This window comes from Drosophila nasuta, chromosome 2R (assembly GCF_023558535.2).
Source record: "Drosophila nasuta strain 15112-1781.00 chromosome 2R, ASM2355853v1, whole genome shotgun sequence".
In the NCBI taxonomy this organism is placed as follows: Eukaryota; Metazoa; Arthropoda; class Insecta; order Diptera; family Drosophilidae; genus Drosophila; species Drosophila nasuta.
Genome location: NC_083456.1, coordinates 16908427 through 17051481, shown reverse-complemented (window position 1 = coordinate 17051481; position 143055 = coordinate 16908427). Strand labels below are relative to the sequence as shown.

The following is a 143055-nucleotide window of genomic DNA, read 5'->3' as shown; positions in this document are numbered from 1 at the left end:
TTTATTCTTCTACTGTTTTGTATATAAATGAAAAGAAAACCAGTTTTTGTGTGCCATCAAATGACGTCATATAAATCACATAACAACAAGTTGTATGGACTTGAGTCTCCGGGCGTTGGCCGCTTCGTCTAAAGCTGAGAAGCATTGATACACTCACACACACACACACCCAACACACACTCTGGCAATGTGTGTTTGATTTGTTGTTTGATTTGATAATGTTATTATATGCTGTTTACATTCCCATTCATTTGACAGGAATATATTTTGACTTGTATGTTGCGTGTGCTTTCCATCACAGATCGGACACTTGAAAGAATTGAAAATGTGGGTGTCGGTTCATTCCCGAGTAGTTCCCGGGTAATCGCTGATTGTCAGTGGCAGCATGCCAGATCAAAGAGTCTTCTGCATAGGCGTTCTCTTTGTTTGACTCATTCACAGCCAATTGGGATGTAAGCGCCTCATGACGTCATGACGTCATCGCAGAGCGAATGTAGAACAAGATCGACATGTCAGCCGTAATTATACTCGAGAGTAATCGCATAACGCCGCCGATGCTTAATAATATTAATCGTTTTCTTAGAGCGCGCGCCCGACTCTTAGCTTTGTTGTTGTTGTCAAAAGCGAAAAGAGCGCGCATTGATTAATGGCCTGTCAGATGGCCAACTCAATGGTACAGTCAAGCCTGGCACTTGAAGAATTATAAGCAAATTTGTGCTTGTATTTGCTATCTTGGATTTTCCTGGAATGTTGATAAGAGAGGTTCCCATGATGTATCAATCGCAATCTACCTCAACTATTGCTATCACTTTGATAGCTAGCCTATCGATTGACCACGTTAAAATCGTGACTAACAAACCTCTGGTTGAGCTGTTTCTTGTTATACCAGTTACGAGACGATATAACAATGACAGTCTGTCTGTATGAACACCTGATATAAGAGATATAGATAGATATAAACACGTAACTTTTTTGTACAGCAGTTTTTATATAAATATACCAATTATACATTTTGGTATATCTCAGTATTTTTCGGTATATTTATTGTTAAGGTAGCAAATATCGCACAGTCGAGCAACACTCTTTATACCAAATATATATTTCGGTATATATATTTTTGCTCTATTTGGTATTTTTAGTATATCAATCATTCATGTAGCGGGTATCCCAAATACATTAATCAATAAACCAAATATGCATTTCGGTATATCTCAGTATTTTTTCGGTATATTTAGTATTTATGTAGCGGATATCTCACATTCGAACATACTCGAGTAGATTTCTTGTTATACACCACTAATCAATTGGTATATACCAAATATACATTTCAGTATATCTCAGTAATTTTTCGGTATATTTATTTTGTATACATATTTAGGTAGCGGATATTCCACAGTCGACCACACCCGAGTAGCTTTCTCACTAGTTTTTTAATCGGAGACTCGTCTATAGTTATTAAATCAATTAGCACCTTAGTTTCTATTTTAGAATGCAATCTCGATTGAAGACTTTGATCCCAGTTTCAGTTAGTTGATTTAGCATTTCGTAGGCTTCACTGTACTATTTACTATTTATTGACTTTTATTGTTCAACTTGTTGTTATTGTGGTTGTGGCAGTTTTTTTTTTGCGTAGTTTTCATTTTCAGCTCGTCAATAATAATAATAATATTTTGTAACCAGTTTTGAGCATACACAAATAGCTTCTAAAAATACAACTATAATCTCATCATTCATTTCGGTTCCTCAATGATCACAACATGAAACATATTTCATGCAATTTACACACTTGTGTGAAAAAGATCTCAAGGCAATACATCAATAGAGCCTCCTCCCCTATATGTATTCGATGTAAGTGGTGTAAGTGGTTGCGCCCGCGTCACTTTAATGTTGTTCAAATTATCCAATTAAAACTCTGACTGTCTGACGGTCAAGAGACACACAGACGCCCCTGGGCCCTAACATTATTATTGTTTTTACGCGTCGTAGTTGGCTTTATTTACATAAATCTCCATATAAAAACGCTGCTTAAGATCCGCTAAATTCACTTAAGTTATCAATGACAACAGCAACGATGATGATGACACCGTCGTCGACCCGCTGGGTGTGTTAAACATTTCAAATATTTGTGGAATGAGTGAAAATGATTATGATAAGTTATGGGCTGACATTGGATGCAGCTACTTGAGACCCCAAACTGAAACTTCCGTCAGTAACAACGATTTGCATTTGTTTATTGCGCTCCCCCGCCCCGCCTCGCACCGTCCCCAAATGGTTGTTGAGAGGCTTGAGTTCAACTGAATTGCCCACATGTTGCAATTTTAGTATTGTTTACGTTGTATGAAAATTTATGGCGCACTCTCTCATAACCGATTGATGGATTAGAGAGTGCTATATTGGGCCCTCTTGCCTTGTGGCTTGCATGCCCCTTGCTGGCAAATGTTTATGCTACAGATTCGGAAATAGTTGCGCTCCGCGCCCATTGTTGTTTTTCGTTTAGATTTTTGTTGCTTCTTCTCCAATGGGCAGCAGTATTTATTGATTTTACATAGCTGAAAGCCACGGGCCATTAACCGATCTTAATGTAAATATTTATATACGCTTAACTGTACGAATGCATGCGCATGCCGTTTGCTGCTAATAATATAATTAGTTAAACACCACAATCAATTAAAAAACCAAATTGTTAATAAAAATTCTTCACTCTTTGCCGCCCGCAGCACGCGATCTGGAATCCGATTCGGAGCCATACGAGGAACGCGAACCGTCGCGCACCGTTGTCAAGTTCTCCGAGGAGGTGTCCCAGGAGAAGGATACGCCATTTGTGCGTCAGAATACGCCGCATCCGAAGGATCTGAAGGCCAAGGCCCAGAAGCTGAAAGTGGAGCGCAGTCGGCATGAGGAGAACACCAATTTGATGTCACTGCCAGAGGAGGTAAATGATACTAGAAGATCAAGTGGGCAGGGTCGGGGGTCAAGTTTATGTCTCTACTTCAAATGCCCCTAATTGCTTTCGTAATGATCGCTCGAGGGGCTCCCATCCAGCTGAGTCAATTCTTTTTCCATTGGCTTTCACAACTGCTGACCCACATACGTATTTCTTTATTGCCGCCTAAATTAATTAATTTATATTATTGTTTTATTATTTTCGTATTTTTACAAATTAATTTAGATATAAGGCTTCATAGTATTAACCACAAACCAAATATTTTTCTCTAATTTTAATTTTACGTATTTATTTGGTACTTTAAATGAATCTCTTTTTCTATATATTTATCATTATTATTAAGCCAATAAAAATTAGTGTATTTACCTGAGTTATTTTTGCAAATTATGTTTGAAATTAAGTGATTAAGTATTATTTATGTATTTGTTGAGTTTCGCTTAATTATTAAATTTGTTGTTTCAATTGATAAATGATTTTTGTTTGCTTTTAACAGAACGGCACGAAGCCAGTTGTGACAGAAACCCCCACCGAGACACGAACCCAAGCAAATAATCACCAACAAGTAGCCGTGACAACCACCAATAACACCAGTGCCGCTCAGCAGGTACAGAAACCATCAGCTGTGGTGAATTCTTCCAAACCGGTTGCGGTTGGCATTGTTTCACCAACACCAACACCCACCACTGTAGCACAGCCACAATCCACACAGGGTGATTCGACAACTGCTGCTGCAGCTGAGGAAGATGCCGACGAGCAGGAAGATGAATATGTAAGTAAAAATTTAATAATAATATTTGATTCATATAATAAACAAATTCATCTGCTATTACAGGAAACTGATCGTCGTGTTGGCTTTCAGGTGGAGGGTGAAGACGATGACTTTAAGAACCGACCACCCAAATTGCACAGACGGTAAGTCGACGAGACTCTTGCTATCTGAATCGTACTTTATACTAATGATTTCTATTTATTTGTAGCGATACACCGCATCATTTGAAGAACAAACGTGTTCAGCCGTTGACCGACAAACAGGCCAGCGAAATATTGGCCAATGCTTTGGCCTCACAGGAGCGCAACAACGAGCAAACGCCTCAGCACTCGGTGCAGTCACCCATTGAGGAGGAGAATACCGATGCTGAGCAGCTGGAACAGGAACAGGAGCAGCAGCAGCAACAACAACATCCATTCGATGCATCGCTCTCCCCAATACCAGCGCCCACTTCAGCCGAAGCCGTCTCAGGTAAGTTGCTACAATGGAAGGGGTTTCTCTTAAGAGCTCACACAGGGCAAATGTGGTGTGGGGGGTCAACTCAAAGTAATCAATAAACAATCAATAAGTGCACTTAGAAGAGAGAGAGAGTAAAGAGATATGAGGGCAATATTCATATTGTATTGCAAATATTTCTTACTTTGAAATTCAATCATTGTTTGTCTAACAAAATCCAAGAATTATTCACACAATTTGTTTTGGTTTTTGTTAACTAAACTGCATGACGAAGAATGCAAACAGTTTTAATTGAGATGAGCCGAAAACTAGGTAAAGTCAGAATTCATGAATTGAAGTTCTCGAATCTCAAAAGTAAACCAGTTCAAGAGTAAATAAACTCCTACGGGGTAATTATGTCATGTGTCTTGTTTGATTATGCTGATATCATCGTCATCGGCTCAAAGAGTTGTATCACATCAATTTAATTACCACAAAAGGGAAAATTAAAGGTTAATCCGTTGGCCTATTAAAAGCGCGTTACGCGAGTGCGTAACAGGTAAACAAATGCCTAGAAATTTGGCCTAAAAAATATACGTACGTGCATAGTACACGCAATGCGAGCAATTACAGTCTACAGTCAGCGCCGTGAGTAAAGCACCCAACTAACAGTGGGGCCTATCAGTTATCGCTATCTATTTGCCTGCCTGGCTTGCAAAAGCTGATAAAGCAAACAAACGTTGAGTGTGGGGTAGATAAAGTGCAAACAGCGAATGAAAATGAGCAAGAAAACGAGGCAAAAAAAAAAATAAAGAGCAAAGCAGAAAGAGCAAAACTATAAAGAGCGCAACAAGTAAAGAAAGTGTGAAATAAAAATTGAAAAATGAAACTGAAATGAGTTTTGCCTCATTATGGCAAATGTTGAGAGGCTACCTGAGTGAGTGAGCATGTGAGTGTATGAGTGTATTCGTGAGTACTTGCTGGTGGGAGAACTTGTGTGTGTGAGAGAGAGAGAGTGAGAGTGCAATTGACTGTCTGGCTGTGTCGGTGTCTGTGCCTGAGTTTGGGGTCTGGGTCTTGTCGTGTTGCCCATTTGCCGCCGCGTTTAGTCATTTTTTTAGTTACGCTTGCGTTTTGTCAACATCGCGAGAGCGCGCGTCACTTCGCTACTTCGTACTTCGCGTCAGTCTTTTGCTTGACTTTTAACTATTATTTGCTTATGGCTATTAACGCCTGCTGTCTACACAGAGACTCACTCTCGCACTTGTGCAGTCAAAACAATAGCCAAAAACTTCACATACCTTGACTTAGTCATAAACATCGAAAAAACAACAACAACAATTTGGAAATAGCAGTTGATTGTTGAGTTATTACTTTTGTATTTTGTACAAATTTGCATTGCTTACGTGTTGTTGCACTGGTTTTTTATTGATTTTGTTTGGGGTTGACTGTGGCTGACTGTCTCTGTGTGTCTGTGTCATTGATTAGAGGCATGTCTGCACATTGCGCATACGCAGCGTATGCCGTTGAGCCAAATTGAATTTCAAGTGCAAATAAGCAAGTAGTTCTTGCAGTGCAGCAAGGTCAACACCACATATGCAAAGGCAAAAAGTGATTCTTGTGCTTCTTCAAGGCTACGCTGCGGCACATCACAGACTTGAGTTGCCTCAGCGTTGCCTTGTGGCAACGTTAGCAGCTTCCGCTATTTACATTTTGGTTGCAATGCATACGCAAAATGAGCTGCTTGGCAGCACACACACACACACATACTTTCACATGTTGTTTATATAGCAAAGACTTGCTTTATATTCTATATATAATATATATTTGCACTTGACAAACAGCGCCAAGTTTATCTCCAGTTCGCAGTATGTGTGCATATCCGGTTTCCTGGCAAATGCTTTTGACTAGATTTTTTGTGTGTGTGCGTTTGCGTTTTGTGTGCAGCACAATCAACATTTGCTCAGTACCTTTTTGCATTCCTTTGGCAAACAATATGTTGCATTTGCTGTCGCTGTTGCTGTTGCTATTGCGGTTGCACTTGCCATCAGCATTCATTGTAATATCTTAAAGCGAACTCGCAACCCCAGCAAAAGCAATGGTGGTCAATAAATAAAGCGTTGATAAGCCCGAAGCAATGCAATTGATTTTGTGTATTGTATTGTTGATTGCACGCTGTTCTCTGCTCTGCTCTGCTGTGTTGAGCGTTGCCCTTATTGAATTTCTCGGTGCGTGTTCGTTTGCTTATGTTTGTGCTGTTTGTTTGTTGCGTTTGTTTGCACGTTACTGCTGGATTATAACAAGCTTTAGCCAAGTACTCGCTGCAGGCATCAATTTCAACTATTCACTCGCATATATTCGAATTATTTCATTTTTCATTTATTGATATTTTCAACAAACACAGATTTGTCTTTCTAACAGTTGCATGTGAATTTTCGCCAGCCTTGAATGTTTCTTCTTTCTTTTCTCGCCTCCTCCACTTTGAATCTATTTGACATTTCGCGTGCAGAATGGAAAGAAGAGAAATGCAATAAATGCCAGATTTAAGCGAGAAAAAAAAAGCACAGCTGAAAAAGTGGCAAGGGAACTGTGCGAGATGGTTATGTCAAACGATTTTGCATTACATTTTCCAGCGCGAAAATGTTGCAAATGCGCGAAATACTCGCAACTTGTCGATGACACAACTGCCGAGTGGGGAAGGAGGAAGAGGAGGGAGACAGTTGGCTTAACGCCTGAATAGGCAACATGACAACGCTCACAAGTGTTGCACTTGTTGTCGCTTAATGGGATTATAGACGTACTTAGAGCGCTTTCTTTAATAGTTCAATAAACATAATTCGATTCTCAATTTAAATAGTAAAAAGAGTTTAGAAGACTTGTTTTCATTCACAAACAGTTGTGAGTAGAGCAACATTTAGCGGTAAATTTAAAGCCAAATGAGTCAATGATGTCATCCCCCTTGGCTTATCGGCTTGTTTCCTCACACATTCACAGTATCAATTTCTGTTGCTGTTGCTGTTGTCCGTTAACTCGATATAATTGATAAGCCCGCGGCGTATGGGGCGGCTACGCGATATTACGCATACGCCTACGACAGGTGGACCAAGGTCATTACTAACGCTTGACTTTGTATTGTAATTGTAATACGTACATACGTATGCCGTAGGCTGTCCAAAAATATTTCATGTATGGCGCAATGATTCAGTTTAGTTCAGTTTTCCAATCATGTTCGCTTATCTCGCATTTGTTTTTTACAACGCGTCACTCCAACGGTGTTTTTGTTGTTGTTGTCTCTCTTTCTCTCTTCTCTGTTTTTGTTTCTGGCCTTATCAATTGGGCTTTAGGCATTCCAAAGTTTGTGTTGTCGTCGTACCTGTGTTTCAGCCAGCTGATTAGATATGAGAGAGAAAACACAACGCGCACCCCTTTTAGGCTCGCTTGCAAAACAAAAAAGTGGAGATTTGTGGCAACCAATGTTGCTCATACGCACAGCATAAAAAAGTGATTCATTAATTTCTGTTTTATGCATTTTGTTTGTGCCACATTTAAGAATTTTTTTAAAAAGCTTTACATTTGCAATTTGTCAAGCGGTTTCTCGGTCGCAGCACCCGCAACATGACCGGCAATTTATCAACCGCTGCGGTTGCCTGTTGAGCCCTTTCAACGTGATACGCATTCATATTTCACGTGTTTATCGATCTCATCGAGAGCAATTAGTTCACTTGATCTTCTGCGAGCGTAATTAAAAGCGATTACTTTTGCGGTCATTGGCATTCGATACAAGAGTTGTGCATTCAATTGGCAAGTTAGAGAAATGAATACAATACGATGGAGTTGGGGTTGGGGTTGTGAGCAGCCCAGTTGAGTTGGCATAAAGTTTGTGACATGCGTCCATTAAATTTGCATAAAGAAAATGTTTTCTCAAGTTCGACTTGTCATAAAGAGAATATGTTAGTGGCTAGACAGCAACAAAAGGGAACACGAGAACACACGGGCGTGTCTCTCTCTCTGTCTTTCTCTTTCTCTGGCTTTGACCAAGTCCAAGTGCAAGGCAAAGGCAGAGACAGAGAGACGCTTGTCAGCCTGTCAATGGCTGGCCACAGGACATGCATGACAAGGCTGGACACAAAGCTGCTCTGTGTGTGAAATATGAGTTCAGCTTCTGGCGCTGGCCTCTGTCATGTTATCTACTACTATACCCACATTTCTCTCTCGCTCTCTCTGGAGCTCCTAGACTCTAGACCCTTCTTGGCCAGGTCATTTACATATAAATAACCCCAAAAAGCGAGCTGAGATGTGAAAGCATCGCATTGATTCGGTATTCGCCAATCAGTTGCTGCATTTTCAGAGTCGCAGACAACACAAACTCGAATGCCCTCGGGGTAAACATCGTCTTCGAAAATGTTGTTTTTTTTCCCCCTTCAATGTTTTTAATGAGTTTCGCCGCAACACATTTTTTTATGAGTGTTTGTGCCTCATTTTTGGTGGTGCATTTAAATTTTAATATATTCACATTTATGCCATTTATTTGCTGCACATTACTTTTACGCACTTCATCGAGCGTACTTTTACTTAAATACAGTCGTTAAATTCCAAATGGTATTTTAAGTGTGTGTGCGGGAAAGCGAATGAAAATGCTCAATTCGTGCGAAGATCTTTAAAGAATTATAGCTTAAATTATTTTTCTTCAGCATTTTTCCTCAATCGGTTAAGGGAATTATAAATATCCCATTTATATATTCTCCATCGCCACAAGTCTGGCGGCTACTCAGCAGATGGATGAATTTTGCATTTGTTGCATACTTACAGGCGATTGCTGCACACATACACACACACACACACATGCAACACGTGCCTCGCAAGAAAGAAATATCGTATTTTGTTTTATGTCTTTTGGTTTGTCGTATTGTGTTGTTGCTCTTGTCGAAGCTCTGGCAAAAAATTGCAAAAGATTTCTTCTGGCTTTGGCCCCAATCCAATCTCTGCGTGCCTTTTGTATACACATGTATACATATGTGTGTGTGTGAGAGTGCACACGTGTATGTCGAACATTTTATGGGCGCTTATAAAATGTTTTCATATTGTGAAATTGTTGGGCATTTTACACATTTTGCTCTCGACCCTCTCACAAAAAAATAAGAGCAAACCATTTTTTCTTATTGCCTGATTATTTATCCGAGACAATTTTTACGATTTAAATGAAAAGTTTTGTTTGGGTAAATAATTGACTTTCGGCGATGATAAAAAAAGCTGTAAAAAATATGTAAACTGAGGAAAAAAGGCATTGAAAATGAAAATGACCGTTAATAATTCATAATATTATCGTGTGGCAAAAATAGCATGTTGCATACTTAAGCAGCTGGACTGCGAAATGTTGTGGCCTTAATTAATATGCGAATCGAGCGAGTACAACAACAATTATAAATGCGACTCTGGCAATGTTGTTTGTATGGGGTTATCAGCATCAGGACTCGAGCAGGACTCATTCCATTGGACAGTCATTAAAAGTGAAACAAGTTTGTTGCCGAGTGCCGACGGATTTATTGAGTGCAAATCAGCATAACAACAGTGAAAGCGAATTAACAATGGACAGTTGGCAAGGGACGAAGCGAGGGGGGTGAAAGAAGGACCTGTTTTACCTGGCCTTTTTTGTGTGCGACTCTCGTTGCTCTTTATTTATTTAATTATTATTCAAAAGTAGCTTAAGGCCATTTCGCTGATGCTAGCTGACGATGCCCAAAATGGGGATTGGGGAGCTGGGGAACTGAGGGCAAACCTGGTCTATTGTGGTTATGGCTCAAGGTCGTTGGCTTTATGGCCTAAAATGGCTTTATTTTCTATCCCCCTCCTCACTTTTCTCACTTGCCTTGCCTGCCTGCCTGTATCGGTTCATTGGCTGGCGTTTATGGGATCCTGGCGAAACACACACAGCTGCGTCCTCTCATCGTCGTCGTCGTCGTTGTGGAACTTTTTCGGCAGCCATTAAATTTGCACACAAATTTTCATGTCATTAATATGTAATTTATGCAGCGCATAAATTTATTCCTCCTGGCAATCGAATTAAATGTATTGCCGCCAAATCAGACCAATCAAAATTGTAATTTTTTTTTGTTGCCTACTTCTTAATTTAAACGATATGAAGTAGATACTGTTTTTATTGCTATTGCGATTTTCCATGCCGTTGCGCATAAATTGGCAAAAGAGTTGCTCTTTTTTATTGTTGTTGTGGCCTTGTTTGGTTGAGGTTGAAGTTGAGGTTATTGCGAAAGTGCAATGAAATAAAATGGTTCAATATATACAGGGTGCTGTGCAATCTGCAAAAAATATGCCAACCAGCGCATATTGAAAAGTGCATTCAAGTTGAAATTCATTGCGTTTGTGTGTGATAACATCGCACATCATGTTCAATGTCAAAATTAAAGTCAAGGAGGGCAACAACACGTTGCCCCGCAGCGGCCAGCGCAGCAATGGCAACAACTTTATGGTGGGCGGGGGAAGTAGTGGACGCAACAGTCCTGCCACCGGCAGTCTGCGCAGTTCTTTGGTCAGTTCAAATGGCGGCTCCTTGCGTCGCAAGGACAAACGTGTGCGCATCGTGACCAGCTACGATCCTGTGGATCGCGAGTACGAGCGACAGCGACAACAACAGTTTGGTAAACACTTTTGGAGGGAGAAGACTTTAAATTCTTTTGCAACAATGTTAATCTCTTGTCTACTTCTTTCTCTCTCGCAGATAACATTGATGGCGTCACAGAACTGCGTCTGGAGCAGTACGAAATACACATTGAACGCACCTCCGCGGGGCTTGGACTGAGCATCGCTGGCGGCAAAGGTTCGACGCCGTTTAAGGGCGATGACGATGGCATTTTCATATCACGCGTTACCGAGGCGGGGCCAGCGGACTTGGCTGGCTTGAAAGTGGGCGACAAGGTGCTCAAGGTGAACGGCATTGTTGTGGTCGATGCGGATCACTATCAGGCAGTGCAAGTTCTGAAGGCTTGCGGTGCCGTGTTGGTGTTGGTGGTGCAACGCGAGGTCACGCGGCTCATTGGGCATCCGGTGTTCAGTGAGGATGGCAGCATTTCGCAGATCTCGGTGGAGACGCGTCCACTCGTTGCCGAGTTGCCGCCAGCTGCGCCACAAGAGCGCTACATTCCGCCACCAATACAAATCATACCCGAACAGCAGCAGCAACTGTTGCAACAACAGCAGCAGCAACAGTATCAGCAACCACAGCAGCCAATACAACAGATTGCGCCAGTTTCGAATGGAATGCTGCTGCAAAATGGCAAGGTGAGTGTTAGGTTGTCTGTTTGTGTGTGTTTGGAACGGGGTGTTGATTGATTTATGTTGTTTTTTGCGGTTTCAGGACACGACGGCGCCGCTGAGCTTTATTCAATTGCACACGACGCTGATACGGGATCAAATTGGCCAGGGATTGGGCTTCAGCATTGCCGGCGGCAAGGGCTCGCCGCCCTTTAAGGATGACTGCGATGGCATTTTCATATCGCGCATCACCGAGGGCGGACTCGCCCATCGCGATGGCAAAATCATGGTCGGCGACCGTGTCATGGCGGTAAGTGGCAAACGCTAATAGCATTTCACTGTAGCACCCAAAACCGCGTATCTCTCTCTTTCTATCTCGCTTGCAGATTAACGGCAATGACATGACGGAGGCGCATCACGACGCCGCTGTTGCCTGCCTCACTGAGCCGCAGCGATTTGTGCGTCTCGTGCTGCAGCGCGAATATCGCGGCCCCCTCGAACCGCCCACAAGTCCGCGCAGTCCCGCCGTGCTCAACTCGTTGAGTCCCTCCGGATATCTGGCGAATCGACCAGGTTAGTCGATGCTTCTTCGTTTGCTTTTAACTTTGTTAACTATTCCCTCTCTCTCTGTATGTTTGTAGCCAACTTTAAGCGCTCTGTGGGCGATGTGAATGCCGCAGAGCAGCCTTACAAGTACAACACATTGGCCACCACGCCCACAGCAACGGCAACTGGTGTTGCCTACACAAACAACAACAATAATAACACGCTGCCTAACAACAAGACAAACGGATTTGTCACAGCTCCAGCTCCAACTGCTGCTGTTGCTACTGCCCAGGTGGCTGCTGCTACGATTCCTGCCGCAGTTGCTGCGTCACATATTGACAAATCCACAGGTCAGCCAGTGCCAGCGCCGCGTCGCACCAACTCTGTGCCCTTGGGCGATGGCGATGGGCCACTGAATGGTGCGGCATCCACAAGCAGCGGCGACTCGGGCGAGGCTCAGGTAAGATATAGTTCATAGATATTATACTTTGTAGTTCTTGTTGTGTTTTAGTCCCTTTAGCCTTAGTTACCTGTTTTAGTTGTTCTGCACGTCATTTTAATGTTGCTCCATAAGCTCGTTCGTTCGTTCGCTCGCTCGCTCGTTCGTTAATTCATGCTCAGGCTTTAGTCTTAAGTAACCTCCTCAGGCCCAACACTAAAAAACCCAGTCCAAATACAAATTCAAAAGCCAACAGCTTGCGCATCAGTTGTTAGATGACGATGATGGCCCCGGAGGAGGTAAGTTCGAACTGACGCGCAAGTTGGGCAAATAAATAACGAAGATTCACGCAAATTGTTGTTGATACACACATAAACACTCTTCCTATAAACAACATACACATATATATCTAATTGTGCTAATACATTTTGTATCTGCGAGATTATCAAACTATAACCCTAGCTCTTAGATCTACACACATATACACACATCTATATATATATATATATATCTATTACATATAAAGTACATATATCAAATTTTGTTTGTGTTTGTTTTGCATGTGCCCTGTGCGCTGTGCGCGTTTATCCTGTTACTCTTTCTCTTGGTACTCGTATCACATATACACATACATACGTGTATTACATACAATATTTTTTATATTATTCTCCCCCTCCCTCCGACAACAACAACATTGATAAATATGCACAAGCAATTTGTGTTCGTTTTGTGTCCTTGGCTTACATATTCGTTCTACAAAATGCACATCGAATCGAATTGAGAAAGGGACCAGCAGGGCTAGTTATACAGCTGTATATATAATAAAGCTAAAATACATAATATACATACATACTATATACTATATGCATTCACATTCGTATTTATCTATATATTTAGTTAGTGTTTAGGCAGCTTAGCTTAGCATCTAGAGCATTTAGTCGCTACAAATCAAATACCAAAACAAAATCGAAACTGTGTAACGAAATTTACCAAAAACCAAACATATTTTTGTTTCTTTTTCTATAAATCCAAATGTTGCTTTAAAAAACTGAACTTTCTGCCACAAAACAAATATTCCGAAAAAACCGAAAACCGAAACTTGTCCAATTCAATAACACCAACCAAAAAAATAAACCCAAATCAACCTAAAATCAACCACTGTCAACGACGAGAGCAGTCCTCATCACTGCGGCCACTGACCAGCGATGATTTTCAGGCGATGATACCGGCACACTTTCTCAGCGGCGGCAGTCAGCATCAGGTGCATGTGGCACGGCCCAATGAGGTGGGCGTGAGTGCCGTGACGGTTAATGTGAATAAACCGCAGCCCGATTTGCCAATGTTTCCAGCTGCGCCCACCGAATTGGGGCGTGTCACCGAGACCATCACGAAGTCCACGTTCACGGAAACCGTAATGACCCGCATCACCGACAATCAGCTGGCGGAGCCATTGATCAGTGAGGTGACTATCACAACATCACGCATACACTAAAAGCAAAAAAAAAAACCAAAAAAAAATTATAAAAATAATGTCAAATATGTAAAACAATTGCTGTGTGTGTAAAAAAATGGCTCTTCGATCTCTGCTCTCCTGTTTCCTATGGCCAGAATGCGGCTTTCCACAAGGACGAGAGCTTTGCTTTTCACATGCCAATTGCACAGCCACACACCATCACACACACACACATACACCCCCTCACACACACATACACACTCTTTAAAATTGATATACAAATTGTAATTGGCTATAAATTTCTATTGTTGGCCCTCATCTTATTTTGTTTTTGTTAGCCCTTAAGCACCTACTACATACACACATATGCATAAATATATTTCTATTTTAATTTATTTGTAAATAAAATTGATTGTGCGATTCTATTTGAACACCCTTTGACTTGGCTTCCGGCAGCACGCCCAATGCTTCAAATAATCAAATATCGATCGATGAGATCAATTGAAATCTTGTGAAGCATTATGCAAAACACGCACATTGATATTCAGATAACTAATTTGTCAAGTAGTTAGTAATTGGTTTGTGGACACTCGGCAGGAGGACATCCCCAATTAATCTGTATTAATATTGTTAGCTGTTAAGATGACAAAACCGGTTAAAGGTGCATGCAACATTTACTTTAAATCAATTGAAATTCAGAGCTACAATTTAACTGGACTTTTACTAACAAACTAAGAACTTTATTCAAATTTAAGTAATAAAATGTAATGAATTGGATGAGAGTATTTTATATTAATTGCATTCTTCGTTTAAGTGCTTTAGAGAGAGAGCGTTGTAATCGCATTTAGCCTTTGGTTCATGGCTTAGCCCGGGCAACTCTTAAGTGTGTGCATTGGCTGCTTTACTTTACTCCTTTCAACATGAAAATCCACAAAATCCCTGTCGAAAATGTGTCGTCCAGTTTGCACATGAATAAATAAATCTACAAACTGATTGTAAATTCTCGCACAGATGTGAGCCATCTCTGCCTAACTAAAGGTCCGTTAAATAATGCATAATGAAAAAAGCATTTATTGTAAAGTTTTCACCATGCCACGCCCACACAACAAAACACAACACAGCATATGCAGAGGGCTGAAAACAAACTTATGAAGTTTATCTTTCGACTGTGACTGTGGCAACAAAGTTGTGTTGTGTTTGAATTGCAAATAAAATATTTAATTGTTTTTAATTCCACTTGTTGGCATTTTGTCATACAATTTTGACAAAGTCCTGCAGGCATTTGGCTAGCAGCATCGATTGCAGCATCCTCGATGTCGCACAAGAATTCAATTTATTTTAGTGAAAACTTTCCAAAGTCGAGTCGTCACATACAGTTACATCTCTGTTTCTGTTTCTGTGTGTGTGTGTGCGGCTAATGAATGTAAAACTTGTATTATATATTTTGACATTTTAATATCAGACTTACACATGCATACACACTCGTGTATGTGTGTGTGTGTTAAGCCGCAGGCAGCTCAAAAGCATTTGTTGTACCTGTTTGTTTTTGCAAATTGGAACGTAGCCGCAAACTGTTGAGTTTTTGTCAGCATGGCAAATTATAATATTAACTTTTCTGCATGTTATTTAATTTATGATACTGTATTTTAAGTTATCTAATATGAATATTGTCGTAATGTATTTACTATATTATTTATGAATCCTACTCTTAACTCTACTCACTTTGGTGTTTGTGGTTTATATGATATTAATTGCATGGCTTTTACTTTGTTATTAACTTTGTCCTTGTCTTTGTCTCTGTCTCTTTTCCTTCCTCATATTTTTATTCGAAATTTGTTCATGTAAATATCACCAACAATTTTGCACACACTCGCACTCATTTATATACATATATTTTGATCAGGGCACCCACTTGTTCCATATAAGCACACCCATTCATTCAGTGCTTTTCAAACTTCAAATGTACACAGCAAATGATTAGTGTTCTCTATTTTTTTTTTAAGTTAGTTTTACTCACTTGTTGTGAACACCAACTAAATGCTTACTTTGTATTCTCTATATAGGAAGTGGTACTGCCCAAGAATCAAGGCTCTCTCGGCTTCAGCATCATCGGAGGCACGGATCATTCCTGTGTGCCATTTGGTACTCGCGAACCGGGCATTTTCATTTCACACGTAAGTCGAGAAAACTTTTCAAATTAAAGCAATTGGAGGTGCCGCAACTTGGGTGCATGCCAATTAGCCTCGTAATGCAGTCAGCCTCATTACGCTAGCACTTAATTTAACCACAAAAAAAGGAACTTTTGCCACCTCTAATATATTCACTATCTTACATATAGATTGTGCCGGGTGGCATTGCCTCAAAATGTGGCAAGCTGCGCATGGGCGATCGCATACTGAAAGTGAATGAAGCTGATGTTTCAAAGGCCACACATCAGGATGCTGTCCTCGAACTGCTGAAGCCTGGCGATGAGATCAAGCTCACCATACAACACGATCCCCTGCCTCCTGGTTTTCAGGTGAGTTCAATAATTTATGTTTTTTTTTAGTATTTCTTTTTTTTTGTTTGATTTGCTTAAGTGCCACTTATTAGTTTCGCATAATATGCAACTTATTTAGTCTTGAATTTTTTGTAAATATCAATTACTTAATGCTTTGAGTGAACACCAAAAACCAATTTATACTTCTCTTTCCTCTATGCTCTATGAATGCTTAAAAAACATTTACGATGCAAAGCACATAGAAGTAGTTTATGTAGCAACCGAGGTAAGATACTATAAATATATTTTACACCGACCCACACAACAATTGGTAGCGCTAAACAATTAACTAATCAACCTCACCTAATAAATAAAGCATATGAAGCATATTTCAAAATAAATAAATAATCTGTTAAATGCAATTTAAAATGCAATTCAGATTCTGCGCATCAGCATCTAAAAAGATTAGAAAATATTTTGTTTTTATTTGATAAATATATTTTAAATCTGTTTTTGTTTATTTTACACCCTGAAATATATGCCAAGAAAATTGGGTTTGGTTATCTAGAGTCGGAAGCTCGACTAATAATTTATTTTTAGAATTGCTTTTTTTTTTAGATTAGAGCAAATACCGGTAGGAGAAGCTTTTTACGATAACGTTAAAATGAATTAATAATCAAATAATAATAAATACAGCAATATATATATATATTTTTATAGTACTGATTAAACTATACACAATAATCAAAGTATTTTGAAAAATTGAACAATAAAGAGATAAGATTAAATACCTCTGCAGCAATGTCATCAATTGAAAGCAATGCGTATTTCCAGCAGATGTACAAACAATTTGTATATTGTTTGCTGTTACTTAAGAAAGAGATATTTAATTTTGCTGATGGCTGTCTTTATTGTTCAAAGTATCTCGAGTATAGCCTTTTTACACTGCTTCGCACAGCGGCGATTATCATCTGAATTGTTTTGTCTTAGACTTTGCTCTTATTTTATAATTGCCAAGCACTTAAACGAAGCCAATGCTAATTTCTATGTCTTGTTTTGTTGTTATCGTTATCGTTGTCGTTGTTGCTGTTGTTATGGCAAATCACAGGAAATTCTGCTGGCCAAGGCAGAGGGCGAGCGCTTGGGCATGCACATCAAGGGCGGCCTGAATGGACAGCGCGGTAATCCAGTGGATCCATCTGATGAGGGCGTTTTTGTGTCCAAAATTAACTCTGTCGGAGCGGCGCGACGCGATGGAAGGCTTAAGGTAAACTTTTGACAGAGTAAATTGAGTTTGAGCCAACGAGTATTAAGCTAAACTTTTTGCTGGTCACCACACACACACACAGGTGGGCATGCGTCTGCTGGAGGTCAACGGACATTCGCTGTTGGGCGCCTCGCATCAAGATGCGGTCAACGTACTGCGCAATGCTGGCAATGAGATTCAATTGGTCGTGTGCAAGGGCTACGACAAATCCAGTTTAATGCATTCCATTGGCCAGGCTGGCGGCATGAGCACCGGCTTTAATTCGTCTGCATCCTGCAGCGGCGGCAGTCGTCAAGGTGAGTAAACGCCCGAATCAAGATGTCCATATGAGAAGTGATTTTCAATTGAATTCTTATCTTTGCAGGCTCACGTGCTTCGGAGACAGGCTCTGAACTGAGTCACAGCCAAAGTGTCTCCAGTCTGGATCACGATGAGGAGGAACGCCTACGACAGGTGAGTGTCGAATAAAGTTCAAATAAGTTTTGTCCGCGACTGACAACTTTACTGCTGCAGGACTTTGATGTGTTCGCCACGCAACAACAGCCTGTCGATACAACAACAGTTGGCACTCCGGAGCCAACGAGCCAAACAGGCTTGGCAGCAGCGGCTGCTCTGGTGCATGGCTCCCCATCACCCGTACCACCCACGACACCGACACCGCCCGTTGCGTCCGCTGATTTAGCACAGCCAGACACTGTTGCCGCACAGACCGTGGCGCTCATTCACGCCGAACAGGCGCCGCAACATCAACAACAGCAGCAGCAACAGCAGACGCAACTGGCAACAATTGGACAGGAGAAGAGCACACAGGAGAAGGTTAGTCCAATGACCTTGGCCTTTAGCCTCTGCTTTGCTGGCTGACTGGTCACTAATGTCGTTCGTTCTCTCACTTTTCGTGTTCACAACAAATTAGGTGCTGGAAATTGTACGCGCCGCGGATGCTTTCACCACAGTGCCACCGAAATCACCATCAGAGCATCATGAACAGGACAAGATACAAAAGACAACGACGGTTGTTATATCGAAGCACACGCTCGATACGAATCCTACCACACCCACAACGCCAGCTCCTTTGCCGATAGGTGCGGCGCCTCCAGAGTCAGCGACCGCTGCACAGACTCAGACACAACAACAACCACAGCAGCAGCAGCAACAACAACAGCAGCAGCAACATCAGCAGGTATGTAACTGAACGCATGTCTTTGTCCAACTTTCCGTGTACTGTGTCTGTACCTGTCTCTCTGTGTGTGTGTGCGCCTTTGTTTAACGTCGTCTCTAAGCGTGTGTATGTCCTTTAGCTTTACTTAACATACACACACATGCATCAGTGCGATTGACTGTTGCGCATCCAACAAAATATCCCCTCACTATATTCAAAAACCTTCACTCTTTATTTATTTATATTTTTTATACATTTTGTGTTGCTTGTTTTCTTGAATAACTCCACTAACGTCTGTCTACGTGTTTTGTATTATGTTGTGTGTGCGTGTGTGTGTGTGTGTGTGTTTCAATACTTGTATCTGTATATCTGTTACTTTGCCTGCTCTCGTGTTCACATTTTATAAAATTTATTCATCTGATTCAATTCATATGCGCCGCCAAACATTTGCTACATATCACAAACTTAAACCCTAAATGTACTCGTCACACTCCCCCCTCCACCCCTCATCATCATCATCTGCAAATTCGCATTCACATCACAAAAAGTTCGTTTCCCCCAGCGGCTGCCCATCATTTGCAGGTCTTGTCTGCCTGCTGCTTTATGTTGTATACGTTATTCTCTCAACTTCATGCATCAGACCACAAAGAAATAAGAGAATGAACTCGTTCAATTATTCATTAATTACTTCTGAGAAAAATATCCAAATTTTACAAGAAGTTTTGAATGTTTGCTTCGATTAAGTAACGAAATTTCAAGAAAACATTTAAAAGCTTTTAAGATATATCTTTATCTGCAACCGTACATCATAATTGCTGTTGCTCAATACTTGGAAATCGATTTCAGAAGTAATTGAAAACATTTCCAATTGATTCACTCTGAGTTTTCAATCTTATCATTTTTTTGTTATCCAAAAATATCATTCAATGTGTGTTGTGCTGTTTTGACCATGCTTCAGTTGCATTTTCATCATTGCATTGCATTTACGTTCTGGAAAGGATGGTAAAAAAAACGAAGGGCAGCTTTAGTTAAATACTGCTTAGCATGGGGTTTCGTTTGAGTTATAAATTCTAGTATTCTAAGTGCATGCTTTGAGCGAAAACTCTGAAGGAAGAAGGCATCGAAACTGTGTTCACCTGATTGTGATTCACATTTATTGAAATGACAGCAGACGATTTATTATTTATTAGCATATTCGTATGGGCTGATTTCCTTCTGCTTGCTCTCATTGTCGTTGTTGTGTTCTTATTGTTGTTGCTGTTTTTATCTTATTTGTGCTGCTTACATATTATATCAATTTCTGTTTGCGCCTTTATGGTTACCTTTTGGATGGCTGGTTGGCTCTTTCTGTTTCTGCTTCAGTTTCTGCTGCTCGGTCGGCATTGTTACAGTGTATGATTGTTGTGTTGCCTGCCGAGTCCCCCCATATTGCTGTTCTTACTGTTATTGTTATCGTTGTTATATTGTTGATGTTGTTGTAGTAGCTGGATGCTGCTTACCTTTAAAGCTGGTAGCATTTGAATATTTGCATTGACAGCAACAGGAAAAGTGAAAAGAAAAATATACCAATATGCATAGATGTAAATATACTTTTATATACATTTACATATATATGTATAATATGCGATATATATATATATATGTATACAATATATGTATAAGTATAAGTAATTCAAAAACTGCTGAAAGGAATTTCCATTAAAATGTTTTCTCTTATCTTCTTCTCGTTCTTCCTTTTTATTGCTCTCAATGACGTGCGCGCCGCCGTTCGCTGCTTTTCTTCGTTTTCGTTTTCTTTTTCTTTATTCCTCTTTCAATTTGTATTCTTTATTTATTTTCTCTCATTTATTACCATTACTTCTCTGTGTTCGTTTTGCCATTTTGCGTAGATTTCATTGCAGCGTATTTCTTAACAAGCGGATGTTTCCCACTATAAGACTGAGTATTTAGTTTAATATACAGGAAAAGAAACAAAACAAAAATCGAGTGCAAACCAAAATGATAATACTATAGACAACAGCAACAGCAGCATGGCATAGTTTTCCTTTCTTTAAGATGTTATTTACACACACATACACTATATAAATATATATGAATACTAAGCCTAGTCGTGTTCAAAGGGCAAAGAGTTACTAACTAATATGAACTATATCACGAACTAGATGATGACAGTGTGGCAATACCTAATATGTACTAAATCTATCTCTTGACTCTCTCAGAATAATGGTTTCAATGCCCCTCACCGACTAGCTCTCGACTGTGCAATATGAGAAGAAGATCAAAACAAAACTATAAATAATAATAATTCCATGCACACAACAACAGCAAGAAGCTCAAAGTCCCTCCTGTTATTTAAGATGAGAAGAATTTGAACTAATTACGTGTAAAAATGTACCGCCATATTGCGGTCTACAGTATTCAGTATTCATATGCATGTACATATGTACATGTGTGTGCGTGTACTTGTGTATATGTATTGTTGTCCTTCAATGTTTATATAGAGTCGTATGTCTATTATGTATATTATTGCTAAATGTGTAACACTGAAAAGGTCCAAATACGCAACTAAATAATACTCATACTCATAGATAAATATCGTATGAACTCTTTTTACCGCATAAGTCCAAAAACGGTCAAGAAAAACAACAAACCAAAAAAAAAAGAAAAAAAAAACTGTTATATATATGTATAACACTTGAATGTTAATCAAAACTAGGAAGAAAACATTATGTTACAAACTGCTGTTAATTCAATACTTGATTGTTATTGTTTTCCGTTTCTCCTTTCTGTTCGTTGTTCAACACTATAAATATTTTATATACGCCTAGGTAAATGGAATATGGAGTGTGAATTTTTGATGTCAATAAACTAAATCTAAATGTTATTATCGTAACTACGAAGAAATGCAACAAGTTGATTCATTTTTCAAATAGTTTCGAGAAGATTTTCGAGTTTCATAGATTGGGGGAAAGTTAGAAACAACTGCAATGTCATTGATTTGTTTCATCTATGTATATTTTTTCTGTTGTTCATTGTACGTTGTTCTCTCTCATTGTTTTTATTGTGTTTTGTCCATTGTCTTCGTTTTTGTTGCGGTTTCGCTCGGTGTGTTCGTCGTGACCGCGTTGTACATTCTACTACAGCTCATGCCACCCATCAAGCAAATTGGCCAGAACAACGCAAATGCACCTCATCATCAGTCAGCGACATTGGTAATTGGCTAACCGAGAGCAAGTGGCCCAAACGCCGTAAGGAAGAAAAAAAAAAATACAAGCAAAACAGAAAATAAAGAGAAAACGAAAAAGAAAAGAAAAAAAGAAAAACTCATGCTAGAGCACAAGAAACCATCTAAGCACAACCATCATTGAACACACATTGAACTCGAAACTCAACTCTCAACAGTCTCACACAAACATTCGCACTTAATTAACGTCGCACATTGCAATTTGTGTTCCATGCTTTGTGTGTGTGTAAAAAGCAGTTGCTGCTGCACAACAAACCAAACAAAACAAAAACAATAAGAAAACTAAATGAAAACCCCCCCAAAAACATCCAAAATCCTATAGCAGCGCGGCACTCAGACGCCCGAACGAGTTGCGCCTGGAGCTCGCTACTCTTATCAGCAGATGCTGGAGAATCAGGAGGAGGAGAAACAGAAACCCAAAGAGGTTGCTACTACGCCCAAGAAGGCTGAACCAGTGTACATCATTGATGACGATGACGAGGAGGGCGATGAAATCGATGCCATTATCGAAGAGGATGAGGAAGAGATTGACTCTTCGCCGCCAGCCGATTTGCAATCGCCTCCCTCATATGCGGAGTCCGATTCCGATTGCTTTGATCGCTCACGTGCTCGCTATACCAGCGACTCGGAGAGCGATTGCCGTCCCTATAAACCGTCCCGTTCTGGACGCAGCACGCCCGAATATGCGGGCGGACATCGCAAGTCCGTGAGCTTCGATCTCAGCGGCGATGAGCGCTCCAAGTCCGACTACGAACGCTCGCGGTCACGCACCCCAGATCGCTTCACACGTGCCTACGACTCGGAGCAGGACACACGCACCACTTCCAGCAGCCGCATGCCACGCAAGGGAATTCTGCGAGCCACCAGCCCGAGTTCCTCGACCAGTTCAACGCTGGAGCGACGTCCCGAGAAGCTGGCACCCATTGTGCCCGCTGTGGCGCGCATACGCGAGGTGGAGTCACCGCAACTGCAGCGTGTCTCACGTGCCACCTCGCCGGACAGACCTGGCGAACTGGAACGTGAGAATCCTTTCCGCGGGGGAGCGAAAGGCAACGAGGAGGACGATGAGTATACACAGATAGCCAAGGCCATCAATAGGTCACCACGTTCGCCGCGCGACCAATTCTTCTTCAGCGCCTCACGCTCCAATGAAGATTTACTAGAGTCACAGTCACATTCCAGTGGCCGCAGCACGCCCAGCACCGTCATCTCCAAGTCCACGGAGAATTTGACGGGCACACGACCGAAAGTGCCGCCGCCCACGTTACCCAAACCGAAGCTCAAGAAGGCCGATCTGGTGCGCAACGTGGCGCTCGAGACATTCCAGGCCAGCGATGTGGGCCAGGGTGACTTTGCGGTGTTCGAGCACGACGCCAGCACCAATACCATACACCAGGTAGCCAAATTGCCAGTGCGCGTGACCAGCAAAGCCTCAACCCGGCCCCGGGAAAGTCCTCCCCCGCCGCCCGTCAACTATGCCACGCTGCCCAAATCACCTCTGGCACAGCCAACAGTTGTCGAGGAATCGCTGTACATGGAGGCGTTGCCGCCAGCCCAGCGGCGACCACATGATTTTGTGCATGAGAATTCGCCGGACAACATACTGGTGACAGCGGAACAGCATCGTGACTTCCTGCTGCGCGAGAATGAGATGCGAAATCAACTGCGTGCGCCTTATGAACCAGCTCCGCCGATTCCCCTTGTGGGAAGCAGTGGGAATAACAATTTTGCGGTAAACAATCCTTTTCTTGATTATGGCGACACTGACATTGACAGCCTGCCACTGCCTCCCCCGCCACAAACACCCTCACCACCCACACCAACAACACCACCAATACAAATATCCTCAACTTCAATATTAATTAACGACAACAACAACACAAGAACACCACCAACAACAACAGCTACTACAACACCTGCCCAGTTCACGTCACGTCATTTGCATGAGTCGCCGACTAACCGACTAACCACAGTCGCCACTAACGCAACATCAACATCTTATTCTCCCACTGCCACTGCTAACTATCTGATGGATGCCACATCGCAGCAGCAGCAGCAACAACAACCGCCGCTGCTTTTGGGCCCAGCGTCGCCAGCTCAAATCTTTCCCACGGCCCAAATACTGCCCGTACAATATGCAAGCTTGCCGCAGCCGCAGCAACCGAATAAACTGACACTGGGTGGGGCAGCGTCGACAACAACGCCAACACAACAAACACAGTCACAGCCCATTTTCAACCTGGTGCTGCTGCCGGGCGATCAGCGCCAAGTGGTTGGTGCTGCCAATGTTGGCTCAACCGCTTCGGCGGCGATGCTTTTAGGTAGTGCAGCTGGTGGTTCGCTTTATCTGCAAGCGTCGCCGGCACAGTTTACGGTGAGTGAAACGCCCACAAGTAGTAAGGTCTCAACGTCGCCATCGCCATTGCCATTGTCATCGTTGTCGCCTTTGACCTCGCCAACACCATCGTATGCGGCCATGAAATTCCCAACGTTCTCCGAAATTGTGGTCACTCCCGACTCAAATAGTAATTACCAAAACCTGACCACGACTTCTCGCGCCGTTGATATATCAACCTCGTCACTGGGCACCAGCAGCTCCTTCTCGCTTAACTCCTCGAACTCGTCGTTGCGCACCAAACCCCCCGCCGCCACCGCCGCCGCGTCCTCATCTGCGGTTAGCTACTACTATGAGACGGCCGAGGAAATCTATTCCACCATCGAGGAGGAGGCCATCTACAGCAATACCGCATTCTTTGATTCCCGTCGCAGCAGTGACACCTCATTGAATTGTCGCACCTCCACATCACCCACGCCGCCACCCTTGCCACCCAAGCGTCCTCAGAAGCCAAGCAAGTTGCGCACTGCACCGCTGCCGCCGGTTGCCCAGAAGCCGCACGGTTTGCGTGGCCTGGCTAATTTTAAGTTGCGCTCACAGTCGCAACCACAGCTGGCACAGCCATCACATCCACAACCGCCGTTACCCCAAACTCCCACCACACCGAGTGGCAAGGAAACCACCGTGTAGCAACTTGCCATTTATCCAACCTTCTTGCAGCCAGCTCAAACCCATCGACCTGTCCACTTAAGTTGCCTGAGCGCTCTGGCTGCTGTCGCCTGTTGCTTTCTAGGTCAAGTTGACGGCACTGCTGAAAAAGCTTTCAAGTTGACAGCTCCTCAGCGTCAATTCCCCCTCTATCCCCCCTCTACCTTCTCACTCTCTATAAAGCCAACGTTAGCTTATGCATTTTAATTAAAATCCAACACCTCTTTACCCATCAATTAAAAGAGCAACAGCAAATTGGTCAGGCCAGGTCACCACCACCACGCCTGTAGTTTTATTTGAATGTTTTTATTTGATTGATTGGACAGTGGGCAGGAGTAGCAAGAGCAACACAGCAGCACTCGTACAGTGGGCACCTGCCACATCTGTCTTTCTAATTAGATGCAACTTTTTGTTGACTTTACCGCCAACCCACAATCCACCGCACAAATTGCTGTTGAAATTGAGCAGGCGGTCCACTCCTCCCACACTCTCTCTCTTTCTCTTTTCCTATCTCTGTCTGTTTCTCTGCTTGCTCTAGACTCTAATTTGACGTTGATTGAAACAGTTGGCTGCAGCTCGCTCAATGCGCAGCGTTGCAGTTTTGGCCCCGCCCGCTGTCTGTCGATTCATTTGATTTCTTTATTTTTGCTCTTTTGCGAAATACGAATAAAAACGTGAAACAACGAGAAAATTGAAGTAACGAAGTACACAAAAACACACACACACACATAAACGAAATACACAAATAGAAATCCAAATCCCCGGAAAAAAAACTACAAATGCAATTTTACAATTTATATAGTTAATTTTTGTCAGTAGCAGCATTAAGTTGATTTTTAACTCGTAATTTATTTTTTGACTAACAAAACGATGAAACAAGTTGAATATTTTTACGTTTACCATAAATAAAAATTCTGTAATTCGATATCTTGATAATTGGATTTTTCATTTTGTCCGTCCACTGCACGTACCTCTAACTCCCCCATGACCTCAGCTATCTCTCTCTCTCTATCGCTCATAAATTGTGTGCCACCATTTCCATAAAATGACCTTGAACAAGTCGAGCGCCCAAACAGTCTCCGCTCTATTTTGTGCGCCATGTGTGCCACACTCACTGACAACTAGCGCTGCACTGATTTGGGCCTTTTTGCCACAACGCAGTTTTGCCAGTTCTCCGAGACCATCTCACAATCTTATCTTATCTTTGAACACTGTTAATTGCCCGCGATAAGCGACTCTATCTGTTGGTAGTTCTCTATGATAGCGGAGGGAAATCACACTAATACACTAACACTCACATTAACAACCACCAGATAAATATAGAAAATATCACACATACGCAGCGTTGTATGTGTGTGTGTGTGTGCTTGAATTATTCAATGGCTTATTGGCTTTTAATGCGCTGACCAGAACTGCTTGAACCGGTTGCACTGCTGCAGCCAACAGTGTCCAGTTTGGCCAATGGCCACATTCTCAACACTTTCATGGCTCAATAAATTTCTATTAGCTCGGCTACTCTCGACTGCTCGGACTCATCGATGTTGTGGCAAAAAGGGCAAAATACGACGTCGATGTAAAGGACCTGCATGTGGATGAGTGTCTATGTGTGTGTGTGTGTGCTTCGAGTATTGAGTTTAATTGAAAATCGAAAAATCCGATACGAAATTAATTTCTTTGCTAAAAATACAGCTCAACTCAGTTCGACTCGGACTCGAGCTCCGTCCTGGCTTTAGCTCCGGCTGGGCTCCTGGCCTGATGGCTTTGTATATGTAACAACGTACTTGACTTCTCTCTTTCGCCTCGTTCTTTGTGTGTGCTGTGCTGTGCTGTGCTTGGAAGAGGAGCCAGGGTATAAGGGGATTTTGCTGATATCGCTTTACCATGATGCTCTTGTCTTTAGCTGGCTGCTTGCTTGCGTTCGCCTCCTTTTATTTATGAGCCTGGCCTTCTGTGTTGGCCATTGTGGGGGTCTGTTGTTGCACTCGGATCTCTAGTTGCCATACGAGCCGAAGGATAAGGTTGCAATTTGTGCAGTTTAACGCTGGCTTTTGCTCTTGCTCTCTTTCCACTGCCGTTTAATGACTTTGTCGTCGTCGTCGTCGTCGTTGTTGGCGTCGCAGTTGCAGCAACAATTCGCTACATTGCAAACCCTTCAGGCCGGCGGCTAACACTGCCCAACCCAATGCTGCTGGCATTGGCCTTCTCATGTTGCCTAAAACGAAGAAATTGCATGAAAGCATAAAACCGACAGTACATGACTCTGGATGATAAATGGCCAGCCTGACCCGGTCGTATGGCTCTAGCCCCACCCGCAACCACCACATGCCACACCTTCTCTTCCTTTTGCCCTCGTTCTCTCTCTGTGTCACTCTCTGTTCATCGCCGCAACTGTAATTTGCGTCCCCTTGCCCGTAAATTATATGTCCTGAGGCAAAAACAATGCCAGCGCAACGAACTGTTGTTGCCCACTTTATGACGGAAGCGACGGTTGCATCGCCCCTCACATCCTCTTCCCGTTGCTACCTCTGCCCTTGGCGGCAGGCAGACAAACTAATGCCCCTCCATCGTAGCATGTGCTTTTTAATAAACTTGTGCAGTACCATCAATTTTGTTTATGGCCGTTTGGATTTCTTTGACTTTGACTTTGAAAATTGCAGTTTTTCCACTCGTTTAATTGAAAATACTAGACCATCAACTCAAGTCAGCGGTAGCTGGCAGCTTTTCATATTTTCGTTTATATTTCTTTTTCTTTTACTATTAACCTTTATCACTTTTTATGTTATGCTTCATTTTGTTTTCTTTTTTCTTGATTTTTATTTTTTCTTCTTTTGTTTTTTTGACTTGCTAACAATTGGCTTTGCACTTTTCCAGTTATCACCTGCGGGGGAGAATGTGACGTCAACAGCAACAGCAACAACTAAAGTGCCTAAATCGGTATCCGATAAAAAACGCTTCTTTGAGTCCGCCATGGAGGATCAACACAAGCCCACACAAAAGACAGGTGAGTGGTTTCGTTGACTTGCGTCATTAAATATTAAATGCCATGAGTAATGGTGATGATAAATATAGCAATCCGCAAGGAAATAAAATACGAAGTATTGTATGTTGTTCATAGAACAAAGAAGCGTTGATTTAAATTCTAAATTATTGAATGTTGAGCAAAGTTCAGCAACAGAAATAATCTTGTAGCATTAGAGAAAGTCTTTAAGTCGTAATTCGAGAGTTGAACTTTTGAGATAAGAATAACAGCACCGAGAATGAACAATGTTGTAGTGTAAATTGATGCCAGAAATTCTAAATTATAATAATCTGAATATAATACATTTTCATCCTGGTATCTGTATTGTAATTAACAATCGGTTAGCATGCAAAATAATCTTAATTTGATAATTTCGTGATAAGAATAAAGTAACCTAGGATGCAGTTTAGAAATAGAACAGCACGTGCATCCACTGCAAGTTGTTTCTTGTGCTGGGAGTCTTTATCAGGTTTTTGCTCAGTGGTTTGTGTAATTAGAAAATGAGGCGTTCCATGCCTCGGAGTCTGAGCTGGCATTTGCATGACAAAGGCAAGAGAGACGAGACGCGATGGGGAAAAGACTGCTTGACTATGAATGGGTTGCATGGCAGTCTGCAGTTGAAGTACCCACGATTGCAGTCAGGGATTAAAGTGAACGGGGTAGGAGCAGCAGCGTTGTCGAGAGCGCCATAGCATGATATTTATTTAAATCCCTAATTTATTTCCACGGATTTGTGTGGCTGGACCAAGACGTTGCTTGGCTGTCGCTAGAGAGTTCTTGCCTCGTCTCGTATCTCGTCGCTAGGAGGAAGGCATTTAAATGTGTAGTGTTGGTTTATGTCTGATGTGAATGCTTTTGCCTTTTATTTCGCCAATCTGCAGAGAAAGTTTTTTCATTCCTGTCAAAGGATGAAGTCGAAAAGTTGCGCCAGGAGGAGGAGAAGAAAATTGCAACATTGCGTCGTGATAAGAAATCCAGATTATTGGATGCCGCCAATGACAACATTGACAAGGACGATGCCAGGCAACATGATAACGCTGACAACAGCAACAGCAGCGATAATGATGACGACGACGACGACGTCGACGATGATGATGATGATGAGGACGCTAACGATGACAATGATGATGAGGATAACGAGCTGACCGGTCGCAAGGATGTCGTTGATAATGTTGTGCTGGCGCAGTTCGATGATGCGGAGGACATTAGGTAAGTCGTTTGATGATGACGAAAGTCTTATTGGATTATTGGTGCTTGCTCTCTTTTTTGCATTTTATGTTTCATTTCAATGCACAGACACGTTCGCAATCGGTCATCCCACTGTACGATTATGATAATCAATAGACCACACACACTCAAACTCTCTCACACACACACACAACTATACACAGAATTTAGTCACTTTTAATGGTGTTTGTGCATTTATTTATTTTTTGTTCCATTTGCCTCGCATCTTAAGTTTTAGGTTTCCATTGGTAAAGTTTCTTCTGCTGGCTTTTGGTTTGGTTTTTGGTGCTGGTTCCGGTGGAAAATGCTTTGATTTCCTTTGCTCTCTCTCTCTCTCTTTCTTTCTCTAGTATTAAGTTGCTCATAAAAACACAGTCACAAACTTGCACCTTACATAATATGATACACTTACTTTAAGTTCATCTATTTCACTCTTCACACGCCTCACACACTCACAGCAATCTGATGGAGCTGATCATCATCATTGAAACATAGTTTGTTATTATAAGGACTTCTTAAAATATATAAGTAGTTACATCTAAGCAGAACTTATAGAAAAAAAGGATGAGATTGAAGTTCAACCCACACTTGAGCATATGAAAGATGTATGCCGTAAGCGGTTTAAGTTTTAAGTAGCACTTAAGCGTTGTCTGGACTCGTAAATCGCAGAGCGCCGCTCTCAGGCGTTCTGCCACTTAAAAACATGTTTCGCCTCTCGCCCCGGAGAACGAGCAAATGATACCAAGAAGGATAGTGAGGCGCTTACATTTTTAATAACTCCGTCTAGTTTGAGAGCATGGGACACAAACAGGGGGAAGATTTGCTTTGTTGAATAGATAACTGCAGCTGACTGGCAGCCGAAATTTGTTTTCGCACTGCTCTGCTTTGTTAGTTAATTTTTTTTTTTTGTTATTTAGAGTATCGCGTATACGCACCGTTGTGCTGCCATCGCCTCAAGCTGTGGCGTGGCATGTTGCTTTTGTGCGTTGGTTGGCACAAAAAGAGAAAAATTGAGTCCCCCCGGCACAATGCCAGCTGTTTTTGCAATTGGATAACTTCATCATTCAAAACAAACCACAAATTGCGTTCTGAGAGAGCTCTACCCACGTCACGCTGAATGGAAGGGGGGAAGCTTCCCTCCAGCAGGCAACGTTAATAGCAATGGTAATAGCAATGAACAACTCAAAAGGTCGGATTGTGGGCGACGACCCAGCCCCAAAAACATAATTTAGTCAGTAGATTTAATATAAATGTAAAGCAAAGAAGACGTGTGCTCAATCTAAAGAACAGTTGAAGGTAAAATTAATGATTTCTTTTGATGCGACGCCTTTAAAGCAAAGGCTGCCTGCACACTGCACGTTGTGGCAATTATAATTAGAGTTGCTTGTGTCGTCAAGCCGCTATAAGTTGCATGCAACACGTAGCAAATGAAGCGCAATGCGCAACTCCTCGCCAACTTTAGCCAAGAGCATTAAACTGTTGCTCCCCCTCTGTTTTATACACTCTACAAAAAGCGAGTGAGAATTGTTGCTGATGTCATTCCTGCTCCCGTCAGTTCCTCATTTCTCTCTCTCTTTCCTACTTTTCCCCATTTTTTTCTTTGCTTCACTGTCTGTCGTTTTGTCTGTTCATGTTACTCACATACTTACGGTTGCCAGCTTATCAGGCAACGTATGTCTGCCATGTCTACCTGGCCCAAGCTCGAGGAGTGTGGAGCCTTAGACCAAAGCCCGTGTCACTGACGGCGCGTTTCTAGTTGTTGACTCTGGCAGCATTATGTAATGAGCAACAACAATGTAATTTAATACAATTTTAGCCTCGGCGCCCGCCCGCCATATGAACAAACAAGCAAGAGCATACGATGGAAATTCTAATTTATAAATGACAAACATAAAATACCCTTACAGCAGCAACTGTTTACCAATTGAAAAGGTAGCTTAAGCGCATCACATCAATCTCTTCTACTATGTTTTTGTTTTTATGTATCTTTTGTAAAGTGGTATACAAAGGTAAACAGCTTGTTGCAAGTTTCATGGCAAAGTCGATTGGCCTTTAGCATGCCGCAAGCGCATGGAAGGATGACAACACAAGATATCATTTAGCGGGGACAACAAAAAAGAAACAGAAACAGCAGTTCTTAAGACATCGGAACCCGCAAAGGAAGCCACTGACGACGACGACGACGCTGTCCGTTGTCGTCGTGTGTTTGCGAATTAAATGTAAGATGGGGCTATGAAAATATTACATAGACCAAACCTGATAGAGTGGCTGCTTGGTGGTCGACCAGGAGAGGGGAAAGAACGCTAAAGAACAAAGAACAATTTTGCCTGAAATGTTTATGTACATTTCATTACGCGAAGGCGTCTCCAACAAGGGCATTAAATGGCACTAAAAAGAAAGAGAAAAAAAATTAAAGGAAAAGGTGAAACAAGAACTTCAAAATATGATACGCCAATACCAGGAAACACAAGGCACTTGAACCTTTCTAATGTTGGGCTATGCTTGGTATTAAAGTGTAACTCAAAAAATATCGCTTTGCTAATTGGTAATAACATCATCAATATTTCTCACTCAATTTACTTTGTTGTAAACAAACAAGATTCGACTCGTAAGTCGCAGTTAACAATTCAGTGTGTGTTAACCTTGAAGGCAATTTTGCGCAGCTCGTCGTCACCGTCGTCGACTCGATCCCCATCCGACTGACCAAATGGCTTACAACACAAATTTACATAAATTTAAATGTGTGTTATTATGTTGCCGAACGATGCGGCCTTGGAATTTATAACGAAGAAAAAGAAGATAAACATGTTAATAACCTATTTAAAATTTCCCAGCAAGAATTTCTACTAGTTTGTTGCTCTTGTCTTGTTGTTGTATGTTTTTTTTTAACGCATAAATTTACGTTTCGGCTTTTGCCATAAAGCAGACAAAAGAATTGCGTTCAAAGATGAGAAGAAAAGAAACAAAAAAATATATATATATATATATATATATAAATATTGCCACTAAAAAAGCCATGGCAAATACCAAATTAGCCGGCATCGCAATGTTCTCGATTGCGATTTGTATTTATATTCAAATTAAACTCGTTTAAATCTATAAAAATTGTGTAGCACAAAGGCTCTCGCCAGATCCGTGTTTATGAATTTTTGTTTGGCTTCCGTGGCGACAAAGTCAACGTTGGCGTCAGCGTCGACATCAGCGACGACGACGTCAACAGCAACAGCAACGACGGCGGCGGCGGCGGCAAAACGCAATCGAATTATTATTTGTGCATTAATCGGCTAATTTATAGTTTGATAATTTATGAACTATTTCTAGTCGGCGGCGGTGTCCGACGGCCAACCAAAAACCACCGAATCACGAATCGCTCAGATGCTGATGACTCGCGACTCCCTCGCTCTCGCTTTCGATTGGCTTTTGGCCATTTGGTTTGGTTTTGGCGGTTTGGCGCAGCGGTTGCCCTTGAATTCATCGCGCGACGTCAAGACAATTGGTCAGCTTTAGTTTTTGTTTTGTTTTCTCTGATGATTTTTTTGTTGTTCTTTTTTTTGTATTTATTTATTTTTTTTCTTTCATTTTTTTGTTGTAGATTTTTTGTGTTTTTTATTTGATATTTACATTTATGTACGCAGGTTTGTGACCGCAGCTTCTTGGGCCGCTTTTGTGATTTTATGCAGATGAAAATATTTATGTTTTGTTGATTGCGCATAAATTAATTTATATTTTATGGCGTTGGCGCTACGTTCGTTCCACAAATGGACCGCACCGCATATGCAAATCGCAGTTTAGCTATCTGTGAGTCGCTGTGTCTGTGTGTATGTATTTCAGATATAAAAGCATAATTTGACCTTAAGCTAAAATGAGGGCGTTAATGATGCTTTTTATATGTATGTGTATTTGTATCTGTTATTTTTTTTCTTCTCTTCTCATCTCTGAAAACAATTTTTTTGTTTTCCAGTTTATTATTTTACTCTGTGGTTGCTTCTCGATTGTTATTTTGTAGATTTTGTTTGTTGCTTTTGGCGCATAAATATTAATTAAAGTTGGAAAAACCCCGGCTACATTTCGAGTCACACTCAGAGAGTGAGTGAAGTGAAAAAAAACTTGGCAGCATCACTAAAAACCAAAACCAGAACCAGCGAATTGAAACATTCTTTGCCAGCACTAATTTAAATTCAATTTTTTTTTTTCAAAAATTATAAGTTTATTGTTTTTGATTGTTTTTTCAACCTGCAAGCCCGGTAACAAAGTGCACCTGTTTAATTGTATATCACAAACAAAAAAAACTTTCTGTTCTCTGCTTACCACGAACTTTTTTCAGGAATCCACTTGACGAACTTGAAGCAGTATTTAGATGCTAAAACTAAAACTAAGTTCCCACAACACACACACACTCACAACACTTTCACACTGCAATGAGAATGTGACACTTTTATTGACTAAGTTAACGATATTCTAACTAACGAACTAGTTACCTATATGTATGTATATTTGTAGCCTATATAAACGAGAGATTTTGACTATAAGAAGCATTAAACAAAATGATAGGGGGTTGAAACTTTAACTATTTAGCCTACATTATAAAGCACATTTTTATAAGCAGCTACTTTTTATACTATCTCAAACTACGACTACGACTACTAAAATGTTAATAGCTAAGTTCGTAAATCTACTACTTTAATATACTCTACCCACGTCCACTTAATAAGCACACTTTTTTCACTTACCTCTATTATTTGAAGTCCTTTTAGTCCTACTCTTTTCAAAACGCTGTGAACACAAAAAAAAAGAAGAATGCAATGAATGCAGTTAAAATGCTTTTCACACCCACACACCTGCAGCGTTTTGAAACTTCTCACGCACCGAGCACGCCTACAGTTACACCCCCACACACACATATATACACTCACACACTCCCTCTTCAGGTGCCAAGAGCTATGTTATTAGCATATACTACACGAATATTGTTATTTAAAAAAAAAATAGGAGGAAAGGGAAAAATATTAAATTAAAAGTAATGATTTTTAGAGCAGGACAAGAAGACTAATTACATTTTATGTACTCGTTGTTTCTCCGGCAGAAAGTGCCTAATCAAACATAGACACGTGTAGTTCATTATCTACTTGAATTTTGAAATTAAACATAGGTTCAGATGTGTCACGATTACTGCCTCGATTTATGTATTGTTAGTTGTTCCCCATCCCCATAACATATATAGTTCCATGCGCAGCTCTTTAAGATATTCCTGCATACGAATGCACGTTAAGTTTATGTGGTATGAAATACGTTGTTATCAGCGTTACAGTTTTTGATATATTTTATAAATATTTATAATGCATACATATACTTATATATATTGTACTTGATGATATGTGTTGATTTACTCTCGAACCCCATGTATTAATATTAATATTCTAAGATAACTTTACGTATACAAATATATGCATATATATATAGAGTGCATCATGGACAACGGATATATATCACACACATTTCCAACTCATTTCTTGTTTTTGATTAACATGTGCCATACATAAATGTATTTGTTATTACTGCATCGAACAAACAATCACAATGGAAGAAGAATGTTTATAAATAAAATGCAAAACAAAAGCAATATCAATTTGTTTGCAGTCTATTATCATACATACATACATATTTAATAACTTTTGTTCGCACATCAATCATTATTTGTATTACGGTGGGTTATGGTTATTTGTTTTTAACCAAATTAATCAGCGCAAAACAATTAGCGACATATTGATTGCAGACTTTGCAAAATAAACCTTTATTCCGCCCCCAACTAAAACTAAAAACTGCAATTGAAAATGCTAAAACGGAAAACTAAAGTTCATTGTAGAAAGTTGCAAAGGGCATTCCAAACATAAATCTGTCAATTGCAAAAGTTGAACGCGTTTAAATACAATGTTGAGCAGATGGCAAGGTTCTTGGGGGCCAGGGCGAAGTTCATTTAAAAGTCGAAAGGACAAATGCTTGAATAAAACGAGCCGAGCAAATGGCAGCGCGAAAAACAGAACGAAAGGAAAATATAACAAGTGCAATTGCTTGGTCCGGTCAAGCCTCGACGCACTTGGCCGGGCGAACGTTGCAGGTTCCAGGTTCTCAGCCATGACACGGGCTTACAGAGGCTTCTAGTTCAAACTCACACTCTCTCCTTCTCGGTTTCTGTTTCCACTTCTCTTCGCTTTTCAGTCCTACGGCCACGTGTAAATTGAAAAACATAAATCACTCAAGCAGAAGTTGTAGCCATTGCTCTGCCTCCGCCTCTCTGTTGCATGCGAATAATTTCGAATTAAACTAGAACCGAAAGTGTGTAGCAATTTGTTTAAGACAAAAGCCACTCGTAAGAATCTCGCTGGTAAATGGTATAGTAAAACCAAAAAAAATCAGGCCACAAAGTTCGTCACAAACCCAGAGAGTGAAAAGTGGAGATGTGGCTGAGGATAATACAGGCAGATGAAACCTTATTGCAAATAGTTTTGGTTCACTCTTTTAAAATTAATTTTGCATACTATCTGTGCATATCTATAGCGAGAGAATATGCTGAAGTTAGGGAAAGGAAGAGCAAAAGGGAGAGTGTATGAGCTGGCAAGGCAAGTTTTACGACTTTGCTAACATGCAACTGCACATGGCTTACGCCGCCGTGTCTGGCCGGGATTGTCTCGAGCTTTGGCTTTAGCTCTGCTTTTGCCAGTTGCCAGTTGCCCGTCTCTCTCACTCGCTCTCTCGCTCTTGCTCTCTCACTTTTTTTGTATGTCTCCGGTTCAGTGCTTTGGCTGTCTGCCTTAACACGCTAATCTCCAGCTGCCATGTTATTGCACTTGTTGGCAAAGTTGTTCAAAAAGTGATTTTGTCAGTCACTGGGATTTTCTGGGCTGGGAGAGTTGGGCTTGTGGGGGGACGGGGGACTGGGAGCAAAAGTTTGCAATGTGTTTCTTGGTTTTTAATTACAACAAATTTGACTTGTTATGCGAAAGTTTGTTGCATGCCCAAGCAAAGGCGCCGCACGCACGTTCGCATCTGACTAAAATGGAATTAACGTCATTGTTTTTGTAACTGCTCATATCATGTGCTAACCGCATTCAACACAAACTCATACACACACACATTTGCAGAAATAAGTACTTGTTTGTTTGTTCGTTTGTTTGGCCAAACAACTTCGTTTTGTTTTCTCTGATACTTATATGTATGTGTTTTACTTTGCACACAATTCAAAAACATCACAACAACAACAACAACCAATTTTGAATCCACGAAAAATGACAGAACCGCACAAAGTCAAGCGCAGACAATTCGCGCACCCAGCAAAATACCCAAGCAACAGCAACAACAACAGAGGCAGAAACAACCTATCAAGGCCACGCCCACACCCACGGCTGCAAATGATGCGCCCAAACCTTCACTGTTGCCCAAGCCAAAGGTCAAAGTTGTCATGCCGCCCGCATTGCAGCAGCGTCTTTGGCAGCAACAGCAGCAACAACAGCAGACGCAACCCGATGAGCCAACCATTCAGGAGGAGCAGGATGTGGAGGTGGAGCAGCAGCAACAGCCTGCCACGCCCACGGGCAGTCGGATACCCGTGCGCACACTGAAAGCCGAACGCCGTGCCCTGGCAGCAGCAGCTCGCCAAGCGGGCATCACAGTCGAGGAGTACATGCAGCAGCTGGAGCTGGAGCAGGAGCAATCGGTGCCGCAATCACCGACGACGCCCACGGGCAAGAGTCGTGCCCTGATGAAGTAAGTTGTATGCATGGCAGTCGAAAGTCGAAAGAGTTGACAGGCGTGCAGAGGTCACAGGTCGCCGGTCAAATGTGTCCAGCTGTACATAGCATAGGCGTGTAGGCGGCAGACTATATTCAGATTCCCAGTTTGCCTTTTGGCATTTACAAAGGCAACCATCCCAAAAAGGAACACTCACAAACACACATAATTGAAGCACCCACACACACCAAGTTAAGAAGTCAAACTTATGTAACTTTACACTCTCTATGTCTCTATGTACTCGTACCTCACGTATTAAGCCTAAGTATCTGAATCTATGTCTGTAATTAGACAAACACTTTCATCTTATTTGCGGTATTATTTAGTTTGGTGTTTGTTTAAGTCTTCACTCTTCACTCTGTTTTCTTCTGTAAATACTTTGGGTAAATATGAAGCAAAAGTTTAGCTTCCGTTGCTGAGTTTCTTGCAGCTCTCTCTATTTGGTTGGCATCTAGTCTTTATGCTTGGACAGCTCACTAATAACGTCTTCTTGTTCATTCATGCAGCGCCGAGAAGCGTGCCTCATGGCGTGCGGCTCGTCTACGTTCCCTGGAACAGGGCGCTGTCGAGGCACAGGATGTGATTAAGAATATGCGCAAAATGACCGATGATTTGATCACACATGAATCAAGAGCCAGCGAGGTAAGTTTTTAATGTGCATGCCGTGCCGAAATTTTTGCAGCTCCAACTAACCAACTTTCAAGCGAATCCCCCTCCAAAATAAATAAAAACAATCAACTGATATGCCTGAGGAATTTGGCTGAGCATCTTAACCAGAAAAAAGAAAATCAAAACAAAATTTGCAAGAAATCAACACTCAACCCATAGAGCTACATGGTTTTGCTTTACTAACCGCAACAAGATACCAAATACTAAACGAACAATCATAAGAATGTTTCATGCTCGAAAAAAAATGTTACTAATGAAGAGCCAGAGTTCAATCAAAATGTAACTAAAGCGAAACAGTAAGAAACACGCTCTGCAAAATTGAAAGATTGGAATTAAAAATTAATTCTTTAAAAAAAAAAAATCATCCATAAACTTCTCTTTATCTTTCTGTCTTTCTCTCTCTTTCTTTATTTCCCCATTCTCTTTTTCTGTCTGTGCCCATAATGCAGCCGAAAATAGTCTTTCCAAAAATTGCCATAAAATCAAGCGATGGTCCGGTCATCGTGCGCGAACGCGAGAAAATACTCGACGAGAAAATTGTGAGACGCACTGAGGAGGTGCCCTGCCCCATAACGGGGCAACCTCAATTGCGCACCGTCGAGTACATTGAGAAAATCATCGAAACGGAGGTTAGATAACGCAAAGAAAACAAAAATCTAAAGACAAATTATCCACCCACCTACCTAAGTATATATCTATTACATTTAATTGGCACCAAAATTGAGTCTCGTTTCGTAGCAACAAAATGCAAAATGCGTTTCACATACATTTTTGGTTGGAAGCCGCTTCTGTTCTCTTTACTCTTTACTCGTAATCGAAATTGTAATCGTAATCGTTATCGTTATACGATTCTCCGTTCTTTGTAGTTGTGCACGTTCACGTACTTTGCACCGTCCACAAAAAGGAAAACAAAATAAACCCATTAAACTTACATTGCACCGTGCACTCGAATCTCACTCTATCACTCGCATCGCATTGTATATAATAAAAAGCCAAACATCTCTTTCGTTCATCCAGATTCGTAGACATAGCACACTCTTAATTATTTTATAGAGCTCATGATTTTAATGTCCTGCCTAGAGGCTACAAAACAGACCACAGACTAGATAGACTGCAGACTGTGTAAAAGTCTTCTAAGGAGTATCTTTATATCTTGTAAGTGGCCTCCCACAAATGCTTGCAGTTGTTGTTGTTGTTGCTGTTTTGCTGTTTGAGCAAAGTAAATTTTAATATCCACACAGCTTAGAGTTTCGCAGTGGCTTTGTTGACATTGCGCGAGTTCCTTTCTGGGCATGTCACCCATCCTTGAGCACAACACCCACCTGAAGCTGTTGTAGCTCTGTTGCTGTTACTCCTGCTCCTGCTCCTGATATTGCTGTTGCTGTTGCTGCTGGTGAAGTGCAGCGCATAAAAAAGGACAATAAGCTACTTTTGTGAGCCACCTACGTGAAAAGGATGTCAGATTCTCAGCGAGCGACAGCAAAATCATTTCCAGTTATTGTTGTATTTTAAGTGTCGCGGTTTTAAGACCGCCGACCCCTTCTATAACATCTTCAAGCACACTTCTCCAGCACTCTTCTTCACTCTCGACTCACATCAGTGGGGCCTGTGTCAGTTTTGGGCTTAACCTTCAAAGAGTTTCATTGTGTGTTTTGTGTGCTGGGTTTTGGTTTGTTGTTGTCACGTGTCCATAAAGCAACGATGACGACGGCGACGACCGCCACTTTTACGCTTTTTGGGGCTTGATTCTTGATTCATTTTAAGTATGCAAACGCATTATAATGACGCGCTGCTTTTTTATGGCCAACACCATTAAAATTAAAGCAAAAGTTTTTGTTTTGCGGCGCCTGGCTTTGCTTTTAATGATTTCGATCGGAATAAAACCCAACACGCCGCAATACGTTTTATAGCCAAACCGATGCTATTTTTGGCCACAATCCGAGTTTTGTTTTTTTTTTTCTTTTTCATTTGATTTTTTTTTTTAACGCTCTGCTTTTCAATTTGTTAGCGGAAGGAAGCGCTACAAACGAGACTCAGTCTAGAATGTCAACGGCACAAAAATTACCCCTCCTTTCTCGTTCCCTGCATTACCCCCTGCCGCTTTTGTTGCCGTTTGACGCAATGCGAGAGTTAAAACTTTGCCCGAGGCAGCAGTTGGCATACAACCGCCCACGCCTCAGGGCTGACCCAAATGCACTGCGGGACACTTGCAAAACTGTTTTCTCAGTTTGCCCGCAGTGCGGTGCCGCCTGTCAGCGACACAAGCCTCAGCTTATCGTCTTTCTAGAAGAATCCTTTTACTTTGACAACGACCAGCTAGCAAACGCAGGCAATTTTTGTCTGCTTGCGTCACACTCTCACATCACGCATACGTCCCGAATTCTCCGCCTGCAAACTGCAGCCAAGTATCTCACATCCTTGGGGTCTATTTTAAGTGCGCTCTACTCCATCTATTTCGCAATCACGCTTCATAGTTTCTCCTTGCATTGCAATATTTTCAACAATTTATGCAGTCTCGTAGCTCGTTTAATATTTCAACTGAATGTCAGAAAATTAAATCAAAGTGTGATATAGGAGAAAGTGTTGATTGATTGAACCAGTTTTATGCAAGGAATAATATATTTGGCTTTAATGGAAATGGTTTCAATGTGAATTCTAAATTGTACAGCAAACTATCTGCATTCTATGTTAAACTCTTCACACTAACATCTTTACTGTTCCCACTATTTGCGTATGTTTTCTGTTATATCAAATGTTCTACGGCACAACATCTTTGCACCCACTTTATATGTATACTAGATTATTTGGCATGCCTCTTGGGGTTATGGTCTCTGCTCGGTGCTGGTTTATTCTGTTGCCTTCATTAGTTGCTAGCCCAAAACAAAAACCATCAAACCAAATGCACAACGTATCGCATTCCAATGTATCTAGGTCGAGACCTGCAAAGAGCGCATCATTTCATTGGAGCTGCAAGTGCCAGAGTCTGACGATGGCTCTCTAGACGCTACGTTGCCGCCGCTGGAACTGCAGGCGGATGATGATTTCGACGACGATGACTATGACGACGACGAGGAAGATGAGGAGGAGGAGGAAGAGGACACCGCCTCAATTGTTACAGTGCAGGCAACCAGTGACAAATTGTTTTTGCGCCACGATGCAGACGCCTATGGGCCATCGTCCATTGAGAGCGTATCGTCGGGCAAGGTTCGCATTAAAGCAACGCCGCTAACGCTGCACCAGACCCTGGCCAAGGAGACTACCATTGTGGAGGTGCTGAATCCCATCATCGGTGGTGATGGCAACGCTCGCACCATTCAAGTGAGCGGCTCGCCCTTTGACCAGGACGAGCTGATGGGTCAGGGTGCAACAGCGTTGCTGCATAGCGAAACTTTTGTGCTGCCCACTGGCGGCGGCAAGTCGGAGCTGTCGTTAAATGCTAAAATGAAGAATGTACTTGAGGAGCTGCTGGAGAACGAACGCGTCAAATTGAATTTGCAAAAGAGCCTCGAGGAGAACAGCGACGAGGAGAAGGACAACGACGATGACGAGGAGGGTGAGGGTGAGAATATCTATGTAGATGCGCACGATGATGATGAGAGCGCCTATGGTGATGCCATGGATGATGTTGTTGACTTTGGCATTACAGCGGCGCCGTCTGGTGGTGGAACTCGGGGTCAAGACGATGCCAAGAACGGTAATCAGCAGATTCTTGATGAGCTGATAAGGGACAGCAATCGCAACACCATCATCGGGAAATTGGCCAGCCAATTGGCCATGAACGAGGATGACGACGATGACGAGGACGATGATGACGAGGAGGATGACGAAAGCAGCGACTCCTCGGACGATGATAGCGATGATTCCGACGAGGAAGACAACGCGGAGGAGCAGCTAAATGTCGCCTATGTGCAGGGCGCACAAGTAATCGAGAATCTCAATACAGGTGACGCAGGCAGCAAGCTGCAAAAGTCACAGACCTACACCACCATAAAGCAGGCGGAGACGACAGAGCAGGTGGAGCCACAAGCCGCATCTCCGTGTGGCTCGGCTGGCGACACACTCGCTCAACTGCAGGCCGAGCAGCGTGCGCTGGCCGAGATCTCAAAACAGTTGCGCAAGTCCGTGGAGGATTTGCTCAGCGCCGATGGCGGCACAGTGGTGGAGACGCAACGCACATACACACTGCCTGCGGCCAGCGATAGTGCTGCTGTTGTCACGGTCACCGAGGTGGTGAAGAAGCAGAAGAAGTCAGGACGTCGGGCGAGAGCTGACGACGAGTCTGGCGAGGCTATATTCAATCGTCTGCTCAATGCTGGTGAGTCGCAGCGTCAGATCTTTGACCAGCAACAGGGCGAAACCATTACGACGACGACAAGAACCACAGAGGCAGTGCCAAGTGCGGCAGCAGCGGCGGCAGCTGGTGAACCGACAAGCACCAGTGTGGTGACCACCACACGTACTGTCTCCAACATTGTCACCAGCGGTATTCCCAGGCTTGAGGCGAGCAAACAAACCGCACGCAGCACAAGCAACACCAGCAGCAGCAACAACAACAGCAACAACGGCAACGGCAACCGCAGCAAAAACAAGCGTAAGGGCAAGAAGAAATAAACGAGCGACGATAGAACAACGATAGAGAACGACAAATTGCGCATACGACACATGGTCTGTATGGAGTATTAAGTAAACGCATACATTCCAGCATGCATACACATTTAAGCGATATGTATGTACAATCGCGTACATATCTCACAAAACCCATCAACATCGTCATCGCCACCCGCTTCCCTCACCCGCCACCATTTCGTTCACCCTTTTGTCGCCGCTCAGACTTGGGCACAATCAGATCATATCAGCGCGCGAAGGAGCATTGTAAAATGTGCCGTTAGACATATATAAATATATATATATATAATACAAATTTATGTGTGTACATATGTATATACATAGATATCAATATGCATATGTATATAAAAAATAATTGTTTAATTAATTGTGCAAATTAACTTGTCGTTGCATTTAAATCTCATTTGTTACTAATCAAAATAATGTGTGCAACATGAGGATGAACCGGAGGATGCAATTATAATAGAAATATAGCAAAAAAAAACAATTTAATTAAAGTCCCTGCAAGCCGCCACATTAACATTACCCACAATTAATGCAAGGAGAACGCGAACAAAAACACTCAACAAAAGTCTTATTTAATTTATTTAAATAATTTCATTTTGTTTTGTTTTGCATTTACCCGTAACACAAACACACACACATACACATAATTTGCATTTAATTTGTCATTAAGCTTCGTTTTCGATTTCCCCAAAAAGGCGAATACAAATTAAATATCGTATTTTTGTTTTAGCACAAAAGTTAAGAATGGCGTCCAGCCGATGAAAGTATTTACATTTCGATGGCCCCCTCCACACTATCTTTATAATATGAATATGAACTCCGAGCATTCCGATTGCCCACCTTTAAAACTGGGCCTAAGCTTAAGGTTTAGCTCTAAGCGTCGACACAACACACACACTGAAACAACACAATGCAACACAAGATAAAAGTTATCAATAGAGCGATTGATAAGTGTTGCATTAGTCTACTTTATAGAGTAGTGGCTGTAGTTGTAGTACATAGTTATTATACGATTATACAAAGCACAATTTAAAAGTTACGAGGTAGTCAGTTTCTAAATCCATAAATTTAAACTGTAAAGAACCAATACGAGCAAAATGATATAATACCTATATGATATATGATACTATACATTTAGTTTGTAAGCGAGTAAAAACCATTTTTTATAAACTGACAAAAACATTGTTGCAATGTAATAAACAATTCAATTCATTTTTTATTTTTAAACCAATCTTTTACTGCTCCCCTGGAGCGACGCCGTCCGATGATGCGAATGCTGCGGCTGCTGTTGCCTGTAATTATGCCAAATGGCCCAGCAGAGCTCGACATTTTTATATGGCTTTCAGTGTGGTAGTAGATTATAGACTGACACTATAAAGTCCGTCACGTCACGTGCGGCATTTTTATATAAATTTTGTATTCAGTTTGGCAAGTTATCAGATGAGTAGTAAACACGCCTGGCCCAAACGACCTTTCATTTTGGACCCCAATCACATTTCGATGACTGTGGAAATTGGCATGAGAAGAGCTTATCAATAGCACAATAATCTGTGTGTATCACTTAAATGCAATATAGTGATTATTTCTAATAATTACGATTAGTTCATGCAGAAAGGTTTGTATACATTGAAAATTGAAGAATATTATGAAACACATCTCTCTATACAGATAGAGACTACATTTTTTTTGTAGCTATGTACTCAATCAACTGATGCTGGCAAGGAAGTAAGTTGTGAGTCACGTAGCAGCTTCTGATATTGGTTTTTTTTTCAGATGTAGCGGATCTTGCGCTCGAATTTATGTATTATATTTCGACTTGCTTGTGGAATATTTAAAGGAAATTAAAGGCAAGCAATAAACAAAAGTGTATCTACGACTAGAGCAGCTAGCATATTCAACGCGCGCAATGTGTGGCAGCAACAGTCAGTGATGCCTTGACAGACAGAACGAGGCTGGCAGCTAGCTAAATGGCATGGAACGGAAGGCGTTGCCATTTTAGAGAACGCACAACAAAATGTCTTCCGACGTTGTCTGTTGAGGTAGTCAAAAAGATAGACAGCAGCTGGGGCGCATATACATCTAACATCTATGTACATCTGTGGGCGTGCTGTGCTTGGTGCTGGGTGCTGCTAATGTAAAAATCGTTAGAGTTTGTTGTGCGCTCTGAAAGCACATCAAGTTTTGCCTCGACAACGTAGTAAAGTTGCCAACGGAAGCGCTTGACACCGGCAGCGTTTGAGCATTGAGCATTGAGCGTCGAGCGTTACCGGGCTCACGTTGCGTATGTGCAATGTGCATAATTCGATTTCAAGTGCGCGCTCTGCAGTCAAGCAAGTCTCTCGGTGTGTGTGTGTGTAATGCACTCACTCGTATTCGCACATGCATGTGGAAGATACCTGCGTCAGCATTTTAAATATTTAATGCCAACCAATTGAATTACACTACGAAAACTAGTCGTCGAAAACTGCCTTCTACTGGATGATGCTGTTGCTGTTGCTGCTGCTGATGTTGATGCTGCTGTTGCTGTTTTTGCCACTGACGCAAAACCTTGTTGCATGTGGCAAGTGCACAGTCTCTGCACCGAGCAGGTCCAGTGCATGCTGCATTGAGCAAGACAAATGAATGCGCAGCAATCCCTTCTCCCCCACACCCTTACTCCCCGTTGTCCTGTTGCCCTCTGCTGTGCGTTGCTCCTGTTGCCTTGTGCATATGCCCTTGAGGCCATGCCTGCATTTGCATTTGTGCAACACTTCAACTGCAGACGCTGCGGGCATTTCGGCAAATGTCGCATCTAATGCTAACAGTACTACTACTACAGACGAAACAACCACTGCACCACCAAAATGCGTCGCGCATTAATCAAAATCTCATTTTCCTGCAAGCAGCGCCCACGCTGCTCTGCCTCATGTTACTGTTATTGTTATGCATTGCATTTGTGCAGTGCTGTGGGTCAAAAACAAATGCAGTTTGTTGCGCTTTAATGCACTCCACTGAACCAACAATCCTGCTGACGTTCCACATTGCGTTGGGGGGGAATGGGGCAGAAGTCGAACTCCACTCATTACATGGTCTCTGACTGCGCCAAAAGCGCCAACCAATTGTCGTCCTCTGTCACATTTAATAGGATTATGCTTGGTTAAACACAAAATGTCCTTGTCCACACGCGCAAAAATATGACACATACGCACACACTCACCCGGACACACCTACAGAGATATCTATGATTTTTTTTCTTACTTTATTGCTGATGCTGATGCTGCTGCTGCTGCTGTTGGAGTTGGGTGTCACACAAAATTTACAGCATTTGCTGTTTGAAATTTTTCACATTACACACATAAATTCTGTAAAGATGCTTCTACTCTAGGTGCTGCTCTGCTGTTGGCAGTCGTCGAAGCTGGTGAAAAATGTCCAGTGTTTGTTTGTGCAACACACATATATACGCACTCACTCACACGCACATGCTGCCAGGCAGGTGTCCTGGTCGGGTCTGCTCTGGTCTGTTCTGGTTTGGTCTTTAGTCCTTGGGCGTGCTCGCCGTGCTGTTTGCCACCGCCAGTTGTTGAGTTATCTGGCAAATAATGGAACGTGCTGAGCAGATGATGCGTTTTCATAAATTTTAAATAAGCGCAGCAGCTGGCACAATAATCGCAAGGAGCAGCAGCAAAAGAAGCACCAGAAGAAGCAGGAGCATTCACTTCACGCGATCCTAGGCGAGACTGTGAGGCTGCATAATTTCCCCGTTTAGTTAATAGTTTTGCTTTACACAACGCTCTTAGCGCAGTCAGCAATTAGTTGATATTCTCATTAATCAATTGTTTTATCTGCAGCAATGAAATGCAAGCGAATATACAATAATACCCTGCAGTCGTGATGTTTGTCACCAGGTGTTGATTTGCTAATTCTCGTAATTCCACAATAATAATCACGTAAATACTGAGTGCACCGCATTTAATTCCCGCTGTCAACTATCGGTTTATGAATTATTTTCTTGTTCAGCGGACCATTATAATTAATTTGTTGTCATTAATTGCGTTTTGTTATCATTATTAATTTGCATTTACGCTATAATTAAATTACTCAAATTAAATTTAGTTAGTCGTTAGCCACTGTGAAATTGTTGTTTTGACATAAATAATAGTTATCAACATGCAATATACGTTCATTTAATGGCCTCATTTGTTGTTTAAATCGTTTGCTCTTAAAATTTAATTTAAATTGAAAATGAAGCGTATGAGTTAATTAATATCAATTTAGTGTAGTTGAATGATTTATTCTTTTTCTCTTGATTTAACTCTAGTAAATGCAATTCTATCACTGAACAAACTCAATATATGATTTGTATTAACAAGTTGTGTATTTTCAATTCAATTTAGATCAAATACTCTGTCAGCAGAAGTAGTATATGAACTTAGGCTACCATAAAAATGGGTTACAGGGTACAAGGACAACCGACAACCAGTTTGACAGCTGTGGCAGCGCATAAAAATGCAATTCCCGTCCTGCAATTTAGATTGCGCCTCCTGGTTGAAATGAAAGCCTCTGTGTGTGGCTGTTCCCACCACTTGCCTTACACACTGTTGTTGCTATTGCGCTTTTAGCCTGTTGCTGTTGCTGTGGTGTTGCCAATGGCTGCGAGGCGCATGCGTTGGAAGGCCACGGAAATTGTTGCAGTTGGCAGGACAAAACATTGCCCCTAAAAAAGGCCAGTTTTATCCGTATGGCTTATCCAAAAGGCGGCTGGCTGCCTTTATTAGCTGATTGTGTGTGGGCCATGTCCCCAGGGCAGTGTTCTTCGTTTGTCGGCGTTGTTGTCATCGCTGCCTCTTCCTCAACATTCTCGTCGTCCTCGTCATCGACTTGCCATAGTAAGCCTCGGCTGGAAGGCCTACGCTAGGCTTTGGTTTTTATTGTTTCAATGCCTGGAATACGCTTTTGCTTTTGCCTTTGCCATAGTTCCGCTGGTTGAGCTTCTCTTTCCCTCTTTTATTTTTGTGTATTTGTCTTTGAGCTGTGTCGAACTTGGCCAACGTCTTCGCCCCGTGACTTCGTGCTGCTCTGCAATTGCAATTTTCAAGGATAAGGATATGCTCGAAACAGATTTATATGGAGGGCTCAGTACGTGCGGAATTTATTAATGCTGGGCCACAGCGCCAACATCACTGAGCCCTTATAGGTTGCCGTCAATGGTCGAAGGAGCAAAAGCAAAAGACCATAACAAATACGCCTTGCCGGGTTATATAAGGTGTGCCAATGACTGTCATATTGAAGTTTACACATTGCTCTGGGAGTTCTCTGTTCTTCGATGGCGGCAAAACTTGCCGTTGCCCGCCATTTGAATTACAGTATGCCAAATGGAAATAGACAGCTCGACTGGTTTTGTTGCTGCTTGCCGATGTTGCTGTTGTTTTAGGTCTCTCGCTCGATGTATCGATGAACCGAGCACAAAAGTCATGGCAGGCAGGTGTTGTTTTAGTTCGAGGAGTCTGTGAATCTAAACAATTCTCACGTATTCGCATTAACGAACTTCGGTGCTTAAAGTGCAGTCGAAAAGCAAACACTAGCACATAACAGAGAGCAACCACTGCGGGCACTACACAGTGTTAAAGTTTATCTCTGTTTGTCCAATCGTTTAACAAAGTTTGTGCCCCAAACTGTGAACTGTGAACTGCGAACTGCAGGCTACAGGGAAAGTGAAGGATGGCACGGTAATGAGGCATCATGAAGGAAACAGCGACGGAACAATGCCAAGACGGAGGTCAGCTCTGACCATGAATAAGTATTTGTTATTGTTCATTACTGAATACACAACATAAATGAACAGCTCGAGAGTCTACTCTATGCTATTAAAAGTTGCACACTCTCTCTTTGATCTAAAGTTAACTTTCTTCAGCAAATTAAGTATGCATTAATTCTAGGAAAAAATTGCGAAATCAATGAAGTTCGAAAGAACCAAAGCTATTTTAAGATGTTGCTTAAGTCTGTTAAGAGTATCCACATGAGGCGTCGGTCGTTCGACTCGCATTCTTTGTCGTTGAGCGAAATTAATGATGAAGCAAGGAGCTGCTGCCAATCGCAGTTTCTGTTTGGACATCGTTAGGGCCAGGGGCAATGGCAGGGGGGTGGAGAAGAACCGCAGCTGTGAAATATCTTTCAATTATCCCATATTAAATTCCTTCAATTACATTCCAGTCAAGCTGAACTCCAGTTAATTAATTTGCATGCAAGTAAGTACATACAGATGGATAAACCCACAGTTCACATGCAGGCACTTCATCTGCGGCCCAGCAAGGACAACGACAGTGGCAGTGGCAGTGGCAACAACAAAAAATCTGATTAAATTGGTTGGCAAGTGCAGTAAAAGCGTTGCGGGCACAATTTGCATACATTTGGTTTGTGATTATCCAAGGACCACAGATTTAAATGAGTATGCCATGATGTACTGGGCAACGCTGACCCAAGCCAGGCAACCAATGCCATGTATTGAGCTGAGTTGAGCTGAGAAGCAGCACAACGAGCAGCGAGAAATTGTGATGATCTGCTTGGACCGCTTGCGTCCTGCCGCATGTGGCAGATTGAGTGACGCGCACTCATTAATATACGCAATGCTCTGCCAACAGCAACATCAACATTCACATTCTCCCCCATCACCATCAACATCCACATTCGCATCCTCATCGAGAACAACAACGTCAACAATAACAGTTCCATGACAGGAACGAAGCCATCAGCGACGGGGCTGATGAGCAGCTTGTGGTTATTTAGCCTTACAGTGGTCGCTCTTTGGCCTTTGCCTGCTTAACATGGATTGTTTCAATGTGTCTGTTCGCTGTTCGCGCTACGGCTTTAAATCATTTCATAAAGTTATTTTTACTGATAATATTTTTTAATTGAAATGTTATTAATAGCACGTTAAATTATTGCAAATGACTCTCATTTGCCTTTCAATTCAGCATATTTAAATGTTTGCACTCAAAACAGTTTTTAAATGAATTTAATTACTTCTTTCTTTTTTTTGACGCTCAGCTGCAGCTGAACTTTATTATACACTCTCAACATATATAGATGGATTCGAAAGCCATAAAAAAGTTGTATGTTTTAAACAGACTAAACGAGACAAGTTGTCGGTCAGTTGTTGAAAATCCTTTTAAAGCAGCTCAACTGTGAGTGGGACTGAGACCGTACAAAGACAATTCACGAAATAATCTAATCGTTGCTTTCGCATTTAAGTCTTTCACTTTAGTTATGAGCACATAAAAACTGCAAAGGCTTTGTGTGATAAAAGTTGTGTTTTTTTTTTGGCTGTTCGAATTGCTTTTCTCCCCCACCCGGTCTTATCAAAGTTGAGTCTGAGCAGCTTGGCGTACATGACGTATGCGTAATACGCTTTGCTGCCAACATAAATGAACTCAAATGGCATTCTTGTCGTGGCCTGGAATTCTTGAGCTACTACAATATCAACAACAGCAACAACAACAGCTGTAACTGCAACCAGCATTAGTTTGTTATCAACGCTCGATTGCTGGAGAAAATTGAAAAATATTGTCGCTGCGCTCGGCGCTTGTCTCAAAGTGGATAGAGCTCAGTGACAGGAAACAGCTGCCGTTGCTACTACTGTTGCTGTTACTCCTGCTGTTGGTGATGCTGTTGCTCCTGCTCCTGCTCCGTTGCCAGCATCTTTAGATACTTCCCGCTGTTCGTTGTTGGTAATGATGGATTGTGCACAGTGCGTCTTAAGCTCACACGCGCTGCGCAGCCAAGAAAAGTTTGCGCTCGCGGTGCCTACGCAGCACTATGGAGTAAATTTATGTTTTTAAGCATTAATTGATAACTTTTGAACTAAAAAGAATATAGTACAATAGTATGAATAAGGTCTAAAGTCATCTTTTAGTAACTATCCCAAGTTATATTAAATAGAACATTCAGCTTTAATTTCGAAAATTTAACATTCTCTCCACAGTGCGAAGGCCAAAGACAATCCTTTGCTATTTTCTCCTACAAGTCTAAGTACAATCTTGCAGCCACTCCCATTTTTCAACATCTAAACTTTTTGTTTGGTTTTGCATGCCACCACCGCCAACAGCCAACCCCGAAGCTTACTTCATCCGCCTCTCCAACTATGTTACTTCTCTATGTATATGTGGGTCATACGCGCTGCGAGTTGTGCGGGTTGCTGACAGATAAGCGCTGCGCTTCCTCCTCAGGCCATCAAGAGCAACAACTTGCCTCAACGCCATTAAGTTGCCTAGTTTTTTTGGTTGGAAAATAAATCATTTTGATCGAGTGAACGCTGTCCTCTAAAATATTAAAGCATGCGAAGCAAATGTCGCATTTGAACAATGGAATTATCAAGCAACGAGAATACCTAATGGCTGAGTAAGATGTTACTGAACTACGTCATAAGATGAAATGCTAAAAGTTGCAAGTGCTTGCAAACATTTGCCAATGTATATATTATACAATTACATTAGGAAGGCAAAAATCAAGGAGCTGCTGGGTCAAGTTGAAATCATTTCAATTCAGCAACATTTAACCTCAAGCATCGAGTTCTAAATTTAGCAGATTGCCAATGGCAAGTCAAATATGGCTTATAACATTTAATTAAAATGTACTTAATACAAATAACTTGAAATCAGCAAAATACCTCCTACGCCTTACAGCATTAAGTTAAATGAATTGACGTAACATCTTTTTATATTGGTAGTAAGAAGCGGTACTCAATTATAATTAACTTTGAACATTCGATTGATTCAACCTGATCGATAAAACAAATTATATTTATTTTTAAATCTTCTTTTAAATACATATATTAAATAAAGTTTAAATGCTTTCGCATGAGTTGCATGAGTTTGTCCTACTCTTTACTATTTTACATTTCGCAAATGTGTATTGAAATTAATGACTTTTGAAGGAGGGCTGACCTGAATGGTGCTTATATGGCAAGTGTACAACCAATTCATAACTTGTTGCACCTTCTCGGAAACATAATTCATTTGTCAACGAGCCGTGGCCATCTTCGCGTGCCCAGGCACGCTAATATGGTCAATGCCAACTGTTGCCAGTCAGCCAGCCAGCCAGCCAGCGAGCCAGGCAGCAACAAGAGCAGCCATAGAGAGTAGAGGCCATTCAATTGCACAGGATACCGACTGTACGAGTCTATAAATGCATCCGTCTCTGCCTGGTGTCCTCTCTGTTCCCATAAAAGTCAAGTGCATGTTGCGCTGGCAGTGTTCCAAACGGCTGCGCATCGGCAACAGCAGCGGAAACGGAAACGCGCGCGCAAAAAACAAAATGGCAATGGCGTTGCTGCCTTCATTTTTGCCTCTACCACTGTCTCTGTGTCTCTGCCTCTCGACTAAGTGGCAAAACATGAACAAAAACTTTGCTCGTTGTGCGGCCGACAAGTTGAAACTAATGACAATTTTGTTGTAATTAGTTGCGGCTTTCGCCGCGACGGCAACAAATAAGTTGTCAGAGAACTTAAGTTAAGCAATTTTCATAGTTTTCGTCGCTGGCATTTGCGGCGAGCAATCTTTTTGCTCGACTCGTTCTACAAATTTGCCGGAAATGAAATTCATTTGTTTTCCTTGCCAAGATTGTTAAAGCCATTGCGGTTGCGTGGCCTAGCGTGGGCGTGGACGTTCTCCTAATGTTAGTCGTTGCCATTACGTCCACTCTGTGTTACATTTGTGTGTGCATGTGCCGACAACATAGAGGCATGCATTCATTTGGATAAGGCTAGTGCCGCTTTTTGCCACATATTTCATACCTTGGCCAAAGCAGCTCGCTTTTAATTATTTTAAATTGCATGCAGCTGCTCCTGACGTGCCCCCAAAGCATTTTTGCCAATCCTTTCCGTTTCTGGCCAAGCTAATGTGCAGCAACAGCTAGCCCCAAGCCCAGAAGGCAGACCTGCTGCTGACACCAAGCCAAAAATACAACAAGAAAAAAGTGCAATTCATAAATTCTGTTTAATTACAAAAGGTTCTCCGACAAACAAGGTAAAGCTGGATAATTTTGTAAACTGCTGTCACCACACACATGACGAAGGTTATGAATATGAGAATGTTGCTTGTATTTGTACTATTGCCCCAGGATCTGAATAGCACTTAACTCAAGCCTTGTAGTTTAGTGCAACTTTCCACTTGTGCTTGCGTATCATGTTAACTACATGTTTAAAGGGCAACAAAAACAGATCATAGTTCAATCGATTATTACGACGAGTCGAAAACGCACAATTCATGGCAGTTACATTTAACCGTTGAAATTACTTGTTTCTCTGTTTAACGCATAACACAACTGCGGGGAAAAAAACAACAGTTTCGGAAATGTTAATGAAAATTTGCATACGACCACGAATGGATGGAATGGAGTACGACGATGGAATGGGTGAAGTAAACAGCGAAGCGTACTGTATGGACTGGACGCGCATTGCGTGCACACATTTGCATATCATAAAAATTCATTTTGTAGACATTTTTAGTGTACTTTTTAAATTGAGCAACCGCAAAAGTTTTGCATTGCATTATAAACAGGCCAGCTGCTGTCCCCATTTGCTACTTCAATGTTGTAGAATTTTTGCGAAATTCTATGTTGTGCTGTGGCTGCTTCGTTCGATTCAGTGCCCAGTTTGTCTCTCAATGTGCTGTCCATGTCTGCATATAAATTACGCCCACTTGTAGTTGTAATTTCACTGCACGTCCCAGTTTGTCATGTCCCGCCTCAGTTCGACTAAGCTCATGCCAACCCGACTTGTTCCGACTCGTCCCGGCACACACATAAAATACGTCAATGTGGCTACGCTTGCTAGAGAGTCCAGACAAGTGGAGTTCGTGGCAAGTCGAGACGCAAAACAAGCCCCTACAGTGGCCAGCTTTGCAGTTCAGATTTAGAGCCACTTATGACAACTACCGTTAGGGTTGTTGCTTCTAGAGTTTCTCTCGAGTTATCTCTTGGATGCTACAAACTTTAAGTCAGAAATTTAAAGATAATTGATACAGTTGGCAGACTTAATGTTGTTTTCCCCAGTGGTTTCGCTTCGATGGGGATAAAGAGACTGATACAGACGCGAGACAATTTGGGGCCATTGTTCGGCCATTAGCTTTATTTTTATGTGGCCGAACGCATGTTGAGTTATTGTTTATTTACTCAATTAGCGCTAATTGCTTGGATCAATAAATTTTTATTTACCTTGTGCTTAAAGGCGACGACCATAAGTGGCCAAGTCTAACAGGTTGCCCCGCCAAAATGAATTCGCAACAGAGAAGAAAAGTGCTTTGGCGACATTCCAGAGCGCGGGTAAGTAAGTCGCAATAAGTCTCAGATGGCATTAATAAAGTCATTACCGTCTGTCAATCTACCGGTTTCACTTATCAAATGCTTGAAGCTACATCAAATTTAAATGACAGAAATACCAGCACAATCGCTGCTCCAATTTTCGACGCGAGGCAATAAATTTGGCTGCTTTATCTGCAATGTGACAAGCGGATATTTCATTACCAGTCGCTCGTTCAAGCGCCTATAAGCAGGCAACACGTTTTTTAACTGCTTATTAAACTCGAGTGTGTCACGTAGCCGCAGAGCAGTAGAGCATCAGAGTTTTCGAATGGATGGCTGAAGCAAATGAAAAAGCAAATAAGAGAATGAGATGGAGATTAAGGGCTGAGCTTTAAGTTTAAGTGGCTACTTTACAAAATAGCGCGGCATAAAATAAATTTCTTTTATGTACTCGCAAATTGCCAGCCAAAGTTTTCATATAAATAAATAGAAAAGCGCTTCAACGACCAGAGAAAAGCAGAGAAACACACAAAAAGAAAAACAAAACTGAGTTGAGCTGAACAGAACAGAACAGAAAATACAAAACACCAAATACAAAATGCCATTGCGGCTACTTGTAACAAGTGTCAATGCGGCGAGGGGGGCGTGTGGCGTGTGGCGGCTACTATAAACATAAAAATGTCTTGCCTCAAAAAACAAAATTTCTTTAAAAAACTTTGCAAGGCGTTGCGAACGCGTTAGGCGTGCTTATTGTTGCCTCTTCTGGATGCCCCTCGTTATTTTGTTGCTGTTGCTGCTGCTCTTGTCCCTCGATGTTGTTGTTATTGTTGTTGTTGTGTTCGGGGAAGCTTAACGGCAATTGAATGCCAAGTTAAGTGGCAATGTGTGCGAAGGCGTTTTGCTTTTGCAATTTGCAATAACCAAAGCAAGCCCATAAAAATATAGTTGCCTTCGCCTGTCAGCTAGAGAGAGAAAACCCATGTGCCGCACGATTGGCAGAAAGAGAAAGCGTGACAATGAGTTTTTGATTACTTTGGAATTTCTTATTTGCCTTTCACACTTACACACACACACACAGATGCAGAATCCGCTAAATTCGCGTCCTGAAACTGTGCAAATATTGATAAGCGTCCTATTCATACAGCAAAACACTCTCGCTCTCGAAGTACATGTAAATGCATACCCTGTAATGGGCTTCGCTTTTATCGGTTATACAATCGGGTGATGGGCAATTGCCTAGTCCTAATAGGGGTTTCGTTATTTTTTTTGTGTCAAGTCAAGTACAATTCAAGGATTTGCACACTTTACTCAAATTGAGGGAAACATTTTGAGAAGTACACATTAGTTATACCCTATAATAGGCAGGCAAATAAGGTGATTGAATAATAAAATATAAGACAAAGATATAACGAAATTTATGATATTTTTTAATGGAATAAAGTTGAATATTCAAATGCGTAGAATTAAATGTATAGACTCATTCAAATGTTAAGTTGTTGTCTCAATTAAAGAGGCACTTTCAAGTTTGTTTTTTTCCTGATTCTCTGCAAATTTGGCCTCCACTCAAAATGAAACACACAAAATGTGCTGTCAGCATGTGGCACTTCTCTAATGTCGCGGGGTGTCGCGAGGTGAGGTGTTTACGACTATAGACAAGGAAGGCCCGCTAAATTGAAGAATATTTTGCGTAATAAATTTGAAACGTGACGCACGCTAAAATACGTTGAAACCAACTGTGACCCTGGATGAAGCTTATTGATAGAGCAAAAAGTATCCACACACCACCAGCACACCATGCCACGCACTCAACACCTGGTCTGACAGTATGCATATCCATATACTATACATAGATACATGGGATGCATAGATAACTGTCGTCGCGGTGAGGCAGGCGTGAATGTATGTAGGTGGATGGCAGCTACTCCTTGACTGACAGCTCTGTCACCTGCTCACGTACGCACGACGCTGGGCACCCACAAAAGTGGAATGACAAGAGAAAAAAATGTCTAAAAGACCTCAACTGAAATAGGGGAAAGATGGATATTACGGAGATGATAAAGGAGAATATCGAAAAAGTATTTGCCATTTGCTACTTACACGGCTTGGGTCATCAAAATGTGATAGGTATTTTTTTGTGTGGGTTCAACAATTTATGAATTTTCGAATGGAAGCTAAGCTAGGCTAATCGTTTAAGCCACGATTTCCATTTATTTGCCTTTGACCAAGTTCATAAATTATCGAAGCTTAGTGCTGCATGCGGTCTGAAATGTAGAAAAAGAGATAAATGGAGAGAAAGAGAATGAGAAGCACGTGCAACTTTCGCTGATTGATTAAACCGCACAAAGATCAACATCGCAGCATTAACGAAGCAAAATAATAGGCAGGGGGGACAAGCGCTGAGAACGTTTCAGGAATTGTTATTACAACGTTTGCTAGTTTTTCTTTCCATTTTTCGCACACCTCGAAGCGGCGGCCTAACAAACTACACGAAGGAAGTGGAAGTGGAAGTGGAAGAGGATGGTTCGTTTGATGCCAAGTGGACGGCACACGTGCCAAAGTCACTTTTGATATAACTACAATACATGACAGCACTTAATATGGCTCTCAGTTTAGCTTCGGTTTTGGGTCTCTGTTGCTGGTTCTGGTGTTCGGCCGAAAGTTTCTAGACGTGACGAGTGCGGGTAATGCGCGTTATGTCCTGGCTGAGAATAGAGACTGAACTCATTGTCATGTACGGCGCATAAAGAGTACGGGAATGGGGGATGAGGCACGAAGAAGTCAGAATACCCAATACGACTATTTGACTGACATATCAAGCATACGCACTGTCTGCGTTCGCTTGGGCCATGAGGTAGAAACACAGCTGCAAAGCTGTCTGTCTGGTGCAAGCATTAAACAAAGCACTTGCCGAGCCACTGTCAGGACACTTTAAATTCACATTATTGTCAACAGGCAAAGAATGCCAACTCACAGAGGGTGCCGCTCGGCAAATGAGCTGACACAGCGTGAATTCGTTAAGTTTGCTGGCATTATTCTAGCAATAATTTTGTCCACAACCAAACAAAATGCAACAAAAATAAGCCAAACTCAAACAAAGCAGAGCTGACAATTAATTTTGTTTTCGAAATTTATGAAAATTATTATTCCATTTAAAAAGTTTTTATTTAACTGTTTCTGACATTGAAAATCATATTTGGCTGGAACTAATTTGAATATTAAAACTATAGAATTGAACAATGGAATATAATTCTATTAATATGCTATATTCTTGATCAACTCGAATAGATAACTTTCTATGCGGCATTTCAACCAGTTCTTTCAAAACTCTTCACTTTCAAAGTCGCGTCTTTTACATAAGCGTAAAAAAATATTAAACATTGGTCTGCAGTTTAGTTCTCGCATTGAATTCATTAGAAATGCAAATCAATGTGGCGACATCTTCAAGTTCAATTCGACCATAAAATTCATAGCGGGTGTGCGAGCGACGGAAAGGCCAACAAACCAGGTGACAGTCAAGCTAAAAGTTGTCTAGTTTCCTAACCCGTTTTAAGCCTGAGGCCAACGGCCAACAGCAAACAGCTAAAAATGCAGCGCAACTGCCTCTTTAGTTATGTCATCTTGTTTTATTTTTATTGCTAGTGCTCTGCGCTCATAAGTATACGAGTAGGTAAACGTATTCCATGACGTATACGCACCGTGCGCCAAATTTATGACATTCTGTGATGCTGCAAAGCGTTTGTGTGCGTGAGTGGGTGCTTTATTTTCTAATTACAGTGTATCCATATCTTTCTGTGTGTGAGTGTGTGTGTGTGTGTGTTTGTGTAATTAGTGTTTTGTATGTTTATATTAAAAGCTTTCGCGTTTGCTGCTTAATAAATTAAACGACAATTTGCACATGCAAAAGTCGTTCGCTGGCTGTCAATGTTGTTGTTGTCATTAGAGATACAGTTTGTTGTTGTTGCTGCTGCTGCTGTTGTTGTTGGTAATTCTACTGACAGTGCTCGTAAAGTGCTGTTTAGCTACTGTCCTTATTCGCCAACGAGTTTGAAAAACAGACGCTTCGCTTCAGCTCGGCATGGGAATGTGGGGCGGGAGACAAGGACGAGGACATTATGTGGGCATTATGTGTAGGCATGCTTGCAATTAAAATAAAAAGCAGGGCACAAGTGTCAGCTGTGGCTGTACCACACTGAATATGTGGGCTGCCTTGCTCTTAGAAACATAGGCACAGCACATACACGATCTTACGACACTCATCCTCATCCTGGGAACACAAATAAGTTATTGCCTACTTGTGGGCGCCAAGACGTTCACAATAAGCTGCGAATTTATGTGCACACTTTTTGTGTTTTATGCGACAATTGCTTAACTTAACGTAGGGCATATTCGTACTTAAGTTATGTGTACTTGCTTTTGTATATATACAAATGGTTCACAAGGTATGCGTTAGTTGGGCAATGTTGTCTGTAGGTTGTACATTTTATTCTGTGTAAGCTGCAAGTGTTTTTGGCGCTGTCATCAATTTGCTGCGGTAATCTTGGCGCTTGATTTGCTGGCGTTAAGAGTTTCTAGGAACATGACCAAATCTCGTCTTTATGCTCATCTACAAAATAAATAATTTTTACGTCTGTTTGCCAAAAAATCATCAGCAGCTGCCGACTGCTGTTCATCGGATCGCCCTGCCGACGAATCGTGGCGTGGCGTCGATATTTGATTGTTTACACAAAACGCTTTGACCGTTTTGGCAAATTGATAAATAAATTGGCCATAGTGGCAATAATTTGATTTATTTATTTCTATGGGTATTGTTGTTGTTGGTTTTTTCTCTTCTTTTGGCTTTGTCGCAGGTGACGAGTTATTAAAATTTTATATTTTACGAGCTTAACTTTGCATTTGAGTGTGAGTTTGTTTATACGTTTTTCTTTTGGAGTTTGCAATAATTGCCATAATTTATTTGCATGGCAAATTCAAGAAATTTGCATGTTGTTTAAGCCAGAGCTTATATTGTTAACATAAATGTTTGTCTCTCTGGTATGCGGAAAGATATGCACAAAAAGTCAGATCATAAAAAAGTCCTTAACAAGTGCCAGCTGTTTTGGCAGCATTCTCGCGTCGCGTCGGCAGCACAAACATTTATGCAAAATGAAAGAAAGAACTAAACAAACTTGTTTAACTGGCACTGACGACAGTAGATTGCAAATTTGCAAATTTTTGTGATAAACTTGATGATTTAGAGATTTAACTAATGCTCCAATTTATGGCAAGGCGACAGATTGAATCTGCCACTTGAAAGGCTCCGCCCAAAACTAAAAGCCACGCTTCCAAGTGACTGCATAAATTAAAAGGACAAAAGTAATTTTTATTTTTCGAAATAATATTCCGCTGATATCTGGCCGGCTGGCTGGCTGACTGTTTTTGTAGTAAACAGATCGATCTATTAACCCGTCCAGCCAACAGCCGAGTTGCTCACTGGCTGGCTGGTGACCCCCGTCTGACCCGACCTGCTTGGGGCATTTACATAAAATGCTGCTCTCAGCTCGATCCCGGGGTCTGGTCGAATTTTATTTATTTATTGATGCGCCAACGCTGTCCAACCGCTTTTATCAATTGTGGTTGTTTGATTGCTATTGTTGTTGTGCGTGCGGCACCCTCCGCTATTTTGTGACTCTGTTTTTTTGTATTTTGGTTTTTATGTTGCTGCTGCGTGCATCTTTTATGAGCGTGTGGTGTCCGAGACCTTGAAATTGTAGCTGGTTTATTTTAATATGTTTACATTTGTTTAGTTTGCATATGACATTGCCACCAGCGATAGGCGGTGCCAACGACAGAAAAAAACAACGACAACGACAATAGAACTGTTTGCTGGGTTAGTGGACTGACGAATCCACAACAAGAACAACAAAATGAACAGCATTTTGTATTCTATGAAGCTTGATTGACAGCTTCTATAGATTAACTGCTTTAAGCGTAATTTGATTGAAAAAGCCTCGAAGAAATCATGAATTGAATATAGGCTCATCAAAGAATTTCAAGAATGAATTGAAATCCATCAAAATTTTGCGCGATTCTCGCATCGCATCGCATAAATTCGTAGAGCGAGCCAAGGGGGCCAATCTGTTACCATTAGTCATAGCTAAACTTATCCATATGATATGCATCAATATGGCGCCAGCCATTTGCCATTTGCAAATCAATTCAGTTATCTCAGTTATGGATCTATCGAATCTCAAAATGCTGAAATCATCTGATTATGCAAATCGATTCAACATCAAATATGTTGTTGGCATTTATTTATCTTTATCTCCATGTTTTATCTACATTTGTATCTATAGCAGGGCTCAAGACATCAAAAATCAAAAAATAGAAAAACAATAATTTTTATGATATCAATAAAGCATGATGAAAAACGTGATAATCGCTGATCAGATTAAATGGTCGCCTGGCGCCAGCTGATTACCGTCACAGCATCGCTTCAGGTGACGAACAGTAAAAACCTCAAGGTCGCAACGCTTGTTAACTTTATTGCTTCTATTTTGGCAAGCCAATAAGCCAACAAATCAACAAACAACGCATTCGTTGAGGGCTAAACGGATGCGTAGAAGTATAAAAAAAATAAAATATTTAAAAAAAAAAGAAGATACGAAAATTGATTTCTGTTTCTGGCCATTTTATAGACATTGAGGCCATTGTTTTGTTAAACACGCGCATTCCTTCGAATGTAACTTGATAAATTTCAGAGATCGAAGTCCCAAATCACCATCGAACCATCGAATAACATAACCAAACTTCGAAAACTAGACGCAATAATCGAATGGGAATTCCCAAACTAGAAATCGGCGGTCAAGCCATTCCAAGCTGACAAAAACTCAAATCCAAAATGTATAGAAAACCCGACTGGGAATTTTAGTTATCGCCTCGAACTTGTTTTGATGCGCCGCCAATATAAAATTGGTATCAACATCGGCACCTACTCAAATTATAAATTTTTAGCATACAAATATGAAGAAAATAATTTCTATCATTAAAATCTCAAAATCTGAAACATATTATCGATGGGTGTTGTTTTATTGTTTTTGGTTATTTTATAAATATATTTGTTTTTATTTTTTTTGGCAAACTTGTTTTAAATATGCGACTGAGCCTGACTGTTTGCATGCCCAGGCCTCGCCTCTTTAGTAGATGCGAGCTTTGGCAATGCGACTTGCTCTTGAGCAAGGGCTCTGCCCCATTTGCATAACGCCAGCGGCGATATTTGCCAGAATAGGCCCAAAAGAGTCACAGATGCGCTTTGTGTGTGAGATGTTGATGGCATTGTTTTTATCGCTTTGGCGTTTGGATTTCAGGGCTTAATGTCTATTCAATAGACAAAAGCAGCAAAAGAAGTTACTGCTAAATGCTTCAAGTCTCAAGAGTGACACCACCAGCACTACTTCAACAACAACACCAGCCAGCATCTTTACTATGCAGCAGAGGCAGCAGCAGCAGTCTCTGTCGCAGCAACAGCAACTATCAGCATCTTTGACAGAAGCAGCGACCATCGCGGCTCGGTCTCTGCATGAACTTGAGCGCAGTCGAGTGACACAGTTTTATGGTTTTCGTATAAATAGTGGACCTTTTGCTATCTCGGACGTCAGATACAACCGAACAGTCAAAGTTAAAGAACTTCAGTTGAATTCAAAATGCGTGCATTCATTGTAAGTACCAAGGAGCCAACAACGAGCATTTTACAGGATTACATCAACTCTTCTTCTCTCTCAATGCGTGCAGGTTATGTGCTTCGTGGCAGTCGCCTGCGCCGATAAGTTGGGCTACAACTACCAGCCAGTCAGTCACTCTGACTCTGGACTGTCCTTCAGCCCTGGCAGTGGCAGCATTGGCGGCGGCAGCATTGGTGGAGGATCGATCGGCGGTGGCAGCCTCGGAGGCCTTGGTGGTCTTGGTGGTGGCAGCATTGGAGGAGGTTCGATCGGCGGCGGCAGCCTCGGAGGCCTTAGTGGTCTTGGTGGTGGCAGCATTGGAGGAGGTTCGATCGGCGGCGGCAGCCTTGGCGGTCTTGGAGGTGGCAGCATTGGTGGTGGTAGCATCGGTGGTGGCAGCATTGGCGGCGGCAGCATCGGTGGTGGTAACCTCGGTGGTCTGTCTGGTGGTTCTCTGGAGGCTCCAGTCTCTTACAACGCCCCTGCCCCAGCTGCTGAATTGGAAAAGGAATTCTTCACCTTCACCGCCAACGAACAGGACTTCGATGAACCCCAATCTTTGGAGAAGGTGTCCAGCTCATTGAACAAGGCTCTGCGTGTTGTCTTCATCAAGGGACCCGAGAACCGTGGTTTGGAGAACGCTGCTTTGGCTCTGGCTAAGCAGGCTGCCCAGCAAGAGACCGCCATCTATGTCCTGAACAAGCAGGCTGACATTGGAGATCTGGCCAACAAGTTGAACGCCATCCGCAGCAACAGCAACAACAAGCCCGAGGTTCACTTCGTCAAGTACCGCACTCCTGAGGATGCTGCCAACGCTCAGCGTGCCATCCAAGGCCAATACGATCAATTGGGAGGTTCTTCCCAGGCCCACAACGGTGGTGTTGCCCCCGTCCTGAACTTCGCTTCCCAGGGCCCAGTCCGTCAGGCCAGCGCTAAGTCTCCCGAGAACGCTTACTTGCCCACCTCGATCTTCCGTCGTGTCTAAATTTCCAGTTACATTTAGATCATACGATTGAACAAACCAGCGATCTTTGACTGATTTTTAAGCCTAGTTATTGTTGAATAATGAGTAAATAAATTCCATTCCTACATATTAATTACAACTAGTTTGATTTGATCGGTATATTTTTTCAATAACGTATAAAAATATATAAATATCTCCTGATGTCCCAAATGCGGGGGAGAATTATCAATGCAACACATCCTAGATACCTGCCCGCAACTTATTAAATACGAGGACCCGCCTATTTGGCCAGATGCAACCAATCTCTCTTCTTACCTTACCTACTCACAATAATGCTAAACTACTAAATAAATTCCTAGACATCAACAACTTATTAAACAACATATAAATTAACTGTCGAGTCGATGGACTTAGTTTCTAGCACTCCCTTCTTTTAGTTATTATATTATTTTGTATAATAATTAACATGTAAATAAATAATTAATATAAATATATGCAAAATAATAAATAGCTTAAGAAAACAAAGGAAGCATAGTTGGATAATGATATAATGGCGTCTGGAATATTTACACATATTTATTGCGAACCGAGTTAAAAAAGAAACAGTATTAATTTTGGCAGTTTATTAGATTCAGTGTGGATAGCTGTATGTTTCTTGATAATTTCTATTCTATTAACAAGTATAAAAAACCTTCATTTTTTTAAATTTAGCTTTAGGTTCTTTCACAACCGTTTTTTGATTAAATTATCAAATATTTGTAAAGTATTTCACTGTTTTTAATGCAAAAGTGTATAATAAGATACTGCTGAGAAATATCACTTAACAATGAAATTATAAAATTATTTGCATACACAAGAACAAAAAAAAGTTCTAACATAGCAACGAAGTATGCGAAAGGCCAAGTCGAACTAGAAAGTATTAATTGTTTTGATCAAGAATTTTGTAGTAGCAATATCCAAAAGAACAGATAAAATTAAAGACTGTTTTGTTTTCGAAATATATTAACTTTTTATATTTGTGTATTGATCAACATTTTATATTTAACTAATTATTGTTCGAAGTGACTAATTACTTCTTGAGGCGCAGGCGACGCAAGATCGAGGATGGCAGGTAGTTGCTGTCTGGCTGCTGGATCTGTCCAGGGCGCACAGGAGCTGTGGAGCGGGAGGCGAAGTTCAGAGCGTTGGCAACACCACCATTGATGTTCTGGCTGGTGCCTCCAAGTGAGTCGTATTGGCTCTGGATGGCACGCTGAGCGTTCGCAGCATCCTCGGGGGTGCGATACTTGACGAAGTGTACCTCGGGTTTAGCGTTGGCATTCTGGCGCACGGCGTTGAACTTGTTGGCCAGCTCATTGAGGTCGGGTTGCCTGTGAAGAAGATAGATAGCTGTCTGCTGCTCGGCAGCCTGTTTGGCCAAAGCCAGAACGGCGTTCTCGTATCCACGGTTCTCGGGACCCTTAATGAATATGACGCGAACGTTCTTTTGCACTGAGGCGGCAATCTTGCGAGCTGCATCGGGATCCTCAAAGTCAGCCTCGTTGGCATAGAAAGAGAAGAACTCCTTGTTTACACCAGCTTGTGGGGCAGCATCGTAGCTCACTGGACCACCAAGACCAGTGGAGATAGATCCAGGTCCAATGCCACTGCTAAAGCCATCATTGCCACCTGATCCAATTTCAGATGTGCTGCCGGCTCCGTAATTGTAGCCCAAGCGTCCGGCACTAGCGGCTGCCACCAAGCACAAAACAATCAAAGCGCGCATCTTGTCGTTCTAACTAATCTAATAGAATGCTAGCAATATCTATATTAAGTTAGCTTTTATACCGCCAACGCTAGTCCAATCTATATTTAGACCCGGTTGGTCTAGTCGAATTAAGCCGTCGCGACGCTTCGCTTCGCCTTCACTTGTGCCATTTCTTGATGCCTTGATGATGATGCCCCTTCGCCGTGCGCCGTTTGCGGTTAGCGGACGGAAGACCCCGAATCCAAAGTATGATCACTGGCGATCGGTGATTGGCCAGCGGGTTTTTGGAATGCTGTTAATCTGTTAACATAATTTCGCTCTTAACACATTTAACACATTGTTTTGAACAGCTTCAATCGAGCCGCCGACGCGGTCGAGACTGTTTCCGATTGCCGATTGGCTGATCGTGATTCACCTATAATTGGCTTATAATTTATGCATAAAAGTCAGCTCAACTCACGCAACTCCAAATGACAAACTTTTTCGTTATATTTTGAATACATACAGAATCGCATATTTGTTAATGATTTCAACAAAAAAGTGATCGTCAGCTCAATAAAATTAATGATTAGATTTGTTTTTTGTCTACTTTATGGCAAATCAGGTTTTCGACAAACATAAATCTTACTACTGCTCCTATCTGTGTGTTTTATATAGTTTTTTTTTCCTACATAGCTCTCTGCATATGTGTGGGTTGCACTTGAAATTCCTTTCTAATTGTACGTGGCACACATCGAGGTGACAATGAAAATCAGGTCGACTAACGGTATCTGATTTCTCAATGACCTTCACCTGGCTCTCGGGTATAATTTATCACAGCGCCAATTAGCCGAATCGAATTAATATTGTCAGACGGCCGAATGCGTAAACTACAGAACTATGACAATTTATTCTAAGTTATTCAAATCTTAATTGATGAAAGCGAGAAGACTCTATGATTAGTTTTAATTCCTATAGATTTACTTTTACTTTCCCTCACTCAATTTATCACAGATAAAATAATTGAATAGAAAAATCCAAAGAAAATGCAACCAGCTACTGAAAATTCTACAAAATTTAAATTAAAATTGATTTGTTGATCACTTCTACCAAAATTACCATTCACAAGATTATTGTTTTCGTTATAAAAATATAGTTTCAACTTTAATTGGCAAATTAGTCATTAATCAACAATGGGTAACAATACAGATAGATATTTTCGTCCACATATACTTAAGCTATGTGAAAAGTATATCCAAGCAACATCTTACAGACGGAAACGACGGAAGACCGAAGTGGGCAGGTAGGAGTTGTCAGGAGTCTGGGCAGTAGCCTGACGAACTGGACCCTGAGAAGCGAAGTTCAATGCGGGTGCAACACCACCATCATGAGCCTGGGATGAACCTCCCAATTGATCGTATTGGCCTTGGATGGCACGTTGAGCGTTGGCAGCATCCTCAGGAGTGCGGTACTTGACGAAGTGAACCTCGGGCTTGTTGTTGCTGTTGCTGCGGATGGCGTTCAACTTGTTGGCCAGATCTCCAATGTCAGCCTGCTTGTTCAGGACATAGATGGCAGTCTCCTGCTGGGCAGCCTGCTTAGCCAGAGCCAGAGCAGCGTTCTCCAAACCACGGTTCTCGGGTCCCTTGATGAAGACAACACGCAGAGCCTTGTTCAATGAGCTGGACACCTTCTCAGCAGCCTGGGGCTCATCGAAGTCCTCCTCGTTGGCGGTGTAGGTGAAGAATTCCTTTTCCAATTCAGCAGCTGGGGCAGGGGCGTTGTAAGAGACTGGAGCCTCCAGAGAGCCACCGGATAGACCACCCAGGTTGCCGAGACCGGAAGAACCACCGAGGTTACCCAGACCGGAATCCAAACCACCGCCGATGCTGCCACCGCTGATACCACCACCCAGACCGCTAAGTCCGCTGCCGCCACTCAGACCACCAAGTCCGCTTCCGCCGCTCAGACCGCCAAGTCCGCTGCTGCCGCCCAGACCACCAAGACCGCTCAGGCCACCGATGGAGCCAGAGCTGCCACCGAGGGAACCAGAGTTGCCACCGAGGGAGCCGATTCCTGATCCACTGCCAGGAGTGAAAGACAGTCCTGAGCCGGAGTGCTGGACGGGCTGATAGTTGTAGCCAAGTTTGTCGGCGCAGGCGACTGCGACCAGGCACATAACCTATGAGGGAGATGTGAGGATTTGAATAAAGCCTTTAATTGCTCGATAGGTAGAGAACCTTCTACTTACGATAAAGGCACGCATTTTAATGTAGATATTGAGGTTTTCTTCTTGCTGCTTCTAGTTGGTTCTTCTGCTTCGAGTTACGAATTGCTTCTGTCTTCTGCTGTGAGCGATCTTTATTATTTATACAAATCCATCTTCGAGGCTGATAAAAACAAAACCGCCGCCTTGGATTCGCTTGCATAGAAATCGCTTTGATGCCACTGTGTTTTGCCGCCTACAAAGCTTTTTGGCTCTACGGTTTTATGGTCGATTTGGAATTTTTGTTGCGTTTCAATAGACAGCGGCTGCGACTGCGGATGGGCCTGATTGTTTTAGGTTATTCAAATTTTCGAGTTTTTTATTCAATAATTTTACAAGAATTAATATAAAATTATAAAATTAATATGTTGCGAGCACATTGAAATGAGTTTATATGCATATCGCTGACATAAAGATGGGTCATAATTATCTATTATATGTAATAAACATTTTTTCTTAAATTCCTCGGCAAGGCTAAGAGCTTGTTTTATGTAGGACATATGTATGCAGTTGGGTTTTATTTAATTTATTGAATACCAGTTCGAATAGTTAGCCAATCTCGTGTAGTATGTCGGCTGACAAGTGCTTATGATACTGATTTATTGGCATGACATCAACACAATAATTAGGGGTACATTTAGTGTCTTTTTTGATACGCCGCTTCTTCAGTCTATTAGCCAAAACTCTTAAACTATGAGACAATACTAATATGTATATCGCCCCAATCTGTTTGACTAGGCATACATTGTTATTTTAAAATCAAAAAGTTAATATTGTTATGTAGTTAATCTATTTTCAGGAGAGGAAGACGTCATTCCTTAAGCATATAAAAGTAAAAGTTAAAAAATCTCTTAAATGGCATTATGTTTTAGAATAAAAAAATCATTTAATTTTTGACATTTGATAAATGTGTCAGATCTTAGATCGCTCATGTTGTTTATTTGACTTCATTGATGAATATATTGCAGCATTAAACATACACCATCAATCAACTTCTTCGACTTCTAAATTTGGTGGTGATCAAGTTTGGGTTCAAATAGATTATCGTCCAAGCCACACTTTTTAGAGATTGTTAAACAAATGTCATGCCGATGTGAATGTGTTGAAGCTTATTAACAGATATTTGTTAGTCTCTTTGAGAAAAACATCTTTATTACGAGCAAGTATTTGTGTTCGTACTCCTTTATCAGAGTAATCAAAGAAGCATTCGTAAATCCAAATTTGGAAAGCACAATATTATAAAAATATTACATATTTTCCTGAAGGATTTAAAAAATAATTTTAAATTTAAACAATATGAATTGTTCATGTCATTTCAAAATTATTGCAGTTAAAATACAAAAATATTTACATTCGAAGAAATATTTTATTCAGGTTTAACCAATAACAAGTAGAATTACTCAACAAATAGGATAAGGACTAGGACTTTCAACTTCCAATTTGTACTTTAGGAACTCTTTACAGGCGACGACGGAAGACCGAAGTGGGCAGGTAGGAGTTGTCGGGAGACTGGGCAGTAGCCTGACGAACTGGACCTTGAGAAGCGAAGTTCAGGGCAGATGCAACACCACCGTCATGAGCCTGGGAGGAACCTCCCAATTGATCGTATTGGCCTTGGATGGCACGTTGAGCGTTGGCAGCATCCTCATTAGTGCGGTACTTGACGAAGTGAACCTCGGGCTTGTTGTTGTTGTTGCTGCGGATGGCGTTCAACTTGCTGGCCAGATCTCCGATGTCAGCCTGCTTGTTCAGGACATAGATGGCGGTTTCCTGCTGGGCAGCCTGCTTAGCCAGAGCCAGAGCAGCGTTCTCCAAACCACGGTTCTCGGGTCCCTTGATGAAGACAACACGCAGAGCCTTGTTCAATGAGCTGGACACCTTCTCAGCAGCCTGGGGCTCATCGAAGTCCTCCTCGTTGGCGGTGTAGGTGAAGAATTCCTTTTCCAATTCAGCAGCTGGGGCAGGGGCGTTGTAAGAGACTGGAGCCTCCAGAGAGCCACCGGATAGACCACCGAGGTTGCCGAGACCGGAAGAACCACCGAGGTTACCCAGACCGGAATCCAAGCCACCGCCAATGCTGCCACCTCCCAGACCGGAATCCAATCCGCCGAGGTTGCCACCGCCCAGACCTCCAAGTCCGCTGCCACCACCAAGACCGCCAAGTCCGCCGCTGCCGCCTAGACCGCCAAGACCGCCGCTGCCGCCTAGACCACCAAGTCCACTACCACCGCCTAGGCCGCCAAGACCGCTCAGGCCACCAATGGAGCCAGAGTTTCCACCGAGGGAGCCGATTCCTGATCCACTGCCAGGAGTGAACGACAGTCCTGAGCCGGAGTGCTGGACGGGCTGATAGTTGTAGCCAAGTTTGTCGGCGCAGGCTACTGCGACCAGGCACATAACCTTAGTTTGGTGAGGACAAGAGTTGGTAAGCATATCCTTTAGATTGGAGTTTTTAGAAACTTACGATGAAGGCACGCATCTTGAATTCTGCTGTTGAGGTTCTCTTGGTTTGACGTTTATTTGGTTTCTGTCTAACGCTGTCTCAACGGTTATTATTTATACAAATCTGTCTTCGAGGCTGTCAGCGTGGCTTCTCATTAAACACAATGCGACGACGTCGCTAAATGTTTTTTTCCGCCTACAAAACAGCAGCTTGGGTCTTTTGTATTCGTGCTCGGCCGGACAGCTCAGCTTTGCATAAATGTTATTATATGGAAAATGATAAAAATCAAAATCATGAGCATAAAAATGCAATATCTCTGCACAATGCGGCAAGAAATACGGAAAACAATACAAGATCTGTGTAATTTTCGATTTACTTCAGTTTGTCGTTTTTATTATGTGTTCAAATAATATGCAGAAAATAACAATAATCGGTCCAGCGACATTGGCCAAATCAGCATCAAACATAACAGCGTCAGGCTTCACAGTCCTCTTAACGAATGCGCAGACGACGCAGAATGTTGGCGGGCAGATAGGAATTGCTGGGAGAGCTGCCAGTGGAGCTACCGTAGTTGTTGCTACCGTAGTTGTTGCTGCCATAGTTGTTGCCACCAGTCGAGACGGGGGAGCGGGAAGCAAAGTTGATTGCTGGAGCAATGCCACCGTTGATGTTCTGGCTGGGGCCACCCAGAGAGTCGTACTGCGACTGAATGGCACGCTGAGCGTTGGCAGCATCCTCAGGAGTGCGGTACTTGACGAAATGAACCTCGGGCTTGTTGTTGTTGTTGTTGCGGATGGCGTTCAGCTTGTTGCTCAGATCACCAATATCAGCCTGCTTGTTCAGAACATAGATGGCGGTCTTCTGCTCAGCAGCTTGCTTAGCCAGAGCCAGAGCAGCGTTCTCCAAACCACGGTTCTCGGGTCCCTTGATGAAGACCACACGCAGACCCTGGCTCACGCTGTTGGCAGCCCTTTCGCTGGCAGCGGGATCGTTGAAGTCCTCCTCATCGGCCTCGAATGTGTAGAACTCCTTGTTGACTCCGGCAGATGGGGCGTATGATGAACCGACACGGCTCTCCTCGCCATCATAGCTGGATGAGCCGTAGTCTACAATTGGAGTATTGTCGCTAGAGGCGGTGTTAAATCCTTGTCCATAGTTGTATTGAGCGCATGCGGCGCCAATCAGACAGAGAGCGATAAGGAAACGCATTGTGAGCTAGAAGATGATGTGTGTACTAAACAGCAGATGGCTTAGACTGAATCCTGAGATTGTGCACCCCAGCTTTTATACACCGCCCTCGTAGTTGGGTCGGGACTTAGAACAAAAGATTTTAAGTTCTTTACGGGCACATAATTCAACTAGTCTCTTATGCAAAGTATTGCGCTTATGGAACGATTATGCAAAACTATCTAAAAAGACAGGCTCTTCAACTTTCTGTGGGAGTGCAGACAGGAATGTGTGGACCGGTTTTTGTATGAAGTTGTCCCCTCAATAACCATATAATCATAATATTAAAAGCTCTCCAGTGAAATTGTTGTGAAACTATCGAACTTGTTCTCCAAACAAATATCACCGTGTCCAATTAGCACATACTAATCATAAATGCCATCCATATTCTAAGCAGCGAATACTGGTATCCGTATTCAACTAACACCAGAACAAAATACAAATTCTAATTCTAATAAAAACACAAATTAAAATAAAAATTAAGAAAGGCAGAATGCCGAATAAGTCGTTTGAATTAACCGCTAAGAATAAAATATGCATGACGAAACAGCACTTTATTCCGAAATTCACAGTTGCCGGAAGAAATGTTTCAGCTGTGAATGAAGCAAATCTATTTCTGATAACTCGGTTATTGCCCTGGGCCTAAAACAAGTTCCTTCTAGAGATGTGGCAATGTCGTGATAAATTTTCCTATCACGACTTGCTTTGTCTAAAATCTTCTTAGGCAACCTTGTTATCTGTCTATTATTAAGTCCACAATGCACACTTTGTAAATTTGAGAAGATAATATCTTGAGTGTAGAGTATCTAACTAGGCATAAAAAGCCAATGATTTAAGAAATGTTTTGATATTCACTCATTAACCAAATACAATTAAATTCGGTTGCCACAAGCAATGCTAATTTGTAAAGTCGGTTGATGTATGTATTTAATGTAAAATAAGAACTGTCTGCATTAATAAAACTGCTATAGATGTAAATTGTAGTTAATGATAACATATTTCCTATAAGCTTAAAGAAGTAAATGTTCTTACATCTTCCAAACTTATAAACAGTTTACAATTACAAATTAGCAGAGCTTGTGGGAACCGAATTTGATTGTATTTTATTAATTAACTTATAAACAGTTTGGAAGATGAAAGAGCTTTTGATTTTATTAAGCTTATAGAAAATACATATATAGTCATTATCAACACAGAAAGCTTAAATTATCAATAGCGTTGTATATTATACTCATATCAATAACTTTGCGGCTTTCTAATTCTTTCTAAACAACACATTTAACTTATTTTTAACAATTTTTATTTATTTATTTATTTAAAAAAACGAACAAGTTATGAACATCTAAACAAAATTTAGAATCGAAGACGACGCAGGATATTGGCTGGCAAGTAGCTTGGTCCAGGAGCGGAGGCTTCAGGGACATTTTCACGAGCGGGAACGGGTTGAGAGGCAAAGTTAAGCGAGCTGGCAACACCGCCATCCTGGTTGGTTGAAGAACCGCCCAATTGGTCGTATTGGCCTTGGATCGCACGTTGAGCGTTGGCAGCATCCTCAGGAGTGCGGTACTTGACGAAGTGAACCTCGGGCTTGTTGTTGCTGTTGCTGCGGATGGCGTTCAACTTGTTGGCCAGATCTCCAATGTCGGCCTGCTTGTTCAGGACATAGATGGCAGTCTCCTGCTGGGCAGCCTGCTTAGCCAGAGCCAGAGCAGCGTTCTCCAAACCACGGTTCTCGGGTCCCTTGATGAAGACAACACGCAGAGCCTTGTTCAATGCGCTGGACACCTGTTCAGAGGCCTGGGGCTCATCGAAGTCCTGTTCGTCAGCAGTGTAGGTGAAGAATTCTTTTTCCAATTCTGGAGCTGGGGCAGGAGCGTTGTAGGCGACTGGAGCCTCACGAGATTCGCTGGTCAGGCCACCGGGGAAACCACCGGTAATTCCACTTGGTTGAGCACGCTGATTAGCTCCATTGAAGCTAGGGTTGAAGCCACCTGGGGCAGCAAAGTTGTCGATGGAGTCGCTACCCTGTCCCACAAGGGAGCCATCGCCGAGTCCAAGTCCACGCAATTGACCACTGCCGGGAGTGAAAGACAATCCTGAGTTTGAGTGTTGAACAGGTTGATAGTTATAGCCCAGTTTATCGGCACAAGTAAAAGCCACAAGGCAAAGGACAATGAAGGCACGCATTTTGGATAAGATTGCTTAAGATAATGTTGAATTGAACGATGTGGTGTTTCTGATTTGATGAATCGCAGGCTTCACTTTTATAAAGACCAAATGCAGGTGGCAGACAAAAGAGTTGGTAAAATATTGCAAATTCCAAAAAAGGTGCAAAAAAGACGTGCTAAGCACTGCAGTTTTGGTGTTGCCATGATGCGAATATGTTATCATAACGATCGCAGATTATGGTTTTTTGTATATTAAATTAGTAATAAATAATATAATAAAATGAACGGTGTCATCTTTATGATTGGCGCATTGTGAATGCAGGTTTTTTTTATTATTATTATTTTTCTGAATTGGATTTTGAGTCATATGAACTCGAACCATGCAAATGAGGGAAGTACAGCGTAGTGTTGGCTTTGATTACTAAATGAGCGGCGCCAAGTAATTTATTAAATGTCCAATTATCAAATTATCTTATTTGGTGCTGACATCGCGTTGCAGTTGTAGGGGCTAATTAGCAAATCGATATGCAAACAATCAGATAGCGATATAGAGATGGAGTTGGAGTTTATTTTTAGCGATGAAATCGTCGTTGGCACTTCCGGCGCCATTCGATATCCACATTCACATCCACTGCCGGCTGTGGAAGGTCGCCTCCACCCGCAACATTAGCATAAAGCAAACGTTTAAAACCAAAAAGCAAAAAGCCGCGACAAAGCTTCGCCAAAAGGTAATAATAATTTCGCGGATCGTTAAAATATGCTTTTCAACTTGAATAATAGGACTGGGCACGCCTCATTTGCATGTTTGTTTGCTTTTCGAGCGATTTTGGCTAACACTTCGCATCCCGTTCATCTCTATAATGACGACAGCAGAATGTCACATTGCACATACTCGGATTATAGGCAAGTAAATCGCGCCCAATTTGGTTTACGACCGTTCCAAAGCAAAAGCATCGACTTATTATGGCTAAGTTTGGTATATTGATTATGGAGATAAACAGATACGATGCGTCAAGGTTCCATCAAACGAAGAAACGGAAAAGATGAATAATGAAAATTATTGTTAAATGCAGAATATTGAATTTAATATGATATTTATGGCCACAAATCGATGGCTAGCTGCTTGGCTGATTTTAACTGCTAACGATATCAAGATCTTCTTCGATTTACCACAAGACTGTCAGTGGACCGTATCGCATTTCGGAAAGGCTATCGCAATCAAGTTCTTCGGCTGCATACTTAATTATGTTAGCCGGTAGTCGAGATCGGAACTAAACTAAACTATTGCATAATTTGACCATTTTATTCAGGCGTTTTGCATAACGGTAAATGCTCCACATAGCATCTAAGCATAAAAACCATCGAGTTATTTGTCCAGGGCATCACATTCTTCAGTCAACTCAATCTTTGAACATGCGACACTTCTCCGTTATCCTCTGCTGTTGCTTGGCGACCACTTTGGTCAACGCTGACAAACTGGGCTACAATTATCAGCCTGTGGCTCACTCAGGCTCGGGCCTCTCATTCACACCGGGTGGTTCAGCCAGCAACTTAGCGCCCTCGTTTGCTGCTGAGCCCAGCAACGCTGGACTCTCATTCGCTCCAAGTGGATCGGCCAGCAGCTTGTCGCCATCATTCTCAGCTGGACTTGCACCTGCCGCCAGCTCTGATAACTTTGGTATTTCACAGTCGCCTTTTGCACAGCCCAGCTTCCAGCCAAGTGGACAGATTGCCGAACAAACTGCCGATGCGCCCAACTATGCCGCTGCTCAGCCTGAGTTGCAGAAGGAATTCTTTACCTACACGGCTGATGAGGAAGAGTTCGTCGATCCAGCTGCATCCGAGAAGATCTCCACATCTCTGAACAAAGCTTTGCGCGTTGTCTTCGTGAAGGGCCCCGACAGCAGTGGCTTGGAGCAAGCAGCTTTGGCTTTGGCCAAGCAAGCTTCCCAGCAGGAGACCGCCATCTACATCTTGAACAAGCAGGCCGACATTAACGATCTGGCCACCAAGCTGAACGATATCCGTAGAGCCAGCAGCGAGAGCAGCAACAACAAACCCGAAGTTCATTTCGTCAAGTACCGCACTCCCGAGGATGCTGCCAATGCTCAACGTGCCATTCAGTCGCAGTACGATCAACTGGGCGGTAAATCCACGCAGCAGGATGGCGGTGTTGCCTCATCCCTGAACTTTGCCAGCGAACCAGCGCCAGTTGCAGCTTCTGCTCCTGCTCCCGCTTCCATTCCATTATCCCTTCCCGCATCCTTCCCTTCTGCATCTGATGCCGTGCCAGTGGCTGCTGAGCCCGAGGTCACGTCACCCATCTCCTCATACGTTCCCCCCAGTCACCCCAGGTAGCAGCTATCTACCGGCAAACATCTTGCGCCGTTTACGTTTCTAAGATCGTAAACTAAGATCTAGAATTTGTGAATTTAATCGATAAAAATATCTTTGTTATTGTTGACTTATTGTTTCGAAAATAAAATTGTTTACTTAAAATATTTAAATACCTATTTTTGGCGGATGTCTGGTTCAAATACCCTGTAGTACTGAGAAGGTTGGGAATTTTGTACAATTCAGACGTAAACGAAACCAGTATTTCATGTGACTATCTGTAAATCGTTGCATATATATAATTACATATAACATATAGTACTTGCCCTTTTAATGTAGTTAGCGTGTAATAGAGATTTCTATAACTGTTTACAAAATTTGTCTATGATTAACAATAGGCATCTTAACAATAGACATTATTATTATTTTTTTTTTTTATATGATTACTGTTACAGGGATCCTATAATATTACCATAATCCGTTTAATATTTTTGATTATTTATAAAAATAAAGTCTACTCTAATAATATTATCTTATTCTGCCATTCAATATTTATGCAGATATTTCCTTATCCATTTTATTTTAAACATACCCAATTACAATATAATTATAGATTATATAATTTTTCTTAAATTGTCAATATCTTTGCAGATATTTTCTGATCTTTATAATCTTATATCAATAAAAGTATAATAATCATTATTTATGTGCTTATATATCATTGAACTTATTTTTTTTTTTTTTAATTTAAATTTCAGTCTGATTCCAGGGTGTTTTTTCTTTCATCATAAGATTGAACACTCTAAAATTCTTACACAGTTTGATTTTTTGCATATTTTTTGAATGAGCATTTTCTTGCTTAGGAATTTGAGTTTATGAAAATGATTTGAATTTGAATTTTTGAAGTTGAAAACGGATTTGGGTTTTTTTCTCTTTTGTCTGGCAAACGAGTTCAACGAGTTAAATGAGGATTGAGAGCCGATGACTATTTATGAAAATTTGCAAATCAAAAATATAACAAGTTCTTTGACAGCATTTTATGTTTTTGATATGTTATTTCGAGAATTCAATTCAATTCGTTTCGATTTAAATTTGTTTGCCCTCCACTTATGTAGTTTGTTTATATTAACAGATGTCCGATTGTCCCACGCATTTTTCCCAAAAATTGATTTCGATCGGATTGGCTGACAAATTGCATGTAGCCAACAAACAAACAATGACCAAAACTGTAGCGCTGAGCAATTTAATATTATTATGCTCTCGCATACTGGCCCCAAAAATATTTGTGGCCATTAGCCAGAGCTTCACTTTCAATCGTTGCCTACGATTTGCATAACAAAATGAGTGAACAAAAGAATTTGGCTACCGAACAGCTAAACAATTTGGAGCTGCTGCCGCTATCGCTGCTGCTGATACTGATGCTGGCTTCGCTGCCTCTGTCACAGTTGACTGCGCAGCTAACGTCTAGACCCGTTGCCTGATTTGCATAAAAATTTTCTTTGTAAACCGAAGTTCATCAAATTTTAATCAACGCCGCCGCCACCGCCACCGCTGCCGCCTTTGGCGTCGTTGCGGTCAGACAATAATCGAAGAGGCCAAAAATAAAAACATGTTCGACAACATAATGGGGCGGACCTTATCTTGATCTCTAGCATAGTAGTTAAACACTTGTTCTGGGAGTGACATTCATGTCGGGTATGCGAGTATGTTTAGTATAAAAATGGCACTTCACCTCTTGGCCACATCATTCAGTGCTCACAGCTCCAAGTAGAACTAGAACCCCAAAGATGCGCGCTTTCATCGTCTTGTGTTTAGTGGCCGTCGCCACCGCCGATAAGCTCGGCTACAACTACCAGCCGGTAGGACACTCCAGCTCAGGATTGTCGTTCGCTCCTGGCAGCGGCAGTGGAAGTATCGGTGGTGGAAGCCTGGGAGGTTCCCTTGGAGGACTCGGCGGTGGCTCTCTGAGCGGACTCGGTAGTGGCAACTTCGGAAGCCTTGACAGCGGTCTGGGCGGTTCAGGATTGGGCGGCTCTGGTCTGAGCGGTCTTGGCGGCTCTGGATTGGGCGGCTCTGGTCTGGGCGGATCTGGTCTGAGCGGTCTTGGTGGCTCAGGACTCGGCGGCTCTGGACTCGGCAGCTCAGGATTCGATGGACCCGTCGACTACAACGCTGCTCCTTCATCGGAATTGAACAAGGAATTCTTCACTTTCACCGCCAACGAGGAAGACTTCGATGAGCCCCAGGCTTTGGAACGTGCCTCCAGCTCAGTGAACAAGGGTCTGCGCGTTGTCTTCATCAAGGGACCCGAGAACCGTGGCCTAGAAAACGCTGCTCTGGCTTTGGCTAAGCAGGCTGCCGAGCAACAGACCGCCATCTATGTCCTGAACAAGCAGGCTGACATTGGAGATCTGGCCAGCATGTTGAACGCCATCCGCAGCAACAGCAACAACAAGCCCGAGGTTCACTTCGTCAAGTACCGCACTCCTGAGGATGCTGCCAACGCTCAGCGTGCCATTCAGTCGCAGTACGACTCTCTGGGTGGAGCCAGCCAGAACCACAACGGTGGTGTTGCCAAGGCTTTGAACTTCGCTTCGGCCCCACAGTTCCGTCAGCAGAATGCTCAGATCCCCGAGAACTCGTATCTGCCATCATCGGTGCTGCGTCGTCTGCGTTTCCGTTACTAAGTCAAAGACCATTCATAATTTTTTTTGTTGACTCTGTTATCTATTGATTTGTCAAATACTTCAAAATACACTTTTTATTTAAAAACGATATATCAAATGTTTCTTTTACTTTAGTATCTGGGCCAATATATGTGTCAGGCGAGATAAAGATAAAGTCGTAGATGCTGGCAGCGTGAATATATTTTCCATGCTTCAGAGTTGGTTGGTTGCCCAAAAAATTGCAGCATTCAATGTTTATTACAGGCCATAAAAATTCCAGCATTGTGATGATACCATCGATGTCGAGTGGAAACCAATAAAAATTTACATTTTGTCTGTGTACGCGTATTGTACAAAAGGCGCAAAACAATCAACGAAAATTTTTGATAATAATTAAAATGTTAATCTGCGTGAAGTAAAAGGTTAGACAAACTATTGGCACCTAAATTTATGGCAACTGCAAAGACGGAACTATCTTGACTAGGCCAGTCCAAGCCAGTTCAATACATTATGTATGAATGATAACAGAGCGACCGAGCGAATCAACATACCTATACACTTAATACCAATAGCAGACCAACAACAGACACAACAGACACAATACTCATATCAATAGCAGCCACGACAATAGTAGCTCCATTCAAGAGCACCCACTACCCTCGATTTGCATAAAAAACATACACAAAACACAATAAAGAGACACAAAAGTTTATTAGAAAAATCATTAAAAACATATTCGCTAACCACTCTTGTGAAAGAAATAAGTGAATATAACATATGTATGCTGAGCAAATATGCATAGTTTAAAGTATCTCGATCCGATTCTGATTTAGACATCTTCGTATCCGAATTAGCATCTACTTTAAACAATTATTTCAATACTCTAAAAAATATTTCAGCTTTCCTTAATATACATATAAAACTAATAAAAAAGAATAAATTAATTAAAAAAAACAGAAATATTTGTTATTTGATGATTTTTAACTAACATTTAATAATTATACTAAATTAATGCGCTTGATATGATTTTCGGGTAAACAACACTTCTACAGTTTTGCTATGGACTAGTTTTACCACTCTCAAGATTCACAATTGATAATTATAAGTCCAATTATAACTAACCGGATCAGACCACTATATTATCATCAATAGACTAATCCAAACAAGTTTCGAATACGCCAATCTTTTTCTTTTTTGGGTAAACAAAGTTTCCAAAAGCGTTATTATTTGTTTTGAATTCAATTAAGATAATATTCAATTGTGTTGTTTTGCTATAAGTTTTCCACAACTGATAACATTTCTTTTTTATTTAAATGGTTAAATAAATATTGTTTAACAAGCTGAAGCTACTAAACAATTTTTAATTTCTGCTCGTCTTGACCCTGAATGCGGACAGATTGACGAATGCAGCAAATGGCAAAGTGGCAAAGAGGCGAATTAACGAAATGGGAGAAGCTGCAAAAAGACCAACAAACTGGGCTAATAAGTGAGCTACGAATTGAAAATGACATATAGCGACATCTACGAAATGTGGTGCAAATTCGAATGACAGGTAATAAAAAATCAATCGCTAATTAATCGTTTGCGAAATTTTCGTAGCATTTGGACACGATTCCATATCGCATATAAAGCGTGGGCGTCCCAAATCTCAACAGACTCCACTTTGAAGCGCCCAACTGTTCGGAAGTATTATCCCTTTAACCATACAACATGCGTCTCCTCATTGTAAGTACTGCTAGGATCTCAAAATATTGCCAGACTCTTAATGCATACTCGTATTTCTTTAGAGTTTCGTTGGTCTTATCGCCGTTGCCTGCGCCGATAAGCTGGGCTACAACTATCAGCCTGTGGATCACTCTAACTCTGGACTGTCTTTCACACCCGGCAACATCGGCTATAATCAAGGCCTGGATCAATCCGGCTACGTTTCATCCGCAGACAATGGTGCTATCTCTGCTGGTCCCGCTCAAGTTGCTGATCAGGCTTACCAAGCACCTGTTGAGCTCACCAAGGAATTCTTTAGCTACACAGCTGATGAGGGCGATTTCCAGGCTCCTGCCAATGCCGATCAGTTGTCCAATGGTCTGCGCAAAGCCCTGCGAGTGATCTTCATCAAGGGACCCGAAAACAGTGGGATTGAGGATGCTGCTTTGGCGCTGGCAAAACAGTCTGCTGAGCAACAAACCGCCATTTATGTCCTGACTAAGCAAGCCAACGTCAACGATCTGGCCAACAAGCTGAACAGCATTCGCACCAACAACAACAACAAGCCCGAGGTGCACTTTGTCAAGTACCGCACTCCTGAGGACGCTGTCAATGCTCAGCGTGCCATCCAGGGACAATACGATCAACTGGGCGGTGTCACCTCTCATCAAGATGGCGGCGTTGCTCCTGTGCTGAACTTTGCCTCGCAAGCACCTGTTGCAGCTCCAGCTCCAGCTCAAGAGCCCTTGAACTCGTATCTGCCCTCATCACTGTTTCGCAATCGCGCATAAGCTCAATGAACTCAACAACCAGACTGACTGACCATAACTGATTCCTACGCATTTCTACCATTGTTATCCATATCTGTTTAGTTATTATTGCAATTTTTCGAAATAAAAATTCGTATAATTATAATAATTTGGTTGTGTAACACTTTTGACTGACTTTTGCCAAATGTTGTAATATATCATTTTGGCAACATTGAACGACTTACCTTTTAAAGTGAAACTGTTCCATCATTAATCCGTATAAGGTAATGCAGTTTTGCCAACTAAGATTATAAAACGCAGAAAGATTTGTGGAGCTTTTGACAAATTAACTTTGGACTCTGTGGTGATTACAGCATGCGTGAAATTGTGGTAAGCCTACAAGCTTGCTGACTTAATATTTAACCAAATCTTAATAAAAAATGTCCTAGTTTCTTACATTGCTAGCCATCTGCTCGGCTGAATTGGGATACCAGTATCAGCAGAATGGTCCAGCTTTCGGCTATGAGACGGAATCGGCGCTGAGCAATAGTCAAGCAACTGATCACTATCAGGATCATGCGGACTTCCACAAGCATTTTTATGCCTTCGAGGCACCCTACGATTCCTCGGAGGAAGCAGACTTGGCTGAGCAAAAGATATCATCACTTTCGCAGAAGAATTTGCAAGTCGTTTTCATTAAAGCGCCCGAGAACAAGGCAGTTCAGGGAGCTCTTAATGCTCTGGTCAAGCAGAGCACTGAGGATAAGACAGCCATCTATGTGCTGAACAAGCAAACGGATCCCAATGAACTGGCAAGCAAAATAACCGCTTTGCAATCGCAACGTAAACACAAGCCACAAGTTCATTTTGTCAAATACAGGACCGATGTAGAGGCTGCGCATGCCCAGCAGCATATTCAGGAGCAATACGGCGGAGTAAAGGACCACAGCTTGCAACCATTGCAGCCGCCATTATTGGGTTACTCGCAGCAGCCAGAGTCGTCACAGGCCGCGCAGGGCTACTATCCATCAGAGTTGCCCCAGCAGCCAGAGTTACCACCGCAACCAGAGCTGCCACAACCGGCATATTATCCAACCAAGCAACCACAAGCACCACAGGCCTATTATCCACCAGAGTTGCCAGCGACAGGTTATACGCCACAACCAGAGGTGCCACAGACGCCGCAAGGATATTATCTATCATCAGCCATCCCATTGTTGCCCACACCACATCCAAGTTATTTGTCGCCATTACCCAGTTCCTATCAGGGCTACGACTATGGCAGGGATCAGAGCAACGTCGTGCCTTTGGCACAACAGCAGTTGACTCCTGGTCCCTATGACTTGGATGCCCGGACTGCTAGATCCCGTCGTATTGATTTTCGTGTTAATGAGAGACATCGATCGAACAGTCGTATGATTTTCCCCACAGACACGCCATCGAGGAGGTATCTGCCAGCTCAGAAGCGTAAGCGGCGAGCCCACTTTTAAGACACTGGCTCAGCTGATTAAGACATAAAAATAAATCCATAAGACTGTCATAGATGTATCAAGTTTTGGACATAGCCAAATAAAAAATCACAATAAACGATAAATGCTGTTGCTGCTCTTTCTTCACACAGATCACAAGGGAGACTTAAAGGGGCTTTACGTTTTGTCTAAGAGGCTTATCAGCTAAAATCTGGAGCGAGGCTCGTTAGCTGGTAAGCTTATTAAAAACTAAAACTAAACAAAAAAATGATCAAAAATGACGTGTAAATTAACACAATCGCAAGCCATAAAACGCGATCATAAAAACGAATTCAAGTGAAAGTGAAACCTAGGCGTTGATTTTGGTGGTTATCGAAGTGGTTGGCGGGGCGTGTTGGGGCGACATAATAAATGGCTCTGTCTATATTGGTGGACAGCAAATAGCATATGAAACATTTTTGATAACTAATTCAAATTGGGGGCTCATTTGTAAATTTTATGCGAATTAATTCAAGTTCAAGTCGAGCGCAGGTCAAATTCACATACGTTTCATTTGGCCTGGCTTTGTCTCTGGCCACCAAATGGCAACCAAAGAAATTTGCATTTCAAAATTGAGCGACATTAACATGGATAATCGGAGCAGGCAAATACAAAAACCAGAGCAAAAGAGTTTGCAAAAATCTTTTAAAAGACCATAAAAAGCCACAAACAGAAGAAAACAAAGACATCGCAGTCGAGAAGTCAGTTTTGTTGTTTGTGTCGTATATAAGGATGGTTTTGTTGCTGTGACTAGATTATAAACGAGCTGAGCTTCAAGCGTTAAAAATCATCCGCTGCAGCCCGTCAACCGCAACCGAAACCAAATCCGAATATAAAAATAACTTCACAAAACGTGGATCCCGAGATCCAGCTAACATGCAAGCCTTAATGGTAAGATGACTGCAAAGCGAAATTTGAGAAGTTTAATTTAATTTTCCCATCTCTTTTTGCGCCACACAGAAACTTGGTCTCTTCCTGTGCTTCAGTCACGCCCTCGCAGTGAACAACGCCTATTTGCCGGCTAGCGAAAATTACGCTCAACACAATCCACTTGCCACGGAATACTACAGTTACACTGCACCAGCGGAGGATGACCAGTCGCTGCCCTTGCAAGCGGCAGCCCGTCAGCTGGCCAAGGCATTCACACCTCCCCAGCAAGTTGTGTTTATTCGCACGCCAGAAACAAATCTCTTCACGCTAACTGCCAAACAGCTGGCGGCACAAAATGCGCTGGATATCTATGTGCTTCAGCGGCAAATGGATACCGCGTCTTTGGAGCAACAGAGGGCAGCCATCGAGCAGCAGGCGGGTCACAAGCCCAGTGTACACTTTGTCAAATATCGTACGCCCGAAGATGTGACTCGTGCTCTAAATAGTCTGAGGTCTGGCTACGATCAGCTGCCGGGCAAAACCAGTGTCCACGCGGTGGAAACAGCAAAGGTCATTCAACTTAATCCAGCAGTTACTGCTGCACCTCTACCGCCTCCTCCTCCGCCACAATACAGACAGCAGTCACCGGAGCAGGTGGTGTTCAAGATTTTGCCCAAGGGCGGCGTCGATTATGAGACTCACGAGCAGGCCAATGAGCTCGAAACTGCCAAGTTGCAGGCACTGTTCCGGCAATACCTACCCACTGGTCAACATTAGCGTTAGGGCTTCAACCAAATGTGGGCTAGTGCCAAAGACTGCTAAATTTAAATAGAAATTAAATAGAAAATAAATGTCATCAATATTTTGTTGAATGCAGCTTGTCAACTCATAGTAGAAACATCTAGCTAGCTGTCTGATGTGCTTATTTAATTGCATTTCATTGTGAACCGAGTTTAATTAGTCTTGCTGGAAAGTTTTCCTTTTGAACGTGGAACTATGTACATATATATGAATGGAAATGTTCTTGTTTGAGTTTTGTAATTAAAATAATGTCTTTTCTAATTTGGTTCTCTTTTGCGATGCAAAATGATTTTAAAATTTATACACATTTCAATCAAAAAGGCGTTCGCTGCTAGCGTTGACAGCTGTCCATCCATCTATCTATATGTATGTATGTATATGCATACACAAGTATATCTGTGGCCTGGTATTATGAATAATTAATGACAGCGGACCAAGACGAAGTATTTCACTTTTGAGCTCGCGCTGTTTCGGATTATCTCAAAGTATCTCTTAGATAGCCATAAAGGCAGCCAACTCCCCCAGCCCAGCCCAGAACAGCCCAGCTCAGCCCTGCCACCACACAAAACCCAGTCAAGAGCCGCGTCCAGGCAAACATTTTCTTAAGCCATGTGTCTGTTGCTGTCGACGTTGTCGCTGGCAAACTTTTTAATGAGCTATACGCGGAGTTGAGCCTGCCCAGTTTTCCAACTTTCTGCTCCTTGCACCACGCCATACGCTTAATGCCAAAGCCTACGTATATGAAGATATCCGTCTCTGTGTCTTTCTGTCGGCCGCCAAGTTTAACGACAAGCGTTGTGCTTTAAGAATGTTTCAACTAAATTATGGCAGCCATGGTACTGACGACGACGACAACGACGACACTGTGGCTGACATCATGTTGCTTCGCAAATTGTTTTAGTGTCAAAGGTCAAACGCACACACACACACTACTTGCGCCATGTGGCACAGTAAAGTGCAGCCCTAAAAACAGTAGGTATCCTGGCACTGCAAATCTGTTGAGCAAGTTTTAGTTTTGAGAATTTTTGAGCAACATGAGAGCCTGTACTCGTTCCTAAGAGAACGTAGCTCGTTAGTGGCGCCTGCCAAAAAGTTTGCCAGTCACGTCAAAGCTGCCAGCTTTTTCCTCCCGTTCATTTTTTTTTTTTTCGAGTGAAGTGCTGCAAGTATCGCGACTGCTTTAATCTTGCCTGGAGGCCCATGACTTGCTCCTGCTGCAATTTCCACACAGGTGTGTCCAAGGTCCAACCATACCATCATCGTCTCAAAATTCCAGCGCCAGATGCCAAGTTTGCGTGTTGCCAATCTTTTGTCTTTTTTTGCGCTTTTTCTTTGTTTTTGTTGTTTTAAGTTTTTCGGGCCTTTTGTTTGGCTGGCTGTAGCCACATTAGCTGTCTTTGGTTCCAAATAACCTTGCACCTTCATAGTCCAAAGATGAATCATTACCCGAACTCTTAAATTATGTAATTACCAAGAGCATGATGATAGAGTTTCCCAAAACTTGTCTTAACGACCAATTATGAGGATATTGTAATTTAATATTGAAATATCGAAGTCATGTTAATCGCGAGTGGTAAGTTCTAGTAAAATATAATTTAATTTGAATTAGAAAATGCTTATAACTATATCTTTACTCACTGCACTTCTTCCTGTATAAATAATATCATTATGTACTTAAGTGTGCATTCAAAGTTATTAATATCTATGTAAACAAAGCGTCTACTGAACAATCAACTCTTCAAAAACAAAACAATTATATACAAACATAGTGCATTGACAGTTCGGTCAAGCGAGAAAAGATTTATGTGTTGTGTTGTTGTTGGATGGCGAACCGCGAATGTCAGAAAAACAAAGTTTAAATTAGTTAAGAAAGTTCATTTGCTCGTTGGCCAGAATATATTGACGCCCTCTGCACCGAAGAGGGAAGATAAAAGCGAAGCTTTTGGGGAAAATTATGAAAATTATAATTAAGAGCTTAGCGCTGACCCGATGCCAGACTGCCGCGATATCATCGACACAGTTTAAATCAGTAGCTGTTTTTATTTATTTCGTTTTTTTCGTTTTTCAACAACAATTTCAAGACTAGTGGCTGCGGTTTAAGCTGCGGCTGTGCGTCAGATGGGTCTATTTGGGGCCTAATGCGGCCAAACATTTGGATTTTGAATTGGGGGAATGGGGCAGTGCTACAAAGCGGCAATCCATGCATATTTATATGTGTCGTAAAGTGCATTTAAATCAAAATCCAAATGTGATGGCGTTGAGGCAAAGATAAATGGCCCTAGATGTTGACTAGGCCTATGCTGTGGTGTGCTTAGTCGTATATTTAAATGCGTGCGACTCTTTAATGACTTTGGAATGGCATAAAAAACTAATTAATATCGCATGCGCTGTCAAGGTCGCCAGATGCCACTCGCCACATCTCTTCAAAGAGGGTGGGGATTGGGCGCAATCCGATTCGATACGATTCGTTTCGACTGCAGCTCAAAAACTGCGCCTATAAAAGCGCTTGTCCATCCAACTCCCAGCATTAGTTTCACCTGCCAGTTTGAGTCGTGCGTTCAACCAAAAGCCAACAGCAAACCAAAACTAAAATGCGTGGATTTATTGTAAGCCCTAAAGTGCTACCACAATATGGTTCAATATTAATTCCTACTGCTTCCCACAGTTGATTTGCCTTTTTGCGGCCACCTGCAGTGCCGATAAGCTGGGCTACAACTATCAGCCGGTCGCCCATGCGGACGAGGGACTTTCGTTTGTGCCCGGCAACGGTTTGCTGCCCGTCGAAGCTGCTGCACCTGTCATCGCTCAACCACAGCAACAACACGGCGAGGCTCAACTATCACTGCCTATTGAGGCGCCAATCCAGACGCAAGCTCAAGGTGCCATTGTGCCTCAGGCAGCCCCACTAATTGAGGAATTCCAGAAAGAATTCTACACGTATGCTGCGCCCGAGGACCAGTTCGATGAAGGCGTCAACAATCAGCAAATCGCCGACTCATTGAAGAAGAACCTGCGCATTGTGTTCATTCGCACACCCGAAAATCGTGGCTTCGAGAATGCTGCTTTGCAGCTGGCCAAGCAGTCCGCCCAACAGGAGACCGCCATCTATGTGCTGAGCAAGCAGGCCGATGTGGCCAATTTGGCCAAACAACTGAACGCACTCAAGTCAACCACGAGCAACAAGCCCGAGGTTCACTTTGTGAAGTATCGCACACCACAGGATGCCGCCAACGCACAATTGGCTATTCAGAATCAATACAATCAACTGCCCGGCGTGTCCCGCATATCCAACGAGGGCAGCGCTCCAGTATTGAATTTTGCATCGCAAACACAAGCTGCTCCAGCAACCGTGACTCAATCGCAACTGACAGGCGGACAGGATTACCTGCCACCTGCACTTCGTCGTTTCCGCGTTAAGTAAGCATTGGCATTGGTGGCCATCCCGACGGTAACCATTCCTATTTGATCACATACACACACACACACACTCCCACATATCTGTATACACCACAAAAGCATGCCATCAAGTTAACTAGTTTGTAAATATCCATGCAAAAATAAAATTTGTTAGCTGACAAATTTCAGTCTGTGCTCAATTGGTTTGTCGAGACTTTGCCACTTTCTCTCTGTCTCTGACTCGGTTTCAGTGTCTGTGTCTGTGTCTCTGTCGTTGTCCGGTCTGTGCGCAGCTGAAAGCTCATTTCCAGCAAACTTTCATTGCGGCCTAATTGGGCATCCTTTTGTGCTGCTGGACATGCTTCAGTTTACCCCACTCTTTGCCCCAAACCCATTTGCTCTCGCTCGCTGCTCGTTTTATGTGTGATTTGTTTTGCAAAGCAAATCCTACCCAACGGCTATGGCGACGACGCCGTCGTCGGCGTCGACAGCGACGTTAGTATCGGTGTCGGTGTCTGGCTGCGCATTCGTGCGTTGTCCTTTCACAGTTAATCCTTGAAATAATAGCATGGATAAAGCGGCAGGCATGTCATAAAGCCCCGCAACAAGTTGAGCCCTCCCTTCCAACGTACACACACACACACACACACACACTCACGCACAGTCGAAATGGCACTCACATATGCACAAGGGTTTTAAGCAACCGCCATTTGTAATTGGAGTTATTAGAATCGAAACGAAGCTGCCTCGCACTCGTACAATGGCCGGAACTGTAGCTCGTTGCCATATGTGGTTGGAATAAGTGGCAACGTCCTGCAGCACCTGCGAATGGCCAACAGTGTGCTGGCTGTTGATCTGAACGCAGTTATGCTCTCTTCTCGTCTGTGTGTGTGTGTGTGTGTGGGCAACTGTGTGTTTTTGCCTTGATAGCTTCCTGCTTCCACAGTAGGCAAACTCATCATGTGAATAGCCGCCGCACCTATGTATGTATGTACAAACATATGTATGTATGTGTGCCTGCGGCGCTGCCCAGTCCGACTCATATGAACTATGCAGTGGATTTAGAACGTTGTTGAGTGGAGTCCTTAAATTTCACTTAGATGTAACATAAAACCGGCATAAACGCAATTCAACGGCGCATGTATTCATGGCCATGGTGGCAGCTGTTTCTATGTGTCCGTGTGTGTGTGGCTTAAATGTCTATAACAGTGTCTGTGTGTGTGTGTAGAAATCACACGCTTATCAGCAGTCAAGTGCAAGCTGAATCCGTTTGGCAACTGTGCAAGTACAGTGGCAAATCGCTAAAGCGTAACAGCAACGACAATATGGCACGTACCTGACGGCAACGCGGGGAACATCTGAAGCAGCGTGGCAATGACAGCCCAACCATAAAAGCCGTTTGCCTGCCTTCCATTTGCCGTCTGACTGCACCCAGACTGTTGCCTGTAATTAAGGTGATATGCGGCAGGCAACAGTCCAACAGACCAACTTAGAGGCGAACTCGATGCCAAGACTGCCAAGTGCGTGCTTTGTGCGTGCTTCATGTGCCTGATGCCTCATGACTTATACCCCGCACCCTATGCCTCTCAGCGTCAGATTGTCTAGTAAATGCTCGCATATACGACGAGTATGTATGTCTGAGGGTCGCCTGCTGCTTGAGCCTGTCTTTCTCTCGCTCTTTCTGTGTGTGCGTTAATGAGCAGCCTGCTGAGCACACAAAATAAATTATTAAAACGACATTCAACTCGCGCTCAACTATCAACACTGTACGATGGGATAAATGACCTATTTTTAATTTTTAATTAATAACTTCAATTTTTAGATTTGTTGATGTAGCTACTAGCTAGCTTTGATTTTGTGGTAGTAGGAATTTTTAGTATCAAATATTAAATACATTTTAAAATATTGGAAGCTTCAAGATATACTAAAAAATATCATAGCATTTACTCTGATTTTAAATACTATGTTTACTGAAATTTAAACATTTAATATAATAACTAATAGCTATAAGAAGGTTTTTGACAAACATAATTTGTAATCAACAATAAGATTTTAAGCAGCTGATTTAAAAATGTATTATTTAAATGATCGTACATTTCAATAAATGAAAAAAAATAATTCTTAAGAAAAGAAAATTGAATCCATAGTCCAGTGTCAAGAGTCTTCAGAAACACTGCGGGACTTCAACGCATTCAACTTTAAAATGCATAACTACGAGCTTGAAACATTAAAATAATATATACAAATATGCCAAGAGTAACAAGAACTACAACATCTCATTTCTTCACACTTCAGTTTAATTATAGTTTTAAGCTCATGAAATATTTTAATGCGTTATATGGCAGTGGCAATGCCACGTATACGTGAGATATATACAAATAATTGTAGCATGCTTTTAGGCTGACTTGAAAAGCCCAAACAAGAATTCTTCATTCTGATTCTGAATGCAATTCCCACCGAGTAGTTTCCATCACATGCATACAAACTGTGTATGCTGTGACCGATTGCAAATCGCTGGAATAATATGTGTACAAAACAAGAGAAGAGATGAGAAATAGAGAAGTGAAAGCTAGCGTCGCGTCGTGCGGCTCTCAGTCACATGAGCTGACAGCTGCGGTGAGACAGAGAAAACCCGAAACAGAAAGCAGAATCCAATGCATTTGCCACACGAAACACAAAAATAAAAACTTTATTTTCAGTTTCTATTTCTGTTGTTTTTGAGGCATTTTTTTCTGTTTTCCGTATTTGTGTTGTTGTTTGCTATATTGCGTCGCCAGAGCTAACCAATATTTCTTTTCAATTTTTGCGATTGTGCGAGCTCTGTGCAAAAGTTTTGTTGTAAAACTAAATATTTTGGCGTTTGTCCGCATGCAGGCAACAATTTTGCGAATGTGTGTGTTTGCGCGTATGTGTGTTTGTTTGGCGCACAAATTGAAATGTTCCCGAGACATATTGTAGCTGTTATTGTTTTGCCTCGGTGTGTCAGTGAGTGAGTTTCTTTGCCCCACAGCTGCAGCAAAGTTGCAGCCACTCACTGCTGTTAATTTGGTAAACGCTTCCGGCAGTAAAGCTCTCCTCCCACTTTTATGTGACGTTCTCCTTGAGATCCTCTCCCAGCCACACCCCTCAACTAAACCACATGCAGGTGCAAAAGAGGCGAGGCACAAATGCAGTTGGCAGTTGTACGCCATTTTGTCGCTGTCAGAAAGTTTCGCCTGTTCGCCTGTCGCTGCGCTTCTACTGCGGCTGCTGCGGGCTCAGTTTGGAGTTTGTTGCAAAAAGTGTTTATTGGTTTGCCATGTGCAACAGCCACTCTATGAAAATTGAGTTATTCGTTTGGCTCTTCACCAGCCCCCCAAGGCCAATACAATGTTTTGCATGCAAAGCAACTGCTTGACTGCTCGGCTGCTCGGCTGTCGAAACTTGGCACACATGCTGCCAGTTTTGGCTCATTAACTGTGCCACTTACTCTGTGTCCCCTTTGCGTCTGGGTCTTTGAATTCTCTGGCTGCTGCATATCAATTAGTCGACTTTTAGGCGCTGCCATGTATAATTAAGCAACTTACGGGAAATGGCAGAGAGGTTCCAACTACGAACCATACTACTACGAAGTAGAAGAAACCACTTCCTGCTTGCCTTTTTGCGTTTTCAGATAAGGCTCATTAACAGCCACAGCCACAGAGCAGTATGACTAGCACCGACAGCAACGGCAACAGCAACATCAGCAAAAGCTGTGCAGCCGGCTACGATAGCCGTAGCTAATTTAATATTTATACCTTAATCAAGACACCAAGTAGGCAGCCCTTTTGATGGTTTGCCTCCACAGGAAATCAGTTGATGCCCAGGCGTTAATTGCCCATTCCCATTCAAACTTGCCATCTGCCTGCCACACTGCCATGCTGCTGCCTGCCTGCTTGCCTGTCTCACTTGTCTGTCACACAAATTTTCAATCGATAGAGCACATCTGTGGCATCGCACACACACACACACACATACACACGTTCACACACTCTCATACACTCATTCGATTCTCATGTATTTGCACAGCCCACGGCTTTGATTCCGTAATGAGGCAACCAGTCTCGTTGCACCTTTGTATCGCCCTGGGTATTCGTAACGGGACAAGCTCGACAACAGACGCAGACACGAGAGACTGGAGGACAGACAGATGGTGAATAAGAGGAGAGAAAAGAAAGAAGCTTCGACTTTGTCTGTGGCCCTGGCCGGATGTGTTTTATGGCCAAGATACCCTTGATTCGCCATTTATTTCGTAGTTTATCCTTTCGTTGATTATTGCACAACATTTGCTCGCACTCTGCTGCTCGCTTTCCCTTTGTAATTTTGTCAGACTTTTGACCTTATGTGTCCTTACGTCCTTTACGTTGTTTGCTTTTGTTTACGCATTTCATTGTTGAGCTCCTCCTTCAATTTCCATGCACATTTAAAAGGATTAAAAGGATATTCATCAAACTCAAAGTTACACAAGTTTGTGTGTCCCCAAGTCCACATTACTCTACTCCCCCCATCATCCCTTATCTTTGTTCTAATCTTACGTAACTGTTTGTGTATTGTGTTTAGTTGTGGTTGATGCTCCTTATTCTTGTCTGAGAAAACCTCGCTAAGCAGCCTCTTATTCGATTGTTTGCGGTTCGGTCGAATAAAACGCGATGTGCTTTTCAGTTTTCAACATTTATTTCGTAATGTTTAGTTTCTTCATTTTACCACAAATAATCATATTCGTATTTTATAAGTGATTTTTTTTTTCAATTGTTGACTAGCCAAGCAGTAGGCGTCATATTAAGAGCTGAATTTTAATGTATTTCTTCTGTTCTTGAATTGTAATTGTTTTGCTTGGTTTTCGATAGTATTATTCTGTTTTGGATTTTGTTTTTGTTTTCGTTTGGTAGCCATTGAATTATACACACTTATTTGTATATACTACGCACTTAATGTATTGATAATAAGTACATACATACACATAAATTACTCATTGTATATAAGTATTTATTTATTTATTTATTATTTGCATAGGTTGCAGTTTTTACAAGTGCCTCATTGATGCGTCGTTTGGTATGCCTTTATCTATAAATAAATATTCATTCTTTTGTTTTATTTAATTATTATTTAATTTACTTGTTAATTGTGGTACAATAATCTCCGCATTGCAGCCATTTAGTAGCTATTTACCTATACCTTAGTTTATAGTACAATATTTATTACAATATATTCAACAAAGGATAACTCAACGAATTGATTTAAATTAATTTTTAAATTAATGACATTTCTCACATGTGTATAAGCATGCATATAAGTAAGTATATATATTTTTTACTTTAAATATTTAATAAATAAACAATGAATGATATCTGCGATATTTCGCTGTGTTCTCATTATGTGTGAGTGTGTAAAACAAACTCTGAGTTAATTGTTTTCAACTAATTTAATCGGAATTATAATGCTATATACCTTCACACTTTTGATATATGTATGAATGTATGTATATACTATGTTAAAGTGTATTGGATTAATACGCAATGATATGTGTAACTGGAAGAATTTGATGCGTGTTAGTGAAATGATATATGTAGGTACCAGATGTTTCGATTACAAAAATATAACCTGAATGCACTTCAAAGTGTTGTCTTCATACTATAAAATACAAGTATGTGCATATGTATAAGTGAGTATATATATATATTATTTTCTTTGTTTGTTGTGTATATTTGTGTAAAGTAGGCGCATTCGGAGTTCACAAAATGCTCTTTGTGTGTTTCATATCAATGTTGCTGTGTGTGAAATTATATTCAATGATTATTCTGCTTTATGTTAATTTGCATATTGGTGCCTCTTTACAAAAAGCACAATTAAACAATTAAATTTTTATTAAATTATGTTAATTGCAATTATGTCTGCCACCCACTCTGATGCTTTACTGTTAATTGCTGCCATTGTCTCTCGATTTTTGTTGCGGTTTGTGGTTTCATATGTGTTCAGATGCAGATCAATTTTAAATTATCCGTCAAATACTTTAATGACATCGAGGTGTTAATAACATCCCTTTAATTTTAACTGATAGAATTTGCGGGAAAGTTTGGACAAATTTCTTAAAGACACCTGTCAAGGCATAAACATATATCTTATATGATTTATTCAATTTTAATATATCGTTCTTCTTTTTTTTTTTGCTTTTTGGTTTTTCCACTTTAACACAGAAAATTGTACAACATTTATGATATGTTTTGCGAATTGCTGTGACAGTTAAATTTTCAAATGTTCATAGAACTTTTTTTAACGAGTTATGTCGTATATAATTTTGTATGTATATATATATTGATATAGATATCTGTCATCGTTTAATTAGACATGTGTACATGTTAACATGCTTGGATCAGTGCATGGACTTACTTCCGTAGAATTAAAGCATTAACACACAGATATTGGATGAATGGATTCGAGACACAACACACAGATTTACACGTAATGTACGAGTATGATAGGTAGATATTGAGTTAGTAAGAGATTGTTTCGTTTTTTGAAACAAATATTTCTTATGAGTATGTACGTTTTGTATGCAATGAATTGAGAAATGAATTGGAGTGGAAAGTAGAGGGTATAGATTGGTGGGAAACATTTGCCCGTAGAATTTGAAACTAATTCACGTCATTGTAATGAATTCTGCATGAATCAACTTAAAACAAAAGTGTTGTAACACAAATGGAAAAAGTAAAAGTCCATAGATTCTCACTTAAAATAAATCATTTATAGTTAAAGCTTATATACTTTCTTTGTATAATCTGAGTGTACTTCATTTCGACCATTCTCTTGCAAATGTTATCAATTCAACACACAAAATATACACATGTAAGTACTTATTTTTGCATATATTAGAATATACCTATTAGCTAGTTAATTATAGTATATTTTATAAATGTTTTCATTTTTGTTTATTAATTATTTGTTTAGTTAATAATAGACAGCGTAGCATAGGAAGACGTCAATACCTGCATAAGACATTTTAGCCATATCTTTTTATATATAATATGAACTTTGTTATACCATGTTGTATGTAATTACGAGTATATACTTCTTGTAAGTTGCATTTATCATTTCGTTTTCGTTTATAAAAAATTGTATTGTTTGTATGTTGTTATTTCAATAAAGCATTCAGTTTATATCAATGCACCAAACGCTGTTGATACCTTGAACTGAAACTAAGGGTTTACTTTTTTCAATCTGAATTTTCATTTTTCGTTTAATGTTTAATTGTAAAACTAATGCCTTTTTGAACAACCGTTAGAAAATGTTTCAACTATTTGCGCCGAAACTTGTTCGACTCTATTAAATTTAATTTAGTTTAGCTATTTCATCAAACTGTAGGAAAATGTTTTGCAGGCGTAATATTCATATATATATAATTTACATATATTATCGATTTTTACTTTAGCTTTCATCGATTTTGAAGTTAAAAATCATTGCTAACAGCTAGTTATATGATGCACACACATATAGTGTATGTTGTTATATAGACTAGTTTGCTACTTGCTTTACACATATTTACTTTGCGCTGTGCTCTTTGGTTTTTGTGTGTGTTTGGTTTTTGTTCTTGTCCGACTTACCGACTATACATAAGTATTTTAATTAGTTACAATGTATGCTACGCGTTTAAAGAGGATTTTCGTTTAGCAGTAGACACTTAAAGCGCGTTTGAAAAATATCCTAGTAAATTGTATATATGTATATATATATGTATATATCCATACACAATGATTATACATACATATAAATATCTTACGACGACCGAAAACAGAATTGAAAACGAAAAGTGTGCGAAGGGCAAAATGAATATAATTTCCTAACTACTCGTACTCTTATTTATTAGACGATCCATTTCGACAATTACCATTTACCATTTACAGAGCGCAAATAAAGGCTAAATGAGTACAAATAAATAAGCGGTGTAATTGCAAGTGTAAGTTTAGCACGAGGACAGGCGGCTTTTAGCGACAATCGCAAAAAAGGGAGTTCAGCCATTCGGGTTGACCCTTTTCTAGATTCACCACGTGCCGCAGATTGCGCTCATTTCGACGCCTTTTCTTTACATTTCATTACATTTCTTTACTTTTTGTTTTGTTCTTGTTGTTGTTGTCTCAAAATGTTTTCAACACTGATTGTATTTGTAAGCTTCTTGGTTTAACTGTCTAATTATTTTACATTTAAACATTTAATTTTCTTCATTTGGGGGGTTAATTAACTTTTTGTTTCTAGGGCCTAAATTCAATTTTGCCTTTAACTTAGCCTTAAATTTGCCATCTCTCTCTATCAATATCTCCTCAACATTCTCTCTCAGTAGCGAAAGCATTACAACACCATAAAAAATATCATTTGTTTGCATAACTTTTCTTTTGCATTTTTAGGTACATTGGCCCAAGCAGTCTGCTGATGGCTGCTTAAGTTCTCCAAAAACTTTTCCAATATAGTTTTTGTGGTCTCATCTAGTTTTTCTCCTTTTTTTGTATTTTTTTTTTTCACTGCAAAAAATTTCTGGCTAGGTCGAAAACGCCAACTGCAACTGTGGCTGACCTTTGAAAAGCAAAACAATTCCCTTGTCCACTTTTCAGTTTTCTCAATGGCTTCAGTCGGAGCACTTCCTTGGGACTTCATTGGGGAATGCTCAATTGACTATACAAAAATTCGCTATGCTACAAAAATTGTCTCCGTTTTTCAGAATGACTGCAATTTAATTACAAATATTTCTCTTCTGTGTTTTTGTGTTCGTTCGTTTATTGCATCAGCTTTGCAATTATTTACAAATAAACTGTGGGGAATTAGCTAGCCAGGACGAGCCGAAAAAATGATTATTGTTCATGCACTCGCTCTATAGTTTTCTCTTTTTGCATTTTCTGCTTAATACTCTGGCTAATTTGTAGCCTTTGTAGAAATAAATGAAAAATTGGTGCACATCATGTGTGTGTGTGTGTATGTAAAAGCTATCTTGCATGTGTTGTCCTTGCTCTTCCTCTCGATGTCGCTGCAGTGAGTGTCCTTGGTTTTGGATTACTGTACCTTTTACTATGTCGGTGGTCTTCTCTCCTCCAGTTTAATAGCAGCTCCGTACTTTGCTGCAGATAGCTGCTTAGTAGCCCAGTGGCAGCAGCACGAACACAAGCAGTGGCGCCAGAGACCACAGATGCGTCAGGATAACGCCACGCGCTCTCCACCCGGCCGAGGTCTCATTTCCGTGGCCGTTGCCATTTCCGAGCGCCGCCATGCCAATGCTTGGTGGTGCTGTAGACGTGGAAGATACCTGATATCGTTCAACCTCCACTGTAAAGTACAAAAACCAAAAACAAATCGTAAACAAGACGAACGTTATAAATAAAGCTTTAGAAACTCAAAAACAATGCAATGGATGACACAAAAAAAAAAGACATGTTTAGGGGCTGGCGGTCAAGGTTGTAAAATTAATTAGAGTACCTAAAAGACAGCTCAACAATGAACAGAGGACTTTGCAAAAAGCAAAACAGATTGACAAGAAGAGCTACAGACGGATATAAATAATGAAAAACTAGCATACTTTTTGTAAACAAGCACTGAAAGGAGAATTAAAGTGAATGGCCAAAGCCAAGAACGTAAGAAATGCAGCCAGAAAGCAACCAGAAATAGTTCGAATATCTAATCGAAAGCGGATCGAAGGACTCTTCATTCCAAATGAGTCCTTCCTTCGCTTTAAATAGTCAATTACGAGCATTTGCGGCTGAGGCAAATGCGACAAACGACAAAATGATGGTAAGCCCTAAAGGCTGCATAAGAAACAATTAGGGAGTGGAGTATCCTTGGCTGTGAAGTGGCCAAAACAAACGACATACTTCACGCAACATAAATAACACGCATACGCCCCTTGGTTCACAGGACAGTTAACAGACGAGCAGACCGAGAAAGCCAAGAGAGAGAGAGAGAGAGAGAGAGAGAGAGAAAGTCCGTGAGAAGCCGATGCCGCCGCCGGCGACGGCCAACGACCGTCTTGAGTCATGAGCCTGGTAATGTGTAAATTATTTCATACAATTTGAGACAATTTACAACAGTGGCGGAGTCAACGGCTTTGCTCCTCGTATCGCATAGGCAAACACAGACAAACAAATATATAAATTAAGTTCTGTTTGTCCGCCCAGTGGCCCAGCACCAAGCTACGAGTACCGAGCGAGTGAAGCTAAGCGAAAATTAAACGTAGGCAAACAGAATAGACGTGACACGCCCACACACAGAGTGCTCATGGGCGCGGAATGACTGGATGACGACTAAGTCAACGACACAAACATAAATTACGGGCGTACATTTCAAAATGCCAACGACGCGCCGTTGACTTCTGTTGTTGTTTTTGAATGCTGTGCCAGAGAATGCTGTTAACGTGCTAGTCACGATGATGAGTTAAGGAAACGGTCGCAATAACAATGGGTCCATACTCATTTTTCAGCCCAACAAGCAACACATAACCCAGCAACCACAGTCGGCAAATGCTAATTTATATTGTGTGTAAATTCGACCGAGATTCCTTCCAAAAAATATCATAATCCACACTCCACCTTGTGCCAGGCGAATGTGCAAACGAACCGCATTTTTGATGAGCTCATTGCTCGCAATTTTATGAAGCGACGCCCAAAACAAATATTGTGTTTGCATGGCATTATACTATATGTTACATGGCGTAAAGTAAATATGTAGATATGGTAGAATACTGATGGTATATTTTACACATGTACGCATATGCATATCACGCATACGCCACATTGTGTGCCACTCACCTTTGACCGAAAACGTTTTGTAATCGGCATACTGCTCTCCCTGTCCGACCGCCGATGGTATCGTGGAGAGGCATGTGATCTCCATGCGTCCATTACTGCCCACATGCTGCTCCGTTATCTCCAGGTTTAGCTGACTAATGCTGAACATGCCCTTCTCCTGCTGCGCAGCGGTCACTGCGGCCGCAGCGGCAGCCACCCCGCTGCCGCCGCCGGGATGCGAGAGCGGACGTTGATAGCCGGCGGCCAACTGATTCATGGGTCCGGCATTCGATGGTATGCCCAATTCCTTATTCATGTTGGGCGCCTGGGGCCCAAAGCCCCCGCTATTCAAGGTGCTGCGTATAATGCCCAGCGCATTCTCGTTGATATGGCGTCGGTATTTGCGGTTGGAGTTTCTGCAAAATACAAATACACAAAATACGGCGAGAGGTCAGAAAATGCACACAAAAAATAAAAAGCGGTGATGTGAGTGTCACTTGGCTGCCTGCCCCATGCAAACTCATGAAAGCCAGACCCTGTGTCGAAGCTTAATGTACCAAACGCCAGCAATTTGCACACAAATAAAATCGTAAATATTTGCATTTTATGATTGATGTGCGAAAACATGAACATTAGCTAAACAAGGGAGAGTTTTTACACATTCTGGACACGCACAAAATCGAATTTGAGTAGACGTACGAGTATGTGAATAACTGAATTAATGTTGAGTGAACACTCACACTGTCTTGACTAACGATGCTTTCCAAGCTATTCAAATATTTTTTCAGACCATATTTCAATTAATGTCATTTTAACTAATAATTGAATTGCTTTGATGGGCCATTAGGTTGAAATAATTTGACTTGAATTTAATTTAATTTCGCTTCAACTATTGTGAGACCTGGGGCGTATGAGTAATGTTTTGTGTTATTTCGAATTTAAAGTGTTAATGCCTGGAATCCAAGTTTGTTTTCGAATGGATCTGGCTGATTAGTTTGCATTATTCAAATGGCAGCCACACACACTCGCACACATTGTGCAAGTAAGTCCAATTATCCTTTACGACTTTGTTTCATATTTGATAAGAAGCCTGAGCGGCATATAAATGAGTTTGAGCTGCTCGACGGAGATTTCGACGGCTGCGGCCTCGTAATTACCTCAGCCGTGCGTGCCAGCCACCAACGACAACGTCTGCGACGACGTGTTGCTTTATTACAAATGCAAAATGACTGCGAAATTACCTGCCACCTCTGCAACCCCGACATCTCGACATCTTTACAGCCCTTCATCCTCGCCCACTCGTACGCAGAGTGCGTGCCTTGGCACTTGATAAAATAATGTGGAGACCATAAAGTTTAATGCTTGCAATGTGCTGGCAAACCAATTGTCAACTGTGTTAGTTTAAAGCCCGAAAGTCATATACTCGTAATGCCAGTTCGACATTCACACAAACTGCTGGATTATTTAAAATTTCCGGCAATGACAATGCACCTGCCTCCATCTAATTTAAGCAATTAAATCATTTGTACTGCCGAGTTTCTGCAAAGCTTATTCAAATACAGAAGTAAGTGCTTAACAATTTGCGCAAAATTATATTTAAATATTATATCGTTTCAACTGCAGCAACAGCAAAAACTCGAGCTGCAGCAATAGCAAAAGCAACAAAGCCCTAGATAGAGCCAACGGATGTGATGGAAGCCCCAGGAACACAACTAAGGTATCAGTAGAGTGTATTTACTGTGTGTATTTGTCTGTGTGCCACTTTCAAAGTCCTTCCGCCGTTAGTTGGCAGGCGGGGAAAGAAAGTGGGCGAAATAGCTTGCAAGGATGTCAGAATGCGCTACAGTTACTTAACCTGGCATACCAGGAGAATGACCTTCGTAAGGTTTTAAATGTAGTTTACCTCTTTAACGGAATGAGAGCGACAGGGAGTTGGGTCTGATAAAGAGTCTCGAAGTGCTCGATTCACACGAACTTCCTATATTAACTATAGCTGATATCGCAAGTCGGACAAACCGAGCCAAATTTGTTGTGGGGTTTGTTGTTACTTAGAGCTTTCTCACGCACAAGCAGCAAACAATGGCAACGTCTTTGCCACTGGGCAGAACTTATGCAACAGCTACAGCTATAGCAACAGCCACCGGCAGCAGCAGCAAACGGCAATGGAAGCCAGTTACTGGCAGACAGCATCAACATCAACAGTAAGCTAGTTTAACTGAGAGCACAAACAAACGCCAGGCAAAATTCAGAACAAATGCACAATATCCGCTTAAGCCTTCGACAGCAATGGGTTGACGAGCATGACAGCAACAGCTCCAGCTACAGCAGCAACAGCGCAGCAATGGCAGCAGCAGCAGCAGCAGCACCAATGACGACAGCAACAGCTGCATCTGGAACATCATCAACGTGGCTCTTGTTGCTGTTTCAGCGCTGTTGTTATTGCTGTTAGCATTACAGTTGCCGTGCTTGTTGTCTTAATCAAATTCCTTATGCAGCGCACTTTTCACAGGAAAAGCAACAACCAGCAGCGCAGCGAAAACATCAGGAGCAGCCGTGGCAGGAAGCTCAAGTTCAAAACATAACAAACTTGGAAAGCAATGCAAATCAAGCGGAAATGCGGGCTCCGGCGAAACAGACTTGAAATATTTATACACTCCGTTTGCAAGTTATGAAATTTCTCTCTCTCGCTATCTCTCTATTTGTCTCGTCGTGACATTTTAAACTGAAGATAAAATTCGAATATGGAATATCTTAACTTGGCGCTGACATGAAAAGCTTTATCACAGCACCATGCCCAAGGCGATAATTTGAGAAATACGCCTAATTAATTGGTATGTCGGGTAGTCTCTGCTGCTTCTGTCTGCCGCTGTCCGATGTCCGTTGCTGTGTTGTCGCTGTGGTTGTCGTTGTTGCTGTTGCTGTTATTGGCTGCCAGTTTATGTGCCTATCGACCGCAAAGGCTTCTGCTTAATTTAGTTTTCGAACGCAAGCAAATGAGCTCAGGGCACACAAAGTGTATGGTATCACAGCAAAACCTTTTAGGAATTTATGACATTCGAACACACACTAACAGACAAACTATGAGAATATACACACAGAAAACCCTCAATATAGTAACCAGGCCCATGCCAGGCCCATTCACTCCATTTTCCAAACAACAAGGACCCTCACGAGAAACAAGAAAAGCAACTTAAGTGGGCGCACGGCATCGACGTAGACAATGAACGGTAAGGGCGAAAGCAACAGCTACGTGCCAAATGCCATGAATTTCTTATATTAAAAGACCTTTGTAATCGAAAACCGGAAGTTCAACTAACCACAAGTTAGGGTGGCGGTCAAGCCAAACACCAACAGATTAGTAGCTCAACTTTTCTGTGCCAAAGTTTGTAATGTCTGAATGGATCGCGAAAATCAATGCCTAACTGGAAAAGCAAGCTTCTCAAATGCCCTTTCCACACGGAATTAAATGCAAATTGTATAGTCGTGACATTTTGGAAGCTCAGCTAATTCGCATGTCTATTCTATTTGCATATAGTATAGTAATGCCAGACCATTTAAATTAAGTGTGAGCGCACAAAAGTATGCTACGAATTGTTTAGATTTTAAATTCGGTCAACTGAGGTCGACGCGGGGTTAACAAGGGCAGAAACAACAGCAAACAGCAACGTCTATGGACATGAAAATATAACTGACACTGACAGCAAAGGCTTTTTTTTATGTCTCGTGGCGGCATTTCGGTTCATTGAATAATTTATGCACTGCAAAGTGCTTTCGCGTGCCAAGAAGCAAAAGACAGACAGCACGACTAGGCTCGGCGACTGAACACACAGAAAGAGGGGACTGCCAGCTCAACAATTTTGCATTGCTATTAAAGCACTCACATATGCATGACCATACCCACATTATAGACTCTTTTGCCCAATTGAGGAAGACAGTTATTACAAAATACTCATTACCCAACAGCCTTTTACTCCGAGGTTGAACACAATTTAATTTCCTCATTTGCACATTGCCTTATGCTGTGTGATAGAATGGCGAAAGTATTTCAGCTGCATTATTAATACTTCAATATTCAATTTGCCCCATTCATAAAATTATCATTGCTGGTCTATATAAAAAAACAATGGATAATTGTAAATCGATTATATTAGCAATTAAGGATAAATTGTGCAATAAAATTATATCGTATTATTTATCATTTTAAGCGATTTACGATATTTCCATTGAATTTTCCGAAAATATATTAATTTAGAAAATAGACATTGATTGCAGCAAATTATTTAAGCCACTTGAATGCATTGAATGAATATCGAGTTCTCGTTTTGTACATTTCACAAGCTGATTAATGGACAATAAATATTGCATCAATTGATTTCCCCCTCTCTCGTGTTTCATGCCATGTTGACAGTTGCCTTCAGGCTCTATTCGTATTTCCTGCATTTTGCAATAAGCGGTTGTTTTGTTCGCTTCCTTGTTGCTATGTTGTGGCTGTTTGCCTCTGCCTGTGGCCGGCAATGGGATAATTTGCTTACCCAATTGTGTTTCGTGTCATGCCAAGACCGAGACTGCAAGAATTTTCTGTAGATCGTTAGATGACTCGTCTTGTAGAATGCTTCTTGCATTGAGTCTGGTGTACGCGCCCTCTTAGCGCAACGCGAAATTTCCCTAACGCCTACTTTTCTCGAACATGTGCAATTTTGTGTATCATTTGTCATTTGTTTTGTGAGTGCTGAACAAGAATGTTGATTTTTTCCTGCGCGTCTTTTATAAAACAATAAGAGGTAAGTTGTTAATATTTTTAAACTTCTATTCTAATCTGATTTAAATTAAGAAATATATTTGTATTTATATTTACAGTTTTGAGGACCACGAAAGAGCTATGTTGGATGATAAAAATAGAAACAACAATGCATTGTCCATGGCGAAGAATATAGAAAACGGCGAAATAAATTATTTTTTTCTTTTAGCTATTAGTTTATTTAGTTATAAGTAAAACTGTTTAGATAATATATAATTTTAAGTACTCATTGTTATAGTTTAAATACATTTAATTTGAAGTACAATAAACATTTTATTTACTGCATATATTTTTGAGCGTATTTTTATTTTGCATATTCCGAACTACGCACTAGAATCTAAGCACAGATTTTGGGCAAGAGCTGCACCGCATATTTTCTACAAGAAACGTCGAGTACAAATTCCGCCAGCGCAGCCGAGGGAAATTTAAATTTCCCTTTGGCAAGAATTTATACTCGACGAGTCTTGTAGATAATCAGTTCCGCATATACGGCAAAACGAAGTGAGTAAGTCTTTTCGCATCTTGTGTCTACACATGACGGGACTGGAAGAAAACTTGTATATTGTCTACGAATAAAACACAATCGGGTAATTGCGCATTTATCGTCAATCGTCAGTTGTTGAATGAGCGTGCATGTTGCTGTTGAACTTAGGCTAGGTACGAGTATCTCCCCAGCTCTGTCCTTGCGCACATTCTCCAATGTACATATTTATGTTCGATACTCAGTTTTCGAGCACACACATATGCTCGTAATTAACTTAATTGCATTTCTATTGATTTTGCTGGCTGGTGAGCATCACCAACGCCAATGATGACGTGTTACTATTTATATTTAGTCCAAGCCTTTCTTACTTCCTCGTAATTACGGTAAACAGAAATTCTTAAAATGCATTAACCGTATAATTTTATCTTTTTTTATTAATATTTAATTAACTGCTAATTGATAACTGCTAGCAGGCACTGTTGGACAAATAAACACTGATGCCTACAATTATGCAATGATAATTTCATTTTAATAAAACTGTATAAAAGTATACAATTTATATCGTGAACTAAGAAATACTTCGCGCTTTCTATTTTTAAGAAATATTGTGTGTATTTAAGTATTAATAAATGCAAAAATTATGCGATTATGTGTTGTATATTGATCAGCTAATAAATTAGTTTAACAACATTTGAACTGTTTTTATTATTTGCACATTTCACAAATGTTTTTGATTATTAATCATATTAATAACAAGATGAGCGCCAACAAAAATTTTAATACGAAAATTAGATTTTCTATTATAATTAGCCTCATCCCTCAATATTACGAACATCTACTTAATACTCATTAATAAATCAACCGAGAATGAGACGGGAAACCTTACTTTGCAAAAAACGAAAAAAATGCTATAATATATTAGCTTATAGTTTAGCACTAATTAAATTCAATATCAATACTGTATATCGACTGACTGAGAAATACCCCGTGGATTAATCAACGATAATAACTTGTTTCGCGCTATGACAAAATATATTTTTTTTTACCATACTGCATTATACCCGTTTGAATAGTTTGAATAGACAATGGGTATAATAAGCTGAAATGATGCTAAACTATTAAATGCCGCAAGCGGCGCTTATTAATTTGCATAAATACGCTCTTTGTTTGTGGTTGTCTTTTTTATTACACATTATATTTTGTTTTTTTTCCCTGTTTGTAATTTTACGAAATGGCAATGTTATCTGATTTGTCCAAATGACAAATACACAGATATTGATACGGTTACAGTGGTAAAAAGTTAACGAAACTGTTTGGCAGGTCATTGATTTGTGGTCCATGACAGGCATTTCCCACTGTCTGTCTGTCTTTCTGTTTGTGTGTGTGTGTTGTGACAATAATAGATGACTTTCATTATAAAATATTTAGCAGGTATTCATTACATTTCAATTTACGAATCAATGGCTGTTGCGCGTATTTGTGTATGCATGTAATATATATGCTGCTGCGTTTAGAGTTTTACATTAAATGTTACTGTTTATAACTAATTAATTATGCTGCCACAATCTGACCAACAATGCAAATTTTTAGGGCTAACCGAGCCAAATTCCAAAATGCTGTAGCATCGATGATGGCTTTTGGCATTGCCCCACATCGGTAGCCTATGAGTTTTATACCCGCTGTCCATAGGGTAGAAGGGTATTATAACTTTGTGCCTCTAGGAAACGAATGTAACAGGCAGAAGGAGGCATCTAAAACCCTGTAAAGTATATATATTCTTGATCATCGTCAACAACCGAGACGATATAGCCATGTCAAACTGTATGAATAGAAAATTGAGAATATAAGGGATAGAGATATACTCGCCAGCACTTGTTTTGTTTGCACGCAGATCAAGTTTGTTTGAAATACTTCAGCTACCGCAAATCGCTAAAAATCGAAAAAGGGTATTTAGCAGCGATTTGGTATAATAATAATAACTATAGTTTTTTTATTTCTGCTTTGTATGGACAAAAACGCCTACTTACTACGGTACTTAGTTGTTTTGGCTAACAATCTGGTATACGTATTTTGCACTCTATGTTATATTTAAAATGTTATACATACTATACTATATCAATATAGCAAATATAACCTTTGGTATATTATAGTATTTTATCGGTATATTAAAATGGTACATTTTAAAAGTAATACCGATCTGTTTTGCGTTTGTTTAACAAGGGTAGCGGATATCTCACAGTCGAGCACACTCAACTGTAGCTTTAATGTTTTATATTCGTTTTTTGGCCACACAATGACAATTCCAACTGTTGTTGGTATCTGCATTTCCATTTCCATTATCATTTTCTATTTCGATTCATTGATTCGATTCAGCGAAATTTGCAATAGGTTTTTGATTTATGCAAACTAATTCGCTGGCGGATACAGTTGGTCGCTTTTGCATTTTACGTCATTTTCAATACTCGACGATGAGACGGACGAATAACCAATATGACTAGCGATGGCTATGGCTATAGCGTTGGCTATGGTAACGGCAACCACAACCACGCGGCTGGCCACGGACTGCGCAATCTGTGGCTCGAATAGGGCTTGGTTAATTACTCCGGGTTATAAAAAACGCCCATCAATCGCATGGGCCACATCATACGCCTTCCACACCTCGAGGCAACCATCACGCAAAGGTGACAAAGCTTTGACATTGCCAGCCAAAAATTGGATTTTAAGGCGACACATAAAATGCGCGGATTTATTGTAAGTTCAATACTAAAAAAATGGCGCGCTTAATACCATTCGACCTAAAAATGAACTTTTTCTTGACAGGTTCTCTCACTGCTGGCAGCAGTCGCCAATGCAGATGTGGGTGGCTACAACTACGGTGCGGGCATTGGCAGCACTTCTTCTGGCGGCTCGTTGACAAGTGGCTCTCTATCTGGAGGCTCGCTGTCTTCCAATCAGCTGTCTGGGGGCTCTGTCTCGGGTGGCTTACTGCTGGGCGACAGCTCAACTGGCTCATCGGTGGACTACGCCAACAACAATCAACAGCAACAGCCCGAGTATGCCAACGCAGAGTTCAATAAAGAGTTCTTTACTTATTCAGCGCCCGAGGCTGACTTTGAGGACAACAGAAGTGTCGGCGACTTGGCTGCCTCGCTAAAGCGCAATCTGCGTGTGCTTTTCATTCGTGCACCCGAGAACAAGGGTCTGGAGAATGCCGCATTGTCGCTGGCCAAACAGGCGGCCGAAAAACAAACAGCCATCTATGTGCTGACCAAGCAGGGAGATCTCTCCAGTCTGGCCAACAAGCTGCAGAATCTGAACCACGTCAGCGCCAAGCGCCCTGAGGTGCACTTTGTCAAATATCGCACCCCCGAAGATGCCATCAATGCACAGCGCACCATCCAGCAGGAATACGACCGCTTGGGCGGCTCTTCCATCTCACACAATGGCGGCGTTGCCCCCGTGCTTGACTTTGCCTCAAAGCAATTGGTGCAACAGCAGCAGCAGCCGCTGCTTATCGACGAGCGCCGATCGGGTGGCATTAGTGTGGACTCAATTGGCAATGGCAATGTGGGCTCCGTTGTCTCGGAGCTGGAGGCGCCTGCTGCCTACGTTGCGCCAGCGGCAACGTCGCCTGGTGCCACCTACTTGCCAGTGAACAAGGCCAAGTAGGAGTGGAGCATTCATTGTTTCTCAACAAATTAGCCAAATTGTATTTCTTAGTTTTCCCTCTTTCTCTCTGACTCTATTTCGCTGTTATAAAATACAAATTTAATTTTAATGTTAGCTCGTTGCAGTTGTTGTTCTCGTTGTGATTAATGGGGCACGCCATTTCAGCGTCGTCTTGTAGCTGCTATCAGCAAGCACTTACCCCTGGGCCTAGCCCCTCTCTCTGGCCAAATTCTTCTTCGTCAGCAATTAAAACTAAAAGCGCATTGGCATTGGCCGCGCTTCAAACAGACTTCACATTAAAGGCGAAGAAGGCGACTCTTCTGGAGAGCCTAGTTGTTGGCCCACCAATGCACAATTAGTGGCTTAGTTTATAGCTCGTTCGGCACGTTGGCCGCTGCTGACCCACCCAAAAGGATTACTGCCACACACGCGATCAGACCAGACCAGAGACCAGCTAATTACAGCTACACTGCCACAGTGCCCCACTCTGCACTCGGCATTCGGTTAGAGCCAATTTCTTGAGCCTCAAGTCGCTAGTCGCGACATTTAATGGCCGCCCTTTTGAGGGTCAACACGGTGGCAATTTTGAGGCGCAAGCAAGGACCCAACAGCGAAAACCACACTGAAAATTAAATGAAAATTACAAGCTGCATTTAAGGGTGTGCCTTTTCAGTTTGCCCAAGGAAGACCGCCAAGAAATCCAGCACACAGCGAAAGCAACATCAACAAAGTGGGCGTGGTAAACTACAACGTGTGGTTGAATGCCAAGATATCCAAAGCTTTAACTGTTGAACATTTATGAAAAAAGTTCGAAAAGAAACTTGTCGATAAAAGTTCAGCTTAAATTTCTTTGAATTTGAAACTTATGCTATACGAGTATGTTGCTAAAATCGAGTAAATTGCTCAAATTGTTGCACTATTGAGAAATATTTGTTAAGGTTTCGCCCCATTGTTGAAGGAGTCGACAAAGGTGGCAAAAGAAAGAAAAACAATGTAGGCATTTGACAAACGTAACATAGACATAAGAGGCTGTCTGGCACATATACATATGTGTTTATATAGTTGTTCATATGTGTCTGTCTGTGTCTGTGCGCATTTATCTCTGCAGGCTTGCGTCTGGTGGAACAGTCTTACGTGTTGCACAAACATAAATTGTGCAACAACGTGTAAACTACTTTTTGACTGCATAAAATGCCCCATTCATATGCCCTTGGCTGGCGGTGTTTCCTGTGTGTGTATGTGTATGCTAGGTCCCGCCTTCCGCTCTTTTCGCTCTCTGAACTGCAGAGAAGAACGTTCAGTGTTACGTGTTATGCCTTTTATAGTCGTGCCACTGTTGCCGCTGTTGTTGCAGTTGCTTGCTGTTGTTTTATAGCTACACTTATTTCAGTTTTCTGCTCTTTTTCGTTTTCGTTTTCTTTTTCCGTTGCTTTCATGGTGCACCGTTAAAGGTACAACGAGTAAGGCAAGTCAAGCGAACTACATAGACACAAAAGCCCTAAACAAATGGCCAGCATTCATTCAGTCAGCAGTTTAATTGGGCGTTGCAATGCACGCTGCATTAAAACGTGTCAGGGCAACTATTTAATCAAATTAAGCGGTTAATTACAGTGCATCAGCAATGCCACACACACACGTCGTATACTCAATACTCGACTCGAGCGCTCAACTAACCATACTGTGCCACAAGGTCGCTCCAAGGGGTTGGTTGATCTACATTGACATTCCATTTGCATAAAATAACAAGCATAATACACACACACACACACACAAGTATGCATGCATTTGTGTGCAAGTGTATTAAGCATAAACTTAATAAACAACGTGGCACACTTGTGTGTCGTGTGTGTGTGTATGTGTGATGTGTGTGGCACTCACACACATTTGAATTTATGCACATTGCTGTAAACACAAACGTGACCGTTACTTGCCGCCTTTGGATTCAGTTGTTGTAGCAACTGTTGTTGTTATTTGTGTTGCTGTTGCTGCTGGTTGCGCATTTTATAGTTTTTTACACAGTGTCGGGAGTGTTGCATAAATATGCCCCAAGTTTTAATAGTGGGCGTGTCTGCAATTACGCCCACATTCACACGCATACGTAAATAAGCCAGCAGCCTGAAATAGAATCCATACAGTGCAAAAAGGGTGTCCCTATTCGTCTATAGTATACTTTTTTCCCAGTGTACTTGTATGTACCTTAATATTTGCGAATTTTCATAGTTTTGCCCTCTCGCTCCCTTCACCTGTCGCATATCTAACTGCTGTTCGCTTTCAAGCGTTTCCTATTATGTAATATGCTAATCAGCTGCAACTCCGCATTGGCCACACCCTGTTTTCTGTCTCTCTCCCACTCGCTCTCTCTGTCTGCCCTTCTGTGTGTGTTTGTAATGTTGCTCGGTTCATTTCAAGGCTGCAGGTCATGCACAGCACACTGCACACACAGCACATGGGCACCTGGCTTATGCTTTGCCCGTGAGCAAACTCGTGCTCTTTCGATATAAATTATTACATATTAACGTTAAGTTTTCAGCGAAATTAGTTTTCCACGCTTTCACAATTGCACTCGCAGCATTTTGAATTGTGGCAAATTATTTATAAAATGCCTTTTTTGCATTTGCCTTTTTGATTTCGCTTTTGCAAATGGAAAATGCAATTAGTGTGCCCCGATTGCCGCCGAAAGCCACGGCAAGGAAATGGCGCGTGTGTTAATCATGGTTTTCACTTACGGCTAAATTAAGCAAGCACCGTCTTCCACTCACATCCCAACGCCAAGGGAATTCGGAAATGCAAAAACTGTTGCTGACAGGAAATCAACTCGATATTTAATGCTGTGTGGAGGTACGAAGTAACTGCTAAATGTCAAATGATTTGCTCGGCAAAATGTCGACTGTGTACGAGTGTGTGAGAATGTGGGGGACAGAAGTTGCATTTTTTCGTTGGAATTCTCTTGCAGTTTGCCACAACTGTAGCTTGTCATGTAGCTTGTCATTTCCCAGCTGGCCTACGCAAAAGTCAACATGCCACGTGGCGTATGTGTAATGTGAATGCGGCGCACGACCACACAACTTCAAAGAACTGCGAAAAACAGCAGTGGCAGCAGCCAGGCGAATTGTGGCGTTGCCTGTCATTAAACTGCCGCCACGACCTCTTGTTCTCGCATTCAAAGACTCAAGAACATACACTTGAAACTCTCTCACACACACACACACAGAGATACACACGTACATGCGGCACTTATACTTCTACATAACATACACACGCATGTTCATGGCTTTGAAAGTTGCGCTGAAAAAGTTGGTATATTGGAAAAGTTTTCCTTCTTGATTTTTAATATCACAGGTGAGCGTAAATAATTTATTGCATTCATTTACGTTTCACTTCCAATCGCGCCACGTAAACATTTCCAACAGCCACACGGCTTCTCGAGGAGGGTCGCCCAAGAATGGGGAATGGAGAATGGGGGAATGGAGCAGCCATGCCACAAAATTTATTTATACGCTCCACAATAAAAGGCAAAAGGTTGCAAGGATAAGCAACGGCAGCATGTCAGCCAAACGCTTTTAACAATGTGCCAACATCGCGGCCCAAGCACAAGCACAAGCCAAAGCACTAAACACAAATACAATCACAAGCACAAGCACCGGCACCGGCAACGGCACAAGCTAAATCCTTTTAGACCGTAGATAAGGAAACTTTAATAAACACGCCACACACGCAACCTGGGGAAATTGATAAGAATATGAAAAGTTTGTGCCGGGCACTGAGCAGCTGGTTCAGTAACCGACAACCAAACAAAAAGCAAGACAACCTTACAACCCAAAACCAAAAGACCTGCAGCTAGATGACTACTAGAGTGCGGAGTGTACAGTGCGGAGAGGGAACCGGCAAATTCCTGGGGTTAGCTGGAGTTGGGGTGAAGGGTGCTAAGCTTTGCACATTGCATACTTTCAGGAGTTGTTCAATGGCTGCTTAGCTAAAAGCTAAAAGTTGCAGCTTTTTTAATTTGTATAGCTCATAAATAAAATTCAGTTTATGCCAAGCATCCCAAAGGAGACACAAAACGATGATTAATGGCCTAGCTTGAGACTCACCTGTGTTTTTTTCATCTCCATCTGCTGTTGCTTCTTCTGCTCCATATGCTTCTTGTTCATGTCATAGTTGCGCTGATGTATCTCGTGTATCTCGCCCAAGTCATGGTAATTGGCCAACGAGCTAAACGGATTATTGTAGATGCTGCCAACGCCACCATGATGGCCATGTCCATCGTGTCCATGATGTGGGGCAAAGTGTGAGAAATCATCTGCAATGGCAAAGTCACAATCGTTAACAATGCAGCTAATTAAAGCAAATATTGATGCAGCTGCCAAGTGTCAATGTTGCCAATGCAGCAACCTATTACGCAATTTAACATTTTACTGCATTGTCCCTCTCCTTGCAATACATAATAATGCGACAAACTGTGAAGGCCTGTAAAATATGCCACATGAATCCATGGGTTTAAGATACTTCCGTCAATCACCTTCTACGTTTAGCACATTCACAGCGCCAAAAACCCGAAGTCACTTTGTCTGCAACTCAATCAAAACTTTTGTTTCCAAACTTTCACTTTCATAACTCAAATTTCATCCTAAATTTAGCATTTCTTAAGTCGATTTGCAACACATGTTTCCAAGCTTCGCTAAGCTGGCCTCTGGCAGCGATTTTCCTCCTAGATTGATTCACAATAAACTTTTCTCCCCCCACCACCATCCCTCAGACACAATAAGAGAGTATCCACCAGTTGAGCAAGCGGTTATTGTACTCACCTCCTGGGCGTGCACCGCCCCAACGCAAACTCTTGTCGTAGCGATCCATGAGGTGGGGGACGTGGTATTGGGACTGATATTGGTTATAATACTGCTGCTGATAGTAATGTTGCAGCTGCTGCTGAGTCAGCTGTGTCTGTTGCTGCTGCTGCGTGCGACGTTGATGCTTGCCATTGAATGAGTAGACGTGATGCGTGCGAACATATTTCTCCTCCACCTTCGAGGTTAGTTGTTGTTTAGGGGTGCAGAATAATAATAATGAATGTTAAATTGCAATGTTAAATAAAGAGCGGATAAAAGTCAATTCAATGTCAAACTTTTGCATACGGTCGCAAATTAAAAATGGATTATATTACAGTGGGTACAATCCCACTGCACCCAACCCACAAGCCTCACTTGTACATCCTTCTCCGCTCTCTCTCTCTCTCTCTCGTCCAGAAATTCAACAAACACACCCACCCACACACACCCACACACACATATACAGTGGCAATACCCGGTCAGTTTGCTGGCCGCCTGGGTGCGCGTTTATGAATAAATTTCATTTTAGAGTTTTCCATATTCTGTGCGCCAACGGCAGATATAATAAATTTATTTATATTTCATTTCCTTTTCTCTTTCACTGTTGCTGTTGCCTTTTGCCAAGGAGCAGCAGCTGCTGGGTGACCCAGAGTTTGGGTCTGGATCTGGGTAATTAAAATGAAAGCTCCATGAGCCGCGCATGTAGGCCATAATTATAAAATGGCTTAAACTGATGTTAATCTTAATGCAGTACCACTGACATTTCGACATCCCCTGACAGCCATTTCATATCTATATCCGGCCAGCATTGTCCAGCCATTATGCAATTTGGCTGCAAACGAATATTGCCATCATTTGTAAAATAAAATTGAATCACGCAAACAAACACTCACCCACATACATTCAACACTCGCCCATACAAAAGAAACATATGTACGATGTCGATTATTAAATATCACGCATACGCACCTTTTTCCCATTGATTAGCCAGGTGATGTGAGGCGCCGGTCTGCCTCGAGTTGTGTTGCACAGCGCAAAAAGCTTCTCGCCAATGACGAAGGGTGTGCGCTTGCGGAACTTAATAGTGGGAGGCGCTGTTTGAGGCACTGTGTAAGAAAAATTATAGCAACAATTAGGGGATGTTCCTTTGAAATCAACTGACAATTGTTACGTACAGTAGACGGTCATCAGCTCATCGCCGCTTGGCTTGGTGAAGATGGGCGTATTCGTCGAGACCTCACAATAGAACTGGCCGGATAGATCGAATTGCACATTCTTCAACGTCACCTGCGTTTCGTTCGAACGTTCCCACTGTGTAATAAAAATAGCATTAAGAATATGATACAAAATTACACACAGTTGCTTAATCCACACCTTCATCGCATCTCCACCGAGTGAATACTTAATAAACTCGTGTGCAATTACATAATAATTAATTGTAATTTACCAAAATGAACCACAAAAACTTCTTTCATTATGCAAACGATGGAGCCAAAAATAAACACAATGCTCATTTCTTCGCCGAGTCTTTGCCGCATTCAACCTTAATTGTTTACTTGCAGTTGACTTAATTAATATTTTAGTGTACACAAATTGTTGATTGAATGTTTGGAGTAAAACGTAAAAGCAATCTCTGTACGGAAAAATTACTAAATAATTCAAAGTGTAATCAAAGTCAATTACAATCCGTTGCTGCATTCGAAAAGAGAACTTGTAAAACGAATAATGCGAACACAGTGCTCATGACATGTAACAGATATTGATTTAGATATTCAAACATTGTCGTACATTAAACAACTATAAATAATTCGATACTATGTGACCGTATCTATCTTTGTATATCAACAGAAAAGCGATCGATAATGTTGGGGGCACTTTTTCACTTATCAAATGGCAATGTTACGTTTTGGTATTTCTGCCAGTCAGCTTCTTAGATACTTACATCGATTTCAGCCCCTTCAATAGTTGAATTGCGAAAGGGCGGATTTCGTCCATTTATAAACTCGAAGAATTTGCCCTTGTCAACCTTTAGCCATGTCACCTGCAATCAAACCAAAATTCATATGGCAATATTAAAAATAATGTTCGATAGCCGGTCTGTGTGTGACAGTGATTGAATAACTGCCTCAATTTTGATGTTTGCTGTCACTCGATGCGTACACATGAGTAATTGTAATAACCATTAAATAATTCATCATGTTTGGGAGACAATCCGAGCACAACAAAAACAAAATCTGATGATAAAATTAATGCGATTGCTAAAAAAAAACTGAAAAAATAGAAAGAAAAAAAATAGAATAGCAATACAATTTAACTTTGCAACAAGTTGCACAAAAGTTTTTGCAACACGACAATTAAATTGCGCGTTAAACTGTATAACAGTAAATAATAGAAGGTTTTATTGAAATGCCAGCAGCATGCAGCAGGCAGCAGTCAGCCATCAGTTGCAAACAGCATTTGGCGGTGGCAGCAGCGGTGGCGGCGGCGCGAAGGGACTTGTGTTGGTTGCGTAATTAAAAACGAGATCTCTGAAAGCGACATGAATGCACGAGTATGACTGCAAAAAGTTACTGTTGCAGTCAAGTTGCCAAGTGAAGGAGATGCCAGCGAAGCGCGGGCTTAAAGCAGCCACTGCAAAATACAAATATGAAATGCAAATGAAAATTAATTTTCATGCACAACTTAAAACTGCGAACAAGTTCTCCCCTGCGTGGCTGCCTGGTTGCTGGGGTGGGCGACGAACCGCGATGCAACCCTTGAGAGCGGCGCTTATCAAGGGTTTTTAATTACGCACAGCATTTATTTATTGCACTTTTTGGTCACGAGTGTGACAACGGATCGCTGCTAAACTCAATGGCACAAGGGCCATGTTAAAGAGCTATCCTTATTGCTCCATTAAAGACTGAGGTGAAATTGTAGCTGGTTTGATTGACATGCGACTCGCAAATTGCATTGATTGCATGCAACTTAATAATATTAATGTCCCTTTTGAATATGCCTGGCTGTGGCTGGCGACGTGGGCGAACGACGAATGATGAAACGGCAGTCAAACATGGCGTATGCGTAATTTCGTATCCCAAATGTCGCAGTTACTCACGCGTGAGTGTATTGTGGTGTATTGTGTGCGAAACAATCGATAAAGCACACGCTTCAACCCAACACAGGGGACGCTTACAACAAAACAAACATAAACATGCAACCACAATGGTCGTAACCACGTTCGCTTTGCCCCTTTTCAAATGCGCATCAAATTTTATCAGCCACTTGTGGAAATTTTTTGAAACAATTCCCAGCGATATGATATGAACACACTTATATTTTTGGCGCCATGGCTACAATCATAATACTTAATAACTAAAGTGGGTATCACAAAGTAATCAAACTCTGTCCCCAGAATGCGACAGTTCGTCCCGCCATATCTGACAGTTAGTCAGTTGGTCGGTCGGTTGGCTCCATGGGGATCGCAATGCTCCTGCGACAGCTCATTTTCCTGTTGCCTGCCCAGCTCTCCCCACCCACTCCGTTACTCTGTTATTGTTCTCATTAATGGTGTTGTTATTGTTGTTGTGCAGGCAAGCATGAGATTGGCATGTGTTAGCTTTGGCGTGTCCGCTGTGGCATGGTCTGACTTTATATTATTTTGTTTGTGTTTATTAGTCCGCTTATTTTCAGTATACGCTCTGCACTCTGTACGCTGTGCCACTGGCAAATCAAAAGCTCGTTAATGCGGACCTGAGCCTGCTGCCTCCCTGCCTGCCATTTGAAACGTAATTAGTTTATTTAATTTATATATGCATGTATATATGTATATATATTTCTTTTCGTTTTTTTTTTTTCGCGGCGACTCTTTTATACGCCCAAAAGTGTACTTCAACATGTGTAAGCCGGACGCGACAAAACCCACAGTCTGCTAACTATGTATATAGAAGGTAGTCTGAGTGAGTTTCAGTGTGTTCGCATTTGCGTTTTAATTGCCTTTTTAGTGCCACTTCCACACAATTTGCCACGCTTCGTGCAACAATTCGAATCAAAACGAGTTGGCTGGAGTGAAGCCAGCGCACTCGGTTATATAGTCAATTATACTAATTAGCCATCGCCACAGCCACAGTCGGAGTCACAGTCAGAGTCACAGAGTCGCAGTCGGCCGCCAAAATGGGCAACGGTCGACGACCAACGCCAGCTGACCAAATAAACTAATGTCTACATGTAAACACGGCAAATGCTGCGCTTATTTTAGCGCCCAACTAATTGTTCGCCTCCGCAAGGTGTATCTACAAATTTGTCAGCAATCAGAATAATGCCATCACAGGAATTGTAATGAGCTTGTTTTATGTGAAAGCTTCAACAAAACAAACGTTTTGAAATAACAACGCAAAGCGATAGCTAAATTAGAAAATATTTAACAAATGATTTCATTTATCTGTCAGTTTGAAATGTTTAATTTTCTCTTTGTGTTTCAAACATTCGTCAGCTCTAGAATATTTGAAATTATTATTTTGCATAAAGTTTGGATTAGTTTGGTAGTGAATTCTCTCATTTTCGGCATTTCTTTTTGTGGTTTTGGTGGTTGAGGTGGTTTGGGGCACAAAAATCAATAAGTTGTGCGGCTCTAAAACACTCAACTTTGTGGCATTTTTGCGCCATAAAACTTGTACGCTTTTATGGTACTTAGAATGAACAAAATGACAACCTCAAGCACAACCTCCACCACTCTTCGTCTCTCTGTAAGAGGAGCCATTGGCGGTGCTTCTGGCTGTGCTTGTGCTTGGGCTTGGCCTTGAATTTGTATGCCACGATTTGTAGTGCCACAAAGTTCCAAACTAAACTAAACTAAACAGAACAGAACAGAAGTGAACTGAACTAAACTGAGCTGAGCTCAACTGAACTAAAAGTATGCAGGCCAAAGTCTGGCATTCGGCGCTAGGCACTCGACATTGCCGTTGGGGTCAATGTGGCAGGAAAACTAAGCAGCTCATTTGCCATAAATTCAAATGCGTTGCCTTTAGGGGGGCCTGTACGCCTGTGCGTGTCCCTTGATGTTTCGTGACAGTAATAAGAGACTTGAAGTGAAATTAATTGTCGCAACTGAAACCGAAACTGAAACTGAAACAGAAACAGAAACAGAACTGAAACAGAAACTGAAGCAGCGGAAGTGACAGTCGGGGTCAGGGCTGAAGTCGGCGCGGAGTTCGCTCTTTGAATGCAACCGTTCTTTGACAGCTGCAATTTCTCTGCCGTTGCTGTCTCTAGCGCCTCCGCTCCTACCCGAAATGGTGGCATGCAACGTTCAGAAGCTACCTGAACATTTAATGGCCAAAAAACTTTATACACAAAGTGGTACAAGGCAAAGGAAGTTGCTTTTGTCGTGGTTGCGTTTTCAATTTAAACTTCCAAATCGCATGCAACATTAATAAACAAAACTAAAGTAAATATTTATAACTTGATCGTGCGCCGAATCTTGTTTCATACAGCAAATAAATAAAATGCAAATAATAAAACGGTTCATATTTTTCGAAATTTATTTAGAATATAACTTACCTTAAATAAAACCATTTCTTCCACGTTGTGCTTGCATTTAAATGTGGCACTTGAGCCTCGCTCCACATACCTTGGCACCACCAGCTCAACATTCACATCCGATTGTCCATCTAGGGGAAATAAAGAAAATACACACGGTTTTAATAGCTGCAAATAGACTCGACAGAGCAACCACATCATCGACCCGCTCTCTCTCTCTCTGAGAGCGCCACGGCATCGACGTTCAATTGCGGCTTAATTGAAACGCCATTAAATGGCAGAAGCAGACGCAGAAGCAAAATGAAAATGAAAACAAAATCAACAGCAACGGCAATGAAAAGAGTGAAGGCAAAAGCAAAAACAACAACAACAACATGACCAAATATGCAGTCTATTTTAAGTGCGGCCAACACGGTTGAACCTCATCGGCAGCCACCTTTTTTAATTGCCAGTTTATTGGGTATAGCCCCGGGGCTGACCTCCCGGACCGGCTCGATAAATCTTAATTTGTTTGCCAAAGTGCACATAAGAAATTTTTCGCTTGCATTCCAAAAATACTTTTCTCTGAGCGTGTGTGTTTGTGATTCTGAAATATGTGTCTGTGCGAGTGTGAGTGGACGTGTACAGTCATTGAGTGTCAAATATTTACGTGGGGCATGCACCAAGCTTGTGACGTGCCTCGCTGGGAAATATGAGTATAAGGCCATCAACAGCAACAGCCACAGTTTTACGGTGTTTTATTCTGCTTTTCATTCTGACGACACCTGTTTCGGTTTGTGCTTTCGTTTTTTTTATTTGTTGCTGAAGTGCAAGCATTGAATAACATGAATAAGATGAAAAATCAATTGTTCACAAAGCTCTTGAAAGTAAGGGTTATTTATTTGTTTTATTGAAATTTATTATTACTCAATAATCAGACTTGCGATTGCTGTGCAATCAATTAGCTACTAATCTTTGTGTAAATAATTTATATGCTCATAAATCACGTTTCGACGGTTATCTGTTATTTCCGGCAGCAATATTGCAATGAATCTGCGTTATTAAAAGTTAAGCATTAAATGTACATATATTATATTTTAAATGCTAAATTACTGTTGCAAACTGTTGGCAAAACATTTTGATTGGCACTTGAACTGCTCAGAAAATGATAATTTCGAAAGCTACTTAAATGACCGACGGCATCTGGCAGAGATGAAAGTTCTCGGTTCGAACTTGTAACAATTAGCAAATTGCTTTGCAGCGGGGAATCAATAAATTGGGCTGCGATCCATTTACCATCGAGCATTTCCGCTATTCCAATCATAATTAAGACACCAAAAATGGCAAAACGGCAAATAGCAAATAGCAAATGGCAAATGGCAAAAAGACAGAAGGCAAACACATTGCCTACAAAGTGGCGCCAATTTCATTTTCATTTATTCACACCACGCTGCTGTCGTCAGTCACGCAAAATGTCAACGACTGAGTAAGTAAAAAACGTGTCAGGCAGCGCGAAAAATATGGGAAAAAGCGGAAAACAAGAAAACCAAATGAAATGAAGCACGTCAAGTGTATGACAGGCAGGCAGGCGGGCAGGCAGGCAGAAAGGCGGCGAAGCAGTCAAACATTGGAACATTGCTTGTTGCCCGTTTGGTTTGGCAACTTGTTGCAATACACAGCGAACATGCCAAGCCTTCATTGGTTTTGTGGCATTCCCTTCAGCATATCTGCCATCTGTATGTGTGTATGTGCGTGTGTATGTGTGTGTATGTACGTGTTCGTGCCGCACGCTAACGAGCAGTAATTCACGAAAATTCAATCATGCCCAGCTGGCCAAGACTCGACAGCCAAACCGCAGCCTGCAGCCTCCAACCATCAACGCCTCCCCTTCTCACTCATCTGACACCTCCTCCTCCTCTTCCTAGCCACGGTCTCCCATGATTCAACAAAAGGGCCAAAGGGCACACAGTCATGGAACGAATTGGAGCACGAGTTGGTTGACTTTTTGCCCGTTGCCTTGCTTCGGCTCCTGTCTGGATAATCGTGTCGAGTATTTGGCATTAATGCCGCCACACTCAACATCCATTTCTATGGCCAGACTTGGCAGCTCGCCAATACTTTATATTTATTTAAAAAACAAAAATGAAAAACGAAGCAAACTTTATAGCGTCGCAACCTCTGACAAGATGTTCACCCGCCGCAATTATTGTGGCGTTGCCTGCCACAGCCAAAGAAATATTCATTACAATCTGCCTGCCACGGCGAATCTCCTTTGGTTCGTCAGAGTGTTGGCTAACTAAAGTCCTTGCTTCTTGCTTGTTGCTGCTGCCGCCTTGACTTTGGCTGTAGCTGTGGCTGTGGAAAAAAATGAGCTCACATTGACAACGACAGCGCGAGCGTTTTGTTGTACGTGGTGTACGTGTTTTACAAGCGGAAATTGATGATTTTCCACAAGTCGAGCGACAATAAAGCGTGCAGCATGTCAGCAAAACGCAAATAATCAATCAATCAACATTAATCAAGGGAGAGTGAGCCTTGCCCGCCCACAATCTACAACTGTTGCAGTTATCCAACGAGGCTTTGCCTGTCTGTTGTGCCAACAACTACATCAGCATATTTGCTGCTGCTGCTTTATTTGAAAATGTGGAATGAGTTTAGGAAGCCATAGATATGCATATGGCTTCAGTTTAATACGCAAATTTCCCAGAATTTCTAAAAATAACTAAGAAATTCAAGGAAATCCTTTAATATTCAACTTTATTAAATTTTAAGACAAATATAAACTCGAAAGCTTATGTTTATACTATTTTAGTGCAGATTAGCAACATTTAATTATAAAAGCAATACGTTCACTTTGATAATTGATTAGCAAGACTTTAATAAATTGCATACGAAATGTTATTTAATTACGCAAGAGTAAACTTTAAATACAATTCAGATTTGAGCTGTTAATTATTGTATTTAAAACACAGAAGCAATCAAATAAATTGAATTGGCTTCTGCTTAGGTCGGAGTAATTTCTAAACATAAATACGAAATTCAATATAATCTCTTAAACTCGTAAGCTAATCAATTCATGTTTTAGTGCAGATTAAAAAGATATAATAATATTAATAATGGTATTACGTTCACTTTGACGATTGATTAGCAGACTCTACTAAATTGTATGTTAAGTGTCATTTAATTACTCAAGAAAAAACTTAAAATATAATTTAAAACTCATTAGATTTGAGCTGTTAATTTAAGACACAAAATCCATCCAATAAATTGTTATAGCTTAAGCTTAACTCGGAAAAAGTACGAAATTCAAGCCTTTGATTTCAGATAAACAATAAATGTTTATGCTGTTTTAATTTAATATTAGTAGCATTACGTTCACTTTAATGATTGATTAACAGACTTACCAAATCGCATATAAAATGTTATTTAATTACTCAAGAGAAAACTTTAAATATAATTGAATACTCATCAGATTTGAGTTGTTAATTCTTGTGTTTAAAACATAACAAAAGCCATAAAATAAATTGATTGATGGCATTCGGTAGGTGAACAGCAGTTGGGAATATGAAAACTTTTGTCTATGGCCGAGTTCTTTGTGCTGAACTGTTTACTGTAAACTGTTGGCTGGTTAGGCACTAATTGCAATAACATCAATAAATTATTGTTGCAAAGACAAACACAAGGGGCGGCACAACAATGTCTGTGGCAACAGTCTGGAGCAGAGAACCATAAACAGCATTTGCTGCTGCTCGATTGTATTCATATTTTCAATTGATTGCTAAATCAATATTTGAACTTTGGCAGCTGCTCAACAGTCACATTTCGCCTAAGGACATAGAAAAAGAGAGAGAGAGTGGAAAAAGGCCCCCCCAATGAGAATGTAGCAAAAGAATAAAGCGAATAAGCGATCCACATTTGTGGCTGATGACTCGCTCGCTGTTATATGTAACTATCCGTGTGTGTGTGAGTGTATGTGTGTGTGCCACGCCTGTTGCAATGACAACGCAGAACGCAATTATAGCCCTTCAGCTGAAGTGGTAAGCACTGAGTGCTGTCCGTTCCCTACCGGCCTGTCCGTCTGTCATTTGGGCTACATGCTGGCCATGGCCAGCTAGCAAGCACTCTGACAGAACTCCCGACACTCTGTTGCTTTTCAATATAATGTTGAATCATTATGGTTGATTGGCAGACCAAGCACAACGACTGACCTACACCCCTGCCCTGCCCCTTCTTTCACGAAATGAGTAATACTTATAAGCAATATGCGCACATTCTGCAGAAGTTCATTAGTTCACAGACTATCTGGCTGATTGACAGACAGGCAGGCATTGTCTTTCCCACTCTAAGGGCGTTTTCCTGCTCATTATTGCCATTTGATTTGCCCCAGTTACTTTTCAGTTTCCAGTTGTATTGTAGTAGTGTGGTAGATGTGTACAGATATATTGTGCACTTTATATAGTGAGTTTATTTCTAATTGATTTACTCGAGTGACTTTGTGGCTTTTCAATTTATATTTATGCTTGATCGACAATGGTCAAAACCTAATCAATGTGGTTATAGTGTTTTTGCACGACGACAAAAGGCCAAGGAAATATCAACAGTAATAATAAACCTACATATATCCCAGCACATGAGCTAAAAAGCCTACCCTAAACGACTTCAAGGATGAGGTGGAGAGAGGTGGAAAAAGTTCAAGGAGCTGTGTTTAAGCAAGGCGAAAGGATAAAGCCATAAGTCGTTATGTTTTGCCAAGCCAGTCGCTTGGTAAATTTAGGCTGATTTTGCTGCTGTTATGCACAAAAGAAGAATAAAAAAAAAAGAGAAGAATGAAAAAATAACAGAAAAAATAGATGGGGAAAGTAAACGAAAGTTAGGTCTGCAGGCAACGTGTCGGTGGCATAAAGTAATTTTATAGAACAAATCACAGGCATTAGTGGATATAAATCCCGTTTATCCTTGCTTGTGTATGCGCGCGTGAAATTTAAATATGTAGCGGACACAGCGGGGCGACAGAGAGACAAAACACGGACACATCCACAGCCACATTCGGAGGGAAACGAATACAACAATAGAGAACCCAAGAAAAATGGTTGTCCTTTGCAAGAAAGTGGCCTGCACGGTCCTTGAACAACTGGTGGGTGCGGAAAAAATATAATAAAATATATATCTATACACACCCGCGCGCACAAACACACATACACACACATAAACTGATGTATATGTATAAGTATTTAAGCTATTGTTTTTATGCAAGCTAAATCGGCTCAACAACGTTGAGTATACGAGGCGTGGAACTAAGAGAAGAAGTGTATGAAAGTTATTCGGCTGTACTGTGAATTTTAAGTAGTTGTTACTTGCAGTCGTCGGCATCATGAAGATAAGTGGTCTTTAGTTTTCCATATATCAAAGAGAATTATCTAATGTGAACAAATGCATGAAATGGATGTATGTGTGTGGAAAGTTCTTTTGAATTGAAAGAAAGTTTTATTGAGAGCATTTGATTTCCTTGTACCTTCGAGTACAATTTTCAATTTAATATTTATTTTATCACATTTGGAAAATGAAATCAGTTTCTGTAAATAAAAAATCAAAGAACCTAACCAGCGTGAATTTTTTTTCATGCACATACGCACACAAGAAACCGAAAGAGAAGCAGCATCAGCAGCAGTAACAGAATCATAACCAGAAGAGAGAGAAAAACCAACCTTGTATATGAGTATGGCCGACAAAAGTAGCCAATGTAATGGTCAAAACAAGAAAGTGCCAGCGCAACGGGAAGCAAACATCCCGTTTTGAAAATTTTATCTGGTCATCCGGCAGTTCTGGCAGTGACTACAACCATTCCAGCAGCAGAAGCAGCAGCAACAGCAACAGCAACAACAAAGCAGTCAGACCGCCACCGAGGCAGACCGACCGCCAGTTGTAGTTGTAACAAAACCAAAAAACGGAAAGAAAAAAAGAGAGAATCCGTTTATAAGTAAGTACATAAGAAAATGGCTTCAAGGGCACGCTCTGGCGGCTGCAGCACAACCACGGCACGCCCATCGGTGCGCCCAGCACGTAGGGCACATACAGCACGCCCAGTGCCCATTTACAAGGCCGTGGAGCAAACACATGTAGGCCATGAATCTCATAACGAGTGTTAGTCATGCGCCACAGAGTCCGCCCCCCACTCTATGACTGAGTGTGTTAGTATTTATGTGAGTTGGTGTGTGTCTGTGTATGTGTGTGGGTTGCCCTCAGTTATCGGACCAGTGAGTGCGACCAGGACCTGGACCTGCCTGCCTGCCTGTACCTGCCTCGTAAAGATGCAGACCATTATAGAAATGAAAAGCAAACGCAAAGGCAACCGACAAGCGACGGCGACGACGACGACGACAGACGGCAACGTAGCCGACATCGTTGTTGGCAAACACATAAAAGTGCTTAAATTACTTTTAAGCGAAATTATGTTTTATTAATGCGTTGGCCAGTGCCAGCAACAGCAACAACAGCCACTGACAGACAGAAAAATAAACAAGCAAACATTGCAAATTAGTTGCGCGAATGGTTTCGCTTTTGGTCTCAGTTTCTGTTACTGTTACTGTTTCAGTTTCAGTTTTCATTTTTCAGTTCAGTTTTTGGCTGTTGGCCACACGACGAATGCGCAATTTTGTCAGTAACTGCAATGTGTGGGTGCCTGAGTGTGTGGTTATGGTGTGTGTGTGTGTATAATATAATTTTAATGCCCGTTTCTGACGCTGTTCGAGCTTGACAACTTCTCATTTGCGGCTACCAGCTGCCAGAACAAATTTATTCATTTCCCTCTGAAAGATTTTACAATCAATTTGGGAAAATGCGCTTAAATCATTGATGATAAATGCCCGTAAAACCAGTTAAAGGATATACGGACTACGAACCATTTTGGTGACATTTTCCACATATTTTTCTGGTGCGGTCAGCGCTTGGATTTGTTTATTTCGAAATCTGTGGAAAAATATCAAATAAATAGAACTGAAACGAAACGAAGCGAAGCGAAGTGACAAACAGCAGAAAATTATTTATTATTTCGGTGGTACAGCAGTACAGTGCGACACAGATGTTTTTGGAAAAATTGAAATGGAAAACTTTCAGCAGGTTGAGGAAAACTCTGAATTGAAAAGGTGAAGAGAACGAGCGAAGGCAAGAAGTGGGTCCACCTGGACAATTAATTAAAGCCTGTCATGGCTAGGCAAGTCTTTTTTGGCCGACAGCAGCCAGCGACCGATATCAAAACCAAAAATTTCAACTTGTTTGTATAACCACAGCTGTAGTATTGTGTTACGTATACGTAATTTGCCTAAGCAAATTCCTTGCGCCGCATTGCCGAAATGCCAGTATTTGATGTTGCCCTTATCTCTAATCTACACAGGCATTAAGCCAGCGACACAAACATGGGCCAAGCGATGGTCCGACAGACGATAGGCGACAGGCGACAGACGACAGACGAGGAAGCCACAGGACCTGCGGCATATCCAGAGTCCTCTGATGATATTGACATTTATGCTCGGCACACAGGCCACAGCCCGCAGCCCACAGGCCCAAGGATGTTGCCGTTGCTGTAGTTTTTCCTTTTTTTTTGCTCATTGTTGTTGGTTGCTTCATCTTTTTTAACAAAATGCTGGGCACACTTTTTGATGACATTTGACAGCACCTGCTGCCTGCCAACAAAACCAGACTAGGCGGGGGGCAAAGCATTAGCCAGATCTTGTCTAGGTGGCTGAATTTAGTGATTACAAGTATTTGATATTTGAGGATGGTATAAATGATTCGCTCTGACATTTGGCACAGCGATAAATGCGCATTAGAGTTGAGCAGGAGCACAAAATGACGCAGTTTGCAGTGTCGAACACGCATGACCACAATAATAAAGCCATATTTGTTTAGTGCCAATAAAGAGCTGGTCAACTTGTTGTGCGAAACAAAGAGTGCCAGAGTGTTAGTGTGCTGAACAAGTCTTAAAGAGCGAGAGAGAGTGGGAGAGAAGAATTTCCACACTCAATGGCAAGCATAGCTTTTGTTTGTATTCCAATTTCAGCTGCTGCCTCGGGACTCGGGCGCCATTTAAAAATCAACGCAAAGTGCCTTCATTATGCGACTCGTGACCGTACCCAAACCCTGTCATGGTCCCGGCCTCATACCAGTCGCATAACAAATCCCTAGCCAAGGGCTAGCATATTTTTATATTCAGCCAGGCGGAGAAAACACTCACAAAAGGCGTAACAATCAGTCGGGGCGATCATAAAATCTATATGTAGTCAGGTTTTTGGCTTCTGGTTTTGGTGATTCTAATCAATAATTTACGCATTTTCATTTCGTTCCGCCCAAAGGTGGCATTAGCATTGGGCCCACAATTACTACGACAGACAGACGGACAGACGGAGAGACAGAAAGGCAGGCAGACAGAAGTGCTAGGGCATTCAAGTGTGTCCCTGTTTGTGTGGGCTCTCTTGTTGTTATTGTTGTTGTTGTACTCTTCCTCATTTTCAAGAAATACAAACATCGGCAAAACTCTGTCTGGGCCCTATTCCCAAGTGCCCATTTTCTCAAGTCGGCGCTGCATAAATTGTTTTGGTCGTGTGTCTCGCTTTGTTTGTAGTTTACAGTGAAAAAGTTTTGGCGCTCCAAGGTTCTCAAGTTCTTAAAGTTTTACGTGATAATTTGCACATCTCATAATATCTCATAATATAATATATTATTTATGCTTAATTTTAGCTTATTTCTGCATTCGCTTCCTTGTGCATTTTGCTCTCGCTCTCTCTTTCTCTCACACAAATCCAATTATAGCTAAGCAGCAGCGATTTAGACTCCAGCATATTGCTGTTGTTGTTGCTGCTGTTGTGCTATTACTCTTGCTGGTAATTCCTTAAGGATTGTGTTTACTTGAGTGCGCATGTGGCTGCCAATTGACGCATATTTGACTTTCTGCCTTTTCTCGCATATTCTTGCTGTTTCTTGTTACAGTTGAGTATTTGAGTTGCCAACATAATACACAATTATTGAGCAACGCTGAGATTTGGCTGTGGTCCGCCATTCATTCGCTGATTGCCGTCTCTTGAGCTCTGGCAATTGTTGCGTGAAGCACCACAAAAACAGCAGCAGCAACAGCAACAATATAAATATCAACAGTAGCAGAAACAGCAGCAGTAGCAGCAGCTAGAGCTTGATGAATACTAAGCAGCTTAGCCCAGCACTTGGCATTGAGTTTGGATCAGAATTTTAAATGCTCGCCAAGCCAAGTGAGCCACACAAAACCTGCTAAACAAATTCTTAGCCAACGCAAAGCCAATGAAATGCGTGCTAGCTGCCACGCTTCGGGGTTTTCTTTCTTGGAATTGGCTTGCGTTAATTAAAGTCAAGCCAATGCTTAAACTGCACAAATGTGGCAATTAATAAAGCGCCAAAATGAGTTCAGCAGTGAGCTAGCTCACTCGTAGCTCTCATATTGACACAAAAGCCTGAGAGTTGGGTACACACATTATGCATACGACGCGTGCTTCATGCTCTAGGCGGCGGCAAGTCAAGTATCTTGGCTTAGACTGCTGCCGTTGCGAATATTCATAAGCTTCCTACATTTATAATATTAATTGAATTTGACGCATGAAATATTTTATTCATACAAGAGAAGTGCGTGTGTATGCTAGGAGTAAGAGTCTCTGCGTGGCTCTGTGTGTGTGCGTGTGAGTGTTTGCTTGTGGGCGGCAACAGCTGCTAAATCATCAACTTATGGGCTCATTAACAGCTGTAGCGAATAGGCTGTAGGCCGTTGCTGTTGCTGTTGCTGTTCCTGATTCTGATTCTGACTCTGGCATCGAGTTGCGCCGAGTCACCTGCCGCATATTAACTGCAGGCATTAAACATTGTTAAGAGCCGCAAAATCATCACAGTTACACCCCAAACACACATACCTAACATTCGCTCACTCAGCTGGTCCTGTCCATGCCCATTGCACAGTCGGTTAGATAAATGACTGGCTTTCCCCACTCACAACATAGACACACACACACATACACTCAGTCACACACATATAAGCCGCATCATTAGGAGCTAACTACACCAGCAGCAACATCTAAAGCATGCTCCATGAAGAGTCAGTCAAATTAATTAGGCAGCTGTCAGGCTCGTCTTTGTCTGCATCGTCACAGCCGCCCGTCGACATCTTAGTCTCAGCTGTATGTTTATCTTCCCGGGCAACTTAACCCGAATCACTATAAATTTAAAAGATGTACTCCCAAGTACAATTTAAATGCCTGCATATATTAGCCTAATTCCAAAATACATAATTACTGGTCTCACCATGTGCAGATTTAATGCGCAATTTCTTTTTAAATATATGCTGAGAACTGTTTGCTAAAGTAAGTCTAAAAGAAATTTCGTTGGTAGTTATAATCTTATTATACACCAGAGAGATTCAGCTTGAAAGACTTGTGTTTAATGCTTATGATTAATATAGTATGGTACACACGTATCTCGCAATCCATTTAAATATTAAATTGAAATTGTATGCATTAATTCAAGGCAAGGCTTTCAGTACTTTCACTTGATTTGTTTTATTTATTTTCGCTTTACTCTATCGGGAAAGAGAGAGAGGGAAAAGAAAAGAGTGCGGCTCGTTTTGGTTGTTTGTCACACTCAATTCATGCGGCTGAGTCAATTTTCAGTAATAACACTTTATTTGGCCCATTTTAGTTGTTCATCAAAGACTGGGAGAATGGGCTCAGTCGGGAAAAGGACTGACAACACAGCTGCTTATTGTATGTCATGTCTTGTTTGTGGGCGTGCCTAGATTTCACCAGCTAGCAGCTAGTGTTTTATTGCCTACTTTAGGGCGCTCTCATACACACTCACCACGAGTAGCAGTAAGGCAGTCGCTTGGCAGTCCTTTATGCGACCCGTTAACAATACATACTTTCAAGTGAGCACACACATACACACAAACACACACACGCTTTCTCGCACACACACAGAGACCAGCAGCCGAGTGGAAAAACAAAAACATTTGCCTTTCATTTGCGTCCCCTTTGCATAATAAAAATGTGTAGTTTACTTTTTTTTCCTTTCCAGCAAGCTCAGTCGCAGTCGCAGTTGCAGTCACAGTCGACGTCGCCGTTGCCGTCGCAGTTGACGTCGCTGCCGGCTTCATCGTCAGCCAACTTTTCTAGCCCTTTGTTTCCACATTTGCTGTCGTTATTGTTTGTTTGTTTGCCAGCTTGTTATAGTCTTGTGCGTCTCTTGGTGTGTATGTATAGAGGGTGTGTGTGTGTGTGTATGTGTGTGTCTGTAGGAGGGTGCGGCTTGTATGTGTGACATTTCCGCCCATGTTTAACTTTTCACTCAGTATACTCTACCCCATCGCTAAGAGCGAGCCTTTCTCCTGTCTCCTGCTTCCTTTATTATTTTTTTCTCTTTTTTTTTTGTTGTTTTTTTTTCGGCCATTTTATGTGTCATTTTTTGCCTCAGCGCTGAGGCTTAATAAAGTTTTTAGTGCCTAGACATGTTTTTGTTTTAATTCCCACCATACGCCGACATCATTTACACACATAGACTCACACACACACACACTCAAACAATCTCACCCTCACACGAACACACACAATCGCAGAGTCATTGCGTTTTTAATTAATTTTGCTTTCTGCTGGCAAATTGTTTCGCTGTGTGAGTGAGTGTCGTGTGTGTGCGTAATAGCAATAAAATAAAATACATATGCAGAGACTCGAGCTGGAAATTGTTCTACGCTTTGGCAGTGATTAAATTGTTATGACTACTCTCACATTGCCGCCTTGGAAGCACTTTAAAAGTGCTAAAAACGTTTGCAGCTTTGTGGGAAAGTGAAATGCAAACATCGAAACTGCAAATCGAGATGGTTTGAACAGCAACAACAACAGCGTGAATATGAATCTCAACGTTTCCTTTCCATTTCACACGCTGCAAGCCAAATAATAAACAAATAATAAATACCGAGTATGAACACAATAAACTTTAAAGTTCATATGCCATGCTTCACGCTCGTCAGCCATAAAAATGACTGATGATGTCCAACTGGTGATAAAATGTGAACTACACACATTCATATTTCAGTGACCATAACATAGCAACAAAAGAAAAACTAAAGCCTTTTGCAGTTTATCATTTTTTATGATTATTATTCTTATTACTAGCATAAAAACAGCAAATGTAGTAAAACAAAATTTTTTGCTTAACCTTAATACAACTACAAAATTCAATTAATAATTAATTTTCTATAATTTAAAGAGAGTAATATGTGTACTTTATTATACATGTAATTTCTCTTCCTACTCAATAGTTCCTAATTTGCCTATTGCGTATGAACATCTTGCATCTGTCAGAAGTTGAATGTTTGAAAATCACTGCTGACAATTTAAATGCAAAAAGTTTAAAGTATGATGGATTCAAATGTTTACATCTTCAAACAATTGAAAAGTTTACATCCTCATCTCAGGCAATCTGAGTTTTCTTTTAAAAATTATTACAGCTTAAAACAATTGAAAAGTTTACATCTGCATACACATGTGTGTATGTTTGGGTAGTAGGTGTTGCCTGAAAACCCTTTTTCTGCAGCAATATGAGTTTTCTTTTAAAAATTAAACTTTGCACAGGGCTGTACCAAATTGAGAATGGTTTTTGGGGCTATTTAGCCCATCTCTTCGCCTGGCAATGTTGTCGTTTTGTCGTTTATTTGACTTGACCACAGGCCACACTTGTGGGTAAAGTATTTTCAGATTTTTGGGGGCACACACAAATTTATGCGTCATCAATTTAGCCTTTGAACCATTTCTGGCCAGAGCTGGTTGGCAGGTTGAGAGCGGAAGATTTGGAAGGTTGAACGGTTGTTGGACAGGGCTGCTTAGTAGGCGTCCGACTAAATCCCTTAAATCCTAAACTTGTCATTGCTAACCAGCAGGTCTCATTCATTTTGCATGAATTGCCGGCAGCGTTTGACTTTAAAATGCTCTCGACCTTTGTTAAAAGTTTTCTACCAAAGCCCGAAAAACTTTATGCCAAAAATCAAAATGTGGCCAGTAATGAATGCGTCGGAAAATTCCTGGTCGGCTTATGCATGGTCTTGGGTTCTGGATTTCGACTTCAGAATTGTATTTGAAACTGAAGGGAAATTGGGCTCAGCGGCAGCTCTCAATGTTCATAAGTGTATTCGGACGAATAATTAACGCTTCGCTGCACAGCATTCGAGTCCCAGCTTTGAGCACATTCCACTGCTGTTTGTCATTTGCCATGGGAGTCAATTTACATTTGGCCAGCAGAATTCGATTTTAGTAGAGCGCATTGTTGTTGCTGTTGCTGAGAGTGTTTGTCAGCGTTTGCTGACCCATTGCGTGCCATTTGCCAATTTATGGCTTTTTGAAATTTATTTCGGGTCTGCCAGTTACAAATGTCTGCCGGCGATGCCAACGCGTTTTTGTGATTTGGGTTGAATTAGCCAAGATTTATACTGCAACTGCTGTTGCTCCTGTTCTTGTTGTTGTTGTTCTTGTTCTGCTGCTAATGTCGGGGCTTGCTTATTAAGCCTCATTAAAACAGCCACAAGAGCAACATCAAAGCAGCGAGCGCAGCAGCAGCGGATTTAACTTTCATGAAGCCGCTTCCTTGCGGCACCAGCAATCAAATAAAAATCTCACGACGTAATTTTTTTCTCTGCTTTATTCTTCGTATTTTTTATAATATGAACGGCAAAAAAAGGGCGCGTTTCCCTATCAACAAAAGGCAGCAAGGACAATAACTGTGTGGCTCTTAATAAACCCATAAATTTAGTGAAAAATGGTAAATCGATTTCTTTTCTTGCGTTTATTGTTATTACAAAACTGTCACAGCGATGGCGGCAACTTAAAAATGTAAAAAGCAAAAAAAATTGAGTCGAACTGAAGCAAACCGAGCGTAAGGCAAATGCAAGCATCTCCTTCGGCCATGCCAAGTAAATCCTTTTTGATAAAGTGCTTTCATTCTCTCGCCACTCACACAGCGACAGTTCAAGGCAAAGGCAAAGGCAAAAAGCATAGCAGCAGCAGCCAGCAGCAGCAGAAGCCAGAGCAACTGGCAAATTTCGCGCGCTTTTGCTTCAAGTGTCACATTATGACCATTTTGCACTGCAAACGCCTCGTTGGCTTTCGCAGTTTTTGACTATTCTCTCTGGCTGAGTTCGTTTTAGTGGCGGATTTGGCAATAAGACCCCATCAGATTTATGCAGCTTCTGCCAAGCGTAATTATTTGCTGACATTTTAATAGTTTTCAATTTACGTTTGCTTTTGACTTGACTCGATAAATAGCTAAAAGAGCGAAAGTTGGAATTGTAAAAGTCATTTTCTAATTTACAAATAATGAAAAGCATTAATAAATAAAGTGCGTAATTTTAGCACATTAAATATTTTCTTTTAAATATTTGTAAGTTTGTAAAAATGCTTTACTTTTGATAAGCACAACAATCTACAAATTGGGTTCTTCTGTTCGAGCAATAAATATGCAAATAACGTATACTAGATAAACCATATCCATTAGTTTTATTCACTCAGTTGACACAACTATGGGTCAAATTCGTTTCTTGCTTCTTTTGTATGCTTATGCTACGCATTCATGTCAGCTTCATGAATATTTGAGATGTCGCACTTAGGCATAATTGTTTTGTGTTGGAGTTTTCCTTTTTTTACCGCCTTCAGCCAGCTGACGTCTGTCCCAGAAACACATACACACTCACACACAGCACACGCTAGCATTTTTAATGGCCTCAGTTTAACGACATTACCCAGGACATCATAAATAATACAAATAATAGCAAACGTTGAAATATAAAATTCGTTTTTCGTGTTTCCAGGCGCTGCCAATGCACTGACAATTTGTCGTATGAGCAACTTTTTGATAGGCTCAGTTGTTGCTACGCTTTGCTCGCCGATAAACTTCTCATCTCACATGCTGTCTAGCTCGTTTTCTCTCTTGCCGTCTTCTTCTTTGTCTACTGTACATGTGCTTGTCAGAAGGAACGCCGCATGTCCTTGCCGAGGTGCTGCCACCCTGGGGCTTTTAAGTTTGACGCTCGTTTATAGACTTTGCACACTTTGCATTTACTTTACGGCGTCGCTGATGCGGCTGATAATAGCACCACGTGGCGTATGCGCAATGCCAGACCAGGTACGAGCACAACAAGCGAAATGCCAACAAGAACAACAACTTAACAAAACCAACGAAAAAAAAAAAAGTTGCCCCAAAAGTTTTTACAGCTCGATACACACACGCTTCATATCTGCCCACTCTTTTCCCTTTGTATTCCGGTATTCCGTATTTTCGGCCTACCGAAACATTCCATGTCCCCACTCCAAGTCGCAGTCGTAGCTCAGCATCATTTACGTCTTACCGTTTTGCTGCTGATTTGGCATCTGGGCTTTACTGAAATTCCGGCCGCTTGCCATTGTTTTCGTTTTGCCGAAGCTTGTTTTATAACTTTTTGATTGTCTTTGCGCCAAATTTGTGCAAAATTGTTCGAGTCGTGTGCCAAGCGCTTCTCTTGCTACCTGCGGCTTGTGCAAATTGTATGCTGCGAATTACCGCACACACAAAAACCCGGGCCTGGCTGCCATGTGTAATATTTACTTTAATCTGATTTCAGTCGCTCAAGTTAACTGTGACACTAAGACGCCAGTCGCGACACTTTGCCAGGCAACACATAGGAAGGCAGGCAAAACTTTGCCCATGGCGCACATATTTCGGCAACAATTTATAGACATTCCATAATGCTTATGTAAAGTATACATATTGGCAGAGTCAAGTTTTAAAGTCTCGAGTACATTAAAGTGTGGTGCCAAGACAGCTGCCTGTGTTCGTGCTGCTGCTCGACCAAAATGTTTCATTAGATATGCCAGCAACGTCTCTTTGCTCGAGTCAAAATCTCGGCAAGAGCCGTCAGTGGAGCGACGGGCGGTCTGTGGATTGTCAAAGTCGTCACATGTCGCCTGACGAGCAGCTAGACAATCAAGCGAACTCAGGCAACTCTGGCCAAGCAGCAACAGCAGCCATCACGCAGTCTGCCGAGCAGTTAGTCAGCCAGTCAGCCAGTCAGTCAGTCAGTGAGTCAGTCAGCTGCAGGCGAAATCCTCTTTCAACCCGCCTGTCTTTGTGCCTGTCCTCTCCGCCTGTCTTCTGTCGTTTGTCGTCTGTGTGTGCACAACTTGGGTTTGCCGCTGGCGAGACCTGCCATTGAGGTTGCACAGAGAGCACACACTTGCCTTGTTATCGTTGTTGTTGTTGCTGTTGTTGTTCTCGCTGCCTCTTATAACTATTACATTTATATGGACATGTGCGCACATTAAGCATACGCAACGAAGGCCAGCCCTTGCCCGCAGCCATCGCTGCTGACAGCACTGTGTTGTTGCCCGTGGTTGTCATAATATTTGTTTAAATGTAAATTTCACGAATGCAGTTATAGTTCTTCGTTCTTTTGCCTCGTTTGTGTGTGTGTGTCTGTCTATATTTATGCAGGCAAATTGATTTATGTTTTGTTTAAATTTCCAAATTGAATTTGACATTTGAGAGCGATGCAAATAGAAATAAGTGAGGAGGCAGTATTGATTAGTCTGTGCGAACCTTTTCTTTGCCAAAACAAAACAAATACATAAATACGTAGTTGACGACGACAGCGAGTCACTGAATGTGTAGTATGGCTAAATACAATTAGGCTCATAACAGCTGGCAGCTATGCCACGCCGTCAACAGCACTTTCTACCACCCACATGAATAATTCAATTCGAGTAATTTCAACTCACGAAAAAAAATCAATAATAATCGCATCAGTTTCTGTTTCTCGTCGACTCGTCGTCGCTACATTTTCTTAACTTACATTTTCTCGCTTTTAAATTTTGAAAACCACCCAACGATCAGACCTGTTAATGTGTTGTGTCTGTGTGTGTATGCGTGTGTGTGCGTGTGTGGAAAACTTTCACTTCCGCAAGAAGAAATCAGCCCTGGGTAAACGCAGAGCAGCTCTCTATAAGGTTCATTTCGTTTAACGACTTGAAATTGATTTTACTGTGGCAACAGCACATTTTATATGATGCTGCCTCGTATCTCAGCCATTGGCGGTGTAATATTGCCCAAACGTGCTTTACGACACAGTCACCGATCCTTGTTGCTTCACTTCATGCTGCTTGATTGTGCTACACTCTCCTCTTCTGTGCTGCTGACTCAGCGACTCCTTGGCGTATTAATTTTTCAGCGATTACGTTGCCCCGACAACGTGTAATAGATACGAGGAGATGTAAGGTGCGAGATGGGAGAAGCTGTTGTCTTTTACGAGCTGCTCATTGAGTTTTTGATTAACTTTCGCCCCCCAAATGAAGCTGTAATTAAATTTAATTTTGTGGCATACTTTTCAGCATCGTAATTAATGTGCACAGGCAAGTCGCTTATTGGTTCGGTAATCAAATCAAATTGCCCATATCTACATACACACATACTTGCATCTGATATGCCGTTATGCTGTTAAAACTGATAAATTGCCAATGCGCATATCTGTGGCGATGGCATTTCCAATTAATTTGGTACGCGAATTGCCAATGCAATCAGAGTCAGCGACAGAGTCAGAGTCAGAGACAGAGACCGCATACCACTTTTAATGAATAGCGCAAATAAAATAGCTCACTCTTAGTATAGTGTGGCGTTGCTTTGTTGCTTTATTGCATGTGGCAAATGGCAAGTGCAAAATGTTTGTTTGCCAAAGCCAACCATTTATTAAAATTAAAAACTTGTACAAGCTATAAAATAACAACATTCTTTCGGGCATGCCATGCACACACACCCACAAACACAGAAACACACACAGGTATAGACGATGGCATGACCGTAGCAGAATGTTTATGAAGTAAATAATCGAAGCGTGCGCTCTGAATTATTCATGAGACTTATGAAAAAAACACAGTAAAGTCACAGCAGCAGCAGCAGCAGATGTAGCTGAAGGCGGACGTAGAAGAAGGTGTAGGGCAGAGTAGGGCAGCCTAACAGGAAGCAGCTTGTGTGAGGTATTGAGGTATTGAGGCTACTTCTGACCAACTGCGTGACATTCCATTGACCAAGGTCGGTTTGCTTTTTTCGAAGAAAATCAACACGTCTGCCAATGGCGTGGCATTTTGGGGGGAGTCTGAGTTTAGGGAAGTTTACATGCCTGCGCACCATTTGCAATTAGCCAGGAAGCTTGGGCTTGTTTTTGCATATGCATATTTTAGCTTAAATGCTAAATTTTATAAATAAATTGTTGACCAAGATGAGGTTTTGCTTGAAAACCAAAACTATGTACCCTAAGCTATGGCCAAGCTATTTAATATTCAAATATTGTTGGTTGCAGCTTAGGCTCGACTTAAGCTCTAAGCAATTGCATAAATTTACAAGTACGCCCTATCCTATTTCATAGGATTCCGGCATGCCAATAGACGCATGACCACAATCCCTTTATTATACACTTTCCTGCTAAGTATTTTGCTTTGTTTTAGAACTTAAGAAGCTTGTGAAATCGAATTGCATACTGGCAATATTTTGCAAACCAGTTTGAATAAAGACATCATTAAAGACTAAATGAGAGTTCATTTTATTGAAGTAATCAAATTTTACTGCTGTTTTATATTGGCAATGGTTTTCATCTTTATCAAAATTCAATAAATTTACATGCGAACTTTATTTCACTTACTTGTTGGCTTAATTCCTAGTAATCCTAGACATAAAACAGTTATCCAAAAGTAATACATATTTGCTGCTGGTTTTGCTGCTGGTTTTCTCTCGTCCTCCATTTAGGTTTAGGTTTCAAGGTTTTTAATTCCGAAATGCACAAAACTAAGTTGTACTCGACAAAACAATATTGCGATCGAAAACTGATCTGTTACTTTCTCTCTCTCTCGGGTTTTGATTATCTTCACAAAATTCAAGTTGGGCCAATTAATGGTAATTAATCAAATTGACCAAATCGGTGGCGTTGCATTTACAAATGATTTTCACTATTTTCTCTTTGGCACCAATTTAACTCATTTTAATCGCACTGCACACAATTTGACACGGCAATTGCTTTCCAATTGTGTGCACAAAATTAACTTTATTTGTTTGCCGACACTGAATATTCGCTTATTGAGGGAGTTACATTTTCGCCAAGTTGTCTGAGAGACGCGCGCAGCTTCCCGTCGATAAAGAATATTTTAAAATTGATTAAATAAAATCGCGCGCAAAGCCAAAAGCCAATGGAGCTACGTGGAGCAGGTGTAAAGCGGTTTATTGCTGTGCTTTAATAAATTTCTTATTTTTTTTGTTGTGTCAACTTTGGGTAAACACTTGCTAACTTTAAACACACAGACACACACACACACGCTCGGTGGCACTCACACCTGCTTTGCACTTTCCCTTTCACAGCACTGCACAGCACGGCACAGCACAGCACTCACTCTACACTACACTACACGCCTGCAGTGCGGATGTTCTGGCTCCTTTGGGTTGGCTCTACAAAACTGAAAAATCTCTAAACGAATCCTGGGCAGTTCGCACGCGTGCACTTGTTGTGCCCTTCGCAAGCGTTTATCCTAGACTGAACGGACGGAGCCGAGTCAAAAAACGCGAGGCTGGAATATTGACGATGACAGGATACACCTACACCACGCACGACCGCCTTGTGGGAGTAACATTTCCACTGAAGCACAGCACAGCACGAGGCTGATAACGAGAGCGAAAGCTTTCCAGACCCGACAGCACACGAATACCCGAGCGGGCAAAGCTTTTGCGCTCTTTTATCCGGCAATTTGTTGCGCTACCGCAACAGGCTTTGGCCTACTCCTGAACTGGAACCGGCGTACATGGAAATTGAAGCAACAGGCTGCCAGGTTGCCTCATGGATATTTGTATTGGCCTTTTGCCTAGCTACAGACCGACGGCCTTCCATCGTGCAACCAAAGTGGCCGCTTTAAATGCATTAAATGTGCCGCACAGCAACATCGTTTTGATTGCCATTTGGCTTACCCCAAATTCTCTGGCAAGCATAGCACTTACTTTCCGATCAAACCAGATACAAGAATAAACAAAGCTGTTGTACCAAACAAACAAAAACAAAAACTTAAACATAATTATTCCCATACGGCATAATATGTCTACAATTGAAGTACATATCAATTTAATTATTGTGGTTAAGGCTTACCTCAATTGTGGTTGCCAACAAGTAGGCAATGTGACACAATGTCGAGGAAGGAGAAACAAATGGGAATTTAATTGAAGATTTTGTTCATTACAATAATTGCAAACGCTTGTTTAAATTTGAGTAGTATTTTATTAGTTAAGTATTGTAGTAAAATAAAAGTATATGATTTATGTATCAATCTAAAATCCAATTACGCATTAATGACAAGTGTCTTTGACTCAACTACTGTATTTATTCGGTGTCATTATGTTTATTACGGTGATAAATCACATATAACTACTTAAAGAATCTCAACTTGAATTACACACATCTGCTTTATTGGTGGTAATTCATTTCGAATATTAGCTAAATCGAACACAACTCCAGAGCTCAGCCCTTAACTGTCCCTTTGTATCCTTTGCTGGCAAAAGTCAGTCATAGTCAATTAGTTGGAGCTGCTAATACACATGTTGACATGTGTCTATCTCTTGGCTACAATTTTGGGGTCGAGTCTAAGTATCCGTAAGTCCCTTAAGTCATTCCCTTTGGTGAAAGCTTTTGACACTACACAGCGTATCAATTAGTCATTAGACGCAACGCAAATAAACCGCCTGCTAAAAAGTTTTCCAAGGCTTTTGGGATTTAATTTTGGCCACACGCCTCGCAAATCTTTATATATTTCCAACAAGGTCCTGGCACGTATTGAAGTCCTTGCTGGCTTGCTTGCTTGTTGCTTGCATTTCGCGTTCATTTTTATTAGATTTGTACTTTTTAAATTAAGAACAGGAACCGGGCACGTGGCCATAAAGTTTTATACGCAACACGAAACAAAAAAAAAAGAACAACCACCAAGAGCTAGCTAGTCCTGTGTACATCCTGTAGATACTCATTTAATTTTCGTTGCGTCCACTTTTAATTACAAACAATCAAATCAGCTTGTTTTAGACGTTCCACGTCGCGCATTGCCAGCAAATGTCAGTCCACAATACACGCCGTAGTCTGTAGTCCGTAGTCCGGCTCTGTGTCGGGGTCGGTGTCTGTGCCGGCCATTGTGGCAAACAAGCAGCAAGGACTGTTTGTGCATTTTGCAGTCAGCCGAGAGACAACGACAACACACACACACACACACACTCACACTCACATAAAGGGCAGAGTGAATGTGTGAGAGTCTATGTGTGTTTGGCTGGCCGACTGTCATCATTAGTGACCACAACAAAAGTTGACAGTGTGCTAAATGGGTACATGGTCGACCAGCTCAGCTCCTTTGCTGTCTCTTTCTTTCTCTGACATACATACATACACACACATTTCTGTATTTTTTTGTGTGTAAGTCAGCATATGGTATTAAGTCATAAAAGGCGTGGCTGTGAGGTAAAAGCGTTAATTTGCTGAGTGTGCCCCTCTGACTTCTTGCATTCTTCATCGTTCATCGTTCGTTCGTCCATTCCATGCAGCGACAATCGATAAGCTGGTGTGTGCCAACGTGGCGTATGATAAATGTCAGGCGCATAAATCGCAGCCAGCGAGCAAAGAGCAAAAGCACACTCAGCATTTGGCCATGTCACATTCAACAAATAACGTGTTCCTGTTATTCTTCCGGCTTGATTTTCCATGCATAAATTTTGTATGGAGAGCATCTAAAAATATGAATACCAACAAACCATAGATAAACATTTGTTATATTTCTCGTTCTCTGCTTTCATTTTTTTTGATGTTTGTTTATGCAAATGCAAAATGTAAACTGTTTTTGATAAGCGTGTAATTTTGTATTCTCTGCCATTTTATATATTTGCCATTTTGTAATTAAATTTTGGGAAAACTGCCATCACAATTTTCGCATCGGCATCGCTTCGGCAATTCTCTGAAATAACAATATCCAAAAATGTGCAAATGGAAATATGAATTAATCATATGCATTTCAAAAGCCTTTTATCAAAACTGTCAATCACGATAAAATGAATATTTTTTGGTCAATGAGTTGACAAACAATTAGTTTTGAGTTTTGTCACATTAATTAACTTTTCATTTATTCAACTAAGTCTTAGCTAAACAACTAGAATAAATAGTGCAAGAACTTAGGCTTTAAACATTGTTTCTGTCTGGGTAAACACAACAAGCGTTGAGCCATATAAAATACTGGAAATACTGCGGGTCATCGACTGCAGGAAGTCAAAATTTCTTCCAGCACCACGCAGCATGTCAAGCTTGTGGTAAATATCCAATGTGCAGCTACAAATTTTTGCGCCTTCGATGGGCGTGGTTGGCGTTGGCGTTGGCGTCAGGCATTTGGCGTTTGGTGGGGGCGTTTTGAGGTTTTTGGGCGCATGTCCTTGGTGAAATGCAAGTTAAGCCTATGTAAAACAAAAGCTCGGCCGTTGGCGTTGCCTTGTTTAGTCGACCGAGGCAACAAGAACAACAACAACAACAATAACACCAGCGACTGCCATGGAAAAATAAACGAAACACGAGAGCAACAACAAGAACAACAACAAACAAAGCTCATTTACACGGGAAATAGCCTAAGTGCAAAAACCATTTAAATGCAAATTAAGCAGCAAGTGAAAACATGTGAACAAAGCTGCCGTCACACGCACACACACAAAGACACCCCCACACACACTCACACTCGCATAGCATATGCAGGGAATGCACGCGGCTGCCACGTATTTGGGCGCAGGACTCGGCTTTTTGGCATCGCTTTTGCCATATGGCAGCGTCTGTGGCTTTGGTTTTGGCTTTGACTTTGCGCTGAGCATGAAACTGAAACTACGAACTAAAGCTGGAACTGGAGCTGGGGCTGCTCTAAATGCAAAATAGTTTAGCGTCGTCAGCGCCACAACAAAATGCCTGACGGTTGGCCAACCAGCCAACCAACCAACCATATGCCACACACAAGCCATGTTCATGTTGCAGGCCCATGTCCATGTTGTGATTTGAATAAATTCATATGCATAAATGGCCACAGTTTATAGTGATTATACTATAGGGCATTGCAGTCAAAGCAGTCAACTGCACCTGACACACACACACACGCACACTCACACACATAGCCCGCTGATTGCCCAGTTGCTAATTGAGTCAAAGTTTTTAGCTCCCACTGCCTGTCGTTGGCTTGACGTGTTGTTGTTACTCACAGTCTCCCACCTCCTGCTGTGGCAGGCGGCGGCAGTCAATGAGCAATTGAAGCCATTGCCATTGGACAATTTCTCAGGCATGCACGTCGGCCTAATGAAGCAACGTGCTGCAGGTGTTGGCTCTGACTATGACGACAAGAACGACGACGACGACGACAACTTACCTGGCTTACCATTCAACGCGCTCTGCCTGGCAATGTGTCACTTTGCCGGACAGGCATTCAGTTACTCTTGGCATCGGGTGTGCATTCGGGCGCCAATAACCGACAATTGCACTCACCAGTTGAATGAGCTCAGTCGTTCAGCCGCAGTTGCAGTCCCAGACTATGGCCTACGGCCTGTGCATTCGAAATTGTTCAAGTACGATATGCGATAGCCTTTGATTACGCTACACCATCCGATGTGTTGTTAGTTCACTCGGTCTGTTGGTGTATGTGTGTGTTGGTTTTATTTATGCGAACTAAACAAACAACCAGGCACGCACAGCAATCGACTCGACTGAAGGAGAAAAACAAAACACACTGCACTAGCAGGCATTTTCCATTCTCCATTTTCAAATCTCAATTATTTTCCCTCCCCCCTCAAAATGTAGAATGAGAAAGAGTTGTGTTGTGTTGCGTTGCGTTGTTCAAACATACCACTTTTCGAGTACTATTTTCTATTCACTCACATTCAGTATGCGTTCAATTCAATTCACTGCTGGGAGCTAGCAAACACTCAATTAAATGGCAAGCCGATGTTTAAGTTACGTTTACATTCAGATAACTACAAAATTATTACGCAAAGTGATATTTACCTGTAATAACATATAATTGCGTATTTTCATTATTGTGAAAGTGAAACACTTTTAATGTCATTGATATTTATCATTTCGTTTGCTCACTTCCACGTGAATCGATTCTCATGTATTATTCGATTCTCTCTCTCGCTTTTATTTAACAAATCTTGTAGCAAAACTGTAGAGGAATTTCAAATCATTATAAAATAAAAACTCTCAACTGCTGACTTATTTCGCTCATTAAAAACTTTTGTTTTGTGAGCTAGTTAGTTAGATAGTTAATAGAATTTCATAATGCAATCAGAATAAACGAAATTTATATGTAAAATTGTGCCACACATAAGAATAGAAGCATGCAGAAAGTTTTGTCCTGTCGCAGGACCACGAGCACATCATGATTGTGCTCACAGTTCATTTGATATTAATATGGACACTCGTTTTGGGGCTGCTGTTGTTGTAGCTAGCTATTCCAGTTGTAGTTGTTGTAGTTGTTGTTGTTGGAGCTGGTGTGGTTTCTGGCTGTCGCTTCTGCTGCTGCTTTTACCGCTACATATGTTTTCATTTGTTTGACGCTGACGATGACAACCCTCATCAAAAGTTGGTCCAATGACCGCTCGATTGTTCGGGCGACTGGTCAACGGCTGTTGACAGGCCACTTTGACATTGTATGTGGGCCTGTGTGTGTGTTGGGTCCTGTATGTTGTCCCTATGTGTGTGTATGAGCAGATGGAGAATGATATATAATTAAAAGTGAGGGGCGGACTGAGAAGACAGGCAACGTCAAAGGCTAGGCAAACTTTTGATGGCACTCACGCACAATTTAACTTAATAACAGAAGGAACAAAAGATTGCGATTCTCAACATAAAAGTAAACAAGTCGCATTCAGGTAATTCATTAATCAACTGCCACCACGCTGCCTGCCACCCATAAAAGGTGAACAGAGAACACGCCACATTAGAGCAAAGCAATTGAAACAAGTAAGAAAGTTACAGTCGAGTGTACTCGACTGTGAGATACCCGCTACCCATTTTGAATAAAAATAATATATTTTGCGGTAATATTCTCAAAATATACCAAATATACTGCAAAAAATACTAAAAATATACCAAATGGTATATGTGGTATATCGATATAGTACCGCATTCAAAATATACCATAGACGGCACAATATACCAGATTTTCAGCCAAAGCAACTCAGACCCCTAGTAAGTAGGCGTTTTTGCCCATACAAAAGTATTTCTTTAATTACTTCCACAATTTTTTTCTGATCGCAACCAAATTTGCAGAGATCATAACTACTATAGTTATTACTGTATATACCAAAATTCGTAAGTCTAGCTTTAAAATTACGCTTGTTATTCGATTTTTTTGATTTGCAGGGGCGGAAGTGGGCGTGGCAAAAATTTGAAACAAACTTGATCTGCGTGCAAACATAACAAATGCTGTCGAAAAAAAATTATAGCTCTATCTCTTATAGTCTCTGAGATCTAGGTGTTCATACGGACAGACGGACAGACGGACAGACGGACGGACGGACAGACGGACATGGCTGTATCGTCTCGGCTGTTGACGCTGATCAAGAATATATATACTTTATAGGGTCGGAGATGCCTCCTTCTACCTGTTACATACATTTCCTGCCGGCACAAAGTTATAATACCCTTCTACCCTATGGGTAGCGGGTATAAAAAGCAAAAAAGTAGAAGTGAAAAATAAAATGTGTAATAAAAAGAGTGGAAAAGTCAATGAAAATCAAGTGCTCGAGAGCCCGAAAAGCCAAAGCAAAAGCAAACTATATATGACGACTGGGAGCCGCAGAGCACCGCACCGCAGGAGCGCAAAAGTACACACACATGGAAATACACACACGAATGTCATTTGTAGTAATTGAAATGCTGTCGAACAAAGCAAAAATCGCAGAAAGCCAGAGCGAGAGAGAGAGAGAGCGTGTGTGTGTGGATTCGTGTGTGGAGTAAGTATAGAAAATGCCAAGGGGTACAGACTTTGGAGTCTAGGCTGACGATGTCGGTCTCGTAGCGCCACAATGATTTCTAGCTATACAAACTGACTTCCGCTGCTGGCTGCCAGGCGAACAGAAAAGTCAATGGCAATAGCAACGGTGAAAGCAACAACTACAACAATGGATGCACAACAGATGTAGCTTCCATTCAGACGACGACATGTCGAGCATGTGTTGAATACGTGTTTAACACGGCCAAACGGCGTCGACGCCATCACTTGTACTTGTACTTGTGCTTCTGCTATGTAAGTAGTAATTGTATTGTATGCCATTTTGTGCACCACAACAGCAGCAGCAGCAGCACCAACAGCCAAAATCAGCAGCAACTTGCCACCATCACCACGATTATGTCGCCGCCGCGTTCAAGTGTAAGCTGCGTGTGCAATCGTGCGCAGTCTGAGGCGATGATTTGAAGGGGTTGCGTCGTCTCGTCTTTGGGCATTAAACGCCCCCGCGGCTTAAATGTGAATTTTGAATGACGTTAATGCGGCTTAGCTGGAATCTGCACACATCACACACTCTCATACCCACAACAGCACCTGCTCCCATGCCACAATTCATGCAAATAGACAACCCCAGGCAAAAACATGCCATACAACTAGATTTTTTATTGCATTTTGTATAGATTCGAATGTGCGATGTATGTGCACATAGTATAAGTGAAATATGTATGCGTGTGCCAGCTGCTCACATAAAAGACTTTAAAGCCACAGGCTATAAAGT

General features: G+C 41.5%; 16 protein-coding genes across 40 annotated transcripts in view; 9 read left to right on the top strand and 7 right to left on the bottom strand.

Moving 5' to 3' along the window:
- The window catches only part of LOC132786097 (protein lap4), a 64948-nt gene extending 21345 nt beyond the window's left edge, over window positions 1–43603 (top strand). For 3 of the 24 annotated variants that reach the window (XM_060792494.1, XM_060792497.1, XM_060792492.1), the window contains 25 exons: window positions 2718–2932; window positions 3438–3713; window positions 3777–3856; window positions 3922–4184; window positions 10882–11441; window positions 11518–11724; window positions 11801–11987; window positions 12056–12420; window positions 13577–13861; window positions 15916–16026; window positions 16191–16370; window positions 16588–16617; window positions 17440–17598; window positions 17681–17894; window positions 17963–18051; window positions 18112–18414; window positions 18512–18778; window positions 22324–23733; window positions 24049–24375; window positions 27916–28045; window positions 28945–29272; window positions 36581–37051; window positions 37582–37717; window positions 38194–38373; window positions 40676–43603. In XM_060792494.1, the coding sequence (XP_060648477.1) occupies window positions 2718–2932; window positions 3438–3713; window positions 3777–3856; window positions 3922–4184; window positions 10882–11441; window positions 11518–11724; window positions 11801–11987; window positions 12056–12420; window positions 13577–13861; window positions 15916–16026; window positions 16191–16370; window positions 16588–16617; window positions 17440–17598; window positions 17681–17894; window positions 17963–18051; window positions 18112–18414; window positions 18512–18778; window positions 22324–23733; window positions 24049–24375; window positions 27916–28045; window positions 28945–29272; window positions 36581–37051; window positions 37582–37717; window positions 38194–38373; window positions 40676–42355 (8453 nt within the window). In that variant the 3' untranslated portion in view covers window positions 42356–43603. Of the gene's footprint in view, window positions 1–2717; window positions 2933–3437; window positions 3714–3776; window positions 3857–3921; window positions 4185–5261; window positions 5331–10449; window positions 10802–10881; window positions 11442–11517; window positions 11725–11800; window positions 11988–12055; window positions 12421–13576; window positions 13862–15915; window positions 16027–16190; window positions 16371–16587; window positions 16618–17439; window positions 17599–17680; window positions 17895–17962; window positions 18052–18111; window positions 18415–18511; window positions 18779–20646; window positions 20686–22323; window positions 23734–24048; window positions 24376–27915; window positions 28046–28944; window positions 29273–33614; window positions 34918–36580; window positions 37052–37581; window positions 37718–37779; window positions 38066–38193; window positions 38374–40675 lie in introns of those variants that run through there. The other 21 variants (XM_060792518.1, XM_060792496.1, XR_009632405.1 and 18 more) reach the window with 20 other exon arrangements.
- Window positions 43604–61287: 17684 nt separating this feature from the next.
- LOC132786190 (keratin, type II cytoskeletal 1-like) lies at window positions 61288–62368 on the top strand. The gene is made up of 2 exons (XM_060792648.1): window positions 61288–61344; window positions 61418–62368. Exons 1-2 carry the CDS (start codon window positions 61330–61332, stop codon window positions 62330–62332), a joined length of 930 nt encoding a protein of 309 aa, XP_060648631.1. The 5' UTR covers window positions 61288–61329; the 3' UTR covers window positions 62333–62368.
- Window positions 62369–63320: 952 nt separating this feature from the next.
- LOC132786074 (uncharacterized) lies at window positions 63321–64084 on the bottom strand. The gene has a single exon (XM_060792460.1). The coding sequence runs from the start codon at window positions 64074–64076 to the stop codon at window positions 63381–63383; it is 696 nt and encodes a 231-aa protein (XP_060648443.1). The 5' UTR covers window positions 64077–64084; the 3' UTR covers window positions 63321–63380.
- Window positions 64085–65304: 1220 nt separating this feature from the next.
- LOC132786120 (glycine, alanine and asparagine-rich protein-like) lies at window positions 65305–66303 on the bottom strand. The gene is made up of 2 exons (XM_060792544.1): window positions 66289–66303; window positions 65305–66219 (listed from the first exon to the last, which is right to left on the bottom strand). The coding sequence occupies exons 1-2, from the start codon at window positions 66301–66303 to the stop codon at window positions 65305–65307; spliced, it is 930 nt and encodes a 309-aa protein (XP_060648527.1).
- Window positions 66304–67659: 1356 nt separating this feature from the next.
- Window positions 67660–68700, bottom strand: LOC132786189 (keratin, type I cytoskeletal 10-like). Its single transcript, XM_060792647.1, has one exon. It carries the CDS (start codon window positions 68698–68700, stop codon window positions 67762–67764), a length of 939 nt encoding a protein of 312 aa, XP_060648630.1. The 3' UTR covers window positions 67660–67761.
- Window positions 68701–69116: 416 nt separating this feature from the next.
- On the bottom strand, window positions 69117–69983 carry LOC132786192 (uncharacterized). The gene has a single exon (XM_060792651.1). The coding sequence runs from the start codon at window positions 69953–69955 to the stop codon at window positions 69239–69241; it is 717 nt and encodes a 238-aa protein (XP_060648634.1). The 5' UTR covers window positions 69956–69983; the 3' UTR covers window positions 69117–69238.
- A 1321-nt stretch (window positions 69984–71304) lies between these two features.
- On the bottom strand, window positions 71305–72160 carry LOC132786191 (uncharacterized). The gene has a single exon (XM_060792650.1). It carries the CDS (start codon window positions 72158–72160, stop codon window positions 71327–71329), a length of 834 nt encoding a protein of 277 aa, XP_060648633.1. The 3' UTR covers window positions 71305–71326.
- Window positions 72161–73545: 1385 nt separating this feature from the next.
- On the top strand, window positions 73546–74499 carry LOC132786356 (uncharacterized). Its single transcript, XM_060792867.1, has 2 exons — window positions 73546–73766; window positions 73863–74499. The coding sequence occupies exons 1-2, from the start codon at window positions 73555–73557 to the stop codon at window positions 74497–74499; spliced, it is 849 nt and encodes a 282-aa protein (XP_060648850.1). The 5' UTR covers window positions 73546–73554.
- A 1763-nt stretch (window positions 74500–76262) lies between these two features.
- On the top strand, window positions 76263–77218 carry LOC132786021 (glycine, alanine and asparagine-rich protein). The gene has a single exon (XM_060792385.1). The coding sequence runs from the start codon at window positions 76263–76265 to the stop codon at window positions 77160–77162; it is 900 nt and encodes a 299-aa protein (XP_060648368.1). The 3' UTR covers window positions 77163–77218.
- Window positions 77219–78495: 1277 nt separating this feature from the next.
- On the top strand, window positions 78496–79693 carry LOC132786162 (uncharacterized). Its single transcript, XM_060792605.1, has 3 exons — window positions 78496–78627; window positions 78741–78866; window positions 78929–79693. Exons 2-3 carry the CDS (start codon window positions 78852–78854, stop codon window positions 79634–79636), a joined length of 723 nt encoding a protein of 240 aa, XP_060648588.1. The 5' UTR covers window positions 78496–78627; window positions 78741–78851; the 3' UTR covers window positions 79637–79693.
- Window positions 79694–79969: 276 nt separating this feature from the next.
- On the top strand, window positions 79970–81084 carry LOC132785116 (DNA translocase FtsK). Its single transcript, XM_060791110.1, has 2 exons — window positions 79970–79984; window positions 80044–81084. The coding sequence occupies exons 1-2, from the start codon at window positions 79970–79972 to the stop codon at window positions 81082–81084; spliced, it is 1056 nt and encodes a 351-aa protein (XP_060647093.1).
- Window positions 81085–81978: 894 nt separating this feature from the next.
- Window positions 81979–82749, top strand: LOC132785115 (uncharacterized). The gene is made up of 2 exons (XM_060791109.1): window positions 81979–81993; window positions 82063–82749. The coding sequence occupies exons 1-2, from the start codon at window positions 81979–81981 to the stop codon at window positions 82747–82749; spliced, it is 702 nt and encodes a 233-aa protein (XP_060647092.1).
- Window positions 82750–85364: 2615 nt separating this feature from the next.
- Window positions 85365–86206, top strand: LOC132786825 (uncharacterized). The gene is made up of 2 exons (XM_060793512.1): window positions 85365–85379; window positions 85439–86206. The coding sequence occupies exons 1-2, from the start codon at window positions 85365–85367 to the stop codon at window positions 86192–86194; spliced, it is 771 nt and encodes a 256-aa protein (XP_060649495.1). The 3' UTR covers window positions 86195–86206.
- A 5744-nt stretch (window positions 86207–91950) lies between these two features.
- On the bottom strand, window positions 91951–97360 carry LOC132786229 (uncharacterized). Its single transcript, XM_060792697.1, has 2 exons — window positions 96969–97360; window positions 91951–95493 (listed from the first exon to the last, which is right to left on the bottom strand). The coding sequence occupies exons 1-2, from the start codon at window positions 97261–97263 to the stop codon at window positions 95303–95305; spliced, it is 486 nt and encodes a 161-aa protein (XP_060648680.1). The 5' UTR covers window positions 97264–97360; the 3' UTR covers window positions 91951–95302.
- Window positions 97292–135810, bottom strand: LOC132786228 (uncharacterized). 2 transcript variants are annotated; one of them, XM_060792696.1, is made up of 9 exons: window positions 135678–135810; window positions 134936–135412; window positions 116263–116372; window positions 112667–112765; window positions 111900–112035; window positions 111694–111830; window positions 110704–110920; window positions 109990–110198; window positions 97292–97363 (listed from the first exon to the last, which is right to left on the bottom strand). In XM_060792696.1, exons 2-9 carry the CDS (start codon window positions 135033–135035, stop codon window positions 97292–97294), a joined length of 1080 nt encoding a protein of 359 aa, XP_060648679.1. In that variant the 5' UTR covers window positions 135036–135412; window positions 135678–135810. The 2 variants fall into 2 exon arrangements, with proteins under 2 accessions (XP_060648679.1, XP_060648678.1); XM_060792695.1 differs by having other exon boundaries at window positions 134936–135810.
- On the top strand, window positions 104892–105939 carry LOC132786763 (uncharacterized). Its single transcript, XM_060793397.1, has 2 exons — window positions 104892–104980; window positions 105050–105939. The coding sequence occupies exons 1-2, from the start codon at window positions 104966–104968 to the stop codon at window positions 105896–105898; spliced, it is 864 nt and encodes a 287-aa protein (XP_060649380.1). The 5' UTR covers window positions 104892–104965; the 3' UTR covers window positions 105899–105939.
- Window positions 135811–143055: the final 7245 nt, after the last annotated feature.

Bases quoted from the DNA above. Each gene is read 5' to 3' on its own strand.
- LOC132786356 (XM_060792867.1), top strand. From the start codon at position 73,555: ATGCGACACTTCTCCGTTATCCTCTGCTGTTGCTTGGCGACCACTTTG. The intron at 73,767-73,862 runs GTCGCCATCATT...CTTCCAGCCAAG, and splicing joins AGTGGATCGGCCAGCAGCTT to TGGACAGATTGCCGAACAAA.
- LOC132786189 (XM_060792647.1), bottom strand. From the start codon at position 68,700: ATGTGCCTGGTCGCAGTAGCCTGCGCCGACAAACTTGGCTACAACTAT.
- LOC132786229 (XM_060792697.1), bottom strand. From the start codon at position 97,263: ATGAATAAGGAATTGGGCATACCATCGAATGCCGGACCCATGAATCAG. The intron at 95,494-96,968 runs GTGAGTGGCACA...TGTACTTTACAG, and splicing joins CAAAACGTTTTCGGTCAAAG to TGGAGGTTGAACGATATCAG.
- LOC132786074 (XM_060792460.1), bottom strand. From the start codon at position 64,076: ATGCGCGCTTTGATTGTTTTGTGCTTGGTGGCAGCCGCTAGTGCCGGA.
- LOC132786192 (XM_060792651.1), bottom strand. From the start codon at position 69,955: ATGCGTTTCCTTATCGCTCTCTGTCTGATTGGCGCCGCATGCGCTCAA.
- LOC132786021 (XM_060792385.1), top strand. From the start codon at position 76,263: ATGCGCGCTTTCATCGTCTTGTGTTTAGTGGCCGTCGCCACCGCCGAT.
- LOC132786228 (XM_060792695.1), bottom strand. From the start codon at position 135,035: ATGGAGGACGAGAGAAAACCAGCAGCAAAACCAGCAGCAAATATGTAT. The intron at 112,766-116,262 runs GTAAGTTATATT...GTTTGATTGCAG, and splicing joins AAGAAATGGTTTTATTTAAG to GTGACATGGCTAAAGGTTGA. The intron at 110,199-110,703 runs GTGAGTACAATA...TTGCCATTGCAG, and splicing joins GGGCGGTGCACGCCCAGGAG to ATGATTTCTCACACTTTGCC.
- LOC132786191 (XM_060792650.1), bottom strand. From the start codon at position 72,160: ATGCGTGCCTTCATTGTCCTTTGCCTTGTGGCTTTTACTTGTGCCGAT.